At 38.5% G+C, this 129,487-nt stretch overlaps 1 protein-coding gene across 2 annotated transcripts; it reads left to right on the top strand.

Annotated features, from left to right (window-relative positions):
• The first annotated feature begins 8,263 nt into the window (after positions 1–8,263).
• On the top strand, positions 8,264–119,912 carry COMMD10 (COMM domain containing 10). Of its 2 annotated transcripts, XM_065657590.1 has the most exons (7): positions 8,264–8,317; positions 8,449–8,539; positions 10,255–10,365; positions 11,948–12,103; positions 29,716–29,826; positions 113,973–114,032; positions 114,673–119,912. In XM_065657590.1, exons 1-7 carry the CDS (start codon positions 8,286–8,288, stop codon positions 114,709–114,711), a joined length of 600 nt encoding a protein of 199 aa, XP_065513662.1. In that variant the 5' UTR covers positions 8,264–8,285; the 3' UTR covers positions 114,712–119,912. The 2 variants fall into 2 exon arrangements, with proteins under 2 accessions (XP_065513662.1, XP_065513663.1); XM_065657591.1 differs by lacking the exons at positions 113,973–114,032; positions 114,673–119,912 and adding an exon at positions 31,328–31,398.
• Positions 119,913–129,487: the final 9,575 nt, after the last annotated feature.

Below are 129,487 nucleotides of genomic sequence, written 5' to 3'. Positions count from 1 at the left end.
TGAAACCAACATGTTCAGTCAGCATTTTTTTTTTTTTTACAGCACATGGTGCACTCAACCTTGATCAGTCACTAATTACGTAGCTAGAGGTAAACAGATTGGGTATTTTTGCCTCTGGACAGAGAAATCCCTTCAGTTCCAGGAGTTTCTTCTTCATGGAAGACATGACAGGTTTGAAATACTATAACTTATACCCAGTCTTCTTATGAGGCAGGTGTTCTCATGAGTGTGATGGGCGCTTACACCCTTTTTGAGGAGTGAGAGACCCTCTGGATCTTGAAGCGGGGAAGGCTGCAGATTGCCACAGGTGATGTCCAGGAGTGTGCTGTTACTGAAGTAATGGTTCCCTGGGCCTAGCGCTTGTTTTTGAGGAGACTCTCCAAACTTTGAATGTGGTATCACTTTTCTCCTCTACAAGAGGTCATTCTCTGTGGACAAAAACCTTCTGCTCCAAGGCAGAGATGTCTCCCAGCAGAAGAAACTTCCTGGAACAGATCCCAAGAATGCCTTAACACCACAGTCTCCTTCTGACCTGATAACTCAGAAAGGCTTGCTGCTCCTCTCCACTAATGACACCTCAGTACTTAAGCTTGTAGCATAAAAACACCCTGTACCAAAAAACTTCATAGGAATATTTTCTATAGTGGTTAAAACACTCTCCATTCAGCAGTTGGTCTGGTGCTGTTCTCTCATCTGCCTCACTGGTCCCAAAGTACTCTTTGACTTGTGCTGGGCATCCAAATAGCCCACGTCACCTCTGAGCTGTATTTCTAAGGGGAGATGGAAATCCTACCAATGTAGCCAGAGATTGGTTTCTTGTTCCAGGTGTGTCACAGACTCAACCTGGACTTGATTGAATAAGCAGCTCTTCAAGAAGATAAAGCTGATTTACACGGACAGGAAGATGGCAGCCTTCCTTTGAAACAGCCTGAAGATCTGAAATGGACGGGTTTCAATTAGCTTCACTTTCTTTCCACTTAAAGGCAAAAACCCAAGTAGTTTCTCAAGTGGATTCCTGTGATAAGGCCACATGTTAAATTTTTTGAGTAATGTGATTAAACCAAGATTGGTGTAAATCTTTATAATAACATGATCATATTAATTGGTGTTACTCTGTGGTTTTTAACATGGACTGTGCGTCTGTCACAATCATAGCTAAATGCAAAGTGTAAAGGAACTCCATCACGAATGCACTTAGTGCGACCTTGAAAATATAGCACAGAACCTAAAAAAAACCAGAAGAGAGACCCAAGAAAAGGATAATGAAATAAGATGATGTTGCAGATGCAGTTCTGCTGTGGTTTGAGAATTACTCTTTATCGTTGCAATTATCCTGTCAACTTTTCCCCCAGTTCCAAATGAGCAGCTGACAGGCCAAAAGTATAATCCCTATTAGGGCAGTTATACATGGAAGAAAGAAAAAGACCAGTGTCAAACATATGTTTATACTGATTGTGAAACTTAGTGGTAAAGACATGAATATAAAAATAACAAGAGTGCACATATCTGATGGGTTTTGTTAGGCAATTACATGATGCTCCATTGCATGGTGTTGTGGTTTTAAACAAAATTCATTAGCAGAAAAGGCAGAGAACATTTCTTAGACTCTTACGAAATCGGTCCCTCTACAGATGACCCTAGATCATCTTCATACCTTATGTCAGTCTAAACAATGTTTTTCCATATAGAATAAGTGTGCTTTAGAAAGCTAATGTTTAATACAAGGAGAAGCAGATCAATGAATGCTCCATTATGTCTGTTGGTCCTTCTTCTCTCTCTCCCCTCTCCAAACTCCCATCCCCTAATTGTGCAGGTTAAATAGTTTCTGACACTGTCAATTTACTTTACCTGCCTTTTCGTTGTCAATGTGGCTTCTTTGCTCATGGCTACCAGTGATCTGACTGTGGCTTAACAAACCATGAAAGCACAGGTATGTATTAAACTACAGCCCAGCTAAGATACCATCTCTCAGTCTCTTGCCTAAAAATCGATCCAGTTTGTTTAATTTGGATTCATCGTGCCATCCACCGTATTTCTCTTGCTTGCAATCCATCTGGAAGGAGATATTCACCCTCTGCTTTCTTAGATGTTATTACTACAAAGAAGTCAACCTCAAAGAAATGAATAATGTGCTCCTGCATAAGTTTTGTGAATGTAAAGGTGGTTCTGCCTCTACTAACCTCCTGTGCACTTGGGAATTGTCTTACTGGGATCCTCCTAATTCCAAAGACTCCACTGTGCATCTCCTGCCATTTACAAACTTGAAAACTCAGAACACAAAATAAGAGCACAGGATCTTTTTGTTTGCCTTCATTGTACTCCGTTAGACATTAAGCCAGAAAGTTAGCCACTAAAGACAATTCATCTATACTTCTCAATATCAGAAGTTGTCACAGCTCTGAGGAAAACACCATGATAGCTGTCCTTGCATATTGCATTGGATGCTTACAGCTGCTCCTAAAGCAACAGCCCATTTAAAGGAAATATTAATAATTTTATTATCGTGTGTCTCAGAAGAGGCCACAAATGCTATGACTTTGAAGATGCAAAGGTGTGCTAAAGACAAAGAACACTCGAAGCTTTATCAGATGAGTTAAGAGATGGGAGTTTTGAATAAGGTCTCAGACCAAAGCTGTCTTGGGGCTTATTAGCTAGTCAGCTGTACCAAGGCCACCGCTTCCGTGTCTGCTTCTGTTTCTGTGCTAATAAATGGGCAAAATTATGCTGACTTTGCACTTGCTCAGTGTTTGCAAATCCTTCCACAATGAAAACTTAAGAATTCTTTTTATAAATTCTTTTAAGTAAAGGCTCCAGGAATACTAATCTACAGTTACATATATAACATAGCACCCCTGAAACACAGATTAGGAATAAAATAGACTATAGCACTGTAAAACGACAGGCAGAAAATGGAGACTTTTTCCCAAAGCAACCTCCCAAATTTTGTATGAAAATTGTTACAGGATTCCTGTCCACACGAAGACCTAACATTAGATAACTGCAGTAAACTGCATGGTATTCAGTTTACCTACAGTGCTTTAAAAATGATGGACAGCCCTGGGAGAAGTCACATCTGTGGTTCCAGAATGTCTAGATATTTCAGTCACAACCTCAGACCAATGAACTGTTCTTCCTGGCTTAAAACAAGCTTCTGTACACAGTGAGGTGCCATTCAATTCCACTGCATCGTTTAGAGAAAAATAAGTCCATACTTTTATTGATTTACACTAGTATGTGCCAGCATTTGTTGAGGTAAGAACCCTGCAGTTAATATTTACCAGTCTCTGTGATTCATACAAACACAGAAAGGCATTTAAAAACAAACAAACAAAACCACTTTGAGCTCTTTATCAGACAATTTTCATGATCCTTTTAACACCTCCTATAAGAGCACAACTGAACTTTCTCTATATACATTCACACCAGAGTAGAATACAGGTTTTATTTACTTAAGTGGGAAACCAGAAGAGCTTGACTAAACAAATACAGACTGATACATTCAGGATAAATATTTAAAGATGCCTTAGATAAATATTTGCACCAAATGCATTACAGTTACTGCAGCTCTACTGAATTTCTTAGCTACTGATAGCAAAATTGATTGTAGATTCTTCAACACATTGTTCGCATTCTTAGAACATTTTAAAACAAACTATGCATGTTTCAATGGACTATTTTCTTTGATGCCCTTCTATTTGGAAAACAGATATATCAAGTCTGAGCTAAATGTAACTTTGAACATTAGTCAGAACATGATACTTGCATTTCGTTAACCCTAATTTGCAATCTTGGAACAAACCATAGTGAGATTACCTGTCCCATCATTTGCAGAGGGCAATGCATCTTCTCTCCATTGGACGGACCCTGCAAAGTACTGACCTGCTTCCGGCTCCCCTCAGGTGCAAGTGCATGAATGCTGGTCCCTTATAGGATCGTATCCGTTTGTGCTATAATGGAATAAATTAAGGCCTGTTATCCACAGCTGAATCTCCTGTATGCTCACAGATACCTTTGATCAAAGGGGTACAATATCCAGCCCTGATTTCCATTGTGAAGTTACCCCAGTAATCTGACTGCCTTCACATCACTAGATGTAATAGTAAATGCTGCCATATAAGCACAAAAATAGCAAACAATAAAACGCCATACAGAACCAATAGAGTCCCCTGCTCTTATTTGTAGTCCCCTGCCCTTACTCCTTCTTGGTATAATCTGAATATTCCTGGTGATTTTAATGAGATCATTCATTCAGTGGATGGTAAATAATGACACAGAAAGAGTCTCAGGTTGTGTCACAATAATGTCACAGGTAGCAACAGAGGAGTATTTATTTCTGATAGATTTTAACTGAAATGCTTAGTGCACACTTTACAAAAAAGAAGTATTTCTTCAACAAATTTCAAAAGTTGAGCTATTTAATACTAGATAAAAGGCACAATTCAATCCCTGCCACACAAATTTATAGTTTCCTAACTTCGATTGCTTAAGCCACTTGCAAGTTGCAAGTGAAAATTTAAGTGAAACATTATTGCTTTATTTTCATTGAGTTGTGGAACTATTATTTAGTCAATAAATAGTGTCAGGGATATTGTACAAATCAGATCTTGGAGGAGTTCAACATGTTCTTTTGTGTGTTCCTTCAAAAGTAAGGAAAAATAAGACATGAAGATGACAGAAAAAGGGAAGGCTGGAGTGTAGACAGAATGGCATTGCCAAGTAAGAGGCTATGGAATAAAAAGCAGATCAAAAGGGACTAAAAAAAAGAGAAAATAATACTCAAAGAAAACAAGTCCTAGTAGGATCTTGAGAGCCTGTAGGTTTCAATACTGGATCAGCTTTGCTCATGTTCTACGCATTCACTACCCATTTTTCATTACAGGTATTTCTGTTTGTGCTCCAAAACCTCTAATGAAAGAGATTCTTCGATTTTCCCATGCGATTTATTAATGTGCTTAACTGACCTTGTGCAGAAAGTATTCCGTAATTCCTACCTTTACGTCCTTCTAATGCTTTATACAATGTTTCACCTGACAACCATAGAAGTATTTTAAAAAACAGAGTCTAAATTAATTCTTACTGAAGGACAGGGTGATAAGAAAAGTCTGTAACACAAACCATAATCAAATAACATGAAGAACTGTTTGGTCTTTGTGAAAGAACAGAATATATAATATTTAGTAAGATTCCTAATTTTCATTAGCAGCTAAATGTTCTACAGTCTCAGCCACTGATGCATAAGATGTCATGGGATGTGAGCAGATTAATCCAAAAGCCCATACAACATCCATTTGCATGTCTTACTGGAATTTTTTGAGGCAAAATATTGGTAACAATTTGACTCAAAATAAGTCTTAACTAGAGGGATAGTTAAGACAACTGATAAAATACATTAAATTGTGTAATATTAGCTCAGTGAAAAAAGGTAATATTCACATTAGAAAAATGGATCATGGATACAAGTACAAAACAATAATAAATGAATGGATGTATGCATGAGAAGTCACGACTTTTTATAATTCTTTTTTTTAGCATGAGAAAAGGTATTAGGAAAAAAATTACTTAACTGTGCACTTGACAGGATCTTGTCAGCTTAGCTTCATTATTTATTATTATTATTTATTATTTCCAGTCAGGTGCTCTCTTTCCTGTCTTTCTTCAGTGAGGCTTTGAACACAGAGGTCTCAAACTCAAACCTTCTGTGTGAAGCAGGCCCAGCTAGAGGAGGTTCCTCAGGATCCTACCCAGTTGAGTTTTTAATGTTCATTGTTTTGACTATTCATTCGAAGTACAAAAGTGTGAAAGAAAATACTTTAAAATAGGTCCATATGATTATAAAACCAGAGAATTGGCAGCAAACCTGAGTGGCACATGCAATTCCTGTATCAGCTGGAACTTATTTTAAAATATGTAAGCAATTGTCTGGACTTCCAGTTGCCCTTGCTCTTTTTGAATGAACAATCTGTATAAAATTCTGCTCTCAGGGGAGATTTCCTAGAACATGAAGTTACGTTATTTCAACATGGAGTGAAATACTAATTTTTCTTTTCCCGCTAAATAAATTTCTTGCAAGAGTATGGTCTTTTCATGTTTTATAAGAGTACAGAAAACCAGATGAAATAGTCAAATGTAATTATACTTCACCTCAGAAAAACAGCTTCAAAAATGTAGCTGCCTTTCAAAACAGCGACCGTGGGTCCAGCAACTGTGGGTCCAACTTCTGGTATGAGGCATAGTAGAAATGTTGTTAAAAGTCTCAGCCAGCAATGCTCTGCTTTAAAATTCCCATTGGAGTATGGCCAGGTTTGTCACTCTTTTTTCCTGAAGTTGGTTCTTAAGGCCGAATCTATTTAAACGACATTATCTTTTCAAATGTCCTGGCTCTATTGAAGTTAATGACTAAATACCCCTCACTTCAACAGAGGCAAGATTTCAGCATATATGTTTATAGAACATTTCTTTACAGCACCTCAAAAATCCCAGCCTTTTTCCACCTGCCTCTTGACCCTACTATAATATATTACCATACATCTGACCCTTTGGGCCACATCTTATAAACCTTGACAGCCACATTCAGATGTCTTATGGGTATTTTTCGTTGGCTTCCTAGAAAAATAAGGCTTACAGAGGCATGCTGCCTCTTCCTCTCTTTGCTCGTCCCATCATGTGTTGGGCCATTTTTCAGTTTCAGCCAGATCTGATGGAAACTAGGGGTCTCACAGACATGACACCATGCAAGGTAATATCCATGGAGCAGAAATTCCCAGTCCAGTGCTGCTTCCATGTGAGCTCAGAAGTTAATGCTTCTGTGCATGATGTTTGCCAAGCAGCTCACATGTCGCCTGAAGCACAACACAGCGTGTTCTGCGCCTCGCGGAGGAGGGTTAATCAGCATGGGACAGGGGAGAATTTGGGGTTGTCACCGGGACACAGGTTATTTGGGGAAGCCGGGAACACAGCCAGCAGCAGTTAGTTCCATGGCCTCTGGGACAATCTGCTGTACTAGCACAGGCGTGACAACTTCATTACGAGCTCGTGGCCCAGGAACAATTATTTCTGTGCCCCGCGGTTTGGAGCTGGCTGTGTGACACCTCAGGGGACAGGATGGGTCTGCGGGGCCTGGACGGGCCGAGGGGTCTCACACCCTCTGCACCTCACCCGTGTGATTCATGTGTGAGCACGGACAGCACATGACAGAGGGTGAAACACGGGCCTCCGGCACCTTCTACTGGGCACCCGCACCTCTTTAAAACTTTTAAATATGCAGATCTCAAGCACGAGCTTTCCAAGGGCAGCGAGGTGCTGCAAACCCCTGCGGGAGGTGCTGACAGGCTGCTCCTCACTGTTCCACCCAATCGCAGAATCACAGAATGTCAGGGATTGGAAGGGACCTCGAAAGATCATCTAGTCCAATCCCCCTGCCGGAGCAGGAACACCCAGATGAGGTTACACAGGAAGGCGTCCAGGCGGGTTTTGAATGTCTCCAGAGAAGGAGAATCCACAACCTCCCTGGGCAGCCTGTTCCAGTGCTCTGGCACCTTCACTGTGAAGAAGTTTCTTCTCATGTTTAAGTGGAACCTCCTGTGTTTCAGTTTGTACCCATTGCCCCTTGTCCTATCATTGGTTGTCACCAAGAAGAGCCTGGCTCCATCCTCCTGACACTCATCCTTTACATATTTACAAACATTAATGACGTCGCCCCTCAGTCTCCTCCACGCTAAAGAGCCCCAGCTCCCTCAGCCTTTCCCCATAAGGGAGATGCTCCACTCCCTTAGTCATCTTTGTGGCTCTGTGCTGGACTCTCTCCAGCAGTTCCCTGTCCTTCTTGAACTGAGGGGCCCAGAACTGGACACAATATTCCAGATGCGGTCTCACCAGGGCAGAGTAGAGGGGAAGGAGAACCTCTCTCGACCTGCTAACCACCCCCCTTCTAATACACCCCAGGATGCCATTGGCCTTCTTGGCCACAAGGGCACAGTGCTGGCTCATGGTCATCCTGCTGTCCACCAGGACCCCCAGGTCCCTTTCCCCTACACTGCTCTCTGATAGGTCATTCCCCAACTTATACTGGAACCTGAGGTTGCTCCTGCCCAGATGCAAGACTCTACACTTGCCCTTGTTATATTCCATTAAATTTTTCCCCAATCCCCGAAGGCCGCCGCAGGTTTGCTCCGCCTTCAGCGGGACAGCGTGCGGGCAGCGGAGCCCCGGCGGTGCCGTGACGGGGCGGAGCGGCGCCGCTTGGCCCCGCTGGGCTGCCGTCGTGGGGCGGGGCCGCAGCGGCAGCCATGGCGGCGCCGGTCGTCCCGGAGAGTGACAGGTACCGGCTGCTCCGGCGGCAGCGCCGCTCCCGCCGCGGCAGGGCAGGGCCGGGCAGGGCCTCGCCGCGGTGCCGGGGCGCGGCGGGGCCGGGCCTGAGTCCGCCTGACCGCCTCCTCTCTTTCCGCGCAGCATCCGCCGGGCCGTGTCGCTGCTGAACGCCGTGGACCCGGGCCGGTTCCCGCGGCTGCTCTCCCGCCTCCTCCAGAAGCTGCACCTGAAGGTTGGCCGGGCGGGCCGGGGGGCGCCCGCGGGGGCCGCGTTGCACAGGCGGCTGTGCCCGCCGGGCGGGCCGCGGCGGAAGCGGCGGGTTGGCCTGCGCGGGAGCGGCGTTGGGCCGGGGCAGGGGCGCGTCCCGCCGGGCCTGGGCCGCTCTGCGCCGGGCGGAGCGGGGTAAAGAGCAAAGAAGTAAAATCACTAGTTGGTTTTATCACACAGTGCCACCAAGTGAAATAGGCGCTGAATCTAACCTTGGCACTAAACATTGCAGGGGAAACTGTCAGATGAATGCTAAACCAGAAATTGTTTTGTTGAGGTTCTTTAAGTGTCGGGTTTTGTTTATTCCCTTGCTTCATGTTTAGAAAAAAACATAAAAAGAAATATAGAATTTGTTTTCTGGACACACGTATATACAAACTAAAAGTTAAAATATTACAGGTTAGGAGCAGCATGCATAGGAAATACAAATGTATTAAAAGATATAATTCTGAGACTGTAAGGATTGTTTTGATTATTAGATTCCCTTGCTGATTTTATTCCTACCAAAATTACTAGCTTGGATGTTGCTCTTATTGTAGAGGGTTTTCTTAGTTGTTTTGCATGAATATCAACTCATTGGCTACTGGAAAATGTCACCAAGCGCTTTTTAAAAAAATTATTTTATTTTATTTTATGTTTTATTTTTAACTACTAGTTTAGTAGCTCTGTAGCTTTTCAGAGTTTTAACCAGCATTCACATGACCGGAAGTGGTCTTTTTGATTTAGCCCACTCAATTAACCTAATGAATTGTTCAGCTGGCCTTTCCAAAGTATCTGACTTTAGGGCATATTAAATTGCTGGAAACTTTGAATAAACTTATTTGCTTTAACAAAGCACATACTCGGAGCTCTTAATTTCCTTCTAACAGCTAATGGTTCAAATAATGTTTCCGTTTTGATACTGTTGTTACAGACATTACCATCATTGACGTTTTTGTGTAATTGCCTCATTTTGTTTATTCTGACAGCTCAATTGCTTTTTTGTGTTGCTTTGCAGTTCTGGATTACTAAGTGGTTTAAATATGGTGTTTTGATGTCTGTTGCATAGATTTGTTAGTAATTACATTTTAAAAGATGGCAATATCTACATATAAATTACTATTTAATTTGCTCTAGTATAATAAATATAACTGCTGTATTTTAAAAATACTGCACATTCTCAGTAATCTTCAGTAATATAGTAGGCTATAGATTCAAATCTGGCTTTTGAAAGAAGCATACATTAGGCCTTTATTTCCTTTGAACAGCATGGATGATTTTCAGAAGAGTATCCAGAGTGGAAGAAGCATATGTAATTAACTTCACTACAGTTTAGCGTTTTGTTTTCTTCAGGGTCTGATTCAAGTAACACGCTTTGTACTTTCCTTATTTTTATTTATAAAAGGTTGTTGGGTATGATCTGATAGTTAAAAGAAAAGTATTTCCTTAGTGACTCTCAGGTGCAAGAGAAAGCATTTTCTTGTGATGTATTTCAAGTAAATTCTCATTGCTTTTCATTTTGATTTTCAGTGAGAGGAATTGCATTGCATTTTTCTTTTGGAAATGAGCTTTACTTTGTTATTTCTATTTAGAAACAGCTGGACAGCCACTATGTTTCTAGAAATGGGGAGAAAGTTTTTCTATTGACCAAGTATGTTCTCAGTTGCTAAATGGAATGTTACCACTATTTTTGTGCTTCAGGGTGAAAGTAGCTTCAGTGAAGAGGAGGAAGAAAAGCTTCAAATAGCTTTTTCATTGGAAAAGCAGGATCTTCATCTAGTTCTCGAAACTATATCATTCATTTTGGAACAGGTACCTTGTTTCTGTCCTTATGAACTGATAAATATATTTTTAATCTGATTTTAAATTTCAAAGATAAAAAAGTCAAGTTAAAAAGGAAGTAGTGAAAACATGTATCTCTAATATATGGTGTATGTTTTGGAGGCATGGTTTTATTGCTTTTGTTTGAATGCCTTCCTGATTTGCATTGGACTCATTGCATTTGTGGAGGGAGTTTCCAGTTAATGTAAACGTAGGTGGTGGAAGCAAGCTCTGCATGACACCAAGAAAAGTGTTGGTAATTATGTGATGTAGTCTTTCCTCTTATTCATTGGAAGCAAGCCAGCCATGCATTATTTTAATTCCTGTAAGGAAAATATTAGATGGCATTATTTGGCACTGCTTAGGTTACATGAAGCGTCAGTTACGGAAAACTTTCATGCACAGCAGCAGTCTGTACTTAGGTGAACAGGTGCACCTGATGTAGTTTTAGTGTCTGAATGAGGTGACTGCATAGTGTAGAGCTATATATCTTAGAAACAGGGAAAGTTTTTGTGATTAGTTCCCTTAGTTAACACATTCTGCAGCATTAGAAAGAAAGCAAACAAATGGCTTCTATCCACCAAAATATCAAAACGAAACCTGAGGTCACATCTGGACCGGAGTTTGGAATTTTCATCTCAACCAGACAGCAAACTTACCTGTTTTATTGCCTGGTCCTAATTTCATCAGACTGCTTCATTTATATAAGGATTACTGACGATGAACAAAAAAAGCAGTTCAGTCTCCTCTAGGACTTTTCTTTTGCATTAAGAAAAAAAAAAAGGGGGAAGGATGTTAATATCTGCCCAAAGAAGAGTCCTAGATGGAATACATGTTGTATGAGGACTCTTCTGTATTCCTGCAGATAGCTACACTTCTTGGAGTGCTGTTCTGTCAAAGCAGACCTTTTTTAACAGCCCTTTGGCTTATGGACACATTATAGACAATAAGTCTGCTGCATGGTCTTTGGCACATGGGTTGTTCCTTTTTAATTTTTTTCCCCGCCCTGGTGCAGACAGAGTCCTATTTTGAAAGTGGAAAGCAGCATAATATTATACAATATTATACATAGAATGTTTACCACAAAAAATGATGCCAATAGGGAGGCTATATCTAACCTTTTTTGGCAGATTTCTCCTGTCTTTTCAGAACATTACCTTGTAGGTCAGGCTTGCTTGAACAGTGTGAATTTGGAAAAGTTGTCCTTTTTTCATGGTCACAATTAACCTCAAAGCCCATTTTTGTTTCGTTTTTTTTCAGTGGTAGCTGCTTTGGCATTACGTACAGTAGAAACACATATGTACACTCAAATCTAGCTTGTGTAAGCATTTTTTCATGGTTTTCCTGTTTTGAGAAGAGTCAGTTGTAGTATTGCATTTTGAGACACAATCGAGGTAGTTAAACTTTTCTATTTTCTCAGCCAGAGGGTTAAGATGAGCAGGATGCTTGCAGTCCCATAATAGAATTGCTAGTAAAAATCCTGTGTGAACATGCTGGCCATCTGTGATAGAGTATATCTGGCACCACTCATAGAGCAGTACTCAACAACAGCGGTTATTTTTCCTTTTAACAGGCAGTCTATCATAATTTGAAGCCTGCTTCATTGCAACAACAGCTGCAAAGCATTCACCTGGATCAAGACAAAACTGAAGCATTTGCCAGCGCATGGGCAGCTGCAGGTCAAGATACAATTGAAAAGTTCAGGCAGAGGGTTTTGACCCCTCAGAAGGTAATGTTGTGGTGGTGGGGTTTTTTTTGTTTGTTTGTTTTTAAGAGAGGGTAAAGCTGTGTAGTTTCGTTTTAAAGCAAGGGATTTAAACTAAGATACGAAGTTTGTGACAAGCCAAGGTACTGGAAAATAAAAGGGTACTTATCAGGTTGTAGATAAACATGATTTGGGCAGTGGAATTCCATTGTCTTCAAGAGATGTTACACGTTCGCCGAGCCGCTGTAACTGTTGGAACCTGAATATATGTGCGCTGTTAGCAGTGTAAAGTAATGCAACCTACATGCCATTTGGAAATACTTGTGAACATGCTTTACAGTAGGGCAAGAGTAAAACAAGCTCGTGACATTTGTAGTGGTTTAGCTCATGAGCCTGTTGATTCTCGATACTTAAAGTGTATCTGAGCTTCTGCCATCTTTAATTTTGTAAGCTGGTTGGATGATGCATTTTGTGAGATACTCACTATAATTTTGAGGTACTTTTCTACAATGGCATAATAATCTTGCTTCATATGTGCCTGTTACCAGTGAATACTTTGGTAGATGCTATGGAAATCTCATTTTGTCTTTAGTCATAAATATGTACATCTATAAGAAGGTATAATAACATCCTTCTGTTGATTCATAATAAGCCTTCAACTGCATTAGAAGATGTATGCAGAACACGTAAGTGTCAGCCAGGATCAAATGGTTCAGAAGAATTGTGGAACAGTGACTCAGTTATTCTTGCTTTATTTTTATCGTTGCTGTATATCTTGTTTGGATAAGGTTCGGTTTGTTGCTTTCTGGTTCGATTAGTAAAATATACACAGAAAATAGATTTTCTGTATACGGTACACATGACACACTGACAGAAATAGAACGACATAATTTATACCATCAGGTTTACACCTAAATAAACCTAGGATTTTATTTAGGTGTAAAATGCACATTTTGAGAAGACAAGATATGTCTATGGAGCAGATTAAAGATATTCAGAATCGCATCACAGGTGATTTTTCAAAAATATTTTACCTTGATCCTCTGTAAAACTGGGTAATTTTAGACACAAAACTTGTAGAATTTTCACATGCAAAATTAGAGTAACTCACAAACCCAGCCAGGTAAATGACTGATAAGGTAAATATGCAAAAAAAATTTGAGTCGAACAAGGCAATTTGGGCTTCTGTCTTTTTGAGATGATAATGTTTACCAATGCCAAGCATACAAGTCCCAGAGTTTAAATGGTCAGCGATACAGTGAGTATGTAGGCAAGTATGACTGTCCATTGAAAGAGGTGAGTAATTTGAAAACCGAGTGGCATCACGGAAGGTTAGGAAGGCTAACTTTTCAGAATGCAGCAAATGTGTGCAGAATGGAAGGCAATTCTGAAGATACCCTACACAGCAGCTGTCTGAGAGTTTTCCTCAGACAAGTTATGCTCTAATACATGTTTTTCTACTGGGTCTTCAGCATATGAGAAACCAATAAAAACACCTTTGATCCTCTTTTATTTGGAGCTTGTACCATACACCGTTGTGGCCCTTCTGTGACCTAGTTTGGGGATGACATTGCCCTGTTTCTTGTCTGCAGTTTAGTGAGCCCTGCAACATACAATACTTCTGGCATATGTTACAGTTTTGGAGATTCTTTGTGACTTCAGCATGATCTCATATAATGGGGTGGCATTTTGCTAGTGTATTACATCCCATATAAAGTAGTTTTAAACTGTCATTTGTAATTAGGCTTGCAGAAAACCAACTGTCAAAATATCATAGTGCAATTTCCTTGTTTTTTAGTGTGAGAGCAGGTTCAAATATAGTTGTGTGCCTCTACATGTGCTTAAAGCATAATTTTACTTCCTTTTTTCTTTTCCTAGCCTAGATAACAAATTGAGTATCAGTTTGGGTGTGAGTGTAAAACTTGAATTTAATTTCTCAGTTTGTTTTGAGAATACCTTAATCTCATAGACTTTAATTGACAGAACTAATTGCTAAATAAAGTATTTATTCTGCTAACAAGGCACAGAGAGATAAAATATCTTAAAAATTGCATGGGATAATGGAAGAACTTGCCATCTCCTTATAATTTTATGAATCTTCTTGTAATGTCTTACGAGTGCTGCTGATGACTGCATGATCCCATCATTATTTGCTGTATTATTTTTCTATACCTTTCATCAACCTCTCTAATTGAAGTTTAAAAAAAAGTTAGAATCTTGAAAAATACTTAGATCAGAGTGCTTTTTTTAGATTAGATTTATGATTTAGGTTTTTAGGTTGATCTAGATATTATATTAACTTTTTCCATTGTAAAAACAGATGTGCTTCTTTACATGGCCATGTGTAAGTTAATGATTTGCGCTGTTCACTTCTCTCACAGAAGCAATATTAGGTACGTAAAAAGAGTATGACTGTTTTGTTGTCATAATTGTCAGCAATGTAATTGCAAAATCATAGATTGCCTGAGGTTGGAAGCAACCACTGGAGATCATCTGGTCCAACCACCCTGCTTAAGTGGGGCCAGCTGAGTCAGTTGCCCAGGACTGTGTCCATGCAGCTTTTGAACATCTCTAAGGATGGAGACTCCACCACATCTCTGGGCAACCTGTGCCAGCGCCTGGTCATCCTCAAAGTGCAAAAGTGTTTCCTGTGTTCAGACAGAGCCTCCTGTGTTTTAGTTTGTGCCCATGGCTTCTGATCCTGTCACTGGGCACCACTGGAAAGAGTCTGGTTCCATTTTCTTTGCGCATTCCCTTCAGGTGTTTACATACGTTCATTGAGATCCCCCTGAGCCTTCTGTTCTCTACCACTGTTGCTGACAGGCTCACCCTTGGGCAGCGGTGAATCCATCTTGGAGCCATCTGGAATTGGCTCTGACAGACATGGCGGAAGCTTCTAGCAGCTTCTCCCAGAAGCCACCCTTGTAGACCCCTGTTACCAAAACCTTGCCAGGCAAACCCAATATGCTGGCCTTCAGTTCCCTGGGTCTTCTTTCTTGAAGATAGGAAGAAGTTCAACCAGGCCAAGTACAAGGTCCTGCTCCTGGGTTGGGGCAATCCCCAGAGGCAATACAGGCTGGGGGATGAAGAAATTGAGAGCAGCCCTGCAGAGAAGGACCTGGGGGTACTGCTGGATGAGAAATTGGACATGAGCCATCAATGTGCTCTTATAGTCCAGAAGGCCAATCGTATCTTGGGCTGCATCAAAAGGAGCATGTCCAGCAGGTAAAGTGAGGTGATTATGCCTCTCTACTCCACTCTCATGAGAACCCACTTGGAGTTCTAGGTCCAGCTCTGGAGTCCTCAGTACAGGAAAGACATGGGCCTGTTGGAGAGGGTCCAGAGGAGGCCACAGAAATGATCAGAGGGCTGGAACAGCTCTGCTGTGAGTACAGGCTGAGAGAGTCTGGTTGTTCAGCCTGGAGAAGGCCCTGGGGAGACCTTGTTGCAGCTGTTCAGTGCTTAAAGGAGGCTCATAAGAAAGATGGAGAGAGACTTTTTACAAGGGCCTGTAGCAGTGGAACAAGGGGCAATAGTGTTAAACCAAAGGAGAATAGGTTTAGGTTGGATATAAGGAAGAAATTTTTTATGATGAGAGTGGTGAGGCACTGGCACAGGCTGCCCAGAGAAGCTGTGGATGCCCCATCCCTGGAAGTGTTCAAGGTCAGATTGAACAGGGATTTGAACAACACAACCTATTGAAAGGTGTTCCTGCCCACAGCAGGAGGGTTGTACTAGATGATCTTCAAAGGTCCCTTCCAACCCAAACTATTATATGATGCTATGAATACAGATTTTTTTATTTCGTGCTGCATATTTGGTAGGGGCTTTTATTGACCTGTTCAGGTGGTGTTCAGGGCTACATCATATTAATTTAGAATTCAGAGTTTGTGTGAGTATTTTATGCTTTCACTTTCCATGTGCTTTTCTGTACACTTATCAACTCTCAATTTTCTTTATAATGGCTTTAGTGTGTGTATGCATGGCATTGCTCATTTGGATCCAAGTGCAGAATCAGAGTCACGATTAGTATTACTGAGATTCTGTTAGTGCTGTTCTGGCATGAGAGGGTGTTCAGGGAAACTATGTGCAAGGCAGAGTTTGCATTGTAACTGAGAAAGATCTAATTGGAATTTTATCTTCATTTTTAAGTGTTTTACTAAAACCCAAGTGGCAAAATAAATTTGAGTCCTGGCATCTGGTGCTTACAAGTTGTGTATTGTGGAAGTACTGAAATGCTGCTGCTAAGTCTGCTTTAGGTAGCATACACAAGAAGGACCAGGCACTGATCTTTCATTTCTCTTTCAAGGCAATGTACAGTGGTTGACAGTTTTTTAATTTAGAGGTATGGTTTGCACATCGCACAATCATTGGAGCCCTTGGACAAATTAAAGGAAGAACTGAAGATTAACTAACTTATGGACAAAATTAGTACTAATTAATTTGGCTCATCACTGTTTTAAAAACAGTGTAGAGTAGGCCACTGCATCTTTTGGCTTGCAGCAGTGCTCAGATTTGGAGTCCAGACCACTGGTTAATCTAAGAAGTAATTTCTTACAGATATTTTGCTTGTATTGACATGTTGTTGCTCTTAAACCAGATTATTTTCTCACCTGTAAGCTACAACTTGGTAAAAACTAGTATTCTGGGTTTTAGGTCTCTTAGTTCTGTGCAAGAGATGTAGATGGTTATGAGCTGGCTGATAGCTTCATTAGGGTGCCAAGCCAAACCGATTTTGTTAGTGCAACAGAACAAGTATTTCCCAGAATACTGATTAGGTGAAGTTTTCAATGGCATATTGAACACTACTTCTAATTGTTAACGAAAAAAGTGTTCTTTTTTGAACATCAGTATTTGAAATTTTTTTGGTGCAGACTGCTTAATTGATAGGACATTATAGTTTTTATTAATTTCTCAAGACAGAGTTAAACTAAAGCTGTATTGTTTAATAGCATTTATTTTCTCACTTCATATTTTCATTTTTCTTCACTGAACTATAGGCAGTCTTCAGCTGCACAGAGTTATTCATGATGTATATTCTCCTGTTGCATTAATTGGTTCTTTGAATCTTTACTCGTATGGCAGTCCCTTTATGATATTATTTCTGCTGTACAATACAATCCTAGTCAATTAGAATGATGGTATTTGTATCAGATTTTTCTTTGAATACATTCTTAATTTGGCCTCTTGAATGATAGGACAGTGATAATAGTCAATCTGAAATACCAGTCTGGTCCAGTTTTTAAGTCTTTGCTTGGTAATTTATCGGTTGAGAAATCAGGACACATATTGATCAGATTAAAGTGTATTTTTTCCTCTCTGCAAAGAAGAGCTAGCTTTTTAGTAGGGTTCACTTGGAATTCTCATGGCAATTTTTCATCAATTATGTTGCTTTTCTCCTCCTCCCATTCCCCTTAGATTATGTTCTCTGCATCTTTCTTTGTAGTCTGTGTCTTATCTGTTTTAAAAAGGCAGGTCAAGCTAAATGCCTCATAGTTTTCTTGTTTTGGAAAACTATTCAAGATATCTTTAAAATATATATAATAAATATAAAAGTCCTAAGTTGCCAAGCAGGAGAAGTTTTTTATAGCCTTCAGACAGCTTTACTTAATATAATGATGCGTGGGAATGCAAGTAGTGAAATTACATACCTAAAATTCTTGAAAGAGCTGTCAATTCTGTATCTTGACTGGCTGTTTGAAGCCATATGGGAGAAATTCTGAAAGCATTTTTCTCAGAAACTGGCCTTCTTGCTAAGGGGTATATATGTAATGTGAATATACTAAATTCTCTCTGTTAAACGCTGGCAAATCTACAGAAATACTCTGAAACACATGCATCCTGTGGTGGTTAGGATAGAAAAGAAGCGATTTGACATGCAATGTATGTGTCATGGGGGAAAAATTCTTTCTGATGTCAGAAGAAATGCAAAATAAGGAGGGATACAGCTCAAACAGAAAGAATCTTTCTGTTTCTTGTTAGTGTCTAATCCACTAGTCGTTGTTACAGTGACAAACAGGGGTCAAAAAGACAATGTTGTACCTACGGGCATTGTCACAATAAATTGTGAACCAGCTTGTGTTATATGATGCCATCACATACAGTGGCAAAGAGCACGCAAATGATGAAAGATGTAGTCAAGACCCAGTTTTATACCGAGATTTATTTTCATAGCCAGCTACAGCACAGCTGAATCTGTTTAATCTTCCACTCACCCAGCTTTGTTAGTAGGTATTTTAATTGTTTGCAATTATAGGTATTACTTCTTTAAGATTTTTTAAATGAGTGTCTTCCTATCCTTCTTACCCTCTTCTGTCTTCTACCAAGAAAGTGTAAATGGTAAAGGTTGGAAGAAGGTACATTAAAAACATCTAAAACACGTGTTCTGTTCCTACATGCAAAATAGCATATTTTAAGGCTATAAAGGAGTACTGTGCTTATCTTGTGTAACTTCCTCTCTAATACAAACAGCCATTTTTTCTTCAATGTGTAAAAAAGCTTTTGAAATGGAGGTCTGGCTGTGATTTCAAGGCATGAAATGACAGGTAATTTCTGGGTTATTTTTTATGGTTAATAAAAATGTGTGCCCTATCTCTAATTAAAATCTGTCTTACTTCATCTTCCCACAGTTGGATCTTGCTATATATTCTCTGCTATATAAAAGAGCCAGTCAGCTATGACTTTTCCATATAAGTGCTCATAGACTGGTGCATATTTTTACACTGCTCTGTGCCCACAAATTTCCCAGAGAGAGACAGAGCACAACATCACTTTTTCCTTTTGCACAAAGTGAATCCCTAAATACTAGGGTTGTGGAAATTTGAATGCTGTTTCTAATGTTCGTCATACAGTTCCTTTCCATTTGCTTTCAAGCTGGCTGCTTATCAGTTAAAATACATGTAAAGATGCAAACCTGCAGTAACTTCAATTAGGGAAAAGTCTTCTGAAGTTGTTGCTTCTTAGCACTAGTCTTGCTCTACCAGTTTCATGTCATATTATTTATTTTGTTTCCTCCCTTTCGAAGTACACTGGTACTTTTTGGTGTGTGTCTTTTCCCTTTTTAAAGGCAAAGATTAAAGATGTGACGAGTTCTGGTTTGAATATTGAACAAAGAAGTCTGAAAATAGCTATTTCCTGGCATATATGCTAAGTAAGGTTTGCTGAAGAGAAACAGGACTTTATCCTTGCAGAAAAAAAGGGAAGTCAGAGGAAATTAACTCTCCAGGAGAGAGCCAGTCTTGGATGAAGAATATAGCTCACCTTAAATATTCACAAAGTAAGATGGCTTTAGGTATGTAACTTGTGCAGGTTTTCCTTTTAGAGTTAAGTCTCAGTCTCTATTTTTAATATGCTCTTAATATTCAAGTCCTCTCTGAGAGGTAACCGAGGTATTGGCTTTTTGGCTTGCTCCTCTTGCTTTTTCTAGCATTAATTACAAGCTGAAATTCCCAGATTATGAAGGTAAAACGCTTATTTCTCCTAATTTTATTTTCTTTCTGCCTCTTAAAGTTACTGGTATCATAGGGAAAGGTGTGGTGAGGGATCTGAGAGCTGCAGAGCAAACATAGCTCATAGCCTGTGCCTCTCGTCAGTGTCTCTCTATCCCACTCACTTGGTTTAACCACTCGGCTGCATCTTTGGCCCAGTCTGTTGGCAGTCTATTGGTCTTACAGTGCTTTCTTTTGAAGCTAATATATGAAGCCACATAAATAGTTCCTTTTTGTTTTTTAAACTTTCAGAATTTTTTTCTTTGGGAATTGTGTTCTATTTGGTCAGTCTTTTTACAGGATTCTGTAAATTCACTGTCCATCTGCCTGACCCGATCCAACCCATTCTTTGCCCTTATGTTACAATTACTGCTATTTCTAATCAAGATACGATCGTAGCATGTGGTACTACTTCAGACCCTAGAACATTATTCTTGTCTACTGGTGAAGAACATAGCTGCTGCTTTCCTTTTTGTTTTGTTTTGTCTGTTTGCTGATGGTCTTGCAGTATCTGTGAGATTAAGGCAGGATTGGATTTGACATTGCATTCTAGTATTGTGACTAGATAGATAAGATCCATCCAGTGATTCTTTTTTTATTTGTTACGACTCCTTGACTAAGATAAATTGCAAAACTATCATTAAGGTTGCAAATTCTGGTCTTAAAATTTAGCAAGAGGCACTGTAGTTGCCTTTGCAACCTCTGCCTAACTTGGCTGTGAATATGTGTTTTGACTGTCTTTAATAACAGTCTTTCTTGTCTTTTTTTTAAAAAAAACCCAACAAACTATTATCTTGACTTTGTTTTCCAGATGGGTGGATGTATGTAAGGATTTGTTGATAGTTACGTACCATTTTTGTGGTGACCGCTCTGAGTCTTGGGTTTAATTTGTAAGATTTACCTGGTCATTCAATTTGTGACTCATATCTCTGGATAAAAATTGAGTCTTACAGATTTTAAATCTGCCATGAAGAGTATTTTCACTGAAACCACAAAATGCCTTAGTAATCCATTTATAAAATGGGATATACTGAATTGTATTGAAGTTGAATATTTTTGTACAGTAGTGGGACAGATTTTGAAATACTATATACCATCAGGTTTTTCCATTACTATTCAAAATGTGGTAGAGGACTGTAGTCAGAAAATTTATGCAGCTGATGTGAAAATCCAGCTGTTTCACTGCAGACTTCCTTACCCATGGAGCACTTGTTAGGTGAGGCCTGTTGAAAAGGAGCTGCAACATCCAGGAGTTCCTTCAAAGATATACATGCCACCTTAGTACAACTGAAGTCGGTAGCAACCATAAGAATGGAAGTCAGTGTGTTCATGCAGCCATCTCTCCTGCCCCCAGTGCTAGAGTTTCCCATCAGTAGGAAACTGATGTTTGATCTGGGATTTATCTTAAAGGAAACACTGTTTTCCCGATTACAGAATATTCCTGTGATTAAGGCCCTGCCTGTGATGATTGGCAAATTATGCCTTTCACGCACTGCCTTCCTCTTACAAATGTGCACCTTTTATTTGGTTTTAATATTTGTTTGCTATATTAAGTACACTTTTACCTTCATCCTGCTGGTGTCTCCTCTGCACTAACATTCTTTTGTTAAGCAGACAGGGAGTGTTTTTGAAGGAGTTCACAGTCAGACATGTTTTGTCATCTTTCTGTTGGCCTCTTGCCTAAATTATTTTCATCATCACAGCAGGCAAAATTGACATTTTCATATGTAATTTGGAGTTTTGATTCTGCAATGCTGAGTGTGCTGGCAGAGAGCAGAATTGGCATCTTAGGCTGTAAATTGTAGAGAGCACACTTAAAGGTTTGCTCCAGTTTTATGTTGGTGTGATTACACAGATCTGAAGTTAGAGTAGTGTGCTGTATACCAGTGCTTTTCCTAACATGTAACACTCCATCCGTCCTCTCCCATCCATACAAAACTGATAGTTAATTAATTAAAACCATACATCTGTGTTGCAGTACTTGACTTAGTACATTTTGTCTCATTTGATTGCTAAAAGATGAGGAGAGAGGACCCCCAAAGTTTAAAATAGGAGTATTCTGACTTTCTTTTTCTACGATGAAATGAGAAGTACTTGGTCTTCAGTGGAGGAACTATGGGACTTGCTCTTTCAAGAATTAAACTGAGTGAAAGGATAGCCATAGTCATTTTCCTCTAGGTTATTTGGTTAGATCAACTGATATACGTGTATTTTAAGTGAAAGATCTACACCATAAAAATTCTTATTATTTATTTCCTTAAAATATTTTGTTAGTTGGAATACATTCTTAAGTGGTTTTTGACAGTGTGATATATGGTATTGTAATAATATGAGAAAAAGATTTGCTGGAGATGTCTTTCATATCCTATTATGTCTCAATTAATTGTTCCTGACAGCTTCAGTGAGAGTAATACTATGGACATCTTAAATTACATAAACAGCTCTTTCAGATTGTTCCGGGAAATGTTTTTGTCTTTAAGGTTGGACTATTCCTCTCAAATTAGAGGGAAAAATTGCTGAAATGAGTTGGTGTCTGAGTTAAAAAGAGAAAACTCTGATTTCATTTGTTAAAACAGGATTTAATTTTTCTCTTTCTGTAGTTGTTGCCTTTGGCGTCGGGACAGGTTCCTTCCTAAGGTTCATGTAGCCAGAGACATTGAGTTGTTCATTTTCCCCATCACTGCAAGCAGACACATCATACAGTGCACTTCCTGAATTTGTCAGGCTCTGTCTTTAAAGTGTGTGATACTTGGTGCTACTCAAGGGTAGATCTTCAACCTTATTTCTTCAGCTATCATAAATCTACTTCCTCAAGAATGGACTGAAGGCTGAGTTTCCATCCCCCTATTATGCACTCTGCTATAGTGTTAGTTACTCACTCTTAACACTATAATACTAGAAGTTTAGACTTTGGAATCCTAAGTTATCAATATTTAGTTTAGACTGTGAATTAAAGTAGCCTTTTGGCTAGGTGAGCACTCCAATATGGATGTAGTGAAGCTGAAGAAGAGTAGTTGCTGTGTATAAACTGATACAATGCTCTTAAGAGATACACAACATTTGGTAGAAATAGATGAGGTGACTGTAAGTCTGAAAAATAGTGCCATTACACTTTTATATTTTTTTTTTTTTTCCAGAAAAAGCTTTAAAGAAACAAGCTGGTTGGTGTGTTGTTTTTTGTTGTTGTTGTTGTTTGGTTGGTGGTTTTTTTAGGATATGAAAGACATAATCCCACGTACAGGAACACTTGAGTTATCACGAATACCATATCATTTTGAACTGAATGGCCTCTCAAAATAAGGATCAAAGTACTTGAAAGTCAAACGGGTGGGCCCACATACCAGTGGTGCATGAAACTAGTTTCGGTATTACTGTAACCATCCTACTTTATCTGAAATAGTTAGGCTTCTGCCTAAAAGAAGGCCATTTTCTGTGGTATCCATAACGATTCAGTCAGTAAGAAGTTGTTTTTGGCATTCAATTTCTATTGCAGTTTTTAAAAACCTCACAAAAATGAAGTCAATTACAGTGCTTCCGCCTGTCCTCAAATTAATCAGACTGCCTGTGAAGGACAGTAACTATATGAACCACCAGTAACTGTATTAAACTACTCTGAAGTGGCTGTTTGAGTACTGACTTGAAGTCAGGAGACTTGGATGTTGTTTTTCAGCTATGCAAGTCTAAACCTGCATTCTGTGCCGTACGAAGCTGCTGGGAACGAAGAACAGGTACGTCCATATTAACCAAGTCCTTCAGCACCACCAATACTGCAAGAGGTTGCACTATTAGAAGCACTCAGTTTTGTGCCAAGGTTTGAATTTTCAGGGGGGATGTTAAGACTTATTTTCAACTGTGCTCAAGTTAGTCTTGTCACTGGAGGCCAATTCAACTGAACTGATAAGTACATTATGAACTAGATGAGTAAGATTTAGTATCATACCGTGATTTCCTTAGTATATGTTGTTCTTCTCAATTTTCGCAGCATGTGACATAATTACTCTAAAGGTTACTCTTGCTAGTTTTTCATTCTGACGATGGGCCACAGGCTCAGTTTGCTTTAAAATTCTCATCCCTCATGTTGGAAAGCTTCAACAGCCCCTTAGCAACTTCAGGGTAATGGAAACCTTTTGCTCTCTAAAAAGGCACATGTTATTGGGAGGTTTTGTTACTTATAAAAAAACAAAGTGCAAACAGACGAACTAAAACATAACCCATTGATGATGGGAGAAATACCCAACTGAAATAATACAGTTGAAAAATTATTATATAGTTGATTTTCAAACATTACCCAATGTAGTGATAATGTTGCCACTTTTTTTACCAGTTACCTTTTGGCAATTCTGAAAATATTTTTTTGTAATATTAGTAGTAGTAGACTTCAAAAAGTGGTTATGCTAGTTTGCTTAAGCTAGGTATTCCTTTCCCATTCAGGGCTTTCATAAGCTTTTTTTCACCCACAAACAAAAGAATACTGAACAGTGCTACTAATTTAGAATCGCATCTGCATCCTCTGCCCATCAGACTTGTTAACAAGTGTTCAGCCTAGAGGACTGTTTTTTTCACTTCTTAGACTTTAAGATGAAATTCCAATTTTGAAAATTCTTTTTCTTGCTATTTGCTAAGTGCTAATTGGCATTTCTGTCTCCCTGTAGAAATGCATACAGTTGTTTGTCCGAGCAGCTAATAATGGAAATGCCAGGATCTTGATAATCTTTCCTGTAGCCAGTTTATTTATAGTGGCTTGTTAAATTATATTTAACCTATAATGCTGATTAATTGTATTTGCGCATGTGTTCTGAATTGTGTATGTGTTCTGAATATAATACAATATAATTATTCTCTCATTAACTGAAGATTGTGATTTCATGTTTTAGTATTACACAGAAGTGAAGTACATAATATTCTATTTAGGGAAAGATAGGTGTTCTGAAAGCTGCAGATCTTGCCAAGAGAATGGAGTGCAAGAATCTGATTGAAATAATTACATCTTCATAATACGTTAAATTTGAGCTATAAAATGATCAGCTTTTCTGTAACTGTCTTAATCTCTGTTGGTTATAAAAACCTCAGTCATGTTGATTTTATGTGTCTAAGCAGTATTTCCATACTGCAGGTTCAGTGCTTTGTTTACTAATTGTTACTCCCACTTGCTCTGAGGTCAATGCTTACAGCACTTTCTAAGGGACAAATAGGTGCCAAATCATGGGTTACCCATGGAGGAGAAGTAGTGGTTTGCATGGTATTATGTCATCCTGCTTGCATTGTGGTAAGAAGTAAGCTGTTTGTGTTACATCAGTGAGTTCTGAAGGCAGTAATACCAATTTTCTATAGTTCATGTGATGATTCTTTATGGTGTTAGATGACCTTCTGAAAGTTTAATCTTCTAGAAGCAATTAATTGATATGAAAATTCCAGTTTTCCATTTAAAATTAAAACAAGCTTCCAGTCTTCATGGATGTAGAAACAGACAGGAAATGTGATCTCAGTATATCACTCAAGTCTAAAATAAGAAAATACTCCCTTTCCCTGCTCTGGTACTGACTGAGCATTTAAACCCCTTTTTGCCTCTCCTCTCTTAAAAATACTGGACCCTGCTCCAGAAGTTTTGAACAGCTGAAGTTGGAAGAGTTAGGGAAGACATTTTAGCTGCTCATGTGTTTTCTGAAATTGTTTCCACTTTTAGTTTTCCCTTTTTTCCCAATATTCCCACGTATTTTATTTGCTCAAATTAAGGTCCTCACCAACGTATTTTTTTTCAGTGTGAGTTTCTCAGTCACTTTGGCTCTGTTCTTGGTCCTTCTGGTTGGAGTCCTACAACCCACCTGTTCTGGATGTCGAATCTGCCTTCACTCTCAAAGCTGAAGTCTTTCATTTTTGAATCTAATAAACCTATTTCTTCCCTGACGTTTTTAGCGTGAATATCTTTGCCAGAGAACATTTATTTGATTTCTCATTAAAGGGTATAAGATAAATACCTTTACATAGTTGAGAAAGGAGAAGTATTTAGATTTTTTGACAACTAATATAGAAACTTGTCATATTTATCTGATTTATTGAATTTCTTCTCAGTTTTGTTTTAATTTGTAGTAATGTTTATAGGCAGTCAAAAGTGAAAGCAAGGAACTGTAGTGAAAATAACATGAGAAAGAGACAATAGTATGTAAAAACGTAATGGTCTGTAAGTGATGAGGGAAGTGGTGGATTCTGTGAATGCTAATTTTGGCTGGTGAAGTCCTTTATTTGGTTGGAGATTGTGCTTAAAGTTCGTATCAGAAAAGCTGTGAAAGCTGATGTGACATTTAGGGTGAATGGGATTTTTGCAGAGGGTGACTTTCACCCAGGTGTTTTACCATAGTTCTGTTAGATTGCTGATGATCTTGTCCTAATATGTAAAATACTATGCTCTACTATTTAATATGGGAAGTACTCTGGTAGACAAGATAGTGGACAAGAGCTGGAAGCTCCCGTGTTTTACACTGGAGGAAAATGACTGTGGATATCATAGACATCATCATAAATTGACCAGAGATTATATATTTATTTACTTGTAAAGGTGTTAGTGATCTATAGATGAAGTGTAAGATCCTCTTGTATTAGGCAACCTGACAGCTCCTTACTGTGGATATGGGACAGGCGTGGGTGGCACTACATTTATAGGGGGTGCAGAGCAGGTGTAGCAGCTGCACCACCTTACCTTTTCTGCAGCTGGTTCTGTGTGAGTGCTGGAAGGGAGAAGTGTAGGTTCTTCCATGCTTATTAGTCATGGCTGTCATGGTGTCTTCTTCACAAGCGTGAGTGGAACAAAGTGGACATGGGAACCGAGGATTATAGGGGCTGTCAAAAGCTTCCTCATATCTTTGCAGCCTGGAATCATTTGCCATAGGTTTCCTGCAGCAGATCCGAAGCATTTTAATAGTGCTTACCATTGCTTTTGTTTAGTATCTATGTTTCTTCCTGTCATTGTTTTCCAGCCTGCACCTGTCTTTTGTTTTCTAAACATAACCCTGAGGTTAAATAAGTGCTGGAGATAACAGTGAGAGCTTACAGTTCTAAATAGTACATTTTCAACAATGTTTGTTGTTGCAGTGACAAGGTAGCTTGCACATCTCTAAACTGCTGATAAATAGTAAAAAGTAGCTGAAGGTCTACAGTAACTAAAAACATGGCTTTATTTTCATGCTAGTTATAGAGAAATACTTCCCTGCCCCCCTCAGTAAATGCTTTTCAGGTAATGTATTGCAGATTCTGGCACCATATAGTCTCTCCCAATGTTCTGTTTTCTGTAACAAGTTTTATATCAGAAGCGAAAATAATTTTGTAGCCCTTTCATTTTTAAAAAAACAATGGCCCTAAAATATGTACCACTTTGTGGCTACCAAATACTGTGCCTTGACAGAAATGCCATGCAGAAACATGTCACCACTCTCAAAAGGTTAATTGGTATTTCTGGATGTTGAATGTCTTCTAAGTAAACATGACCATAGCCAGATACATGTTACATTTTTCTTTCAAGAAAATAAATAGTCAGACCATTTTGAAGCCTTAGGCAGCATACTGTTTGTTAATCAGAAGTTGTTCTCATACAGCTATATTTAAAACAGGAAAAACACATGAATCGTACGGGAAAACAAAGTAATTTTAAGGTAAAGCAGTATAGAAAAAAGAATTATGGCTGCTATTCAGCGATAAACTCAGGCCACTGTGCTGCCACATATACTGTATTTGTTCTGAGCCCTCTACAATATTCCTGGATTGATGTGTATTAAAAGTGTAATAGAAGACATAAATTTGTATTTCTTTACTTTTGATGGTTTGTTTTTTATGCTACATACAGTCACTCTTTAACGGCTTTAGGAAAGTCTTAAAAAGTCAGGCTTCCTAGGATATTGTTCTTGTCTCTAGTGGCATTGTTTTATAATTCTGGATAAGCTGCTAGCCTGTCTAAGGCTTGGTTTCCATACTACCACAATAAACAGTTTAAGTAACTGATAGAAAGGCCTGTCTAAATTGAGGCATGTGGGGCTTGAACCTTAGTGACTACAGTATAAAGAGCCATCACATTCCAGATCTTGCTCACTATCTGTGTTTGACCAGAGTGGTTAGCTGTTTTATCAAAATAGGTGGTACTGTTACCTGTCTTGTGCTTCGGGCTGCTCCCACCACTAGCCCATGAGACAGAATTTGGGTCCTTCTCTGTTGAACATTATCTATTTTGATAGAGTTCTTTAACTGAATGGAACTTCTTTCTTGATCCAAAACCTAGAGTAAGGTAAGATGCTAAGATCTTTATGCTCCTGAGAGAAACAGAGGTAATTACTTAATTTCATTGAACTTTGTGGAGAGAAAAAAGTTTTCCAGCTCTGTCATTGTGGTATAATTTTCTGGAAGATTCCAGACAACTGACAGCACAGGGGCTTGGCAGACTTGTCCATTAGTGTGATTGATTTGAGCAGATACACAGAATCTGCTTTGGATTGTGCTGTACTTTTGCGTGGGATAGGCAATGCCTTATTGTTTTCATTAACCTTGATATAGTCAGGTGAGAGGAAATCAAACCAGAGAATTATGATGGAGAATTACTCTGCTTTCAGAATGTATAAAACTTGTCTTTTAAAGCATCTTTAGTTCATAGGCTGCAGGCATACTCTTACTAGAGCTGCACCTACCACATAATGAGCTAGACCAGATTTACAGCATTTTAGCTATGTCTGTTTGTGTTGTATGGATGCTTTCATCGATTTGATTAATGTGTAAACTTCCTTATTTTTACTACAGAATGAAGCCAGAATAGGGGCGTTTATTGCAGAGCGGCTGACAGGCTGCAGGCTGACCTGTTGAGGTTCCTCCTACTATCCTTTTCCTATAGCTGTACACATAGTCAGTCTGAGACCGTCTGTGTCTTTCTTTTAACTTTGTTTAGCCTTGGCTGACCTCCGTAACCATCCTGGACTGGCAGTGGTGGTAACAGGTCAAGAGATGTCATTTTCCTTTTGGTATACTTAGTCATACAGCATTCAGTGTTTGTTACGTAATTGGTATAATATTGAGGCAATACACAAAAAAATGCAATTTAGTGTACATTAATCTGTAAACGTAAATGGTATAGCTGCAATAAATTTTGGAAGTTCTGTCTTTGAGTTGTGCCCATGGAAGATGCTTCTGCCACTCAGTTTCTCTTCTGGCTTTCACCTAGAGGTTGCTGTCACTGTAGGAGGCAGGACATGTGTTGGCTTCTCTGCTCTGATTCACAGCGCAGTGCTGCTGGGGTGGCTCTGTGCTGTTGATGATTTTAGCAGAATTGTTGGACTGGTAGGAGGTTAAATGAGACGTGGTGCACTTTCACTTCTACCAAGTCAGCCACAATATTTACTAGCAGAGAAAAGACACTAGATTAAAAAGATCTCATGTGCAAATTAACTTGCCAGATAGTAAGGCTCATATTTCTACTTTTCTTTATTCAGGAAGGCCAAGTTATTTCATGAAAGACTTGTAATTCTGTTCTTGCGTACTTCATTTATGTGTGAGGTATAGTTTGATAATGCTTGAATATCATTTTAGATTAATGATTAAAAAGCAATTTGAGATGTATTTTTGTGTATCTTTTGATTAAAAATTCTGTTGCTCACATGCTTAAGTGGTTTTTGGTTTTTCAGTAGTAACAATTTAAAAAGCAGCACCAAATTATTTTTGTCATTAACATCTGTATATGGTAGAACACACATGAGTAGATCTGTTGATTAAGAAATTACCATTTTTAGCTGGAGGTGGTTTACCATTTATTGGTAATTTTTAATTTTTTTCCTAAAATATAAGTATGAAATAAAACTGAATCCATAACTTTGCTGGTAAACTTCCCACAGGGAGTTTGGATCCTTAGTTGTGTTTTTTTGGATTGGTTCGAGCAGATCTGAGGCATATGAGGTTGCTTTATTTTGGGTGGTCACAGGCAGTTTGAACTGATATATTTGGCAAGAGAGAAGCAAATCTGTCTTGGAGTCCAGGAGAATTTGCAGAATGTGCATTGTATAAAAATGCTTTACATTTGTAGAACCTGACATTGTGTTCACTGACACAGACTGTTCACAATATTGAAAGCTGACCTGAGAGCTTCTGTACCATCTGATTGTAATGTAAATTTGTGTTTTATAGCTTGAAACAATTGGATGGCAGCTTAATCTTCAAATGGCAGAGTCCATGCAAGCGAAGCTTAAGTCTCCTCAAGCTGTGCTAGAGCTGGGAATGAGCAATGAAGATTCAAAGGTAAGAAATACATACCTGGCAGAGTTGGAATGGGTTGGTGGTGATGGCCTTATGTTCAAAGTTTGGAGGCACAAGTTGGAACTCTTGATCGTTGCTTGTTTTGCCAGAGTTATCATTTCTACATTTCGTAAAATTGTAGTAATCACTTAGAATTGTGAAGTACTGATGTAATAGCCTATCTATTAGGTAGACTGAGAGCTGTGTTACCACCTCTTTGGGCTGTAACATAACAGAGAAATATCGTGGAATATGGTTATTTTAGATCTCTAAAACATCTTTGTAGATAATTAATTTTTATCACATAGCATGTGATTCATACTTCTTATACTTTTAATGCCTAGTAGCTTGCAGCCTTCTACCATGTGTAGTTATGTAAAATATTACTGATCACTTGTAACCTATCCGTGCTAATGATGTATTTATATGAATGATGACATAGTATGTGAGGCCACAGCCAATATTTGAAGGTTTTGAGGTAAAGTCTTAAGTTCCATTGTGTTCAATAAACATATTTTTTGTCCATAAAATCTGTGTCCTCTGTTAGCTACCATGTTTTAAATTAAACACATGAATTACTTTTTACCTTATCTTGCTAATAGAAATTGGAGTCTTTACTTCTGTGGTGTCTGTCAGAATATTCATCTATGAAAAAGTCAGCATAAAAGACTTGAGGGGAAAAATCAGAATTCAGTTCTGCTTCAGCATTGCATTTAAATCACAGTAATTTTACTTATGTGTGTGGACTTTCTAATTTATAGTAAAATAGAAAAGCTTAGGTTTATGCTTCTCACCAGGACCCACAGTAGTTGTATTTTTTTCAGCAGTGCACTGCAATCTGTATTTTTTAAATGCAAATAGAGGAACCAGACAATATTTTATGTCCAAGCTGCATTAGGCAGCACTGCATAGAGATTCAGTTCTGTGGTAAAACAATTTTAAAAAAATGAGGGAAAAAAAAGTCACTTTCACATGACACAGAAAGTTTGTGTCTTTCCTTTACAAACAGAATTCAGCAAGTAGATTTTTTTAATTGTTTCATCTCTATTTCTTTTTGTTGGTATAGTTAGATACCAAGATCAGAATTATTTTGCAATAATTACAAGCCTAGAATAGACTTACAACTGGCATTTAGATAGAACAGTGCTACAAGAAAAACATACTGATGCTCTCGCACAACAGACACTAAAATTTAAAAACCTGGACTGGTGTGAAGATAATGACAGGGATTTTTTTCTGAATTATTATATCCTATTATAGACTAGGTTTAAGATTGACTAATATCTGCTTATATATTGACAGAAGTGTTGGAGCATAATTTTTGTTCTGTATTTTGCATGATCTCTTTGTATTAAGTCATCTGAAAATCCTAGATACTTCTATTTTTCCTTCCCCAAACATGTGTGCCTTTTGCACAGAAGTCTGTCATGAATTTAGCATGTATGTTCTTAATGATTGTCTTCATTTCTTATTACACTTTTTGTTTTGTTTTGTTTCCTTATAGTTCATGTATTTAGCTTGAATTTTTTCGGGAGAGACCTGACATGCTGTTACAGAGGAGCTTCCGTGAGCTGTTTCATTAGGGGGCAGTAGTGCTGTTTGTCACACTGCCTCTTTGCTTTTCTGAGAATACTCAGAATAAATTCTAAAAGTCAGACGTTATGTGAGGTGTTAAATGTTTACATTTCTAATCTGTATGTAATAATAGAAGTTTCTCTTGCTCATCTACATAACTTATGTCTATTAATAGAAAACCGCTTACTGAGCAAGGTAAATGAAATTGGCCATTGTTTCCACTTTTTCTAACTAAAAGAAATTTTACTAATACATTAGTGTTTACTACAACTCACTTCACTTAAAGATCTTTTAAACAGTTCGTTGTCAGGAGCTGACATTTAAAAGTAATATTTAAATTATCTCTCTGGGAGAGGTGATCAGAAAATGTGTGGGTATATGAATGTTATTTGTGCTTCATGAAATTAGAAGAGTCAGAGGATCTGCTGTATTCTATATAAATATTTATAGAGTGTATTTTGTCAGCTTCAGATGAAATGCAGCGTCCCATAGGTATTATACCATCAAAATTCAAAAGTGAGGTGGTCTTTGGTTCTTTCAGGTGATTCAAGCTGCTAGTGACATTTACATTGCCCAGGAAATATGCTGCTTTTGACTAGTAGTAATTTGGGATCAGATCACATCATTTTTGGTAAACTCTTTTTTCCTGGGTTTCATTACAATTTTCCCATTTGCTTATACTCAGACTTTGAATTATGCTTGGTTTGCATCTAACAAATATTTCACATATGCCGTGTTAAAGTTTTTCACCATGGGGGCAGTTAATTAGGGGTATGAGTTATCACGAGAGGTCACAGAGGTGCCAGCCTGGGAGATACTCAGGAGTCAAGGGGACAAACCCCTGAGCATCATGACAGAAGCGCGGTTCACCCCGTGGTGAGCAGGGCTGCCAGCCCCTGCCTTCCAGCCCCAGCCGTCCTGTCATCTGGGCTGCTCCACAGCTAGGTCACTGATGGTGTTGTGTGTGAGGAAGACAAAATAAGGAGCTTTCAATTAGAAATCCAATTACCAGTGGTTTCTTGTAGTGATTCAGAATTTGAAATGTTTAATTGCATTTCTAAATCTGAGGGAAGTGGAATTTCTATGAACTAGACACACAAACCAAGCTGGTATTGTAGGAAACATCTTTTTGAACTACAAGATTGTTTTGCTTCCATGCTGACATTTGAATGAGCTACGGTGACATTTAGAACTGATGTGTAAGATATTGGCTGTGTATAAGGGTTTTCTTTAATAATGCTATTTGGTTTCAGATTTTTTGGGGGCTGTGGAGTGGCAACAGAACAGCCTGGGAATTTTTTACAGAGCATTATTATTTTTATGGCTATAGGGTAAATTAACCAGTAGAGGGAGCGCAAATTAACAATCCGCTAGTTATGATTTTTATTTGCAAACAAAGATTGATCTCAAGAAGTACTGTCTTAATATCGGTTTCCTTCAGTAATTTATTTAATAATTATCCACATAGGCACACACTTGCACATTCTTTCCCACTGTTACCAGTAGTAATTCCTTAGACCATCTAGTCCAGAGCTTTCTAAGCAACTGTGATCATTTTCTATAACCATAGGAGCCACATATAAAAAAAAAATGTAGTAAAGGCTGTAGAAAAGGCCTGAGGGTTTCAGAAATGTCACATCATTGGTACTGCATATCTTCACAGAGGAGTTCTTAAAGAGTTTCTGCTATGCCTCTTCACTAGGAAGATCCAGTAAGGTACATTACAATGTAGGTATTATTATTGTGTATATTTACACATCTCTAGTTAACATTTATGCTTGAAAATCTTTAGGATAAACAAACTATTCTTGCCCAGTGTTGTCTTTCGATAATAATCCAATTTATTCTGTAAATCCATTCCACAGATTTCATTAGATTGAGTTATCTAATTACAGTTTTTCCTATGGAAGGCTTTGCTCTTTTCTTGCTTTTCCTTCTCTTTATTTCATCTACGAATTTACTCTTTATCTTCCCCACTAAGGGCTTCTTGGGGGAGCTCTTATTTTTTTTTTTTCCAATGTGAATGCTATGTATGCATTCCTTGTGAGAATTCAATACTTTGGTTTTTCGTTCCTTCTTTATATGTGGATTTGAAGAATTTTGTTACAGGATTTTGTCTGCAAATGCAAGACAAGAAATAACTGATAAATGTGCTGTTTTGTTAAATCTCCCAATGTAATACTTCTGACAGAAGACAGATAATATTAAAATGTTACTATACTAATTTAAATTTATTTCCTTTTATTTCATTTCCCCTAACTTCTAGATGCTTTGAAAGGGGAATAAAACAATGGAAATATTTTAAACTTTTTTTTCTGCAGCCCATCATTCAAAATCAAAATTAGGTCTGACTGCATTAGAAACTGAGATGGTAATACATATTCATCATCCTACAGAGTAAATAAGTCTGGAAATCTTAAATGATTATTTTTTACTTGTTAAAAAAACAGGACATGGTTTGCTTTGTTTGTCCTCCTAGTTTTTACAGTGTTTCTATAGATTTCTGGACTGTGAACAAATCTAGACCTTGGACATTTTTGCTCTGCTTACTTCAGTAAGCATGCCGTTCTGCTTCCTAAGTTTGCCATTGTGAATACTTTCCCCATCTTTAACAGCAAAGCAGAGTGTATGAGAAACAGAGCTTTACTTCTAGCAGAGCTAGATGAATCAGTCATTGGATTCAGGCTGCAGATTCTGTGCAGTCTGTGTGGCATGCAGGCAGGACCTGCACTTGGAGGTTAGCCCTTTGCTTCTCTCTGAAAATAAGTCAATTATTTGAATTGCAGTAACAGTAAGAGTTGGTGGATGTTAGTGATATGTTCCCACACCAGAGAGGTACCATGGTGTACCCCCTTCATTTGCCTTCTCAGTCCTCGGCTTTTGGGGTGATGCATTTAGATGCCAGGTTTTGGTTTGTTTTTAAATAGACGAGTAATTTGTATTTGTAGTGCCTTGAAAAAAAGAGTACAATTAAAAGACATGCTGGAGAAACTGTGATGAGGTGCAAAGACTAAACAATTTTGAATTGCTTCTCACTTTCGCCAGCTACCTCTCAACCACTTTCTTTTCTAATGCTTTTCCTTCCCAGAACACAAAGAAGCTTACATGTACACCCTTGAACAGAGTTTAGTCTTTTCATCAAGCAGATTTATAAGTCTCTAGCAATTGCAAAAATAAGTAGGACAGGCCTTAAATGAATGCAAAAATGTTTCAGGATGCGATTGAGAGAAAAGGTTTTTTTCATTCTTATTTAGAGGAGGTGATTGGAGGCCTAGATAAGTTCAGACAGCACAGTCCTGGTTCAAGGTCTTTCTGAATTTCTGTAGACAAACAAGGTTACTGCTTTTGGCAAGGTACATTATGAAACAAATTTTGTTCTGAGAACCAAAATCTAATAAATATTGCTGCTGATAGCAAAGCAGAAACTTCCCTGAGAGGAAGTTTCAGAATATTGAGAAAATTCCTCGTATTTGTAGGAGCTGTAGTAAAGAATGACTGCGTCATCTTCAGTGTGTGAAACAGCTCAGAAAAATGAGCCTCAAATTTATAATTTGCTTCCAGTTTGTCACACTGCTACAGAAAGCTGTCAGAAATTTCATTGCTCAACAATGAGAGCCAGAAATTCTGGACTTGCAATACACAGCAGTTCTTGCATTAGACTGTTTTTGATCTATTATATATATTTTCTCTGATTAAATCTGTTTAATTAGATGAAAAAATAAAGGTGCAGTCCAGAATTTTCAAGATGCTGAGAGGACTCTTGTTTTCTTACAAGCATAGAAATAGATGGCAGGATAAACCATGTCCTGTAAGTTTGACATTTTACTTAGAAACCATTTACCAGATGGTGTGACTCTAGGAGTATGCACTCACCTTTGGCAATTGTACTGCAGGATATAGTTATTTATTTGTCTCCATTTGTGATCTTACATGATTTAATTATCCAGCTTATAGTCAGGATCTCTTTACAGGGATCTCTTTACAGGATGCTTATGTTTCACCTGGCTGTATACACAATTTATGAATACAATCATTCATTTACAAACTCTGTAACTGGCTACAGCCTCTGCACATGCTCTGTTCCCACTAAAACATTCTTACCAGCTTTGTGCATCTGTCTTTGTGTCATGGAATTAAAGAAGAAAACTGTCCCAGTTGGCCATGTATAGTTGATTGTAGGCTTGGGCAACCTCAAGCCTGTAGTTAGCACTGAAACTCTTGTTTGGTACAGAAGTAAATTAAATTGTCCATAATGTGTAACTTTACCATTATCAGTCCAAATAAACAGCAGAAAAGTAGCTGAAAACGTATAAGTTTAAACTTGGTGGCCCATTTCATTGCCAGGCAGAGTTAAACTTTGAGGCCCTGAGGGCATTTGAAAAACACAAAGATCCAGTGAGTTTTTCTCATTTAATGCAGTTGTGCATGCCATCTTTTTTCTTACAAAATTTGTTTCCTGTTTGCCTCAAACTGGTTTTGTAGGCTTGGTCCTTCAGTCTTTTCAGATAAAGGAAAAACGTTCACGGGATTAATTGCAAATTCTCAGACATCTAGATAGTTTCTTGCCTGGTTTTCTCAGAAACTCTGCTGTGTTTTTGCAAATGAACTGTTGTCTTCATTTGTGTGTAGCAATGGAAAATAGGCCTATTTTTTTCAGTACTTTTTCTATGCTTTTGCAGTACTTCCTGGCAGTATCAATCCCCTGGTTTCTACTTAGGCAATAAGCTCTGTAGTCCCTTCACAAATGTGTTAAAAATTGGCTTTTCGCCCATATATGTTTCTTCCTGGCTCTAAGGTATAATAAGAAATGGGTGAGATGAGGGAGGGGTGAATATAAAAGCTGAACTTTAACAGCAAGGCTCAGTCTTACCAACGTAACTCTTCTGCATGTGGTCTCTGTTACAATGAGGTTGGCTGCTGCCTTTGAGGATCGGGGGGGCGAGGGCAGAGGAAGACAACATGTAATCTCTCAGTCAGCAGCTTTCTAATGTGGATGTTTAAAACCAGATAATTTTTCTATTTATAGATACATGAAATCAAAATTTGTCCTGAATGTTAAAAGGTTAAAATTCAGAGGGTCATAAGGCCTTTAGATATATCAAGTCAGTAGCATTTTCTGGTGTTTAAATCAGGTAGGAGTGGCTGCCTCTTGCATTATTTGACGATTAGTAGCAAGCAGAGACGAGTTGGAATATGTTCTTTGTAAAAGTAGGAGGTTAAGTTTTTATGTATGAAAGCCTTGATGTTGGGGAAGCTGTGCAGAACTGCCTATAAATGTGTGTCTGTGCATTTTCAGAGTACCACTGGAAATGCTGCTCAGTTTTTCATCTTCAGCTTCTCAGTTCTTCCATCTGTAAAATGGTGAACTTGTTAGTGCTCAGCAGCTGCAACCTGGAGATGCTTGTGGAAAGTTTTGTTATCTATTAATCTTTCTTTTTTCCTTTTAGGGGTTCTAAATGAAGAAAGTTATGAGAGATGTGGAATTTTAAAAAAGGAATTTCCATGTGCTTTTTCTCACTAGACTTATACCTCAAAATACTTCACATCTTTAAGACCCAACTGCGTTTTATTTTCCTGTAGCTGGTTCCCATGTAAGGGATACCTGCAGATGTTGTTGGAAGAGTTAGAATTGTGTTCTACAGTCATGATTACTGCCTGATTTTCATTTTTACTGACATTTCAGAAGCAGTTGCCTTGCTCCTCATTACTGTAGCGGTAGCTTGGGAACAGTTTGTGCTTCGCTGTTCACTTCTTGGGTAGGAATGGAAGAGGTGTCCTCTTCTTAATGCCTTATCCTCTGGTTGTGCATGCAGTGTTGGAGGCACTCTCTGTGTATGAGGAGACCTTTAGCCAGAGAGAAGCAAAATATAAAAAAGAGGGAATTAAAAGTAAGATCTAAATGTGTCTACAGTGTTTTAATGGAAGTTGTGAACTTGCCTGTAAATGCCTCTAACTTTCTAGCTGCACCATAGAAACGCAGTTTTGGAGTCACTTGAAAAAGAGGTAGGTTAATGGCTTTGCTTGGGGTATCCAGAAAGAACAGTCTGGAGTGTTCAAAGACAGCTTTAAGCTTTATACAAAAACCCACAAAACCAGAAAAAAACCCCACAAAACAAACAAGCAAGACCAAAAAAAACCCCCACAAAACCAAACCAACCAACCAAAAAACAACCACAACCAAACCAAAATAGAAAAGGTGATTAGATAGCAGGCTTGTAGAACAGAGACTATGATGTCCACACCTGCTTAGGCTGACTGCAGCTCTCCACCTGTTCTCTATATAATTTCCTGTTTATTTTCAGACTTGCTGTAGTTGGTTAAAATTTATTTTTTCACCACTGCATTTTACTTCCACAGCTACGGCAGGTTGGAGAGAAAATAGAGGAATCTTTCTGCCTTCCATTCCTGTGTTAAACAGTACTGTTTACTGAAACACTGCTCAGCAGGCTCTGCGGTTGGCATGGATCGAAATGGAACTCAGAAACAGGAACAGAAAACCAATCTAATACAAATGCCAATGAAATGGGTTCTTACTGTCCAGCCTAAGCAGTTCTTTAGTAATATGCATAAATTTTATTCCATTTTCTTCATAGAGTAAATAATGATGCTGACTTCATTGATCTTGACCTGCTGAGGAACATAGGCAGGAGTTTTATTTCCTTGTTTTCCCCAATATTTCATCTGCCTTTTATAAATGCACAAAAAAGCATACCTGCACAAACTTATTGAACTTCTTTTTTAAGATGTACTTTATTATTTTGTCCCGAGTTGTGTATTTTTCACCTTTAAAAGTTAAATGGATGGATTAGCTTGGAAACTGTGATATTATGTTGCTGTTTAAATTGTATGAAAGATACTCCAAGAGGAAGGGAGGATGGGCAGGAAGGTGTAAGAGGCAAGGAGTAGCCACTCAGCCTGTGAGTGTCTTATTTATGTTGATTCTCTGTGCATCTCCTGAAAAGCCTAGTTGCAGGCTGATGTATTTTAACCCAAGTCAGACACTTTGATCTTGTTCTTCTCCTATGATACGTCCTTGTTTTCTTCCTAAGAAGTCTGGTAGACTAGAAGTCCACTATAGCTAATTTCTGATTTGCAAAATGTAGTATTTGCAATCCATTTTGTTTAATTATTGCTGTAGGGCAGATTTTTATAAGCAAATTTGATACATTTTAGAAGTACCATAATATTCGAGGTATTTGTTTTCTTGCTGAGCGTCATGTTGCATAAATAACTTTTGCTGTGTTATGTCTTTGTGCACATCAAATGGTAATTTTAATCAGTCTCTAGTTTTGTTTTTTTCTCTCTGCAGAATCAAATCGCTTGATCTTCAGTTGCAGTAGACACAGCTATTCAAGTTCTTGTATTTGTAAAGTTCTTTTCCTTTGCCTATTTAGCCTGAATATTGTTTTTCCTTGCAAATATAGTTATGCTATATGTCCTGGCAAAATAAGGGCAGCTTCAACGTCAAATCCAGTTAAGGCATGGACATTTCTAAGGCAGTCTTAACACTAAAGTTCTGTAAAATATCTGCCTTGTTCAGACTGGAATTGATATTTAAAATTATAGAACTCCATTGCATATTTGTAAGCATTTCTTTGCAAGCCTGAGTAAAATTACATGATTTTTAAAATCTGTTTGACTGCCCTTAGGTGCTGGAAGATGCCTTTTTTTAATAGAGAAGAGAGGTGAAAATAAATGCCATTTAACGTGTATGATTTTTCCTTTTTAAATTTCTGAAGTGCAAAAAAGAAGATAGGCCAAATGGATTAAAGAGGCTTTCTGGGGGTGAAATGGTGGCAAGGAGCAGCTGCCAGACAAATTCACAGAATCACAGAATGGCTGGGATTGGAAGGGATCTCTGGAGATCGTGTTGTCCAACCCACCTGCTAAAGCAGGTTCACCCAGAGCAGATCGCACAGGAATGTGTCCAGGTGGGTTTTGAATGTCTCCAGAGAAGGAGACTCCACAACCTCTCTGGGCAGCCTGTTCCAGTGCTCTGGCACCCTCAAAGTAAAGAAGATTCTCCTCGTATTCAGATGGAATTTCCTGTGTTTCAGTTTGTGCTTGTTGCTCCTTATCCTGTCACTGGGCACCATGGAAAAGAGTCTGGTCCCATCCTCTTGACAGCCATCCCTAAATATTTATCACCATTGATAAAATCCTCTCTCAGCCTTCTCCATGCTGAACAGACCCAGCTCTCTCAGGCTTCCCTCATAAGAAGGATGCTCTGGTCCCCTAATCATCTTTGTAGTCCTCCACTGGACTCTCTCCAGTAGTTCCTTGTTCTTCTTGAGCTGGGGAGCCCAGAACTGGACCCTGCAAGTTGCACTTCGCTTTTGTCTCATGTACCTTTAGAAAACATTATGGTGAGGAGAATGATACCAGTTACCCTGTTGGTTGATAACTTGCCAGCGGCTCTGTATTACTTAGACTGTTACAAACTAATTAGGTATTTTATGTGACAAGCATGTCACCAGGTCTGCGCAGAGTGGTATAGGAGTCCATGCTTCTTCATTTGCATTCAGTTCACATTTGTGTTCACCATGATTTTCATTCACCCCTATGCTCTGCTTTTCCTTTATCAGTTCCTTAAATGCATTTTTTGGTGAGTTTTGGTACAAAATGGTACTGTTAAGGAAAAGTAATCCTCTTGATGATAATGAGTTTCTTACCCAGCTGGGTTAATAGCATGTTTTTGAATTTAAAAGCAATTGGATTGTTTTGTATTTTCTGTCTGCTTTGCAGAATGTCTGGCCTTACTTTCCTGTTACTTTTGCTGTTTCATGTTGGTTTTGGGTTTGTGTGGTTGGTTTTTTTTTTGTTTTGCTTTTTTTTGCAAATGTGCAAACTAATGAAATTGCCAAATCTGGGTTCCTGGAGAAGTAATATGTATACTCTTGGAAGAGTACAAAGTAAGCATCTCCTGCGTTGCTAACATCTGTCCTGCTTGAGGCGATAAATATACAGTACATACTGTCAAACAGTATCAATGCTATGCATTTGACATTGAACAGGTGTCTGTAACAATGCTGGAACACCCTTTCCAGTCATGCTTCAGGTGGAAGAGGGTAGGTCATCACCTCAGTTATATGCAAGGGTGGCAATTTTCACTCATTTTGCTTCCTGTTGTTTACAAATGACAGGAGTCTGATATCTGGAAGTGTGTGGCATCTAAATTTGTGCCACTTGGCTTTCTATGAACATTTAGAAAACTTTAAAAGCTGCTATGACAACTGACCTTTTCAGAGACTAAAATACACGAAATACCACTTCTTTTACAGGAAAACCACAACCCACAGCATGGCCTACCGCCCTGAGGAAATCTTGTTCAGTATGATTATATAAAATCTCTACTAATGGAATAACAAATACATATTTCTAGGAATGCATACTGACTGGCAAGGCAGTAATAGAAAGAGATTTCAAGGGGGAAAGGAAAATACTTTTTCTTCCGCATCGAGACAGATCCTGTTACTAAGAATACATTCTGAAACCTTGTAGTAGTGGAAGGACAGTACAAAAACAAACATAGAGCCAAAGCTAATTAAAATGCTTGTCTAGCTTGAAATTTATATGTAAGGAGAAGCTGCTTCTTTCTCTGACCCCTTGAGCAACATTTTTGAACGTGGAATAGTTACTTGTAATAGTAACTAAGTTGTCCAGCCAGCCCATGGGATGGAACCACACCAGGGGGTCAAATGGAAGAGAAAATTGCACTGTGATGCTTTCTTGGTGAGTTTGTAGCTTTCTTAGTGTAAGGGAATGATAATTTCTGCTGTGCATGTAATCAGAATGTTACGAGAATTGCTTTGTAAGTGACGTTTGTAAATGCTTTTCTTCCTCAACAACATCAGGATTAGGCACTGACTTTTTCAGTAATAACCTGATTCAAGGCTTTTTTGATTACTCTGGTGCATGAGGCAGACAACAGAGTTTTAAAGAAGGCTGGAAATGCAAGATTATTTTTCCATCCTCTTTTCCAACATCAACAGATACGACGAGTTGGGAGATGCTTATGCTTGGGAATAAGTCTTGTTACAAGATTGGGAATTTGACAACAAACATGTTGCCAAGGACCAGGTTTGTAGGCAGCTCTGGTTGGCATGTATTTCTTTTATTTAGGTACTTAAGCACTGAAGGGTGCACTTGTCTCCTTCATGAGGTGGAGAAATGTACTATCGACTGCGTTGGCATAGGAGTGTGGTAGGCTTAAGCTTTCTGGAGAAGAACTTACACCATACCTTGGAGGGCTGCCCACCAGTGGCTTCATACCAGGAATGCCATCATACCTATTAGTCTTGGAGGGTTTGCAGCCTGGAACTGAGTACAGGATTCATTAACTGCACAGAGGTGTTCAAATTTACGTTGTCTTTCCTCTTCTCCTATTCCAAATCCTAAACAAAGGAATTTCAAAATCTAACCATACACACTTGAAAAAAATAGATGTCATTGTTCCAGAACCCATGTATAAACCTTACAAATGCTGCCTGCAAATACCTGAAGTCATTGCTGGAAAGGAAATGCCTTTCATTAGAAAATCTTAGCGTACTCAGGAGAAGAAGGTTCATTTGAAGATGCAGTTTAGAGACAGGAAGAAAGATACGTATAGATTCAGGAAAATCCTTGCGACAGCAGAGAAACTGAACTCCTAAGCTGTTTTTTCATGTCATTTCTAGATCACTTTGCCTCTTCACATTCCCATTGCTTCTTCACAGAATCACAGAATGTTAGGGATTGAAAGGGACCTCGAAAGATCATCTAGTCCAATCCCCCTGCCAGAGCAGGAACACCTAGGTGAGGTTACACAGGAAGGCGTCCAGGCGGGTTTTGAATGTCTCCAGAGAAGGAGACTCCACAACCTCCCTGGGCAGCCTGTTCCAGTGTTCTGTCTTCCTTTCTGGCTTCCCATCTTCATAGGAACAAGCACACTGTGCTCTTATCAAAGAAACGCTACAGATTCCAAAATATCTTTGAAGTACTTCAAACAGCAGAATTGCCATCAAAGTTGGACAGAATTCCTGGGGCTGATGTTATGTCTCAGAAGTTCTAATACGCATTTTCAAATGCTGTGTTCATGTAACTAGTATTTTTGTAGTTGTTGCTTCTGTTCAACGTGGAACCTTTTCAGGAGAACTGCTTTGCTGCAGCAGCGAGGAGCTTCTCTGTCGGAGCGCGTTGATGTGCCAATGGTACTGTAGCCAGGCAGGCTCGGGTAAGCTGGCACAGTGAGAATGGTGTGTGTGACACAGAGCAGGAGTGCGTGAAACAAAAATGGGGAGGTGGAGGCAGTAAGGACAACTAATAGCAATGGAAGAACAATGAGTTGTTGTTCATTAAGCGCTAATTGAAGTTGAGTTGAACCTGTAGAGATGTTTTTGAGTGAGGCTGGGGATGGTTAACATGCAGGGAAGCGATGCACTGTGAGAAGCTTTACGCCTCATGATGTGGTACTTTTTTCAACCCGGTATCGGAAAAGCTCTTGAAAAGTCAAGTGTAGCATAATTTGAAGTTGGTTTGGTTTTTTTTTTTTTTTTTTAGTGGAGTTGCTTTAAAATTCATATTATCATTTTAAACCACAATTGTATGCTCCTGTAGCCTTGAGGGAGTCACAAAGAACTTGGAGCCATCCTTGACTTTAAGAGTGAGGCCTGCAATGCCCATCTAGGACAGAGTACACTTGTTGTGTTTACTGCTTTTCAAAGAGAAGACCTTGACACATCTTTAACTGAGGGAATGCAATCCAAGGGTGAGCCACAGACCAGCAGCAGATCCTTCAAAGATGTGTAGAAATCGTAAGGCAAATGAAGGATATAACAAAACAAACAAAGACAACAAACAAACAAAACCAAAACCCCACAAAACACACCCCCTCAAGCCAAAACAAACAGAAAACAAACAAACAAAACCAAACAAACCCAAAGCCACCCAAGCCCAAGAAAGGCAGTTAATATATCTGTTCTTTATGGATAGAGTGATGAAACGTTTCTGCCAGCACTGAGCATAGGAGGTGCGGTTCTGTAACTTAGGCAGCACAGTGAGACGTTAGGTTGTGGGACTCATTCTAAACCCTTTCATCCTCTCTTTGCAGTAAAATAGTTTGTTTTCAAGATGTTCCAATCCAACATAACCCAGCTTTGAATTTGTGGAAGCAACTGGAACGTTTTCGTTAATGTGACTATTTTTAAGACACTCAAACTTGCAAACTTGAGAGACTACTGGCTTTTATAGCACTGTGGCTTCAGACAACAGGAAAAAAAAAATCTGTTTTTCCCACTGTTTTCTGAAGCACTTCAGTAACGCGCTTTCAGCATTAGCGTGTTTTTTTTAACTAAAAGAAATAAGAATTGTGGACCAAACATTAATCAGCCTATAAAACTGTGAAAAGAGCTTTTCAGCTTTAAACTAAAATACTATTATTTTAGTATGTGTCTTTATTTAAAAATAAGTACATCCCATTTTCTGAGTTACGTGATACTAGCATGTGTTTAACTCTTTCACAAAAACCCTCAGGGGTAGGGAGAGTGTGAATATTCGGAGGACTGCAGGTTATTATTGCCACTGGAAAAAAGATCCAGTAATGTGCTGTTCTGCCAACAGGTCTGGAACAGGTGCCGTTGTGCATGTACAAACTATGTTAATATCTTCATGTTACTTCAGACCTTGAGAAAATTAAATTATTCTTTGGCTTTGTGGAAATAAAGAGTTTTTTTAATAACTTAGATGGAGTCACTGTTTCCATATAATTTGTATCTAATTATTACACTTCCATTAAAATATGCAGGGTTTTTTAGTTTATTCTTTTTGGTAAAAGAACACTAGCTTCTTTACTGAGTGTAAAAGCATTTAGAATATGTCAAGAATAAAGCCTTTGGGCTAAAAAAGTGTCTTTTAATTTATCCCACAAAATCCCTGTCAAGCTTAATTGAGTCAAAATGTGTGAAAAGTACCATTTCATTTTTGCTGATTGTTTCTCTTAGAAGTCCTGGATTTTTTGCCCAAACACTAATTGATTATCAGCATTCTGATTTGAGGTCGGGCTTTGCTGTCATTAAACACCAAGCAGATGATGCTCTCAGGTGCGTTGGAGAGCACACCGTCTGGATGCACCAGGGAGAAGGAGAGTGCTTGGCTGGGCTTCCTTCTCGTCTTGGATCTAGTACAGGGAATCAGCTGTGTACTCTTCACCTTCTGAAGGTGGCATATAAAATAATGTAGAAGGTGACTGATCTCCCCTGAGTTAAATGAATGCTCTACAGAAAACAGGAAACCCCCCCCAAAAAAAACCAAACCAAAAAAACCCCGTAAACCAACAAAAACCAAAATCCCCAAACATTTCCAGAGAGTATTAAGATAGAGTACACTAATGTACTAGCAGAAAGATGGGTGAGGTGACCAAAAGGATTTTCCAGTAATTTTTTTTGTTATAATAAAAACCCCAATTTCAACTTTAAATTTTAAATTTAAAAAAAAATATAGTGAGAGACTGTAGATGTGCGAGTGACAGTAAAATTTGTTTTGCTTACAATTTCATTACTCTGCCTGTGGGCTTCGTGGATCCTGGAGATCAGTTTGGAAATCCTGGACCAGGAGGAAGGAGAAGGTTGCCTCTGGAACAGGCATCTTGGGGAACAGCACAGCATGGGATTGAATTTCCTTAGCTGTTCTTATTAGCATGTTAGAGATGTTTTTATCCTGAAGTTACGGACACAGACTCTAAACCTTCATGTTGCTTAACTTAAATGGCACTGTTTTGCATCTGAACAGCTACCTGTGTCAACAGTTGTCAAGTGTCCTTGGATGCAAACACAAAAGCAGTAGAACAAACTGTGACTGCAGATATAAGCGTTGGAAATAAAAGCAAAGCAAACCAAAACCTCTTCCTCCTTCTGACTGGTGAGAAGTGTGTTGATTCTCCCTCTAAATCCAGAGAAACCCACAGTGTGTGTTTTCTTCTGTAGTAGTTGGAAGAAAGGCTGGTGAATGAAGTTCACCACTCTCTCAGTTGGGCTGATGTCTGTGGAGCTACACTGCAAAATGGATCCCTGAAATGGATTAGAAAATGAAATAAAACCAATGGCCTGGAAGTTTCTAGAAATCAGGAGTGCTTAAGTTTCCCATGGGCCCTACAAAGAAATTTCGCTGGCAAAGAACGAAATAGATTGTGGTTTGCAGGTGATTGTGAGTTTTTAGCATGAGGAAGGATGTGACGTAGCAAAGAAAATACAGTTTTAAACTATGCCCTGTTCTTAACTGTTACACTTCTTTTGTATGGCGGTTCGGGTCATGCTTTCCGAAATGGCAGTCGCCTCCCAGATTTGAATAGATATCTTAAGACTAGCTTTTTGGTTTACAGATGTAGATAAAAGTGGGACTCTCCTGTGCCTGTGTTTGTGCCTTTAGTATTGCTACTAATACAAAAATCAGGAAGACTTTTCGTAAGCTCATAAAACATACTGTTTTCAGAGGCAAGAAAGAAAAGTGACTTGCATGAATTTATTAAGGTTGATGCGTTTGCATTTCTTGTTAATGAAGTCAGTGAGATGGAGAGATAATTAAATATTTCAAGAATTCCCATGAATTTAAAAAGCAGGAAATTGCTAAGCTTTTTTTTTTGTAATAATGTTTGTACATGTTTGTCTGAAGTGCTATTTTATTAGATTTTTTTCTGTTATTAGTAGTGTCATTCATATGCTCTGTCCTAAAATAATATAATTTTTACCCCAAGCAATTCACAGTCTCAAAAAACTATGTGTATAAAAGTTTTACAGATGGTGAGCTTATCTCATGCTACTGTAGCTGTTTTAAAATAATTTTCTCTTGTGTCCAGACATAAACCAATGAATACCATAAGAAGAATTTGGTTTGTAAGTAAAGTGAGTATAATTAAAAGGTACAGGTATGAAATAGCAACAATAACAAAGTTACCTGACTGTAATCAACATGCATTATGAAAGAGAAAATAGGAGGAGGAGAAGAATGGAAATTGTGGAAAAATCAATATGGAGCGCTTTTAGAGTAGATATGGTGCACATTAATAACAGATAAGATAAAATAGTTTTGGTTAAAGGATCAAGAGTGATGTGGAATGTATGGAATTGACTGAGGCAGGAAATGAATGGCTGAGGAGGAGAACCCTCTTTGAGCTGCAGGAATTAGCCTACCACTTTGTTTTCTCAACTAATAATTGATGTATAGCTAGTTGAGGAAGTCATAGCAATAAAGGATCTTGCTTGTAACATGTGCAGTGATACAAAAAGCAAAAAACGAGAAAGTTATGCAGAAAAGATAAAAAGGAATACAGTGATTAAGGCAACCACAACTGAAACTCAGAGATTCTTGTCTAAGATGATAGTGATTATTACCAAAGGATTTTAATGTATTCAGTTAGAATTTTAAATAAGATTTTCAAGTTGGAGTGGAGAAGATCAACAACATCACTGAAAATAGCTAAACTAAATTTGGAAGGAATAGTGTATGTGATTCTGTACCTGGGAAGTTTAAAAAAATATTTAAATTGTCATGCTGCAAAAGCATTGTCCCTGAGTAAGATGTCAGAAGTGAGCATTTCTGGGGAAGCTAATTTTCTAAATACTTGGACTTGTCAGAGCTGCCTCTTCTTTGAGCAGGGGGCTGGTGTTGTTTGGGCCAGATGACTTCTGGAGGCCCATTTCAAGTTAAATTATTCTGCAGTTATGGAGATATTTCAGTTATAAAGGTTAACTAGACTCTTCTGCAGAGTCCTGAAAAAGAAGCTGAATAGCGTCATGACTAATTTAGTGTTTAATTGGCTCTGTTTTGTTTAAACAAGAAAAGTAACCAAGAGTGCCCAGGTTTCAGAGAGAGTTAAAGGTGAGACCACCCTTTTAGAGGAGAAAAGCAAACAGAGATGTTAAATCCACAAATCAAAGGGTCTCTTTCCTAGACAGAATTGCACGTAGCTTTTCTCTGAACAGTTTTGAATTTGCTTTGGCTCTTTCTAAAAACCACATGATTCTAGTCAGTTTGCCACATTTTCCATTCTGGGCATAATGTTAAGCTGTCCAAGTGAATTTTTATTGGAAATGCTACTTAACAGGAGATGTACAAAAGTGGTATTGCATTGCAGATGAGTTCTTCAATGAAATTGATTCTCATTAAAATCACTCAGTCTCTACTAGATAATGCAAAAGAATTAGTTGCTCATAACCTGACAGACTTGGGACCTGTGTCAGGAATTAACCAGTATTACTGTAGTTAGCAAAACCTGGGATTAAATTAACTATGTGAAACATGCACAATAAGGATCTCCTTAACAGGAATGAAAGTACTGAAATTAGGTGAAAACAATAGACAAGGTAAAGGACCAGAGGCAATAGTAGCTCTGTGCCTGGAGTGCAGATTTTGTGGTATTTCATATTTAATAGTATATTAAAATAGCATTTGGGCATGTATTTGTGGTTGCAGTTACCCTGAGCGGAACTCGTAGTGCAGGAAACAAACAGTTTGGACCTGGATTCTGATCTCATGTCACTCTATATAATTATTTACTTTGTTTATTTTAAGAGTAATACCAGTGATTTGAGCTTGTTTATGACCAATAAGCAGAATAGCATTTTAAGGAATATTTTTTTTATATTTATTCTATGAATCTGTAATCTGACTCCACATTTTACAGTGTAGGATTAGGTGAGTGGGACATGAAGATTTTATGTTAATTAATAGTGCATCTCTGAAAAGCTTCAATGTTTTAAATGCTGAGCTTAATTTGCTGCAGCTTTTTTCTAAAATCAGCAGTGTTCTGCATTGAGAAAGTACATTATTGTGATAGGTAACTTTTATGCTTAATTTTCCTAAAAAAGTCTGAAGTTAGTGGGTTTTTTTTAACTTGTTATGTTGTGTCTGAATAAGGCAGGCATTTATAAGTTCCATGCAGGCAGGATCCATTTTTGCTATACTTAAAACCAGCAGATTTTTGCCACAATTAGAAAATGTTCCTTTAGACTATTGCTAAATGTAGTTCTTTATTTTAGTCTAGCACTTCCATATCTTCTCATATCAGTGTTTTAACCTGTTAACTGATACACCTTGTAATTCTGCAATGCTTTCTTTAGATACTAATTTTAATACAGTGCTAATGCTCTGTGGAAAAAGCTGTGGAAGATTTTGATTTTGTATGGCTTTGCCCCTCCTGTTCGCAAGTAACAAACTGCAGTGTTCTTTAACAGACTCTCTGCTAAAATTGCATGTTGCCTCTACGTCAGTGTGACGAGCTGTGTACCTAGTTACACCTACACCTGCGTTGGTGTGTGTGTGACACAGGAGTGACCATAAAGCTGTGGTCCATGACCGGCTCAGCGCAGCTTTGCAGAGGTCTGCAGGCAGCAGGGTGGTGTGCTGAGCCGTCCTTGGGATGCACAGTCCCCACGGGTTCCAGATGTGCTTCTGCAGTGGGTCACGCGTGAGCGATGTTGTGGATGTGGTTTCCCTTCCAGGCACAGCCAAAGCGCTTTTCCTTCTTTCAGTCCCCTGCGAACGCACGCAGGAGAGTGGCGAAGGAGGGTGGAGAAGCTGGACGGCTTGCTGGGGAAAGTGGAGTGGTGGGTGGCTGCATTTTTGTGGCGTTGCTGTCTTGAGTGCCCGTGGTTGGTTTTTAAACCTGTTAGAAGATGAAGGTTTGTAAAACCAAAATGTACAAGCCGATTATTAGACTGAATTCACATTTACTTTTTCATAAGGTGTAAGGAACAGTAAAGTGCTTGTAAAATGTCATATTGCTATAGTTAATAAACTGATAAAGTTTATACAAAGCATATTATATAATACAAAATATTAACTATTGTCAGGCTAATCCCGGACGAAGGGTTTTGCTGGAACACTTACTTTTTTTTAACAGTGGTTTTCTGCCAGTGGAAGGTACTGCTCAAATTTCACATGAAACTGCATTTTATCCTACAGTGTTCACTGGTGATAAAGTACATTTTGCATGTTACAGAACACAGCAGGAATAATTACACTGTTGCCTTTCTCACTTATTTTGTAAAAAAAATTATGCTTTGTTTAAAAGAAAAAAATAATGCCCTGAAATATTCTGCTGTTTGCTTTTAATATGTGCCTCCCTCTCCTTGGTGTCTTCTCTGTTTTGTTGATTCAATTCCTAAATTAGACTTCTGAAAAGCTTTGGAAATGCAAAATTAACCCTTTATCATAATGAAACACATTCTTTACATTGAAGTAGGGATCTGGGTATTTTTGTGTCTCTGTCTCTTAAAGACAAAACAGACCTTTTAGATGTCACAACTTAAACAGTAGCAGACAATTGTGAATTAGCAGTGGAATTACATTTTTAAAATAATGTATTTTTGAATAAAGTCTGTTGGAATTCTGACATACTGTTTTCAGTATCATTTCTATTTGTAAATTGTTAAAAGTTTTACATCAAAAGAGGATTCTTTAATCTGAAACAGACTAATGCACATGGAGGTAAAATGTTAGTGAAATGCCACACCACACATTGACAATAAGTTCAGGAATAGAGCCCATGCACTGTCTACTGGGAAGCAGAATGTCTTAATTCTAGTTCTTGTGAACAAAGGGGAACAAGAATATTCATAATGTGTGTTGTAACAGTTGACGCATCTGAACTATTCTTACTCTGTCAGAAACTCTGAAGTAATAAATAAGTATGTCTGAGACATGGCCGATTTCTCAAAGTAAGAAATCCACACATTCTTCTGGTTTTAATTTTGCGCTGTAGCCATTTTGAAGGTCTGGACTGTATTATTGCCTTTTACGCCTTTATGTTTTACTTTAGGGAATACAAATGTGGCACACAACAGACTGGTGGGTGAGCGGGTTTTGACAATTACATTATTTATGGCACAGTTAAAAACAGCGTAAGTGAAACTTCACATTTACATCTCGGTATGGCTATATTTTGTCAAATAAGCTTTTCTAGAAGTAGAGAATCTGGAGAAGTGAGGGAAGAAGTGGATAGAGGCCAGAGCAGGGCTAGTTCTAGAATCTCCGGAGGTGTCTCCTTGCTTTCTCTCTGAGCTGCTTTCACACGAGCCATTTGTGCCCATGTCAGTGTGGCAAACATACGGGAGATGTTTAAGAGCTTCCTGTGGTGTAGGAGTTCTGGTGCCTTCTGACAGAAATGAACTACTGGGCATAATTTTTACGGCAGAGGTAACCAAGTACATAATCCCATTTTTCAGGTCTTTGGATACCAAACATATTCATTATTATTTGAATAATTTATTATATACACTTTCATCAGGATATCAAGGCTATAGAAAATATTTATAATGAAGAAGCATTCCGTATGTAATAGGAATCTTTTTTGCATTGTTATTAGTCTTATATTCTTGGTTTAGGCATTTTCATGTTTGGCAATGCCCTGTGGCCAAATTCGATACCTAGCACATTCCACATATTTTCAGTTACCAGTGTGATCAGTTTTCTGTATTTCTGCCAGTATTTTTTTTAACCTCATTTTCTGATAGATAGCTTGCTTGTTGAAAGCAAAAAGCTTGTGTATGTTATTTTTTCTTGGTTTTTTTTTTAATGATAAGGAATTAATTAACTCCTTGTGCTCCATCAACCCTCTGCTCTGGTTTATTAAATCACCTGCATGATACCCATGACCTTGGAAAAGTAATAAAAATTTCAAATGCCCTCTGCTGTTCTCCCATGTCACTTTAAAGGACTGTCCTTGGGGTAAATGACAGGAAACAGAAAGAAATAAGCTACATGGATTTATTATTATTGTTGTTGTTGTTGTTGTTGTTGTTGTTGTTGTTGTTGTTGTTCCTCTTCTTGGTGTTATATTTCGTTTAGAAGTCTTCATTTGTATTTAGAGAAGCCGGATTTTGAAATTCAAATAACCTGCGTAACCTGAATTCTATGTTTGGAACATGGGTTTTAATAATGGAGATTTATATTCATTTCCAGACCATATTTTGGCCCTTTTGCAGAAATCAGATAAATAAAGCTTCCTCAGTGCAACAACTATTACGAGTGTGGTACAAAATCCAAATATATTTGTGGAGGTGGTGTAATTGCTATCTGTTGAGGAATGCTGTTTTACTTTGTCCTGAAAGATATTTTTTAATTGGTGTTCAGAGGGAGTAAGCCCTCTTTTAACAAACTGTGAGTATTTGGAAACAAGATACATGGCTGAAAGGAATGATGAATAATGTGGTCGACAGTCAGTTAAATGCTGGTGAAATTTAGCAATTATTTTCGGCCAAAGGACTATTTTAAAAAATATACTTCCATTATCAGGGAACCATCCAATGTGGAGGGAAGTCAGAGCAGAATTTGTGTGCGCAATGGATATACCCAAATATAACTTTCCTTTCCTCCAAAACCACGTGAGTAGGCCATTGAGCAGCATAACTGCCTGCAGCACTGGCTCAAAAGAAAACAGCTGTCTCTCGTTTGCCCCTTCACTGTGGCCTCTTCTTTTTAGCTGCATTTAAAGAACCTGTTAAAATCAAGTGAAGTGCATTACTGGAGGGCACACACACAGACTTTCTTTCCTTAATCAAATACTACAGCTTAACAACAAAGGCTGCATAAAAAATTTTAGAATGACACTTTTTCAAATTTAATGCTTTAGTTTTTTCCTGGTATATGACCACCAGACTTTCTACACCTTGGTGGTTGTTTTTCTTTTATTTCTTTTTTTTTTCTCGGTAGTAGTGGTAATGTAAAAGTTTAAGGAACATTTTCACCTAGAACTGTATGTTTCTGATGAACTCCCATGTTCCCATAGCAATTTTAGTAACCACATGCTGTTTTACTGGAAGAGTGACTTGAGGATATTGCCTGATCTCTCTCTACCTCCCATGGTAAACCTTCTGTTTGTTTTGTGAATTTAGTAGTCAGAGGTGTGTTATAAAACTTGCCGTCTCTTACTTAATGACACTCCACAGCCAGTAAGACTGCCAAACTGCTATACAACTTTCCTTTTTACTACATTAAGCAAGATGGAGGAACAGATCACAACAATTATTTTCTATCCTAATGCCTCATATTGACTGAAACACTTAAGTCTAAAAATAGGTAAGTATCATAAAATAAAAGGCTTAAATGGGGAAAGGGACATCTTTACAGCTCCGAATGAGTCTAAAGAGAGGAAAAAGTGAAGAAAGACCCAAGTCAAGAAAATTGAGCTTTTTCAAATTAGTGAAGCATGAGTTGGAGAGGGGAGAGAAAAGGTTAAGCTATTCTTATTGTAGTAGGTTATATTAGAAGTAAAATGTAGGTGGGTTTTTTTCCAGCAAAACCACACTAGAGGAACAAACTGCAACGATGTGTTTCTGCTTTCTCTTGTGGCAACAATTAAACTGTAGTGACACTTAAAATAATCTGTGTGCTGTTTTGCAGAGAACATTACTGTCTCAAAAGTCCTTTATTAACTGGCTGACCGACCTGCATCTTTGATGCTTTGAGGGTAGGGGACCAGTAGTCTGATACTGCTCCTCACATAACAAAATGACTTGCAATGTAAATTGTTTTCTTGTGATTATGGAGTTTGTGATTTTTATCTGTGTTTTCTGGTTTTCAAGAATTCTAAATACAAAGAAGCAAACACATTTTCTCCTTTCTCCCTGCCTTCTCTCCAACATCAATAAAGAAAGAAAGAAAAAAATTCATCTGTAGTAGTGGTTTGACACATGGTATCTTATTAGTTAAAAGGCAAATAGACTCAATATTTATATTACCCTAGCTTCATTTTTTTTTTTTCTGCAAGCAGCACATCAGACAAAAAGTTCAAGAAAAGGAGGTGAAGGGTGGACAGGGAAAGAGAAAATGTGCTCTGTGTGCAAACCACTGTATCCATGGAAAACTCTTCTGTGGCCTTAGAAGAAACCCACAAGTCAGTAAGAATATAACTTGATCTCCACAGTGCATGGGTGCGAATCTTTGTATGTATATGGGTTTGAAAAATGTGACTCTTACAGAAAGTAATTATGAACTATTGTCCTGGCTTTTTACTATTCCTTTATTTGTGTTTTTGTTATTTTAACTTGCTTATCAGTTTAAATTTAGGCGATGATTTCTTAAGTGGTTGTCAGGTTCAGTTATGGCATTTTTATAAAATAATGTTAACTTTGAAAATGTGACATCTTCCTGTTTGAGATTTTTCTCCTTTCATAAATCTTGCCCTGAATGCCTGACCATTTCAACTTATTTTTCTGACACAAATCTGAAATATTGAAAGTACTAAATTGAAAATGCTGAAATTGGGCTTAGTGTAGCAAGCTGAGCTACAATTTGATAAGTAATTGATTTCTCCAGTTCTACATGGAATTAATGTAGGAGGAAACCACTGGGAATTCCCCTCTGCTGTATTTGGGGATTCACCCTGCATGATTTATCAGGATCCACAGAGGTCATCTCAGTGAGCAATTGGTTAATGTAATTAGTTAAGTAGACATAAATTCAGCTTCTGCATTAGCACTAATGAAGCTGCAGAGAGGCTGATTATATTCTCCTGTTGCAACAAGAAATAACAGGAGAATTTTTATTTTGATTTTGAAGAAAATGTTGAGTAGGTGCAAAAAATCATTATTGTTACAATGATAAAGATATTACTGATACCGACTCCTTGTTTGGGGCAAATTCTGTAAAGCATGCAGGTGTGCGTATACCATCTGTGCTGGCTGACCCAGCGATAATTTGGAGTACTCATGCAGCACCCCAGTGCTGCAGTGCATACAGTGATAGTGGACAATGACAGTGCAGAGCAAAATGGATCAAGATTTTTTAACAGAAGATGAACCATGGGCATTCTCATGTTAAAACACTGGATGACATTTGCGTAGCATCTGACTTAGTCCAGTAACTTTGGTTTTTAGAGCTGCCGAATATTCAGTCATGTTTCTATAGAAAATTAAAAGAAAACACAAATCAAACAAAACCAGAAACAAGACCAAAACCAACCAACCAAAAAAACCCTACAGAACCAAACCCACCACTAAATTTCTAAACTTCTGGATTATTTTTATTTACTTGCTTCAAGAGATTAAGAAAAAAAATCACTCCCACTTGTGCACCGGGAAAGGAACCTATTTAAACAAATGTGTGGGGAGCCAGTAATAAGGGTTGGCAGTGCTCCTTTAAAAGACGCACAGTACAGTCTGCTAATTGACTTGAGATATCAGACTGAAAATGTTAAGCTTTTTAAGTAGGACTTTTATTATCCCATTATCTTGTTTCTTAATTAAACTCTAAATCAGGGGTTGTTTTAAGTACCACTAAAGGTTTTAAAAAAAGTATAAGCTGATACCTTATTAACATTTCTGTGGTAGTTCACAGATCGGGTAGCACCAAGGCCATGTTGTGGAACTCCATTCATTATTGAATGCCAACTTTTTAGCTTGTAAGACGTTAAAAGCACTCTACCACTTTCCTTCATCATAAACTTCAAGTGCATCCATTGTCCATGTTTTATACGTGCCTTAGCTTTAATTATCTCAGCCTGCAGGAGGAAAGAATTATAAGGTAAGGGGAACAAATATACAAATGGTTCCTCACAGTTTCCAGATTTTACTGTGAGTACTAAGACTTGCTTTTGCATAAAGTTACAGAATAATCATGAAGCAAAGCTTAAAATGAAAGAAAAAAGTTTGTCTTCATGTTCAGCTGTGATCGACTCTCTCTTATAAATTTGTTATGCTAAACTTGAAGTACTTCATGTTTTTACAAGATATGAATAAGTTTTCTTTTACAAGTTGCTGAAATATTGGAGCATAGAAATACTTTTTTTTAAAAAAAAAACCAAAACCAAAACAGCAAACCTCTAAAGAACAGCTGAACATTGAGGACTAAGGTAACATTTACATCTGTGGCCTCTTGCTTCCATTTGGGTTTGGAGACATTTCCAAAAAACTTTATCAGAGAATTCTACAACATGTTGCCCTAGTTTGAGGTTTGTGCATGGAGCAAGTTTACCATGCCTTGTTTGCAACACACAGCCCGATATGAGCAGATGTGCTGTGAGAGACCAGTGCATCACTTGCATTAAGTGCTTGTAGTGCTGCAAGCTTCGATGTTTTTAACCTGAATTTTTCGGTTTGCCTTTTTCTCCCAGGTTTCATGTGAGAAGCTTAGGTTTCGTTTCTTCTAAAGAGGAGTGAGTCCTTTCTGAACTGAGACTTAAGTGCCTCTCCTTGTTGTCCAAAAGGACAGACTTCACCATGGTTACCAGATAGAAATATGAGAACTTGTGTACTTGTTTGCAGTGTTCCTTTAGAATGTCGACAGCCACATTGCAGTTACTGGATTACTCATAAGGAGTAATTCTTTGTTGGAAAATAGTGAATCTTTTCTTGTATGAAGAAAATGGTGGGTAAAAAAAAGCCTGTAAAATTCAGGTCAGGATTTATTCCAGCTTTTAAAAAACTGAAGCTTTTGCATCAGAGATTCTGTTTGCGTGTTATCTCTGATTTGCTTCAAGGAAGAACGAGGTTATTAGAAGGTGTTTATAAAGTATGTTGATAAATGTTTGATGAGCATTGCGATGTCTGGAAGTTGGATAAAATACTGAAACGCAGCTGCACAGCTACGCAGTCTTTTGTGCAGGTCTAGCATGGGTTAATATAACTATCTTAGTTTTAATTTACAATATGAAGTGATCATATTTTAACATGCATATAATCTACATATGCAAATCTGGTCCACTGGGATGATGGAGTATTTTTAAAAGAAATACATTTACTGTAATTTGTCAAGATAGTATTGAAAAAATAGACCCCAAACCCTTTCCTTGGGAAAAATAAACCAAAAAAACCTCATTGTTTTTTAAAAAGTGAAAAGAAAAAAAAGCTTAAAAAATGCAAATGTTTGCATCCAAGTATGGATACATGGTGCATGTAGCCTTAAGAGTTTCTTCTGCTTTCTTATATTTCGAGCTTAATTAGGTTAAATCTTGTCAAGTGTAAAACTATGTTTTAGGTCTAAGGGACTTCTTAGATACTCTAAGTTTGAGCTGCTCATGGGAAATACTGAACAATACATAAAGAAAACTGCATGTACAACCCATTCGCTTCAGTGCGGCTAATTATTTGCAGATACAGGGGGCAGCTTTAGTCTGTAGAACTGGTATTCACACTTGCACCTTTGTGCAGCAGAGGACTGTCAGCTGTTTCATTAATGTCTGTTTCAGCCAGGCATTTGTTCTCCTTGTTTGAGCCATTACTGTCACTAACCTACAGGTGGTAAAGCAGTAGAAAATGAACTTTATCATCTAGAGCCACTAAATGTGGGAAGGAGGGAATGGTGCATTTAAAATGGTCCTGTTTAAACTATGTTCAGCACAATTAAATTTGGTTTCTAGTCAGAGTGTAAGGCTTCAGCGCACAGAATATAAAACTGTCTCCAGAAAAAAAAAGCAATAGATGAAGCAAAGCCACTTTCAGGGAGGTTTATCAACAGACCTAAGCTTCTTATCTTGGTGTCCGCCTTTCACAAATGCATACAGTTGTGGCCTACGTACTTCTTCCAATTACTTTAACAATTTTCTAAATGCCCATAAGCATTGGCTGCAAATGAAAAAATTATTCTCCCACAGTGTGCCCAGTTGAAATGCAGTTACAGGTTCATCAGTTTTTTCATGTTGTAGCATCTTCTACAGTATTTCAACTTAATTAGTTTCAGAACTCTGTTTAAAAGAACATAGCTATATTTAATGTCCATTAAAGGTTTTACATTGCTTTGAAGTTTTCACAGCATCTAAAGAGTGGGAAAGGAAGCGTTTCCTGACATTTTGCAATGAAAATAAAATATTAAAAGTACCTTATAAGCTACATAATGACGAGAAAGGGTGGTTTTGCTAGTTGTTTCAGTTTCATGTGTGCTTTTTAGGATTATACCTTTGGCTTCCACAATACTTGTATTAACCATGAATAATAAAATATTTTTCTCAAATACAGCAAGACCATCCAGCCTTCAATACAAAGTGATTTAGTTTTATGATGTTCTTATTGTCCATCTTAATCTAGCTCAGCTTCCTATTAATGATGTATTTGTTGGAATTTAATTCCATTAAATATTTTTGTAGGAAACACATCAGCAGCTTAAACATTATTTTGGTGTTGTTGGTTGGGTTTTTTGGTCTGTTTGTTTGTTTTTCATCTGAGGAACAGCTTGGTGCTTCTAGTCAAATTTCATTACTTCCAAGTTAAATTTCATATTAAGTGTTGGGAGGAGAGTTCGTTGTGGTGTTTACATTTTCAAAAGGAAGAATCCTAGCGGGGAATCCCTTTTCAATAGCATCCACAAAGTAGGGGGTGTTGAATGTGTTTGTTTTGTATTATTGTCTGTATTGTGCAGTATATGTTTGTGCTGAGGTATTTATTAGCTGTCATCTCCACCAAGGGTTATGGTTTAGGGCTGCTGGTCTGGGTGCTGTTTGCAACACACTGTTGATCTCCGTTCTCTGCTCCCTCGCAAGTGCCCCGCAAGCCTGGACATCAGAGGGACAGTCCTAGTCAGATGTGGTAGGATGCATCGTGCTGTCCAGTGAGCTGCCTCGTCCCAGTGAGGTTTCTTCACTGGTGCTTCCTGTAGTTCAGGGGCTGCCCTGGAGGCTGCTTCTGGCTGGTGGTGTTCTTGTGCTTTGGGCTAGTGCTGTTTGCACCAGCTTTCCTGCTCCTGGGATGAGTCGCCTTTCTTTGATACTCCATCTTGAGAAGAAGGAGTATTGCAAAGGAAGGACAGCATTACTGTGTGTTATACCTCAGGCTAAATGTTGAACCGTGATCTTTGCAGTAATTGAGACTTCAGCTCTACCACAGATAGTCATGTTGGTCTTGCAGAAAAAGGACATAATGGGTTTTTTTCTGGTTATGTGGTGCGCTGAAGTTATTGGAAGATTCCTTTGTGTAGAATAGCAGGAGAGCATGGTACTTTGCTATGCATTTCTACTGCTTGTAACAAACTATCGTTTTATCTATGCCAGAGCTTCATCTGAGAGTAAGGAATGTATTTTACTTTGAGTATTGAAGTGGTATACATAAGGGGGTACAGGATCAGAGATGTACAGGAAGGTATTGAAATTTGAAAATTATAGTGGAGAAGTATGCTGTAGACAGTCTCACAACTTCTTGTTGGTGTGCTTAAATCTGTGTTTTGGACAGAACAAATTACATCTAGAAAAGAGAACAAAAAAGGCTATCTGTTGGAAGGCTGTCATCTTGTGATACAGATACCTATTTTTAGGGAACTAGTCTGGATTGTGCTTTACACAGCCACTAGTAGTTGGTGGATATTAACAACTCGGACATTGTTGACAGATACTGCAATCACATAAACCTGTCTTGCAGTTATGTTGCACAGTTCTCATGTCACTGAGAAACTGAGGCACGTGAAAGAAACCATCAGAGGGTAGAGCTCACTCCACATACTCTGCAGATCCACGCTGTGGTTTAAACCATTGTAAAAGCCTGGTTGGATTTCCACAGGGCAGACAACCAAGATAGGCTGTGTTTTTAACCTTGTGCTTCTGCTTCTTCTTCTTGTGGAAATACTAGTTTTAAAAAATGTATTCTCATGTATTAGTATCTTTGTCTTCTAATCACAAATGCCTGGTATTCTCTTGAAATTTAAAGTGAGAGGTACACAAAGAAGTATGACATTTTCAACAGAATCACAGAATAACAGAATGTTAGGGATTGGAAGGGACCTCAAAAGATCATGTAGTCCAATCCCCCCGCCGGAGCAGGAACACCCAGATGAGGCTACACAGGAAGGTGTCCAGGCGGGTTTTGAATGTCTCCAGAGAAGGAGACTCCACAACCTCCCTGGGCAGCCTGTTCCAGTGTTCTGTCACCCTCACTGTGAAGAAGTTTCTTCTCAAATTTAAGTGGAACCTCTTGTGTTCCAGCTTGAACCCATTACCCCCTGTCTTACTGTTGGTTGTCACCGAGAAGAGCCTGGCTCCATCCTCATGACACTTACCCTTTATATATTTATAAACATTAATGAGGTCACTCTTCAGTCTCCTCCAAACTAAAGAGACCCAGCTCCCTCAGCCTTTCCTCATAAGGGAGATGCTCCACTCCCTTCATCATCTTTGTGGCCCTGCGCTGGACTCTCTCCAGCAGTTCCCTGTCCTTCCTGAACCGAGGGGCCCAGAACTGGACACAATATTCCAGATGAGGTCTCACCAGGGCAGAGTAGAGGGGGAGGAGAACCTCTCTTGACTTACTAACCACCCCCCTTCTAATACACCCCAGGATGCCATTGGCCTTCCTGGCCACAAGGGCACAGTGCTGGCTCATGGTCATCCTGCTGTCCACCAGGACCCCCAGGTCCCTTTCCCCTACACTGCTCTCTGATAGGTCATTCCCCAACTTATACTGGAACCTGGGGTTGTTCAGGCCCAGATGCAAGACTCTGCACTTTTCCTTGTTATATTTCATTAAATTTTTCCTTGCCCAACTCTCCAGCCTGTCCAGGTCTTGCTGGATGGCAGCACAGCCCTCTGGCGTGTCAGCCACTCCTTCCAGCTTGGTGTCATCAGCAAACTTGCTGACAGTGCACTCAATTCCCTCATTCAAGTTGTTGATGAACATACTGAATAATACTGGTCCCAGAACTGACCCTTGAGGCACTCCACTAGATACAGGCCTCCAACCAGACTCCGCCCCATTGACCACAACTCTCTGTCTTCTTTCCTTCAGCCAGTTCACAGTCCACCTCACTACCCGATCATCCAGTCCACACTTCCTCAGTTTAGCCTTGAGAGTGCTGTGGGAGACGGTGTCAACTGCTTTACTGAAGTCAAGATAGACCACATCCACCGCTCTGCCATCATCTATCCACCTTGTTATGTCCTCATAAAAGACTATGAGGTTGGTCAAGCACGACTTCCCCTTGGTGAAGCCATGTTGACTGCCCCTGATGACCCTTGATATGTCTTAAGATGGCACCAAGGATAAGGTCACATTTGATTTAGAAGCTTTCTGTATTGTTTTGGCCATTTTCCTCAATCTTATTATTTTTTAAAAGACTGTGCCATTAAAATAAAAACTATTTTCTCGATCCATTTCAAAACTAATGAGCAAACCCTACAATGGGAAAATAACATGCTCTCTTTTTGTGGCTCTTACACCCAAAAGAACATGTTCCCCAGGTCAGCAGCAAGAGGAAGAATTATAGTGAAACAGGAAACAAGTGGTGTTGCTGTTTTTAAAGGTAATTTTAAAGTGGTGAGTTTTAGAAAAAACATCTTCATTTAAATTATCGTTGGATCTTATTCATTTGTTGTCATGGAGTCCATCATAATGTTAATTAGTGAATCAAGTAAATTCAGTAATCATATAATTCTTGTTAAATTTGTGACTTTTAGACAACCAGTGAAACTATTGGTTCCTACTAAGATTACTGTATACTTCAAAAGAAGACTCAATGTTTTTAAGCAGAGAACTCTGTTTAGCCTATAAGGACAAATTGCCCAGTGGAAGGTCATTGCCAAAGACACCTCATATGCCGGTTATAGATGAAGGGCTGTGTGCCCGCAGAGTTGAAAAGGAGTCCAGCACGTATGCTGCTCAGTCTAATTATAACATTACAGATGGCCATTACATAAGGAATGCCTCCAAATCAATATCGTCCATGCAGAGAGACTTCTAAGTATACCTGATGCTGAAAGAGTGGCCGCTCGCCGTTTCTCTCCAGGAATTTAGCTCTCGAAGCAGCAAGGTGCACCTTCCCTTCCAAGTTACCTTCTCTTTCGTACCAGATCAGTATTTACAGTCATTTTGCTCTCCCTGATCACCATGCTACCCTCCTTACTATGTTTTTCTTTTTACTGCATGTATGCAGCAGCCTGGACTGCATGTTAGATGGAGACGGTTACATTTGATTTAAAATGAATGGCATATGCCCTGCTTAGGGTCTTTTCATTAGAAGTCAGAGTATGGTGATGCAGAAACTGATTTTAGCATAATGGGAGTAAACCTAACTAGCAAGGGAATACTACAGAAGGCCGTGTTTTCACAAGCCAAATTTGGCTTCAAGAGCCTATGAAAACTGGCACTGAATTTTCAATAACAGCAGTAATTAAGATCACTGTGTTAGCACAATATCTGCAAGTGCAAGCTCTTGCAAACTGGAAGGAAAAGTACTTCCGAATTGGTCGTATGATCAATACGACAGTGGTAGAAACTGGGGGGGAAGGGACACGGAAATTACACAGTTTAACTCAAGTTTAGGACTAATACAAGATTAGGCATTAAATGTATCTATCCTATTATATTTTCATACTGAATGAAAATGCCTCCCCATTCCTAGGTAGAGATCTCATCACCTTTCCTACCTGCTGTGGACATAACCTAAGACCAGTGCTAGTCTCTCTTGGATTTCTGGCTGTGGATCTTTCATAAGATACGGCTTTTCATAGGATAATGCCCTTCCTTAGGATAATGTGCAGCTTTTGGGTAGGACACACAGTGTTTTGACAGTCCATCACCCCTGTATTTGAAAAGAACAGCTGCCCTGCTAGGCTACTAACTGTAGGTTACCAAGCATATTGAAGGTAACTCAGTCTTTTCAGGTGTCACTGCTTTTAAGCACTCTATTTATTTGTCTTCAAACGGGAAAAACCCTTCAAAGGGAAAAAAGCTTTTTTAAAAAAATGCATTAGCTTTTTAGCATTCAAATACTAAAATTTATTATTGGTATGATAAGGATTTTGTGTTTGTGTTTAATGACATGTTACGTGAAAAAATTACATTTTTTTTTGCCAATTGAAATATTTTCCTAAGTTGCCCAGGATGCCAGGAGGTTGCTTACATTAAATAGTGTGGTTAGAGTGGTTGACTAGTTGATTTAGTTTGTTCTACAATGCATCATGGAACAGATGTTAGCTTATTACCAGCTTTCTATGGGATTACAATATGAGGATGGGGAGAAAAAGCTAGATTTGGCAGACTGGTTAATTATGCAGAACAGAATGATCTATAAAGTTGCTGTCTGGTGCTGCTGTATTGGGATGTATTGCAGATGTTAAAAATACTCTAGGTTTTTGTTTAAGGGAGAGCCTGACCAAACTGCTTCTACATATTTCAATACACTAGTGGTTATGTCAGAAAATCTGAGTATTTTACCCATAGGGCTAGAGTCTCTGAGCTGAGGAATACCTCAGAACAAGGGGGTTTTATAGGGAAATGCGTGCAAATAGTCTTGTGTTTCTGTACTATACGTAGGAAAAGAGAAAACTTGAAAGGAATGACAGTCAAAAATGTGGCATCTGAACCCAGAATATTGGTAAGGCACCAGCCTGTAGTTAAGAGGGCTGCTGGGATCTTCTGGCCTTCAACAGCAGTAGTATTGTACGTAACCAAATAAAAATGCCTCTCAGTCCTGTAACATTTCTTGCCCCTATTATGGCTCGTAAAACTGTTCAGGGTGTTGTTCACCTGATGACAAGAGCTTCCAGTTCCCAGCTCTGCTTGTTAATATCCACTTCTTACATGCCAGTGTTGTCTATAGTTTCGGAGTTTTTCTCCTTCGCTTTTCTTATGTCTCTGATTTATTTATAGAGAGCACTCTCATTGCCTCTCAGCCTTCATTTTACTAGGCTAATTAAACCAGGCTTTATTAGTTTGCTGTTTGTACCATCCTTTTCTTGCTTTCCTGGTCATTCTCATAGCTTTTCTCTGCACATGCTTCAGCTTAACTCATGGGTTTTTTTGAGACAGGTGACCAGAAATGTGTGGAGTTCCAGTTGAGGTCTTACCAGTCTCTTGTAAAATGGCATTAATATGTCCTCACTTCTACTGAAAATGTCTCCCTTGATACAGCCAGATTGCAGTTCCCTTTTTTGCAACTGTATCTCTCTGATAGTTTGTATTCATCCTGATTAATACATCCAGGTCATTCTCCTCCTCTGTTATTTCCAGCTGATGATCCTCCAGCTTACAGTAGAATTTCTTTGTGTTGCCAGAGTGCTTGACCTTGACTTTGTGCTATTGCGTTTTGTCATTACTATCACTTTGGTCCTCAAAGGCTGTTCAGTTCTTGCGATGTGATGTTCTGATCTTCCTCTCTATTAATAGTAGTTACTTTTTCTTTTTTTTAATCGGCGTCAAATGTCATTATTGTGATCCATTTTTTTTGTCCCGTTTTTGCTGTAAGGTAAATTTTCAGAATGATTTGTAAGGAACTCCACTCCTAATCTCATTCTAGTCCAATAGTTTCCTTCTACGTCGTGGCCTCCCTTTTTCTTAGTAAAGCTGTTGCTCTTTTGCATTCAATTTGTCTTTTTCTGTCTTAATTGCTAGTATCCATACAGTTTGGTGTTGTAGGACTTACTGAAGTACCTGTATTTTAGACATTAATTTCAGTGATCTAAAATCTTAGATACCTCCACACGATAGGAGCTTAGCATGGGCTATCTGCTTCTGGATGTGACCATATGTAAATCCAGCCTTTTTGTCTGAGTGAGAATCTGTCCATTACAACACAACATGACTTGATGAAAATGCCAAATGAAGAAAATTAGGTTCTTCAGTGTCAAAAGAACCATTAGGAACTCTTAGCAGTCTCTCTGAATTTCTGATGAACTTTTCTGAATGTAAACTGTGCTTATTTATAAGCTTGTCTAGGCCTTTTTATAAGGTCTTTATTTATAAGACTGTCTAGGCCTACTTTTCAAAAATGTATAAGGCAAGTAATTCAGAACCCTGGTAATACTTCATCTTTGGATTCTAAAAATTAATGTATAGACGCAGAACTACATTGAATTTTGCTTGATGCTTGCTGCATGCTGCGAGAAAGAGCCAGAGGATTTTATAAGTTTTTGTGAGATACTACTAAAATTTTCTCTTTATGATGGAAAAGAATTTCAAAGATATTACAAAAAATTCCAGTAATCTTCCTCAAACAGGCCAGCCGCAGGGTTACAGAACATCTTAATCAAATACAGTATTCAAACCTGTGTTTCTTGCACAGAAACACACTCCTGCAAATCTGCTGGAAAAGGTCTGTAGTGGTGTGTGCCTTCCTTAACCAACATGATTGTTAGACATAAATCCTACCTGTGTCAATCTTGCTAGCCTTCATCTTGATAGTACCTGACTGTCTCTTTTGTATTTAAAAATAGAAATGACAATCCCTCTCCCTCTGCCTTTTTAGCTTGATTAATTCGTAGTTGAAAGTGTGAGACACTTGAGGGAAAAGCTAAATTGAAGGGTTGAGACTCTTGTTCTGAATGTGGTTAAGATCCATTGTTCTTCTTCCAGGAGCGATCGCTGTTGTCTTTTATCAAAGTCACGTGAAAGTCTTCGTTTCAGTGCTTTTTATTGTTTGGCAGTTTTGCTGGTGCAGAGGAGCTGCTGTGGGGCAGAGCAGTGGGGAGGGAAAGGGCCCCTCCAGCAGCCGGTGCCGTGGGAAACGTGGGGTGCTAGGGGAGGCTCAGGCTTGTGCTCCGAACACAGCAAAACCTACACCAGAGCAATGGCTGGTGGCCTTAATGCCATTTAGGCTTTTTAGGCTCAATTATATATGAACTGCATTTTTGTTAATGTGCTCACAGTTGTTTTTCACAGCAATGATTTAAATAATTCAAGGAGGAGGTCAGGTGTATGTAATACAGTATGTTTTTGTTCTATCATGGGTAAGGATGGAGCGAAAGGTTGCTGGTTATGGATGGCTGTGAGTTATTTTCTTCTGCTTCTGTTTCAGTGTTCAGTGGCACTGCTACCGTCGACAACAGAAATTAGTGAGATAGGAGTTGTGCTAAGTAAGAAGACTCAGATTTTGTTAGGACTGAATACTGTTTAAGGGGCAAAGGAGTAGGACTTCTTAGGGGCATGAGAATACCTCTTCCTTCCATATGCTGTATTGATCCTGTCCAAAGAAAACAAAGTGCATGCTTTGTCCTTTCTCGTGATTCCTCACTGGAAATAACACTTCTAATTACTCCTTGTCTGACTCTGGTCAACCTTATTGTAATTACTTCCCTTGATATAGTTCATGTTTTTTAAGGTTCCATAGATGGGTTTTTTTGGGGGGGGAAGTACTGTGTTTTTACATTATAATTTTAGGAGCAGCTTATGATCAAAGAGATGAGACAGATAAGCTGTTGATAAATTTAACATAAACATGATTAGTATTTTGAATTCTCTAGATTGCAAAAAAAGTCATGCAGGGGTTGGTATTTTTTAGTAACTAAAGCTATTTTAAAAGATGTATTTTCACCTCGATACCGTCAGAGGCGTGCAAATGCAGGATGGGGAGCCTAAGGTCTTTGTGGAGCTCAGGGGGGGCATGGAGGGAAGTGTTTAGAAACAGGACAGTTCTGAGAGAGAAATGCGACGAAAATGCATATATATCACTCCAAGCTATATATATAAATATAATATATAAATATAATAACATATAATATGTTCCTCTCCTCCCTCAAGCAAATATGCTGTATCCTTGCGGCATCAGCAGGTTTTTAAGTAGCTGTGTATCCCTGTACCTCTGTATTGAGAATTCTTCTACTCAGCCGGGGCAAGTCGTGATGCTTCAGTGCTGTGTTAGCAATTATGAAATGCAGTCTGAAGAGGGAGAAGATAAAAGAAGAGAATTTGTACATTTTTCTCATGGGAGAGAAGACCCAGAACACAATGGGGAAGGCATTACAGTGATGCCAAGCAAACTTCTGGGGCATTCAAGCTCAATTTAACCTCCACTAGTAACCCTGCTTTTGTGAAAATACTCTCAAGTGTAGCAGGGAGTGAGCTTGGCCAACCGTACCTTCAGACAAGTTTCTTTTAGCCACTGGAATTGAATGTTAATAGAATAATTTGGAAATCTACTCAACCTGAAATTTAATTTAATAGAAAAAATGCAGAACTATAATATGACTTAGGCTGGAAATATTTATTTTGATAAACTTTTGCAGATGCCACACCTTAATAACCCTCTCAGAGTGGTGTATCTAAGCCTCATATGTCTAGGCCTTAGACTGTCATAGGCATTTAAGTAATAGGGTAGTCCTGCCCTACAGAAATTCCCCTGCGTTGTCAGAAACAAGAGATAAAAAAGGGAGTTTATTGAAACCATATTATCAGTGAGTTGTCTCTGTCTTTTATAGGCACAGAGAGCCTTTTTTATTAGTATTTCAAAAACACAGGAAGTCGATGCACAAAGATGTACATATGGTCTTCCTTTTGGTGTGTTTTTTGTTTGTTTATTTTGGGTTTGGGATAAGAGATTTTGTTCTTGTTGTTATGACGTGCTTGAAGGCGACTTTAAAAAATAATTAATATTATTATTCAGATATGCTTGACCAACAAGAGCTTAGTTCATCCCATTTGGTAGTTACCACTGTAGAAGTGACTGTATATCCCTTTTTAATACAATAGTGCCTTGAATCCTGCTAAGTTACACCTAGATCATAAAACAGAATGAAGGAGAATTGTGGGTAATGAAGAAAAAGGAAATTAAAGTAAGAGAGCTCGGGAGTAAAAGAGATGGGTGCATAGAAGATAAGGTTATCTCATGAGTAGGAGGGAAACAGGTGTGCAGAACTGCAGGATTTACTTCTACTCAAACCCCCATGTGCTTTGGAAGAACCTAACTCAATGAGTAGCTTGCAAAATTCAGAGGGCTAGTTTGGGCATCTAAGAAATGTGAGAGGTATTTTAATTCCCCCGAAACCTTGAGATTGCAGAACACAACTAACTTCCTGTTACCGTTATGCAAAATTTATACTGTTGTACCTCAGGAGAGGAGGCCAATTGTGTTTTTCCGTGAGATAAAGAACTGGTTGGAAAACCCAGCTGCTATCACTCTCATGTAGCTAAGGAAGACTGAATTATGTTTCTGTCTACTCCTAGACAGAGACCAGAGCATAGCATTTAAAATATTGACCATAACTATATTCATAAAATCCACCAAAAAAAGCAGTACAGTGTGTACTTACATTTTTATTCTTCATTTGGCAGGTCATGGGGTCTGTATTGTCCTTGGTCTTATTTTCCAATCATTGTAGTTGATATTTGGTATATTCTTTATGTAAATATTTGGTAAGGAGAAATACATTTCAGTGAAATTGCTGAAATATAGCACTTAAAGACAGGAGACTTACAAATAGGTTATAATTGTAGGTTTTTATGTTTTTTGAATTAATGTAAATTTAGGTTACTGTAAATCTAATACACAGATAAGAGAAGTTCCCACTTATACAAAAGAGTTAATAAGAATCAGTCTAGCACAAATGTATTCATTTTTAGATAAGTATTGTAGGTACACTTTGTGTATGCGTTCTGAGCTGACCATATGTCTCAAGTGTTCATTAGTACTTTAGATATTTAAACACTTGGTACTTGTAGACACTATTAAACATTCCTATATAAACATCCTCCTTACAAATGTAGATGGAAGAAAAAAGACTAGCTTCCAAGTTGCTCACTAAATTATTGAAATTAATCTAGTTATGTGTTACTTGCTGATCCTGCAATGTACTGTAGAGTTCGTGTCACGATTACTATCTGCCATTTGGTTGCTGCTGCTGCTGACAGTGATGTAATTTCATCTTTCTGTCAGAGAATCAGATGCAACTACTTATTTTAATTGAGTTCAATGCTTGTTATAGCTGAAAACATCTCCCAGTTTGATTCGAGGGAAGTATCTACTCTTCAAGGTTTTATTTTAATCCACAAAAGTTCATGTGTTAGTCGCTTGAGGACTGAGTTATCCTGAGTCAAATTACGCTGGTGTGGTATGTTTTTTCATGCAGCAGTTAGAAGCTCATGTCTTCTTACCCATGATTTCCAGAAGCTAGAAGTACTGCTCCAGTCTTATTGTTTCCTTGCTACTGTCTTTTATTGAAATATTACTTTAAGAAAATATACCTGAAAGATTTGCTTTAAACCTTCAATAATTTAGAAAATACTTCCAAATTTTAAAAGTTGTCTCTGTGTTATTCATGAATAAGACAAATATCTTTATGCATTGCCTGTACGTGACATTGGAAGAAAAGAAAAAAAAAATTGTTTCTTTTTTATTGTTGTTGTTTCTGAGTACAAAAAGATTGATAAATTATGTTTTGGAGAGCATGGGCTTTTTGTTCTTAATTGCTTCTCCGGATATGTATCTGTACAGTCAAAACAGAGTCTAGGCTCAAGGATAATAGGCTGGTTGTCAACAGATGTGACTAGCCTGAAGGTGAAAGAGACTTATCATTTTAAATGAATGAATATAAAATAATTTGTCCTGTGTTTTGTGGTCTCATCTGTTACATTTGTTACAGCATTAAGTATATTTATTATAGCACCTTAGCAAATGTTTCAATAACTAGGTCACTGATGTGTAGGCTTCCCTGCTACTGTCAGCTTTTAAGTTCAGAAAAACAGACTTTTCATTTTGCAGTACTGGATTTCTTTGCTACCTTCTCCTCATCCCCTACAAAAATGCAGAAGAAATGAAACTTAATCTTTATAATCCAGATTCATCATTATCTGCAAACCAATAGGAACAAGACATTATGCTGGGGCAAAATCACTTGTGACACTCAGGGTACTTTTTCACCGTGCTAATTTGATCTTTTATAAATGTCAGCAAGACGAAGGAGAAAGTAAAATGCCACATGGAAGATGCACATGCATGAGGAGCTGCTGTAGGTAACAATGACTGCAGCTTTTCACAGTAGATGCTCAAGCCTGAGAGTCCGTGCACTTGTTTGAAGTGGTGCTGCTGTAAGAAGGGAGATTCAGCTGTCATTTCAGTGAATATCTAATTGTGGATTGATGGGGGAGCAGTCTATGGAATCAGTGTGTGTTTAATAAATGATCCTGACTTAATTACTCACGTAGCATTAAGGCTACAGTTTCAAACACAGAAGTTAGAAGATGTGTCTGCTTATGATTATCGCTATCCTACATTCTTTGACTACAGGACAATGCACTGTTTTTTCATAGCATTTCTCTCTTTTGTTGTAGAAGCTGCATAGTGAGTGATGCAAAAGGTAGCAGGAAGAAAAATAAAAGTCTTGTCACAAAGAAACGTAGACATTCATTGACAATCCCTAGAAAAAGCTAAATCATTTTTGCCAAAAATCAAGTAAATATAAAAGCAAAGTCTGAGGCAGACACTTGGAAAATTTTAGCCCAAATTTTGTTGTTCTTTTTGGCAGTGTTGCCAAAAGCCTGCTTAAAAAACTAAACAAAAATGAAATTATAATGAGCTTCTTGTGAAAACTGGGTTTGGATGAAGCGAGGGAGACATGAGCTACAGGTAGCTTTAATGTATGGTATAAAGTCTTACAGGAAACACAGAAATAGTGGTGAGTACTAAATAGAATCTCAAGTTGATAAATCGACTTTGTAGAGAAGAGGGTTTAGTTTGCACAGTGATTTGTGAGATGTGGGATTTTAATGTGGTAGTTGTGGAGTATGCATTTTAAATACAAGTCTAGAATAGATTTGAAGTTAATAGCTATAAAATATTGCCTGATTATTAAAACAGTTAATAGATACACACCTATAAATATAGTTGCCTTTCATTTGTTTATTTCTTAACTATTTCATTGCTCATTTTCATGACTTTTATGGAACAATAAACAAAAAAATTGTCGCTGAAGCGAGATCTTCCTCTAAAGCTCTCTCTGTACACATTTTAAGATAACTTAATCTTCGTTCTTGTCCTCTTCACTCTTCTTTTTCATGATTTTTTTTTTAACTACGCCATTTGTTACTTAGTTTTAGAACAAGACTAAATTTAAAAAATAGTGAAAGATTCTCCCTACAGAACTGAAAAACTCAAAAAATTCTAGATAACATATTGGATAGAACAAAATTAGTAATACCTTTATAATATGTATGTTGACATTTTCGGCTGCACTGCCTTTTTTATTTTGAATTTGAGACCAGTGCTTAGACTTAAGTGTATGACATTATTTATCATAATTTCACAGTTATATTTCACTTACAGAGATACCCAGAATATAGGCTGGCTAACCAAATTCAATACCTGTTTATACTGTTAGACAAAAAAAAAAAAAAAAGTAAGCTCTCTTATATCTCTAATGAAATTTGTAGTGATGCCTGACTGCAGTGGTATTATTGGTGTGACCATACAGCTCCTAAGGGTCTAGAGGCACTGTTCAAGTATTTAAATCACTTACAAAACAATGGGCAAACTGGATGGTAATTTAGACTAAAAACCTCATAATGACAACAGCCAGATAACAGGACATAGAAGGATACATTATAGGAGAGAGAGGAAAATACAAGGGGACATCCCCAGGTAGCAGTATTAAAGGAGAGCGAAAAATAGAAGCTGCGTAAGGGAAGAGGCAGGTCAGCCGCAATACAATTTGTATGGTGATTTTTATAGAAATCCGACCTATATTTTTGGTTTCCAAGTTAGAATTGATGCAGTCCGTAGTGCTTGCAGTATCTTTGTCCTGTGCAGATTAACAAAATATTAAGTTTAGGCTTTCTTCATTATTCCTTTGTAACCTCTTCTTTCAAAATTAGGATTTTTTTTCTTTCCATGAGCAGGGGCTTCTTTGTTTAGGACAAGATGTTGAGTGTCAGGAAGATAAAACACTGTGCAAGAAATCTTGAGAGTGCAAGGCAGCTTTCTACTTCCACTCAGTTACAAGTAGAAAATCTTGTAGGACTTTTTTTCTTCATCTATACTAGCTTGTGTGGCTTGTGTACCATGTAAGGTAAATGTCATCTTGAACAAATGCCTAGTTAACACTTGATTTTACAATAATCTCATGCATTTCACCTTTCTGTATTTGCAAAATGGGCTGCATAAGCTTAGATGGTTATTGTGGTTTTGAATTGATCTTGATGTTGAAAACGTTTGTGAGGAGGACTGTTTCTAGTGCTGCTTTTTATTGTGTTTTGTTGAAGCATAAGATGAATGTATTGTTTAGGTTTTTTTCCTTTGCTGTATATTTGTGACAGCATGTTTCCTTTTTTAGCTACCAGTCATTCATTTAATGAAATGTAGCCTTAAATTATGGTATAATGAAAATATATATAAATCTGGAGATGAGGAAGAAATTTCTCATAATCACTCTTAACTCTTCATAGGGCATATTAAGAAATAATTTCTAATTTATTAGCCAAATCCTTCATTTATTCAGCATACAATTGATTGCTGCTTCTTGATGGCTGATCCAGATCTTAATTTGAAATGGGCTGGGAGTGACTAAGCTTGTTAAACACTCAGATCAGTCCATTTTCCACAGGTGGAAGGGGGAAGCTTTGAGCAGGAGGGCTGGACTGTATGATCTCCAGGGATCCCTTCCGTCTTCACCCACGCGGTGACTCAGTGAAGGCTTGTTGTGTTACCTGCTTAGCTGAGAAAGCAGCAGGACATACAAACCAGGATCCTGCTCAGTATTGCTGGAGTTGAGCTTATTCTGCATTACCGCAGAAAGTTTTCAGGTGATTGTTTCTCTAGGTACGGGTGTAGGTGGCTGCAGGCATTTTGAGTGCCACGTGTAGTGGGCTGGCCTGAACTGCTGTGAAGATCCTATAGGCAGCAGGGCTGCGACTTTGGGCTGGACATAAAAATCCCTGTGCTGACTGTCCCAGAGGTGCTGGCAGCTGTCTGTGTACCCTGCCTTCTCACACTGCTCTCGGTGCACATGGAGAAGGTGGTGGGTAGGAAGGAGTCTCTGGTCTCACTACCTGTATTTGTCTTTTTGAACTTAAAATGTAAGTGACAGACTGGAAGGCAAAAGCAAATTGATGGAAAGATGCATTGTGCTTAAGCCTTTCCCAGGAGATATTTCTTAACTCTTTACAATTTCGCAGTGGCAGAGATTCTTTAAGTTTCTTATATATTTTCTACTGGGGTAAATTATCTGCGTAGCTGGAAAGAACATCTTTCCAGCTATGTAGCTATTGACACTAATTCACCCTTACTCGAAATTGGTGTATTTACTAGCTATTACCATGTGAAGTGGCCATTGAGTACATATCTCTTTCATAACAGTCATCTGAGTATACCAAGATGTGTAGTATATGCCCATGAACATATCTTTTATTCTAAACAAATCAATTTTTTCATTTTTTTCGTAAATCACATTCTCTGAATGTTACTTCATGCTGCTGCTTTTGCCTGAACTCATTTCAGTTTGTCTACATTTGAAGTCAAGTAGCTGAAACTGGACAGAGCTGATGCCTCACTTCTACAAACCAACCAACCTCCCCATGTGTCTTGTGTACAACACTCCTGTTAACGCACCAGAGAGGGCAGCATCATCCCACTGTTGATTCAACTTGTGATTGGCAGTGGGTTCAGAATCCTTTTCTACAGATTCAGAGGGGTCACCTCTCAAATGAATATTTCAGTATTAAGTTTCTTTCAGTACTTCAGAAGAAGGCATGGTGGCATGGTTCCTTTGTTGGTGATGGGTTTGGGTTTTGTTTCCTCAAAATCTGGAACCATTTTTCATCCTGTAGCAAAGGAGAGAGAAACTATGTTTGAAATGCTTGATATCAGAGTTCTGAGAGGTTGATTGTTTTCTTTGTTTTTACTCCTGTTTCCTCTCTTCTTGATCCCCCCTTGCCCCCATCTCTGCAAATCTGTGACAGTGAAAAAGAGGAGATTAAAGAACAGCATAAAGACCTCTGCAGACACTGACTGCAGAGGTCACTCTTCTATAGAGAAAAAAAAATCTAGGACTTTTTTTTTCCAAGAAGAAAATAAAAAAGAGTTTCAGGGAAGAGTGCCATGATGCAAATCTGTCAATTGGAAAGTCTCTGAAAAGAACAAAAACCAGCTTAGGAAGATCAGAGAATTCTTCATTCATTTTATGGGAGCAAGGATGGCTCTTTAGTCTTGGGGTCAGAGCTTATGGAGGAGGATAGAGCTGCCTTTTTTTTTTTTCCCCCCCTTCCCCGCCTTTCCCCCAGAATGTTTGAATCTCTTCCTTGGAATCTGTTTCACATCATATTTCCCAAAGAAACATATGAAGAGGAATGAATACATCTGTAAGTCTACCATACTTATAAGAAATTGTCATTAAAATAATAAGCATAGCCACCTCAACAGTTTCCAAGAGCATCTAGTATTTTTTGCATCTAGTATTACATCTGCTGTAAGTGATCCTCTATGGCAGGAACCTTGGAAGAATAAAACTGATAAAATGTTTGTGTGTCATATAGATACTGCATGAGAGAGGGAAAAAGCAGGGAGAGTGGAAATTGCTAGTGTGTATTTTGTCTGGATCGTGCTTCAAATGTAATATAACTCTGAAGTAAAAGCAGTGATACAGATTTGTTCACCCCAGTAAAAGCCATATGCAATTGACTTTGCTTGTGTGCATCATTCTATTAACTTTCCAAGATGCTTCTCCACAGAGGACTGATATTGACGTAACAGTAGCTACAAGGCATATGTCATTTTTAGCCACTTGCATTTGTATCAACGGAGTGGCTGAGACCTGTCAGTTTAAGTATTATTCTGTCTGGCTCCTTATCAGAAGCTTCTGATGAAAAAGACCTCTGTAGCACCCAGTCTGCATGAATAAGGCACAATGGTAGGTAGTGGTTAGCTTAGCCTGGGTTAAAATGAAATGTAATTGTGTTTTCAGTTTTCATTAAACTCACTATAAGATGGTACACTTCCTAATATTAGCTTGGTGCCTTCTCTGTGGCCATGAACACAGGATTGTGTGAGGATGTAAAATTGCTCGTTTTTTATGTGAAAAAGGTCTCTGAATGCAGGCCTTTTGCTGAAAACCCAAGTGAATTTCATATCCTTTCAAGCTCGTTATTGAGCTGTAATCACTTTAGAGACCAGTGTTTAGGGGAGGATAACGAAACGATAGCATTGTTATAAGAGTAAAATTGTGTTAAAGATCAACATGGTATTTATAGCAAAAAATAAACTCTGTTACAGGAAATTTTTGGTCCCCCCCAGCTTTTGCCCACATGCAAAACAGATTTAAAATAAGTAAATTAATTAATTAAAGTATAAGGCAAACAAACAAACTGACATATGCCTCTGGCACACGGTTTCAGATGAGTTCTGAAATTTCAGATTGAATGCGGCTTCTTTTCCAGAATTATCATTAGTAACAGCTGCCAGAATCTGAATTTTCATATGCCCTGAAAGGTGCGTTTTAGCTTTTTGAAGGTTACTAAGAGGTGCTTTTCTCTTCAGTCTTCATACTCTTTCATTAAAGGTTGTGAAAACACTCTAGCCTGAAAAACTATATGGACCTTATTTAAAACAGTGGTGAATAGATTCTTCCTCATGGTACTGTTCTGCATTTTTTAATTTGCAAAGTGGACTATCACTAGTCTGTCTCTCTGAAAGCAATAGCTATTTTAAAAATCAGATCTTTATCTTTTTAATTCTTTGCTCTCTTTGGTGACACGTTGCTGTTGGACATATCATCAGGATGGAGTTAAACACTTGCACTACAAAGTGGAAGCAAAATACTGTTTTTCTTAAGTATATTTATTGGAGAATATTTATAGATCCATCTTGTTCAGCAGCATAGGCTAATTCTGGGGCAGACTGGAATTTTAACTTTTGGGGTAAGCAATGCTTTTCTCCTTTTTTTTTTTTTCCCCCTGTTTTCCATCATTCTTTTTATTCTACCTATCTGTCATCAAAATAATTTGCCTGAAGAACAGCATTGTCCTCTCTTTCAACTGGAGTTCATTGCTATTCCACTGTCACAAGAGCTTCTGTTTCTGAGAGCACAGTGTTCTTGTACCGAATCGTTAAGGTGCAACCTTGTACCTCGGGGTTCTCTTTCACCCAGTGCTGCTGCCTGTGACACTTGGGTGCTGCAGGCAGTGAAGTTACCATAGAATCATAGAATAGTTTGGGTTGGAAGGGACCTTCAAAGGTCATCCAGTCCACTCCCCCTGCAATGAGCAGGGACATCTTCAACCAGATCAGGTTGCTCAGAGCCCCGTCCAGCCTGGCCATGAATGTCTTCAGGGATGGGGCATCCACCACCTCTCCGGGCAACCTGAGCCAGTGTTTCACCACCCTCATTGTAAAAAAATGTATTCCTCATGCCTTAGGACTCTGCTGCTGCCTGGTGAGTTGTCTTCCACTGGTGAGTGGGATCATTTGCCCTCATCTGTAGTAGTTGCTGTCACTGCCCCTTGCATCACTTCTAGTGGCAGCACATAGGTTAAATACCAACAATAAAAACATGCAGGGTAGAAATGCTGCATGCATTTCAGTTGTTTACCAATAATTGCATTGCAAAGATTTTTTGCCTCTTTTAAAAGCAAGTTGAAATGAGCTCTTTTTAGGGAGTTGCTGAATATTATGAATTCAGAACTTGCATGATGGTCCAAGTAATGGAATGACAACTCAGACTCCTGGTTTATGGAAATCATTTGCATTGCCAGGTACTGTGCGCACAAGTGTGAGATGAAGGGTAATGCCTTTGTTACAGAGCAGGGAAATACACACAGGAATTGGAGAGATGGGAATGCCTGAGAGCGTGCACGAGGTTATTATCCAAATCTTGGCCTTGAAAGTTTGTATTACTTCACAGAAACTGACAGCAAAGAGATTTCATATGAGTTTCTTATGACAGCTGCTATGCTTGTGGTTTCATTTTGTGAAGCCTTGCCATTTTGAACAATACCTTATTTTTCAGTTTTCAAAGTTTTACTCAACAGTGGATATTTAAGGAGTTGCTCAGCTTTTTCTAGGAACTGTGCCATTCCCAGAGGAGAAGAGTTGGCTGATATATCAACACTGTATGTATTACTCTTTCTGATTCATTAGATTTAAAATAGTTCAGGTGCTGGAGTAACACTTCCCATTGCTAATGGGTGTATGTTCCAGAACCTAGTCTGAAAAGGAATAATCTGGAAACTTTGAATATGTATTTTGGGGATTGTTTAGTAGAATCCTCTAACCTTTTCCCATTTTCTGTGGTTAAAAAACAAGCAGCACACTTTTTAAAATGCATTACCGAAGTCAGTTTCACCCTCTGCCCCAAGTTATTCAATACCTGTTATTTTTCTTAATTTAATTCTGGTTTAGTAGTCAGATTCAGGAGTTGCCAAATCATATATTGAAATAAATTCTTTTCATCTTGGAGGCTAGTGACATAGCATTTAATTGTTTTCAAAGCAGAATAATAAACTACAGAAACTAAGGCCATGGTACTTTAGTGTATTTACTGCTGCAACTTTTATGACTACCTGTTTAAATGTTTATGCTAAGTATGTGCTACATTTCGGCATATTGAAAACGAAGTGTATGCTAAGGGCAAAATGAATAGGTGTAGAATGAAACTAAAAGACATGTTCTAGCTGTGTGATATAGTTACATGTGGTTTTAGTCTAGTTAGGTTGTTTACCTTTGCTGTTACTACTAGATGTTTGACTAGAATCTGTATTCTGAGGACAATGAACCTCCTATTATCTGGTCTCTTCTCAAAGTCTACCTTCCTTGTGTGTGTGAGAGAGTTACTTTTCATCCTGAGAGCTTTTTATGACACTTCCTCTGACATTTAAAGAGCAATCTTATCCCCTAATTGTTACTGTATTGCAATCGTTATGTAAGCCAAGCTGGTTTTGTTGCTAATATAAATAAGCTTTCAATTCCCTGAAATTCCTAGCATCCTTTTCCTGTTCTTGTGCCAACTTGAATCATATTTCTTGCAAAGGGGTCACCAGATTTGCATGTAGCAGTTCTGATGAGGTCTTACTGGTACCCAGTGCTGTGCCTTGCAAAGTATTCCAGCAATTTAATATCTGGCTTCCTGCTCTTGTCCTGGTGAGTCCTTTTCTCTGAAGTAGTCAAACTTGTATCATCTGTGTAGTCTGTGTTGTCTTCTCATCCCCTAGCAATTTGAACCTATTATTTGTTTTCATCTAAGCTTGAAAAAAGAGCAAAGGTATCAGAGATAATTTCTTTCCTGCTTATTTCAAGTGCAGGATGTGCTACTCCCTGTAAATCCTTGGCTAAATGAAAAGCTGCAGAATGAGCTTGCATAATATCTGACAGGAAGAGCTTATATAAGAAAGAAGTCATAAATGTCTCAGAAGACCACACAAGTGTGTGCGTACAGACACACTATCCATTAAGAACCATACTTAATTGTTATCGGTTCATTTTTTTTTCAAGTTTTAGTTTCTCTACTTCTTCAAGAAATTTACTTGTTCACTCTACAGTGTGAAAGACCTGTTTTCCTCTTTTGGTTGCCATACAAGTTCTCAAATATTTTGGTTGTTTTCCTGATCTGTCTTAAAGAAACGTCAACCTCTTACCATTCAAGTCCTGAACTCTTCAGTAAGGCGTCATTTTTATCTTGCATGCTATGGTGTGGGAGTGCGAGTCCAACAGACCGTTTACATGTGCTTAACTTTGCATCTGTGATACTTCTGTTGTGCTCCGTGGGAAGATAACAAATGAATGTATATACTCTGTTGGATTGGAGCAATCAGAATTACAAGATTAGAAGTTTTGCGTCTGCCTCAAAATTGCATGGGGATTTATGTTCACATTTTACATTTCCTTAAATGGACAAAAGTGAATGCACTGATCACCTTAGTGGACTAATGAGAATAATGGCATATGATTTCTGGTTTGTTTGGTTTGGTTTGGTTTGGTTTTTTTTCTTGGTACTCTTGTTAATACTGAGGATGGTAATATTACTTCTATAGCTTAAAGGAAGAGAGTCTCAGATGCTAAATGCATATGCTTCCAAGGAGTTTAGGGTCAGCTAATTTGTTAGTCTAAACAAATGACAATATTAAACAGATACATACCTTGATAAAGTGATTTACTAGCTGTTGTGTTAGAAGTGATGAGGTATTAAAACCTGTAGTTAGTATACAATAGTACTGCTGCAACAGAAACTGCTTCTGTTCAGTCCTTGCACATTCTGGCACTTTTCAAGATGATCTTCAGAAAGTACACTGAGCATTTGCTGTATCTCCAAAAAAAATTTCTTTGAGTTACATCTCTTCTTACAAATTTCCAGTTGTATGTGAGACTGCATTGACTCACTAGCCCTACAGAGACGCAGTTTTTCCCCCTGGAATTTCTGAATAAATGAAAAGTACAGGTGACTTTTTTTCTTTGGTGTGTTTGTTTTTTCTTTCCATCTTTTACTGTAATAAATAGATCAGTATATAAAGTCCATTTCAAATGTATTGGAAAAGCAGTCTAATTAAAGAAGTCGAGCTATTTACTGAAATGTCATTGAAGCTATTTCCTTGAAGAATTGCCAAAATAAGTTATTTTTGGTCTTAGGAAAACAAGCAGTGAGTAAAGCTGGCAGTTTTACAGAAATGAAGTTTGCGAACAATTATATTACAAGAATTCCTCTTACAAGATAAGCTTTAAGACATGTTAGTGAATATGTCTTTCAAGGATATTGTAATGCTTAGGGAATTTTTAAGCATGAATGTAAAATCAGTGTTTTAGATTTGCCATGGTGATAATAGTACCATAGATCTGTGCCTTACTGTCTTACTGAGAGGAAAGTGTATAGCCCAATTTCTGTACTATACCCCAGTTTCTGAATTATTTTAGATTTAAAAATATACTATGTCATCTAAATGGTTTTATTTTTTTATTCTTAGCCTTCCTTTGCATTCTTCACTCAGCATTTTGTGTACTTAAATGAAACTAAAGATTTTAAAAGCTGGATTGCTGCAAAACATAAATTTACCTTACCTTTACGGAGCTTTTCTGTTCAGAAAAAAGCCTTTCTTTAATATCTCTACAAATCAAGATCACTTTTTTTCGTAATTTCTAACACTTCAATCAACTCTGCTCTTCAGCATGTTGTAGGTCCCATGATTCTCATGAGATATTTTGTTTTATTTAAATCTGTAGTGAGGCTAGAAGGCAAAACTGTAATTTAATTTTATTGTGTAATATTATAAGAAGCTGAAGAAGACTAGAGTAGATAAAATATTATTGCTACTTGTTCCTGAAAAAGATACCTCTTTGATTCTGAAGAGAAAAGATAGGTTGCAAATCCAAAGTTCACCTGTGTGGAAGGAATGGTGTCAATGATTGGTGTCTGTTATCATTTAACTTTTTGCTGGACTCTGACTGCCTTTCTAAGGATGTTTTATAAGAAGGGCCATAAGTGCTGTGATAGACAAAATGAAAAAGGAGGAGAGCCAAGAACTCCTACTGAAAGTGTCGCTTGCCCAAGTGTGGAAATACTTGTTTCTGTTCATCCCGAATTCCTCTGGAATCCCCGTTGAGATTCTCCTGAGCAGCTGGATGGGTGCGTGGCTGATGGCAGCAGCCTTTGGCTGTAATCCTGCTGCCTAGGAAGGTCCAAGGGATGAAACAGAAGGGGTAGTATTTCATAAATACGATGCTGTTCCTGCCTCAGCAAGCCTGAATGTCCACTTCTGCATAATTCCTTGCTCTTCCTTGCCCATGCAGCAACTCCCAAGCCTCCACTAGGTAAACTCGCGCACTGGGATTTTCATCTTTCTGCAAGCCATGTGGTGCTGTGCATTGCTGTAATGGAGTAACAAATGATGAATCAAATCCTTTTGCATGGTAGTTTTTTAATAAAGTTGAATTTTAGACCATAACTGTCATGCAGGAATGGAGTGACCCAATCTCCTGAGGATCACAGGAGTCCAAGTGATGTAGAAACGTAGACAGGACAGTAAGTATGGCTGTAAATAGACAGCTTGTATCTTAGGAAGATGGTATCATGCAAGTAAAAGAGGAGTACTCTGGGAGCAGGAAAATTTCCCAAAATTGGATGAAAGAACATGGGAGTGAGAAAAATAATCAGCATTTCCTTAGTGGATTACATTTTTATGAGAAGTTTTGCATTTTTATCAGTGTGGCTTGTGTGACCTAGAAAAGGGCAGTAATCTTTGTCAGAGATGAGATTCAGTAGATACCATTATGTGTAATTTTTTTCTAGAATTGTGCCCCTTGTGCTGGCCAACTGGAATACTGCCTTCCTTCATGACATTTTATAATGGTAATTATAAAAGTTTCATGGAAACTACAAAAGTTATAGCTTGGATAAAAGTGCTGTTATTTTACAGGAATTATTCTTTATTATAAATCTCATTTGAAAGTTCAAGGATGCTGCATCCTGCTGAGCCATTGGGTGTTTCTATTTTCAGCACTTTGTGTGCTATTTGAGTCATATTGATTTTGAAATACTATAAAACTGTACAAAACAGGAAGAGTGTAATAGCGTTATACAGTACCTGAGATGTTGGGAGGTTTTTTCCCCTAATTAAAGTTTTTATTAAAATTGAATAGGAATAGCTCAAAGTAATAAGAAGTTGCATTTTCTCTGTTTGCAATCCAAGCTGCTGTTTGAACTGATTCCAGTTTTTTCTTGTTATTGTTCAAGTGTAAGCTTTATCCACTGCGGAAGAAAATTAAGGCAGAAAGTTTCTTTTAATGTCCTCTCAAAAGGTAGGAACATACAATTTGTGCAGGTCAGAAGAGATGAAGTCTAGCAATAACAAATTTTTGAAGAATTTTTTTTTTCCTTAAGCCTGTATTATCATTCTGTCTGATGTATTTATCTGTATTTCATTACAACAATAAATATTCTGGAACACCAACTTGCTGTAGTTAAGCTACTTTTTGTTTCATTTGCCCTGAATGTTCTAAAATACAAAACATGGACGTAAATGTAGTTGTGAAATAGGGCTGGGATTCACGTTGATGAGTTTTTTTAGAGGGAGGATGCCCACAGTATTTTTATTTTCCAAGTAAGTTGAGAAATGTTGCAACAGTATTTTCTGCTTCTAATACACACAGGTACCACAATACTTCCCCTTTTCTTACGCAAAAAACCCCAGAGTACCTGTGTGGTCCCCCTCTGGGGGTTTTTAAGTTCCGAGACTTGATAGTTCCATGTCGCTGGTCACTTCCTAAGAGTGATCAACAGTCTGCCAGATTTCCTGCACAGACATTAACTAGCCTGGTGGAAATTGTCCAGCAGGGTTTATTTTTGTGCTCTTAAGAGACTTTATTCGTTTCTTCCCCTTATACGTGCCTGCGCCGTTCCCTGAAGGATGGGGACAAATGTCAGAGGCCGAAAGCAGCACCACGAGTGTGCACCTCCCTCCCGAAAGGCAGAAAGCGTGCCTTCTGCTGCTGGCATGGCCCCGCACTGCGAGGGAGAGCTGGGCCCACATGTGAATACTCTGTGTTTTGGCTAACAGCATTTTAGAAACGTCCCCCCAGCCTCTTGTTTCCCTGTGCAGCTCGTGCACTGGGTCACGTGTGGTTACACAGGCCTTTTGGATGTGAAGATACATGCCTGAAGGCACTAGTTGTTAGTGGTTTAGGTCCCACAGACGTATCTTTTATTAGTACCAGTGAAATTCCTGGTTTAAAGAAGGAAGATATCAGTGAAAAGGTTATATTTGTCAATATAAAGGCTTTGTTAATCTAGGTGGTGCAGGATGGTTTGGACCTCATCCAAGCCTTGAAAGGTGACTGGGTTATTTCTGTAGTTCCTTGTGAACTTTAACAGCAGTGGTTCATATACAGGCAAATCTCAGTATAACTGGGTGTTAAGCAATTTGCCCAAAACTGCGTAATAAACTTGAAAGAGCAGAATATTAACTCAGAGTTTCCCAATGCATAAGTCCTGCCTCTATCTATCTTCCTCTCGTGCTGCTGGATCCTGCTCTTTCATAACCTTTTAAATGCAGCCTTGTTCCGATCCAGTCCTTTGCTGTTCTTGCATCCTCTGCTTTTCAGTTTCCTGTACCTTTACCAAGGTCTGCCCTTCTGGGAAGATACCTCAGGAGTGTGAGCCAGGCTGTGCTGAACAACAGAGAAATGGGAGGATGATGTAAGGGCAATGAAAGGAGTAATTAGAGCATTCTGTATTCAGAAGTATCTCCTCAAAGAATCCAAATAAATGGATAGACAGATTAGGCCTGTGAATTAAGGGCCTGCCAGGAAATTTGTTGCTTTGAAGACCAAGGAAATAAATGGATAAAAGCTCGACTAGCATAGGGTTAAGATTATTCACTGGTGCTCGGTAGTTTTTGAGGATGTAGAGAATAGCTAACACAAAGCCTCTAGAAACCAGAAAGTGCATGATTTAATGTGCTCAGCTTCCACTGCGGGATTTTAATTTTGCGTTTCTGGAATGATGCCTCGCTGTGTCTTCACATGCTCTTGCACAGCCTCTGCAGGTGCCCCGAGATCTCGGGCACAGAACACCTGAGCTCTGTAGGGCAAAGCCCTAACACGTCCTTTTTTACCCTGGCAAAATGTGGATTTTTAAATAGGTATGGCAAGCAGGGGTTTTTCCCAGCACTGAGCTTACTCTTCAGAAATTACACCAGACTTGCCTGGGGTTTCATTCTGAGATGCTCCTTTCACTTACCCCTCGCTATACTTTCAGGATTCATTGTCATATATGCCAGTAGGCTATTAGTAATTCCATGACACGAAGGCATTTTTGTTCATCTCTAGGGAACCTTTGTAGCTGAATCATTCCCACACAATCAATTCAGTTCAGCCCTGAAAGGAGGCATTCTTGATTCCTTGGGATAAATATATACTCTTTTCAAATCACAAGATGCAGCTCTTCCAGGCTGCTCTCACTAATAACTCCACTGGTTGCCACACTGAGTGTTAACATCCTGAATGCAGCTGGAGTGTTTGCAAATATGTGCTGGAATGTAAATGTGTGAATACAGCATAAACAATAACACATTGTTCTAGTTCATTCACGTATCTATTCATGGATCTTGCAGCAATTTTCAGGCCCCTGAGAACCATCATCTAGTCCAGCCCCTTGGCTATCCTTCCAGTATGGGTTTCTCAAATGGTAGCTGTCTTCAGGAGTTCGTCTTGGAGCTCCAAAGAAATCAAAAGATAGACAGCTTCCACTAATTGCCAAGGTTTCCCTATCTATGAACCCCTGTCACTGAACCGTTCCCAGGAACAGTGGCTGTTCCCTGATTTCATAACCAAGGTCATGTTGCAGGGGTGATAAGTACGTTATTTCTTATTGCCTAAGGCACAATCTACAAATATCTATGACACCACTTACACGCTTCAACTGTGCTAACTAAGCTTTGGGACATTCAAAACATATAAAGAGTGGGTTTTTTCCAAATTTTTTTAATCTGCACTTTTCATAGGAAAACCCAGAAGGGAGCACTAGGATTCTTCAAATAAAGCTTTCAGGTCCAGGTATAAAACTGCTGAAGTTCTCTTGCTTCATTCCTGTGTACAAAGCTTAGCAATTCTGTAATTCAGATGGAGAAGCATCTAGGAAGAAGGAGTTAGCACATGAGGTGCCTTAAAGGGAAATATTTAGAGCAGCCAACTGAGGAAGAATGCTTTTGTTGAATTTCAGCTTTGAGTACTCAGTAATGCCAAAACATGACAAGGGTTTGAATATTAACTTCTGGGCTGCGTTTTTCCAGAGTCTCAGAAATGCCCTTTCTCTGTTCATTTTCTGTATGTGATTGAGCTGTGCTTTGGGAGAGCCATAGTCTCTAAAGCTTTAACATTTTATATTACTTTATCCGTGATACTTTGCTGGCTTATTATGAGAACAATGCTTGCCAATGCTCTCTATTAACTTTCATAGTTATCCTTACAAACAGTAATTGATCTTTTGGTGAATTTAAATATCCTTCTTCAAAGGCATGCTGGGAGATTTTTTTCTGTGGCTGAGTGATAATCTTTATTATATTTACAACTTTTAACAAAGCTCTGTTTTTTCAGCTAATTAAATTGTGTGGGCTTTCTTTTTTTTCTTTTGATAGAAGTATTTTCATCTTTAATGCTTTTTCACCTCTTGAGATATTTTGAAAATTAAAATGATAATATGAAAAAGCCACAAGTAATATGTTATCCAGTCTTGGTTTAGACATTTGTAATGGATTCTTGAGCCGCAAGTGAGAATATATCAAGAAAAGTTTAATTCACTTAACCAGCACCACAGAGGAAGTTTGTTCAGCATTATGCTTAATTTTGACAAAATTCTATACACATTTTAATGGAAAGAACTCATGATCTATCTACCCATGAGTGAAGATTGTATTAATTTCCACTCGTTGATTCCATTTGGTGCATTTCAAAGGCAAGATTTTAAGAGCAGCTGTTGAGGAGTGCTATATCATGCTCCTATTCTGTTATCCCGTGAATGCTGCAATATAGATTGCATTAGTAGAACTTACTTTGATATAGTGTTTGAATGTATTATTTTTAGTAGCATATCTGTGTTTCAGAACATATAATATTTATACATTCTTTTAAGTCATTGCAATGATCTATGCTGTCAAGCCGGATCAAGGCAGCAGAAGTTTTTTTCAAACTTGTGGGATCTATGACAAAATACATGCTATATTTTCTTCTCGAGCAGGCAGATTTTTTTTCTACCATTATATAAGGAACCGAAAATGCACAGGAAACACTTGTTTTTCCTAGTGCAAACCTGAGTTCTGTCTCACGATGGATTCACTACATGGATTCACTAAGCTGAATGCTTTCTTCAACAAAATGAACCAAAGCATTTTAATTAATAGGCTTTAGGACCTTTTCAGTATTCCATCCTCAAAATTGTAAAGTGGTATGGTTTTGCTGGACTTTTTTTAATTAGAAAAATTAATTTTTTCTTAATCTTGCAATGCATTTCTCCTGTGAGATAGAGTGCAATGCCATTTTGTTATGTTGATAAATGGAATATTCTGAAAATTTGTTAGTTGGAGTAACTTGGCTGTGTCAAACTAAATACTTTGAACATGTTGGTATACTCATTGTTCTCCTTGATATCCAGTATTTTGAGGAGAGGTACAGTTACTAAGGCATCTGTGAGCTTCACAAAGTAGAGAGGTTTTTTTGAGGATTTTTCCATGTCAGGTAGGACGTCAAGGTTTGGTTCAAGAAAGTGGAATGCTTGAATCTTAAGGGTTGAATTTTGATTTTGTTTGTTTGTTTTGTTTTGATGAATCAACACAAAAGCTGACTAACCAATATAAGGCTGAAGGGATTCCCTTTCTACAAGTTGTGTTTGAGAAATGTAGGGCAAGGTGGATTCTTCACAAGTTGGAGTGAAATCTGCTTTTGTTGTATCCAGGGGAATAAGATTTTTTTGGTGAGCAGCATTACTGAGGGACGGCAAAGAGTTATACCATATTAGAGGCAGGGTGCCAGAAAGTGGACATTTATGTATATGGGCAAAAACATATTGATGAAGGCTAAAATATGATAGAAAAGGTGGGACTCAATATTTAAGTGTTTGAGGTAGGTTGCTCTTTATAACTGCGTTTGAGGTAAGTATGCTTACTAAGGACAAAAATCGCTATGGTATAAATAAAAGTGTGTTGTAATGAGATGGCCCTGGACTCTACAATTCCTAGTAATAAATATGCTATTCTTGATCAAATGACAGTAATATAGTGCAAAAGTTTTTCACACCTCCCTTACGAGTGAGTTCTTTTACAACTAGCTAGAATTAATTATTCTTCTGCAACATTTCTTCTCCCCAGTGAGGCTAGGACTGAAAATATTCAAATGTCAAACACAAAAATAAATCAGTCTGAGTTCAGTATCTGAATTCCTTCCAAAAAGGAGTCTGAATATTCCTTTTCAGTCTCTGAAGAGTATAGGGTGGGACAAGCAGTGAAGAGAATACTGCTCCTGGGTGGTTGTGTTTGGTGTTTTGTGTTGTTGTTGTTGTTTTGTTTTTGTTTTGTTTTGTTTTGTTTTAATTCTGGGTGGTTAGTGTATGAAGACTGCGCTATGATACAAGCTGTGCAGGTATGGTTTGTGGGATAAGCAAATGTACCTGAGCCTCAGGCACTGATCGTACCTCGTCGAGTGTGTAGAAATCTACTGATGGGAGAGCATGCTGTGTCAGTGTGAACTGCACGATGCTTTAATAGTTGTATTTTTCCTTTGTTTTCTTAGAGAAAGAAGAAAGACTTCATCCATTTTTACAGCCTTTATTCAGGAATATTTTTAGGAAAAATATACTCTCTGATCTGCTGTCACCCAGCCAGCATACAGTAATGTTCTTGCCCATTTTATGGATTTGAAAGAAAAGGAACTGAAACTGAGGGAGACTTTGCATTTTAACACAGTGAAAATATTCAGCAGTTTTTAGCCAGTGTGCGCTTTTGAGCTGCTTTACTCAACTTGATAAATTATTCACAGATGACTGCAAATTCTAGCCAAATTGCTTATTTAAATGCATCATTACTGGACACCTCACCAGCTTCTCATCCATTTCAGCACAGTGTACTTTTACTTCATTTTGAAGCTTATTTTACTTAAGAAACCACTTTATTTTCCCTGGTTTACTGGCTGTGCTCAGAAAATTATGATTTGATTACTCTTTTAAATCTATTTATATCTTACTCACTTTGCAACAGATAGAGTGTTTGACTATAAGGCTTTTTTCCTGCTTATCTGGTCCATTTTATATGGTAATGCCTAAAGTAATCTATTATTTAATGAATAGTTGTTTATTAATCAATCTTTATATTTTACCCTTCAGATTTGATTGCTGGATATTTCATACAGAATGGCTCAGGATTTCTGGATATAACATGTCATAGTATATGTAATGCCTTTTGCTGCTTAAATGTTTTAACTGCAGTGTAAGTAAAAACAGACTGGATTTTGTATCCAAAACCAAATTTTAATTGGCAGACTGGTTCCCTTGGGGGATACCACAGCTGTATTTCAGTCCGCACCATTGGAGAATAGGAAATCAAGTCTCAATAGAGTGAGGAGGGGGGAAGAAAAATAAAACTATTATTTTATTACATCTTATTTTATATTATTTTTATATACGTACAAAACGCACCAGCAACACAAACAAAGAACAGAGTCTTACTGTGCTTTGTCCTTTGCAACAAAAGACCGTTGTCTTTATCAGGCAAGCTGAGGACCATAACAACTACAAAGCCTTGTTCAGGTATGGGAAAATCAAATACAGATAAGGATCTTGGTTTCTTGCCAAGGAACACATCAGGCTCTGAGATAACCTGGATGACTTTGTGGTCTACCCTGTATGACAGAGTAGCAGATGTTTGGCCAGCTGCCACCCAGAAGCAGTGGCAGCCTTTAGGGTCTGGCTGGCCACCGGGCAGCCTGTTGGCAACATCTTGGAAGCCAAAGCTTCCACCAGCTCCTGATGGTGCTGCTGCTAGGCCTGGAGCTCATAAACCTCAATATCTTCATTGTTCGTCAGCCAGGGGTAGCACTGGTTTGGAAATACCAGACTGTTAGTGTCCTGGTACTTAGGCTCAGGAGAGACAGGTGGAAAATATGGAAACCTCATGGACCTTGTCTCCTTGACAGGCAGAGGAACTGCCAGAAAAGCAGACAGATTTCTAGCTGAGCTTTCATTAGAATTAAAATTTTCTGCAGGAACATTTGAAATTTAGCATTTTCTAGCAGAAATTTGCTATACTGGGGCAATCTTAACCAGCCTTATTAAAAGCTTAAATTCTTCCAGCCTGAAGGAGAAAAAATATTGAAGAGGTTGGAACTGGGTGATACCTACTTTGCATTCTTTGTGGTTAGAATACTGTTCTGGTTAGGTCTGGCATAGGTCAGGAAACCAAAACAACCAGAATACCCAGAGGAAACTAAGGGTTTGGGTGTTTGGTTCCCAAGAAGAAGCCTGAAACAGTATAAAAGATTTTGCAGTTCATTTAGGAAATTTTCAGAAATTTGAGGGAGAACAAAGATATTACGTTGTACGTAAGTTCTTAGCTTCTCTACATTTTAATCCTGATTTACCTTGTGGCAGATCACAACAGCGGTTTGCAAGGTCGTGTGCCACCCAAGATGTTTTGCCCATATTCATTAGTTGAAATTCGAAACATTTTTCATGCTTACATTTTTATTCCTTTATATTTGTTCAACTTCTAAGCTCCTACTTTAAAGTTTTTTTTTAAATTACAGAGTTTGGTAATAAAAACATTATTTCAGTGAATTATTTGTATTTTAATTACTAGCGTACCAGAGAAGGGGAGAATAGTTTGTGCTGGTTTTGTATGCGTTGTAAAGCTTGATGAGATCAACTTGCAATCGAAGCATGATCACTGCGCATGTTTTTGACTGATTTTTTTACAAGGGTTACCCTGAGCACAACTTTTCTCTTTGTGTAATATTAGTTAAGTGGTGTATCCCAAAGCACATCAACAGTGAACAAATAAAAACCCAAGTGGATTTCTACTGTCATTAGATTATCTCTCTTGCTTTCTCCTGCCCTGTCTGCCTAGAATTGATATTTCTATTTGGAAATGCCAAAGTGGATGTTTTGAGAAGTGAATGCTATTATGTGGCGAAGCAAATTTATTGATCAAAGAAGGAAAGGTAGCCAAGGAAGGGGAGGAAAAGGCAGGTGGCCAGAGAGCAGAGGCCCCCTTTCCTGTTCTGCTTCATCCTTTTTGTGCATCTGTATGCAAGTCCAATAATTTTTTAGTACTATGAACATGGTGGAGTCTAGTACTACATAAATCATTGTCCTGTGAGTTGAGGTGGTTATGTAAACATCCACATCTAGGGATTAAGAATAGAGTAAATTTTGATTTAGAATACAGGACAATATTGAAATGTCAACTACATAAAGGTAAAAATAATACTAATTATTATAATTATAGAAGCCTTGTCAATCTTTTAAATGGTATACAATACAGAATTAAACATCCTGACCATTTCAAGATGTATTCAGATTTGTGAAACTCTGAATTGTTCTCACATTTTGGTATTGTTCCTTTCTTCTATATCAAATCTATAATGTATCTTTTATGTGTGTTGCTTCTTTTGCATCTCTTGTTCTCAGCAAAGAGCTCCTCATAAGTGGTATGTAAAGCTAGGCATTTCTTTTAGTGTTTCTATATAGCGTTGGCCCTTGCCCTGTGCTGAGGAACACTGCTCCTTTCAAAATGTGTTTGAAACCACCATGTCCCTTTTATTTTTCATCTTTTAGAATAAGTTATTCAGGCTTGATCCTAAGCTTCCATGAACCACTTAGCTTGAATTTTCATAGAGTGTTTTATTTAATTTTTCTTAGTATTCATCCTCCCTGATATGTGAACTTACTACTTACTTCATGTTTGTTCATGCAAACATGCACCTGGCAAGAAATTTGCAGTAAGCTTTGTCATCGTTTTATTTATAGATCCTCTTTATTCTAAACCAAAACCACTAAAGATACCCAAGAAACTATTACTCTTCAGTTTTTTAAAAGTTTGCTTTGTAGAAATTAGAATGTGTCTCAGCCACATCCTCAGTTTGCAAAGTGATTTTTGAGGAATGGGAAACTTTTCTTACTATTTGAGGAATCTTTCATTAAAAACAATGAAACTTGTTTTCCGTCAAGTACAGGTTGTTTAGTTACATATAACTACTGAAGTGTGAAAGGATCCTTCTACAAAATCTCCTAAATTCAGCAATACAGTTTAAATGTTCTTTATATATATCCATTAGCAGAATGAAGGCACAAGAAGAAAATTAGAATTAGTTTCTGTTGTGTATCTGAAACAAGCATCGGAAGACTGCATTTAAAAAAGAATTTGAATAAAGCAAGCTTCAGGCTTTTTTGATACACAAGCAGTAGACTGTAAGAGATGAAGTGTTATGGAAACAGATATGAAGACTAGAGATTTTCAATTTGGACAAGAGCTGACTAAGAATGTTTTCTTTCATTGTATGGAAATCAGTCCTATGATGGTGGCAAAATTAAATATTCTGCCTGTGCTCATTTAGCTACAGATCTATCCTTTTGGGACTTGGCTGAAATGCAGGAATAAAACTGAAACTACTTCTTAGAGTTTTGAAGCATGGATCAATGAACTCTTTTTTCAATTATTTTACAAAACAATACAGATTGCAGGGAATGAATCATCTAATGATATTTCACTTCTTAAAAATTTAATGGAAGAGATTATTCTCTGAAGTAACCTGCTGTGCCTATTTCAGAGTGACAACATACAATATTCCCTGAAGCTATTTCTGACATCACTGAGTCTAACATGGTTTATGATGTTTGATGGGAAATTAGGTGTAGGAGAGATGCTGGTTAGAGTACTCAGTAATCTCAGAGATACTACACTGAACTGAAAGCCTGGGCAGAGTGGGTTTTATCTTGCCAGCTGTCACAAATACTAAAGCACAATAAACAAATGGACTGTGTGGCAATCTGATATACTATTCTGTTGCTTCACAGTAGTACAAAGCTCCTTCTGAGATTTTGTGGGTTTGATAAAGTTAAGGTACGTGTGGCTATTTCTGATGTGTCGGATGTGGAACTGAAAGCTTTATATTGTGTCGGGGAATATTATCAGCAACGCTGCAAACTGTTGACAGAGAGCAAGGGATGTGGGAGGCTGCTTCCTTGTGAACCTTGAGCTTCATTATTTTAAGATTCAAGGAAGGTTTATGGCACTCGCTGACCTTAGCTGTCAATATACAATGGATTTTTGGCTTATTTTTAATGTGGGTTAGTATTTAGAGAGCTTTGAGAAACTAATATTGTCTAATGCTTCTGAAAGTTGCTTTGTTCTAATATATCCAGTGATACAGTGCTTAGAAGTGACTTCTGGTTTTTGCTGCATCACTCTTTAGATGAGAATTTTAGAACTTGGACCTAAAAGTGATACCTTTTGCTACTATTTCCTTTCTTTTCTTTAGGTTGCTATGTCATATAGCTCCTTCATACATTCCGTGATCTTCATTATAAAATTAGTTCAGATTTTTGGCCTCATTATTTAATGGGAAGACTCTTCCAGGCTTCTCTGTCACAGTGTTTAGGAACCTTCATTTGAATTTGACCTGAATATTTGGATAATTTATGTCCACTTGTTTTCATTTCAGTGTTCTTTTACCCTGACAGCTTTCTCTCTCAGTAGTATTTCAACTCCTGTTGTATTTATGCTTGGTAAGAAACTTCAGGAATCCTGCAGTGTAAAAGGGTTTGGAGAGCTGATGTAAACCATCTTCAAGCATCTAAATCATTAGTCACTTTTGATTTCTCCCTGCCTTTATACCTGTCACTTTTCCCTACATTTGCTGTGTACAGAATGCAAGTTTTAGTGGTAGAAGATTCCACCAGTGATAAAGTGTTAAACACAAAGTGTTCAGTACTCCTTATTCTCTTTCTAGATGCTCTGCACAACTTCTTGCTTGACAATACAGAAGGCTAAATATAGTATTTCTCTGCATGAGAACCCTCCATGAGGGCTGGACTTTCTAAATATTCAAACTAGCTATTGCAATATCATTCTGAAGTGATATTCAGTGCATTGGTACAATTACTTCTTTCACTTTTGAGGGAGCACTAAATTTTCCAACTAAGATGACGTCCATGTCATCATCACAGATTGCTGTTTGTTCAGTTCCTTTTATTTCAGTGAATCTCAGAAATGTATGTATTGTGCATGAACTCTGCAGATGCACTATGAAATCATAAGATGTCCAAACACTGAGCTGTTTTGTATTACACAAATACCACTAAATTTGCAGAGTTACCAAATACTAAACCACTTCTGTACACAAGGACTAAGGCAATATGTGTATTCAGCAAGTTTTCTTCATTACTGCAAAGACAAAAAGGAAAAAACAAAGCTGTCAATGAATAGAAGTTTGCTAAATGAAGAGTGAAGATTGTCTCTGGAGTCTGTGTTTGAGATTGTTGCACAGGCAGCTGAGACACAGCAAGATCTTCAACTAGAACTGTGCTGCCCTTGTGTTGAATTTTATAAGCGTAACAGGCATGAGCCAGAATAAATTTAGAGAACTGTTATGCTAACATTAACAATTGCATAAGTATAGATGCTGTTTCTGCAAATGCTGTGACAGATACTCAGGGAGAGAAAATTGCTTTCAGCATCTTAAATATTTCCCTATATCCCTATATCTTGTAGACTTTTTTCTTGTTTTGTGTCTCTTTCGCCTCCTGCCACACACAGTGTGCTTTCCTGCAGAACATTAAACTTAAACATTGAGTGTTATTTTATGACTCAAGATTCAGAAGTCATTAGAGCAAATAATAGTTTTATAGTATTCTTTTTTTTCATATTAGGAAAATAGCAATCTTGCCAGTTGTTTATTTCTATAAAAAAGCAGTGGACATAAGTCAAGTATATGCCTTTATTAAAATAGTTCAGTGTTAGTTGGAGTGATCTTAGCTGGAGTGATATTAATACAATTGCAGACTAAAATCACAAAATTCTATTAAAGGCAATGAAAATATTTCTTCTTGAATAGAATTTTTACATAGCCTTCACGGTACACATCACATTGCTTGTGATGGGGAAAAGATAAACCTTAGTAAATAAATCTGGATTTAGAAGTTAACATACACGAATGATTAAATATTCTTGTTTAGCTTCCTATAGACTCCAACTAAGATTTAAAAAATTAAATAGTCTACTCATTTGCCCTTTAGATAAAATTTTAGGTGCTAAGGTCCTGAAACAAACAAACAACCAAAACCAACAAAAAATCCCCAACCCAGTAATAAAGTGTCCTTGACTGTGTTAAAAACATAAGGCAATTTAATAGATACTAATGCTCTGCGTGCTATAAATGTTTTGTATTAAAGACTGTTATTTTGCTTTCAATAAACATGAATTTACTTGTTAAATTCAGGGAAGTTGTGGCTTTATTATCAAAAAATTTCTCTCCAAAGTTTTGGTAGAGGAAAGAAGAACAATCTGAGCACATTCAATTTTGAGGTGGCTAGGTGACAGTACTGTGTGGTAGTGTATCAACTTTGTAATGATTAGAGATGACTAAGCCATTACGAGAATGTGACATCTACCTTCTACCAAAAAGTCTTTATTCTTCATGGTTTTGAGAAGTTTACTCACGTTACTCATTTTACTCTTTATGGGTAAAAATATGTCAGCTGAACTGTTCTGAATTGTGCAGCTCTAACCAGTTGTGTATGCACAGAAATCAGCTGTTCTTTTAACATCAGCTGAAAAACAATTGGCAACTATTGCAAGTCATTACCAGGTTTGTCGGGGTGGAAATCCTTTTCACATTGCTAATATGCTGTTACCTAAAGACATACAAACTTCTGAAGCGTATTTAGATATGTTTAGGCAGAATCCAGGTTTTTGTAGCAGGTTGCTGGGAGGATTCTACAGGAAAGCAACAGGCTACATTTTTATGGAGTAAGAGACTAACCAGATGCCTTGAAGTGATAACCTTGCATAGGGGTTTTGCCTGAGGAAGGAAGAACGTTTTACTATCTAGAGATGGAGTAGTCACTTTGGTAGCAAAAAACCCCACCACCACCACCAACACACCACACACAAAAACCCCAACAACAACAAAAAACTACAACAACAACAAAAACAACAACAAAAACCAATCACATCCTTTTTACACTCTGGCTATGATTTTTAGTAGTTAGTCCTGCTGCTACTTAAATATATTATTTTACTATAAATTTAATAATAAGTGATAAGTCTATTAATAGTTAACAGATTATTATCTATTATTTGATAGAAAAAAGGAATCATTGGATTCTTCCATTTGCAAAGTCTAAGTGTAAAAGAAATAATATGTACTTACTCTGAAGAAGCTGTAACTGAATCAGGTATTGCACTTTGTATTTGTGTGTACTTAAAAATAATGTAATGTTCTGAAATTCCAAATTTAAGGGATAACAAACTTTTTGTAAAAAAAGACAGTTTCAGCTTTAGGAATGGGAATGCAAAATGGAAGGGATTATCCAGATGTTTAAAAAAAAAAAGAAAAGAAAAGAATGGATGTTTGCAAGATTGTTGATGGTGAGCAGTAATTCTGTTTCATCATCAGTGTAATTTCTTAATAATAATAATAATTATTGTTATTATAAAAAATCAAAATCAACATGATTCATACTTTTAATAATTGTGTATTGATTACAACTAAAAAGCAGGAAATCTTGCTGTTCTAAAGTTCATTTCCATTCTAAAGTGATGTTTTGCCTATTCCTGCAGTTGAGAATCTTCTGTTTTCTAAAAGGAAATAAAAGACTCCCAAATTCTGAGTTCTACGTGTAGAGAAAAAACTGGATTCTGCAGTAAGGAGAAGCTGGACTAAAGATGGAGAAAAACTGAACTAATGGATAAGGTGCTTTGTCAGTTAACGCAAATCCCTCGTTATTGCATTATAAAATACGCCTTGCTAAAGCAGAGTGGATAAGAAGTAGTATAACCTTTAAGTAATATCTTAATTTATTCCCCACAATTTGACAATAGCATGACAATTAACAGATGGAGAGAAGGCATTTACTGAGATTAGCAATACAACTGTCATTGACTCATACTAACTTTATAAAGGGAGCGGGTATGTCAGGATCTGGTTTTTTTTAGTTGAAGCTGAAGTGCTTGTACATTCACATAAGAAGCAGTAGTTCTTTGGAAAGCCTTGCCCAAAAGTGCGAGTACAAACCTTGTAACGTGCATTTAAGGGAAGAAGGGACAAGCTTGTGAATAGGGGTCTGTTGAGGGTTATTAGACAGATAAACCCCTATGAGGCCCAAGAAATCCTGTGGGAGTCTGGGAGAGTGTTTGATGGCATTGCATATACACTGCTGCTTCTAAAGTCATTGATTTCAGAGTGTTCGCAGTGAAACTGGAGAAATCTGAAAATGAGATTACTGTTTTAGCTGTAGAGCTAATTATCTCATAAGGAAAGGTTTGCCTACTCATTTCTGCTACCTTTCTCATTCCAGATCTTTACTCTGTAATTACTGGTGTTTCATCCGTTGTGTGACTTACTTGAAAATTTGTCAGGTTTTGTGTTTTGTGATAGAATTAAACCGAAGGGCCAGTTGGGTCTATTACTTCAATGCTAAACAAAAATTGTAATGACAAAGATTGTATTTCCAAGTTTATTTTGTCAGTTAAACAGACGCTCATGCAAGAGTTCTTTCCATACTCTAGTTAGATTTGTTAAAAATGAATTAATGGTTGATGACTCCTGAAGGCCAGACACCCAATTTCAGGAGGCAGAGACCTTTGACAACAATGCCAAAGTGTTCGAAATATATACCCGCAAATAGACGAAGGGAGAAGGTCTGAAGAGAGGTTACTGATTAAAGTCGATGTAATATAAATGGAGTTGAAGTTGCAGGTAACAAGGCATGACAAAATGTGCTTCTTCCTGGAGTATTTAGGTGCTTTAAAGTTTGAGAAATAAGTTTTTAAAGGGAAGATGACTGTGACTTTGTGATCTCCTTGGATTAGCAGTCTAACATTAAATACGCCTGTGTTTTCCATATCCCTTGGTTTCGTGTTACTGCAACAGAAAACAACTTCCTTCTCCAAGGCTGTATCTCTGACTTCCATAGCAATACTGGTTATTCCTATGGCATACTTTTATGTCTCCTGTGAAGTCATTTGTAACACAGGAGAAAAAGCGTTTGGTATCTTAGATTTCTTTAAAGATTTTTTTTTCCCCATCTAATTTATTTTGCTGTCCTCTGATGCGACTGCTTCTTCTTGGGCAAAAACAAATACAAGCATGTTTTAAAAATAATGCTGCTTACTTGTTTTGTCATGTCTGCATAAAATACGTGCGTGTCAACTGCCACCAAAGTAGTTTGGGATAAAATGTATGCATATTGAGAAAATTAATATTGTCAGTCAGCTCGCTGTACAGATATGTGACCTACTCATGTTAAGACTGGCATTCCGATTCTATTCTAATAGCCCCATTGTTATTAATATATGCTGCATGGTTCTGACCTGCTTTGTTTAGAATGTGTGTTGGTTTTTAATGTGCGTGACATTTAAGTGTTATGGATTTTAAAAAATTAATTTTAAAAATTAAAAAAAAAAACCCTCATACATTTTTAATAGAGTTTACAGAAGAGGTACTCTGCATTTCCCCTCTAGCAAGATGGTACATTATTGAATTAAGTGTCAGTATTTCTGTGGCCATGTAAGATTTAATATGATGGGCAAAGATATTAATTGTCTTTTGCAATGGACAGATGGATTTGCTGAAAACCTGCTTGTTAATTAATTGGATTTTTTGAAAAATGAGTAATTTTCAAATGAGATTTCAGACTTCTAATTTTGATAGAAACATTTTTATTTTGTAGGCCTGTATTTTTTTAGAAGTATATATAGAGGGCCGCAAGAAAACATGACTTTGTGTGATTTGTACATTTTCTGTTGGAGTGTGAAAGTAGAACCTAGGTACTATAGCAATTCAAATAATCTCTCATGCAAAACATGTCCAAACTTGGACTGAAAATAAAGAAAAATATCTCAAGAGTCAAGCTGTTACTGCTCTTCACTGCAGCATGAGGGTACTGAATTTACCACTCGTTTATACAAATCTGCATTTCATTCCTAATGAAAAAAATATAAATTGCCACTACAAAATTATGTGTGAGGCAAGTTAGCACTCTTACAGTCTCCTAAGCTTTTTCAGAAGTGCCACTTTTAAAACTTCAGCTTTCAGTGTTGAGGATCAAGAGGAAAATGAAATCAGCAGAAGCATTTGCAAGCCATTTCATCTTTCAGCAGAACGGAAAAGTGAACATCCCGGCTGTGGTTGGATGAACGTATCAAGAAAGCATTGGGAGGTGTAGCCAATCTGGTCTTGTGCTGTGCTGTAGATGACTCACAAAGCTGTGAACAAAGGTAGAATATATTTGGTAAATTCTCTGGGATGCTGGAAAGCGTGAATATATACGTTTTTATAGACTTACATTTAACACTTTAGCTCCTTTAATCTATGCTGATGTAGGATTAATTCAATGCGTACATTAAAAGCTCTTACTTTTCCCCTGCTCTGTTCCTCCCTTTTGTCCACTGAAATATGTCTTAACCATAATAAAATTCTTTTGTTGCTGAGCATGTACATAAAGCGTATATGCCCATGAGCACGTTTCATTTTTGTTAAAAAGAAAACTCTCTAAAATCAGTTTACTTAATTTCATGTGCCTTTATCTTCCCTGTTATTTAAAAGAGCTTGGATTGAAAAAAAAAACAAAGCAAAACAAACAAAAAAAAACATTTAAAAGGACAGAATACAGTATTTTCAATACTGAATGCTGCATATATACACCTTGATATTTACCCACAGGTTTTGTGGCAAGTTTTTTCCTTTGATATTAGATTTTCTTCATTACAGTAGTGTGCAAGGAGCCATTTCTGATATATCATGAATAGGCTCCCTGACAGGGGACCAGAAAAGAAGGAAATTTGAAAACTCAGTAATAAGTTAACTGCAATTCACTGAAAAGCAGTTACAAAAAAGCCCAATAATAAAGCATTCACTGCAGTTCACTGAAAAGTAGCTATGCTGCAAAACTGTTTGGAATATTTTGAGACTCCATGAAGTGAATGGAAGATCTGCAGATTCTTAAAATTTGTTTACTTAGCTGAAGGTATTAAATAAATTTATTGCTCTGATGGAGCAGAAAGTTTTTATTGCTGCAAAACGTAACATCTGTATTTAACTTTTTGAAAATATATATATATATATATTTTTAAATTCTCTATGGTACTAGTGAACTGCTCAGGTCAAATCCTTGTTCAGTAGAAATAAGCTGGTTGTGGGTGTATTTTTTTAATATATGGACTTTATGTTGGCCTATGACCATAGTCCAGCAAAATTCCTTTTTAGCAGTAGAAAAAAATACGCTGGTGGTATCTGCTGTTGCCAGTCCCTTGCAATAAGGAAGGCAATAAGCTTTTCTTGCTGTAAGAAAGGTCTCTGTTTGATCTTTCCTGTATTATATGTTGTTATTTTGCAGTACATAACAAGACTACCCTTCTCTTCATGCTCTGCTCTTCAAACATGCTTAGGGAAGAACAGTGTGTGTTTCCCGTACCAAGAGTCTGCCTTGGCTACGAGATGAGGGAGTATTTTGTTTTTCTCCGATTAAGTGGTGTTCAGACCAACAGAACATGCGAACTGGTTTTTTTTTCTGCATGCTGTGGATCATGGCTGAGAGCCCCTACCTCATTTCACACAGCTGCCAATGTAGTAGTTTAGAAACAGAGAGGGAAAGGCTGTCGTCGAAGCCCAGGTGTCACCTAATTGGGCATTACAGGGATGGTGAAAGGAGGATTATCTTTTCCTCCTGACTTCTCAAACACAGAGCGATGGCAGGGCTGGATAGTAGCTGCTACTGCAGGCTCTTGATCGTGAGTCTTTTCCAGGTTCTGGGTTGGATTGATCTGCGTAAACTAATTACTTTGTAATCCTCAGCTATCATTGATCTTGCGCATTTTCTAAGCTATGAAGCCATTGCGTATTTAAACCACTGTGGCCGGGGCGGAAAACAGGATTTGTGACAAAGCTATATTTTGTTTTAGAATTCTTGCATTACTTTGCTCTTTCAACTGTAGTCATTCAGCTGGAGAGGATTTGGGAGTTTTTTATAGTCAGCAACTAGAAGCAGTGGGATGCTGGACTTTTATGATGTAACCAGTATAAATTGTCTTAAAATTCCATTAATTTGTCTAGGTTTTCAGTGTGGATCTCCATCAGTATTTAATGTGTTTTGGTTTCTGTGAACACAGTGTTAGCAAAATGTGTTGTATAAGAAAATGCAGCTATTAAGGAGATGATGCCATGCTGCATTAAACACAAGTGCAGAAAATGCAGCATTTTCTAGTAACCATTATTATTATCATCTGAATACTGCCCTATGAGATTCCTTGTGGTATGGCTTCACAGTAGTGAAATATTCCAGGAAGCTTTTGGGTAAGAGCTTTCAGCAATGTAATTTACAGCCCCATTTTGATATCTGTCTTCACTTCTTCCATCTCTTGTTTGCTTGGAAATATTGCCACATACTGGCCTGTAAATAGCATTTTCCGTTCAATTCACATCCAGTCAGTACCTGGAGAAGAAATTAAGTCTAATGCCATGGTTTCAGAATTAAGTTTACACCGTGGAGTCTAGGCGTGATTTCACAATCATTAATACTGTATCTCTGCACTACCCAATTGCTCACAGAAGGATTGTAATGTTGGGTACATGATTGCCATTCTGTCACATTATCTGGAATATATGCAACTAATACAGAGTTTATGCCAGCCTTGTGTTTTAATGCTGTCTTTATTCTGAGAGAATGGGCTATGCAACCACTAATGCAAAATTAACCTATTGACTTTCTGTTAAACACATTTTAACAGTTGAAGTGAATCTAGTTTGATTCTACAGTGAGAGGCCTATGGCTGAGCGATGGTCTGAATGGCAGCGTCTGGAGGTGTAACTGACTAATAGCAGCAATTTTTTATCCAAGAGATCTAGCCCATTTGGATATTCAGTCCTATCTTGCTGTTCATGAATCTTTTATATTCTTTTTAAATTTTCAGAGCTATTGTAGATTGCGTTGGAATACTTTTTCTTTGTTTAAAAATTGTTAATCAGACTTCAGTTGCAGCACGTTTAAACTGGTGGTGATAGACAAGCAAGAGGTCAGCAATGTCTTTGGATCCCAAGACTGACCACTCAGCAGCCTTCAGTGTCACTTGTGAATTTTACTGGCCTTCTACCAAGTTATCTAGATCATTCTTCTGGCTACTTTTACTACTGATCAGCCACTATCTGTTGAAATGACTTGTACATCCAGTTCCATATCTTCTAAGAGTGAAGAACAGTGGCCATCTAAAAGGTGTGATTGCTAGCTTCTAGGATTTCATTTGGTTTGACTCCCTGTGAAAAATAGTCAGAAAAATTGAGTCTACATGGAAGAATGGAAATTGTATTCCTTATCAACTCTTCAGCTAAGGGGTGGTTATTATTTATTACCAAATATCATTCTTCGTTATGAGGTGGGCTCTCTAAACAGATGAGATCAGTAATCTCTAACAAGATAAACTAAAATCACTTATCATAGAGGTATAATTTAATGCTGAAACTGTTACAGATAGGATGCAATTAGATTCCCCATTCTTAACCTTGTTTCAAACTAAGCAAACCAGCTTCTCCTAGTATGTCTTCCCGTGTGGTGCACCCAGATGATAACCATCCAGATGATGCTGAATTCCCCCCAGTTTCTTAACATCTGTCCTGTACTGGGGGTGTGCAGGACTGGATGCAGTGTCTCTGGTGAAGCCTCATGAGTGCCAGGCAGAGGAGAATCACTTCACTCTGCCTGAAGGCAGTGTTCTTGCTAATGGAGGTAAATGCTCTCTTATCTTCCTCATATGGTGGATTATGTTTTAAGACAAGAAGTCTCTTGTTGTGCATGTAGAACTATTGAAGGATGTACTCAGAACTTCAGAAGGAGAAGTTTTAGTTTCCAAAGAAAAAAGAAATGGAAATTCTTTCTGGATCTTTAGTATTGAAGAGTTTTCATTCATTGCTGTGCTAAGAGTGGTTATTGTTGAATGGCTTGTAGTTTTTACAGTCTTTACTTCCACATTTTAATACTTTAAACACCCAGAAAACATGAACAATTACTGGAGAAACATTTCAGTTCAAGTACAAAACCTCACTTTGTTTATTTACCAATGTTCTTGCTGATAAAGAGATGCAGTTTATTCAGTTGGTCATTCCTCTTGCATGCTCAGGCTGTGTTCTGACATTTTAGATTTTAATACCTCTGTAGACTTCAGCGTTAGCAAAACTAATGCCACCAATTAAAAAAAAAAAAACAAAACAACCACACAAAAAAAACCCACCACACAAAACCCCCCCAAACAAAAAAAAAAGCATAAACAAACAAACATCCCCCATCCCCAAAAAGAAGGGGAGGGGGAAGTATTGCATTTATCCATTTCAGACCTGGATTGCCAACTGTCAAATTAACTGTTGGATCTACATATTCCTTAGACACCCTCTGATCCCATACTGCCTTTGCCTGAACACCAGAGTTCTGACTAGTTTATGGCTGCAGACAAGTTAATCTGTTTATCTCCAAGATAAACAAAACAATCCAAATAGAATTGATTCTCCTACACAGTAGTGCTTTAATCCTTTTAAAATAATGGTCCCAAGCATATTGGACTATTTGTTCTCATTAAAGCAAGTGGTTTGCAATTTTGGTAATTCATTCCTGTGTGGAGGGCTGTGGAATTACTGTCTTTTTAGCAGGCACAAAACTTTTCTCTAATGGCATCGAGAGAGAGAGAGAGAGAGAGATAGAGAGAGAGAGAGAGAGAGTATGTGTTCAGCTTTTAATTCTGTCACTCACCAGTAGGAGAGCACAGATACTCTTAATATGCTTTTTCATAAGACTGCTGTCAGCCTGGGGCCTCAGCTGAGTACCTCACCAGGTTAATCAGGTATCTTTCTGGTTCATCAGTTCATCTGTCAATCATTTGTTCTCCCAGTTTGTTTTTCTGCTGGTCAGTGCACAGTTTTAGACGTTGAATGCAACTAGAGCACTGCTGTGGTATGAAGTAACTGGATAGTCATACCCTAAAGGCGTACAACAACCCAGAATATGGGAGAACATACAGTGGGTTCAAGATAGTTTAAGTTTTCCCTGAGATTGGAAAATATTTCTGTTGTATAAAGGAAAGCCTGATGTAAAAGTCCCCATTTAGCCAGTGGGGAAGCAGCTACTATCCCTGGTAGTACTCTTCATCATCATATTATTCTTTCTCTATTTAAACTAAACTCAGCGGTGTATGCAAAAACTGCATTTATTTGTGTAATATTACATGTGTCATTCTGTCAGGTTAGAAATAATTTTTTTTTAAACCTACCATGCCTGCATATCACTCTTCTTCATTGTTCCCATTAGCATCACCTCATTACTTACGTAGCTGTTTTGGATTTGGATATGTTGAGAGTCAAGCTATTTCAGTATTAACTGAAATCATTCTAATTTGTCTGAATGTTGTAGTACAAGTATTAAAATGTCTGTAAAATAATGTCCCACGTTTGAGTCCTGGAATGGTTTGGGTTGGAAGGTGCCTTTGAAGATACCTAGTCCAACCACCCTGCTGTGGGAAAGGACATCTTTCGCTAGATTGTGTTGCTCAAAGCCCCATCCAACCCGACCTTGAACACTTCCAGTGATGGGCTATCCACAACTTCTCTGGGCAGCCTGTTCCAGTGTCTCACAACCTTCATTTTAAAAAAATGTCTTCCTTATGTTGAATGTAAATCTACCCTCTTACAGTTTAAAACTGTCACCTCTTGTCCTGCAGGCCCTGGTAAAAAAAATCTCCCTCCATCTTCCTTATCAGCCTTCTTTAAATACTGAAAGGCCGCAATAAGGTCTCCCTGGAGCCTTCTCTTCTCCAGGCTGAACAACCCCAACTCTCTCAGCCTGTACTCACAGCAGAGCTGTTCCAGCCCTCTGATCACTTCTGTGGCCTCCTCTGACCCCTCTCCAACAGGTCCATGTCCTTCCTGTACTGAGGGCTCCTGAGCTGAACACAGCACTCCAGGTGGGGTCTCACCAGAGCAGAGCAGAGGGGCAGAATAACCTCCCTCGACCTGGTGCTCACGCTCCTTTTGATGCAGCTCAAGATACAAATTGGCCTTGTAGGCTGCAAGTGCACATTGCCAGCTCATGTCCAATCTTTCATCTACCAGCAGCCCCAAGTCCTTCTCCGCAGGGCTGCTCTCAATCCCTTCATCCCCCAGCCTGTATTGATACGAGGGGTTGCCTCACCCCAGGTGCAGGACCTTGCACTTGGCCTCGTTGAACCTCAGGAGGTTCACATGGGCCCTCTCCTCAAGGTTGACAAGGTCCCTCTGGGTGGCATCCTGTCCCTCAGGTGTGTCAGCTGCACCAGTCAGCTTGGTGTCCTCTACAAACTTGCAGAGAGTGCACTCAGTTCCACTTTTTGGGTCCTCAATGAAGACAATAATGAAGATATTAAGTAGTGCTGGTTCTAGTGTGGAACCTTGAGGGACACCACTTGTTACTGATTTCCACTTGGACACTAAACCATTGATTATAACTCTTTGGATGTTGCCATCCAGCCAATTCCTTACCCATCTACCAGTCCATACATCAAATCCATATCTCTCCAATTTAGAGATAAGAATGTGGGGAACAGCATGCATGTTGAAAACCTTCTCATGACTAAAAGGAGGACGAAGGTTGTATTGAATTCCTTTCCATAGTAGCATATAAATACTATTTCAAGATAAAATATTTTAAATAATTTCTTTTTTTTTTGTCATTAAATATAAAACCTTTGGTAGTCAAATATATTCTTAGCATTCTCTCCGTAAATAAGAGGAGGTATAAGAAAAATCTGGACAAAGGTTAGTTTAAATACTATCTTAGATTGAAAATCTAAATATAAATGCCTAACCCATATATTACACTTTTAATCTCTGTTATAATCAGTGTAGACAAGACATGAAACAAATCATAAGCTTTCGGTATGTTTTTGGAAAAAGTAACTTAGTATCTTAAACACAGGTTTAAACATCAGTTTATAGAGTAGTTCATACAGCCAAAGTAGCATTTGCAAACTGACCTGTAACACCTTATTTTTCCATTTTTCCCTTTGCTGAATGTGTGTGTTTAAAAGGGAAAAATCTAAAAGACATTAGACATAGTTTAAATATTAATTTCATTTCTGTCTTTAGGAAAAGATTACACCATATAATATCACTTTTTATTCCTTGCTTTACCATTTCAGTTTTGCATCATGCAGTGCTGGCTTGAAAGAAAAAATGTAATTATTTTGGAGCTAAACACATTCATTTTGAGAGAAAAACAATAAGTGTCATGGTTTTGGTATTCACTGAAACCATTGCAGCCAGCCTGAGTACTGCATTGTACTCCAGCCACCTGCAGAATAATCCAAATCTGCTTCTGTATTCCTTCACATTGCTCACTCTCTTTTAAAGCAACCTGTATGAACTGTAATTCAGTAGCACACAGACTTGAAGAAAATAAAAAGGGATTTGATACTCTCTTTCAAACTGCTTACGTTAGCCGAAAGTGAGGTTTTTCTCATCCCTGAGAGGGTATTACCTACATACCTACATTCATATTCTGACTTTGAACGAAACTGTGGGTGAGTGGTTTGATTTCATCTTCATTTTATGTGAAAACACACAGTACTTGTAATACTTTCTGTCCTTAGCAGTCTGTCCAGTTTTCTTTGTAAACCGTGAGAATTCACACCGCTGCATCAAGTTTTAAATAGCTTTTCAGGAAAAGTAACAAAGAAGATCACTGAAATTAGATTGTCCAAAATAAAAAGTAGCTAATTTTTTTACATCATCAGAATATGTGTAACCTTTAGTGACAAACTGAGAAAGAACAGTTGTTCTTGAATTGCTTCATAATAAGGAGTTGTTTATGCATTCCTCTTAATTTTGTACAGTCATAATCAGAAAAGACCAGCTAGTTTGGGGGGTTTTGGGGGGTTTTTTTTGGTTTTTGGGTGTTTTTTTGTAGTTGTCAGAAAAGCTTTTTTTGTCTAATTTGAGAAACTTTGCTCTTAAAGACCTCTTCCAGTTTCTCAGTGTGCCCTGTTGCTGGAGAAGTGTTGGTGTTTGCTTGTGTGAGGGTGGCAATATCTTTTTCATCACACTCTGACATCAGTGTTTCCTTGATCCAGATGGGTAGCTCAGGTTCAAGGCCTTGCTGAATTGCTTCTGGTGAGGAAGAGGTACTGGCTAGAAGTTTATTTGTGAATCTGGCATTTATTTGTGAATTGTGAGTATTGTTGCAAAAGCTGTACATCTCTTATGTTTCTTAAAGTACAATAAAAATAGGCAGTGACTTCCTAATTAAAGGAAAAAAAAAAAGAAGACAATATACATTACTTTACAAACAATCTTATTCCCTAAGAGCTCTGTTTTTGATCCTGCTGGGAACTAGATGGATAGTTAACATCCCTCACTCCCCCATGGCTTTCCAGCTTCTTTCATCAGCTGAGATTTGTGTGTAAGCACCCAGTTGCTGGCTGCTGGAGTGATTTGCCCGCTGGAGATTGAAGATACGCTTGCTGATAGCCACTAACACCCTTTTAGCACAGAAAGAAACTCAAACATTTTATCTTTGCTTGTCTGCTTAACAAAATCCAAATTGGTGATACTCTGAGTGACCCATCCCAAACAAAAGAACGAATTTACAAATTATCTAATCCTGACATTTTGTAAATATTTAAGCAGATTTTTTTGAAAGGGTATCTTCCCATCAGTTACATTGATTTCACATGGATCTGAGCTTCTTAGATCTTTCCTATCACTGCTGGCGTCTTTTATCCAGTCTCTTTTCTTCTGCCTCAATAGAAACAATAGGTACTTTCAGGTTTTCTGGTGGTAAAGAAAGGCCTTTGGTGGTAAAACAATGAAGTGTTGCAGTATCTTTCTGAACCAGGTAGGCTCAGAAGCTGCAAAAAGATGCCAGCTTCCTCCATTCAACTAAAGCGCTCATCATCTGCGTGACTACACTACATAAAATTCCTGTCGGAGCAGTTGCTCTAGATGTGGATGCAGATGACAATAAGCGAAGTTTCTTCCTCTGGACACAGGAGGTTTTGTTTAGCTTTTAGCTGGGACCAGAGGGGTGGCTTCCTGAGCACTTTGGATCACAATTTGAGCTTTCTCGAAGTCCAGCTTTCTTCAGACCAAACATTGAATGTGCATCTGATTTGAACATAAAGGATTTGTAAATCCACGTGAATCACGTCAGCTACAAGCAAACTGCGTGAGAAGGTCTCTGAAACCCACTGTCTGTGTTGTTGAGCTGCTTTCCTTGCTGTAGGAGGCGATGACCATTGTCACCATGAGCAAATCTATGTCAGTCTGCCTTCGATGCTGTAGGGCTGAGCTTCACTGTCCTGAGATACCTGCCGAGCTGCAGTGTTTGCCATTTCAGTCCATAATATTACGTTTTCAAAAGATGATGATGCTAGGCTAACATTGCACTTAATATTTACACTCAGTTCTGTTAGCTTCCTAGAATTGGATTATTTTCTGAGTACAATGATGAAAATATTTCATAACCGTGCCTACGTGACAACTTTTCTGGTGTAGTTTGTAAAAGACTAATTTGCTTGTGATTGAATTTGGTGAACAGATGAGGTCAGAAGAGCTTGACAGCATTTCTGAAGCCAACATGCTTATTGCTGGGCTCTCCGTTTCTTCAGCAGTAGCTCTCTATGGGTGCAAGCATAAGAAGAAACGTGAATTCCTTATCATTCAAGGTGACTGCAAGACTACTATGTCAGTCTTGATGTGAGATATCTTTAGAATAGAAATGTGAATTTACTGGTCTTCAGGGTGTTTGAAGACTTAAATTATACTCCCGGTGGAAATAAAGGAAACACAGAGTTGTAACTCCCTGTTTTTCCTTGCAGTATTCATTAACTATTTTTTTCAAAATATTAGAATTTCTATGCCAAATAAGATGCATAAAAACTTGAAGGATCAGAGAATTTAATTTCTTCTCTGGGATAAAATTATTCAGCCATCAAAGCAGAGTTCCGTCTAAAAGAAGAAAGTTATGTTCTGATAGTTACAGACTGCACACTGTGTAAGCAATATGCAACAATTAGTGTGGGTGTGCTTTCCCAGAGACTTTTTTCCATACTTGAAACAGTGAAATTTAATAGGAAGAAAGGGTATATTTGTTTTAAACTTTTAGTGAGGTTGCTTCTTCAGAGAGCTTTCTACAGTATTAGGATTACAGTATAGTTTGCGAAATTAAGTGGGAGATGAAATAGGAAAGTTGTCATTATTAGGACCTGTGTTCCTTAGATCAATCAGTGGTAGTCTTAGTAGTTGTGTGGTAGTCTATTACTGAAGGAAACTAACAATTTTCAAACACATCTTTTACTGGATACTATATTTGAGAATTATACCAACATGTTTTCCTACTGAATCCTGAAATTACAGTGACACATTTGTGTGGATGGATGCTTTATGCTGTTAGTGGCTGATCCCATGTGGAGACTAGTGAGGAATCTATAATGAACTTGTACTGTGTGGAGTTGTCTTCAAAGAAAGGAAGGGCATCTGGAGGTGTATACAAAATATAAAACAAGCATAGAAACAAGTCAGCCTTTCAGTAGATCTTCTATGAGCTGTTTTCCATATGTGGAACATACAGGGAGGTATCCGTACAAAAGACCTGCTTTTAAATATTTCTTGTGATAGGCATGCAGTGATACACATTTACCAGCTATTTTGCCAAAAAGTGTGTTTATTCACTGTGATGTTTTTGTAAAAGTGTACTTAACATAATCTTTGCACAGAAGTGACAACCCTACAACTCTAGATTTTTGGTTTTGAGAGGTTTTCCCTGCTAAAGTATCATTAATAGTCCAACCAACCTGATGATGTTATTTACAGGAATGTAAATTCCTAGTACTTTCAAGGCAAAGGAACCCTCTCCCTGGATACAGCTATTGGAAAAAACGCTTTGCTGTTTCCCTTTCCTTTAGCAGGATGGTACTTACTCTGAGTAGGTGTATTGAGGTGAAAACTGCAGTTCTTTGTTTCCAGATAATTGTCTCAGTTTTAAAAGCATTTTTCTCCTCTGCTGCGAAGGAAGGGTCCTGTCTGCTTCTAATGATCTGTGATCTTCCCAGCCTATGTGGTCTTTCTAGTAGTTGTGTCCCATTTCTTGTCTGTAGCTTTGCACCAGTTAGTCCAGACAGTAATGGATATTTTCATGAGGATGGAAGAGAACAGGAGGAGTGAAAATGGAAATGACTGACACTTCTTGTTGATGTTTGGAAGTATGTCAGGGCTTCTGCAGGTCTCCAAATGCCTACAGGGTCTGTTGGCTCGCGATTAGACTGGGCAATTAATTTATTCTATGCACTTTCCATGAAAACATGCTTAGATGATCCTGTATCTGCTGGAGTAGAATTATCTGTGTGTATCTCCAAACCATCAGTTTCCAGTAGCACGTTGATTAGATCTTGGGAATCAACACAGGGCTTTGGGTAGGGAGCTTACGAATACATTGCAAAGGGAGGGAAATTCATCCTTAGCATGCTGCTGATTTTGATCTCCCTAGATACCGCAGGGTATTTGAAATTCTTAAGCTTAAATGAAAAAGAAATGCGACTTTGAAAGGAAGAATGCAGTACAAGTATAAACTAAATGTTAACATATCGATCAGGAAAAAAGGGAGTTAGCGTGAAAGATGTGCTGGTTTATAGCAGTTGCACACGGAGACTTGAAAACGCATGTTATTCGGCATGATTTTTTTCTCTGCAAAAATAATTATTTGATATTGCAGATGGAAATAAGCTTGGAAGAAGAATTAAGTTTGAAGGTCACATTTTCTGATGATGTGAAAGAAGTGTAATTAGGAATATGTGTCGGTATTTAACTCCCTGTGTTCTGCTGAATCCCTTAGCTGAGTTATATCCAACTACAGCTGTAATACAAAGAAGTCTTAATTGCTGTCTCTTATGCGAGTTAAGAGAGTTAAGGAACAGGTGTGCTTTTAAGCGATACTAGTCTGTTTTAACGCATCTGCTTTTCTTACCACACCATAATTCATCTTTTTGACCAAGCAGCTTAAACTTGCTGATAAATACTGTGAGATAGAACTTACGACCCTCTTCTGATCTGTAAGTGCCTAAGCAGATGCACAGTTCTCCAGTGTCCAAGGAAATTTAAAGGAAGCCTGAACTGGTGTAGCACAGACACTGGTAGGGCCAGAGGGAACTGTAGGCTACTGAGAATCATCTGGGATCTGTTTAGGGATGCGTCTGAATTTGGCCCCGAACTGATTAGTTGAATTATCCATATCCTTCCATGATATCTGGGATTTTAAGGCTATCTAACAGGAATAAATAGGGGAATGGAATGCAAATGTGAAAATATTCTTGTCTTAAGCATACCTGAAATGTGGCTCAAGATAGTATTAAAGGTTATATTAGAATGTGGAGAGTGGGATATGCGTTGCCTCAGCTAGTTACTATTAACAAACTTTGCTGAATACACTGTAATTTTTTACATGTGCTCAGTCATTATCAGTAGACATTTAGATATACAAACCAGCCTGTCCCCCCATCTGTTTGCTTCAGAATACTTGGCATTTACTTTGCAATGTCGTAAAGTAGTTACAGCTTTGCAGATGAGAACTATTACAGCAATGTAAATTTTTCGTATTCAAGTTACTTTAAAACCAGAAGTTTGTCTTTTATTTATAACTCCTAGTACCTTGCTCTATGCTTATGCATGGCGTGGGGAGTTAAATGCTATGTAATACAGCTGGGCAATAAATAAGGTTGCAAAACTCTGTCATTAGTAATGAAGGCTTTTGCAGGAGTATGTTGAAACAGCGGTATCTAGAGCATTGGATTAAGGGAAAAAATCCTTTTATTATAACCAGGAATTTGCCTCTGCTTTCTGAAGTATTTTAAAGAGATGTATTTTTTGCATGGTTTCCACAGAAACATTTTACAGCAAGAAGGTATTCATGTTTAAAATAAATTGTTAGCTCAGGCAATGGGAAACTGGAAAGTCTTTTACATCTAGTGTAGTTGCGTCTTCATCCTTTTTGTGCTGATGGTCAAGTTAAGCTAAAGATTTGCCTAATTATTTGCTGGTTGTTATAAGCTAAGTGTATATTAAATAATTGTGGCTATTTTTTAGATTTACCCATACATTCAGAATGGTTGTTTTGGATAGGATAGCATGTTATTGTTGACTGGGAGCAGGAAATTTTTATCTTTCTTTTCCTTTCCCTTCTTGCCTCTCTGTGTCTGCCTTCGCCCTTGCCCAAGAAAATTTGGTTTTGAACAGCTGTTTTAGAGACTGGTGAAGTTGTTATGTTTTTAAAAATAATAAATGGGAAGATAGGTAGGGGGAGAAAACAGTCCTAATCAGTTAAACTTCTTAGAATTTCACAGAAGTTCTCAGGAGGCTCTAAATGGTAAATTGATACAATTTGAGAGAAGATACAATTGATACAATTGAGAGAAGAGGTAGAATGAAATCAGATTCCATCTAGATCAATGATGACAAAATGACACTAGAATTTAATTTTAACACTTAAAAATACATTTGGTAGTGATATGTGGCCAAATACGTTAAACCATATGTTTCAGAAAATTTACTACCTTATTCCTTGTAATGGATTCAGAGTGATGTAAAGATTTGTCTTGGGCAGCACCTGCAATTCGCACAGACTTTTCCAGTAGCAAGTGCAATTCTCTGTCATGTTTAACAGCAGACGAGCACACTGAACTTACTGGCAGCTTTATTTAGCTGGCGATGCTGCTTATCGCCTCTTCAGCTGTGCTCGCTGAGCGATATCAGTCCAGTGCCATCCTTGCCACTCTTCATGGGTACTGAATCGCACCAAAAGCCTCCCTCCACAGTTTCAAAGCTTCCTGAAGAATGAATGTTTGGTATTTTAGATATTTCTTTGTCTTCATAGGAATAACATATTCGACGATGTTTCTCTTACACTATGAAGCTGTCGCACTCAAGGCTAAAGCTCTTAAAAGCAGAAGCTGGAACTTTTACTGCAACAGCGACAAAGTTTGGAATGTAATTAGAAAAAAGAGTTAGAGTGACTGTGACTATGGGAGTAAATTCATTTTAGTTTTCTGGTAACTCTGTTTAGTTCTCTTTCACAGGAGTATGGTAACAGCAAAGTGAAAATGAGATGCCAGGAATGAGGGAAAGAGTAGAGTGAGGGTGAGGAATGGGAGGAAATTTATCAGGGAAGAGGAAGAGAGAACGATGATAGAAGGAAGAAAGGAGTTAGACATCCAGCAAATTACAGTTTTCTTATTTACGTTCTGGGAAACACATACTAGGTCAGAGACAACATCTGAAAACCTGTATGTATAGATAAAAGAAGGCAGCTTAGCTGCACTTTCGTAAATAGGCTAAGACTCTTATCTGCACACAGTGACATTTAATTAGATCAGTAAGCTGAAAGTTATTTTTTTTTCATCCTGTGTTTTAGTCGTGGTTGAAAAATTGTTGCCATTTGTAATTTTGAATCTTTATCTGAGCAAAATTCCATAAAATACATTAGGAATTTGCCTACTCTGGGGGCTTTAGCAATAGCCTATCTATACAGTAATTTTTAATACTATTTTACTGAGTAATTAAAGAACTGGATGGTAACCTAGCCCTGTGACACATTGTTTTAATTACAGTTATTTGTGTTCACACAGAATAAAGCAAATAAGTGAGTAATGGATATCTCAGCTAAAAATGGGGGTCCATCAGCCTGATCAGATGTAGCTTTTTCTTGTAGGAACCTAGTTACGATGTGATGTTTTTGTGGTCTATGTGGAAACTCCTGATCACATAACAGTGATTGTTTGGCACCTACCTCAAGGGACTCATGCTAGTGAGGAAGTTAATATCATAAAAATAACATTTTTAACTGGTACCACGCTTCTGCGTGGCTTTTTGTGACACTACTCTCTGCTGAAGTGATGTAGTAGATGTACCAGGTTTTTACACACAGAAGCAATTCTGTTTTAGCAGAGGGTGAAGTGCATATAAACAGCATATTTCATAAAAGATTGTTATATCCTCTTGCCATTGCCACCCCCACCCCCAGATCAGAAACACAGCCTGGCAGGGCCTGATTTCTTTCAGATTTCTGCAGACATTTGCATGCCACCATGCAACATAAATTTTGGCTTAGTTATCGGACTATGATTATTAAATAATAATGCGAAGAGACAACTCAGCCTGTTCATAAAGAATAGTAATTTTTTTTTTTTAGTATAAAAAGAACCCGATTTAAAAGGATCACACTATTTTTTTTTCATTTGCATACTTTGTCTTATAACTTGAAGTAATTAGTGTAGTTAGGGGAATATATGAAAGACAAGCTTTCCAATTTATATTTTAGTGTGTGTGAGAAGTTGATGTGACTTGCTCATCTGAAACAGTACGAGAAGATGCTGCTCCTCTTGAAAGAGACAGAGCTAAGAGAAATTTGGTCTGGTGGCTGGAGGTGTCACACTCCCACTGCCCCTCTCTGTGAAGCTGCTGTATCGAAACCCAGCAGACTCTTCTGCCAGAAACCGTGCAAGAGATGACCCTGACTATTCGTTGTGACTGATAAACTCTAAGATATATGACATCTTCCTTTTATTCAGAACCTCCTCTTTTCAGTTTGCTCCCATTCAGACACCAAAATCCTTCTGGAACGGCAAATGCCAAACAAACATCCAGCTGAAATGGTAGATCCATTTGCTGTTAGTGTATCTTTCTTCTTTCCTCTACCCACTTTCTTTTCCAAAAAAACCACTTGTTTGCTTTCTCTTTGTTTCTTAGCTGTTAGAAAGCCTTTAAAAATGCTTTTACTTCCCTGTCACAGCATTATGCTCTTTGGAGGGAGGATCAGCTGGAGTCATGACAAAGAGAACTGCTGTCTTGGTAGTTTTACTTTGTATTCAGCATACGATTCCCAGAATTGCATTGTTCTTTCCCAGAGGGGGAAGATTGGTCTCTCATGCAAATCACTGGTCCTTTTCTAGGCTTTTGTAGCCTCCCTGAAATTTTTGGAAGGGATCCTTCTTTCTGCAGTGCGAGGAGGAGGAATTGCACCAGACAGGCTGGCCCCAGTCATTTTATCCCTTTCCTGTGTCTTACAGCTCCTTTTGAGGAGGAGGCACCACGCAGTACCTATCCTGAGTTCCCAGGGCTTCTGCTGCTCTTGGGCATTTGGTGCGCCAAATTTAGCAGCATTGACTTAAATCGAGACTTGCATTGGTATGAGAGTACACAGAATTTGACCCACAGCCTTGTCTGTATGTGAAAGTGTCCTTGCTCATTTAAGATGAATTGATAGATAAGTGCTTTTCTACTTATTTTAGTGGTACATGGAGCTGGTACCGTTTAAACAAAATTATTGCATCTACGTTATTTCAGCTGATAATATTTTGTGAGCAGAGGTGTCCGCAGATTCGGTTTTCACAGAGCCTTGTTAATGTTTGTGGAAATGCAGGTGTTATCCGCAGAAATGCCTCCAAGCCTTGGAAAGTCTAGCAACAACAGCTATAGTTAGGAATGTATTTTGAAAGAAGTAAAGTGACAAAGTGAATTAGAAGAAATAGGGCTGGAAACAGTCTGGATAGATCTGCACCGTGATTGAAAGTAGCAGGCATTAAACTACCTGTTTCTTGCAAGCGAGTTAAGCAGGACAGAAATTTTAATTTAACCCCATCTCCACAGACATCAGCACATGTGTACAGAGGATTATTACCGCCATCTGTTTTATCCACAGTAGTTTCCATCAGTTATGTTAATTTTGCTTTTTTAGTGTTTAAACAGTGCTTTAAAGCTGTTGTGTTGTTAACTTAGGCTGAGTCTGTGCGTAGATGCCGATAGCAGTGTCAGCATGCTAAGATCATAACTGTTAGATTAATGAATGGAAGTATTAGCTCTGTGCCAGTGCAGTACATTAATAGCTGTGCAAATTCAATCAAGTACACTACTGACTTTGTCATTGTGTAATGGTATTTACCAGATCTTAGACAAACTGCTGAGTAATATGAATGTAATATTTCATTTTTATCCAACTTAAAAATAAGGTAACAAAACCATTTTCATAGAACATTTTATTATTATTATTCTTCGCAGCAGGAGAATAGATATACTTGTAGACTTGAATTCTTCACTAAAATGGAATATGCATATATGAGGGACATTCTAGTGAATGGAAGGAAAACTAACTGTTGCAACGGTTATTTTTCACATAGCTTAATTTCACGTTCTGAATTATTAGAATGAATAAGAAAAAAAATGTATGCTTATTTTTTTTTTTTTTTCCTTCACAGAACCTGAAGAAAGTGTTTGTAGAATTTAGTCACCAGGAGCTGTTTGAGTTCTATAACAAGGTCTGTAGATTTTACAATACTACAGTTTCTTTGTAAACACCTTATGCTGCTCAGCAGGAAGTGTTGCCTATATGAATTGAATCTAGTGAAACCAGGAGGAAAATGGATCCAGCTTTAATTAAGGCTGTTGGATTTGTTTGATCACATAAAGCATTCTCAAAAAGACTCTGTACATTTGAATTTGGAATAGGCAGGGCTTGGGTCATTGTAAGCGTACCTGGTGGTTAGATCGAGAGGAGTAGCTGATGATTAACAATGAGGAGCTCTCTGGAAAGAACACCTTTGTGTTACATCTTCAGTTGAAATGCCAGGCTCGTAATCCAGTCAAAGTGAACTCTGTTATTTTTTTACCTTGTTATTATGCATTGGAAATTCACAGCAAAACATCTGTGCATGTAAAAAAGGCAGTATTTAGGCAACTGTTTCTTTAAAATTTGAATATTTAAACGGCAGCAATGAATTCTGATAGCTTCATGTAAAAACAAATATTCATGAGTACAGGATTTTTTATTGCTATGTGAATAGATTTAGTATGCATAGTTGAAGATGTTGGAATGTGGGTTTTTTTCTGTTTGCATGTTTCTAAACAACATCTTATATGAGTGGAGTTTTTATCTCTTTTTTTTTTTCCTTTAAATAGCTGGAAGCTATACAAGCACAGCTGGATTCCCTTACATGATGTTTTTGAAGACTTATTTCTCCATCACACTCCTGCCACCTCATTATTTTGAATTGAAGATAGATTGGCAAGCTGTATTTGCTGAGGATTCAATGGGTTGCTTCCTGTAAAATTATATGGCTTATCTCCGTTTTAGACCAGTAACATTAGCCAAGAGTCTTTCTTAAGAGTCTGAAGATTCTAATGGACTTTCTCTTGTTTTCTGAGCAATTGTGAAGAATGGCTTTACTTGCAGGAAAAAAAAAAAAAAGAAAAAAACCCCAGAATGCTACCCTGCTTCAGAGATTTTTTTTTTGTCCTGTTATGTGTGTTATTTGATTTTAGTAGAAATCTGCATACTTGTGAGGGACCAGGAATAAAATCTATTTTTTAGACATAAAAGGAATATAAAAGTAGTAAGAAAATACACAGCTAATAAAACCTTTCTCCTTTTGAATAGTTATTCACACAATTGATAATGCTTATTGCAAATTTGTCAAAATAAATTCAGAATTTAAAAGCTGATTGGTTTAGTTTTGGCTATTTTAACTACATTTCATTGTCTTTTTCTTTTTTTTCCTTCTAAATAATCAACAGCATCACTGATTTCAGCCTTTACTTTTGGCAGCGAGAATACAGCTTCTTAGCTCTGCATGCATATCAATGATTCCAAGTAGTTTGGTGTATAACTGGGGGGAGAAATCTCAGAATATATATCAAAGAACACTGAAATAGCCTGACAGTCAGATTTCTGAAAGCTGTTTGATCTTTCCTAATGTCGTCCACCCCTGTTTTTACATCAAACGGGAAAAAATAAAGTACAGTGACTGAAAGGTCAAGTTAGTCATGTTTTCACACATTAGTTCCGGATGAATGGAGATTCATGAACAGTATGAGAAGGTAAAAATCATCTTAGTTCTTGTTTGCTGCTGTTCATCGACAGGCAACTTCATTGCTGCACCTTGATACTGGGCACAGTACACAGCTCTCTACTCCGGGCTAATAGATGATGAGAGGAAATATAAATCTTTGGCATTAGCTTGTCTTTCTTCCTCTTTAAGGGATTTCCTGAACAAGGATTTTTTCTTCCACATACCTACAACAGGAATGGTTAATACCCAACCGGTCAGTTTTCTTTTTAGACTTGTTTGCTCCTGACACTAGATGTAAGTATAGCCAAAAGGTGTGTTTTGAATAGCTGGTGTTTAGTTCGTCTTGTGCCAGATTTCTTGCTTTGTTGCTTTTCAAGGATTTTTTTGACTTTTTGTGTTGCTTTATTAAGGATTGTGCTGTCACCTCTAGAACACTGAAAGGGTTTGCACCAGTGGTCTGAGCTGTGAGATAATAGATTTAGAATATAAAGTCATTAACAGCCTATATGTGAGTAAGGGGCACTGAAGAGAAAAACTAACTTATTGTAGTTCTTAAATGCTAGACGATACTGTACCACTCTGGTAACCTGGTATTACCCTGTTGGAAAGAAAAAAATGAGTCACTGTTGCACAGCAGAATCTTGTCCTGTACACCTTGTCAGGCTGGCCACCGAACTCAAGTCTTGTCTCAAGCCGCTGGCCAATTTGCCTTATCTTCTGGGGATATCACACTCCCACCCACAGACGTTACATCCTCAGTCTGGCTGTTCGGCAGCCGCTCGCCAGCTCGCCCGTCTTGGGCTGCACAGGTTGGCGTGGGTCTGCAGATGAGTGCATCCCCACCGTTCCCTCCTCCTGCCAGCATTAGCAGTGCTTTGTAGTTAGTGCAGCCAGGAAAATCCACTTCTTCTTGACACTTAGGTCCTGGCTTCACTGCTGGTCTTGTGGGACATCGTGTTGTATGCTATGTATGTTATGGAGGGTGCTGGTCTCTTCTGCCAAGTAGCAAGTGATAGGACAAGAGGAAATGGCTTCAAGTTGCCCCAGGGGAGGTTTAGGTTGGATATTAGGAAAAATTTCTTCATGGAAAGGGTTGTCAGGCATTGGAACAGGCTGCCCAGGGAAGTGGTGGAGTCACCATCCCTGGAGTTGTTTAAAAGCCCTTTAGATGAGGTTCTTATGGACATGGTTTGGTGCTAGAGTTAGGTTAGGTTATGGTTGGACTCCATGATCCTGAGGGTCTCTTCCAACTGCTAGGACACTGCTCTTGAGTGTTCTCCCTGAGTTTCCAGAGCTTAAGTTCTGGAAGTCAGGACTGAAGCAAGCTGAAGATCTCCTGGGTGGATGCAGGACATACTAGGGCAGTTGTCAGAGTGTGAGAGAGGGATTATGTTGTCTTTGTGAATATAAGCAGTGATTAATGAATCCCAGAGGAGGGGTGAAGGAAGGATCAGTTTGGAGTGCAAGAAGCATTTGGACAAATTAGCAGCCACATCTGAAAAAAAAAGAAGCCAAAGAGTAGGAAGAAACTGGGTGTGGGATAAAGGAATGAGAGGACATGACCTCATTAATGTTTATAAATATGTAAAGGGTGAGTGTCAGTAGGATGGAGCCAGGCTCTCCTTAGTGACAACCAACAGTAAGACAAGGGGCAATGGGTACAAACTGGAACACAGGAGGTTCCGCTTAAATACGAGAAGAAACTTCTTCACAGTGAGAGTGACAGAGCACTGGAACAGGCTGCCCAGGGGGGTTGTGGAGTCTCCTTCTCTGGAGACATTCAAAACCCACCTGGACGCCTTCCTGTGTAACCTCATCTGGGTGTTCTTTCTCTGGCGGGGGGATTGTACTAGATGACCTTTTGAGGTCCCTTCCAATCCCTGACAGTCTGTGATTCTGTGATAGAGTAATAGATATGTCCAAAGATGGAATCTGGGAGCTACAAGGAAGAGAGGAGGAACACTGGAAAAGGTAGCAAAAGTACATATAAAAAGAAAATATTGGGCAAAGGGGGAGAAAAACTTTATATGGTAGGGGAATGGGAAGAAAACTGGAGAAACAAACTAAACCAGAGTTAACTATGAAAACTGTGGCCAGTTGTGTAACTGTATCTAGTATTTTGAACTAACCCAGAAGTGTCAGCCTTGGTGAAAATTTGAGCAAGAATCAAATAACAGTGTGGAATAACAAAAAAGAGCATTTTAAGTCTAGCTTTTGTAGGAAATATTTTAAAAGTGATAAAATATACTCTAAAGGGAAAAATAGAAAAAACAAAGCCTAAGATTACAAGGATTCTGTAAAATGTATTGTGTTCATCCTTGTCTGCAGATGGATGAAGAGATTCATGATTTCTTTAGCAGTGGTTGCCTTTTTTACTAAGTGAGCTGAATTTTTTACCGCCAGAAGCCATCATCAAAGCCATAGTGTACCTAATGGTAAGAAGGAGTTACCTTTTTTCAAGGAGCACTCTGTTTAGAAAGACTTTTCTGTATGTAACGTAAAGCTTTGTTGCACATTGTTAGGTAGAGATGGCATAACCAGTACCATCGTAGAAAGGAACATTGTCACTTAAGTGCTGCTCTTTGGCCTGAGTGGACCTGGAGAAGGGAGGATTAGTCTTCCCCTGTGAGCAGCTGCTGTATGGATAAAGTCCTGGTATCCAAGCAGCGTCAGAGGACTAGAGAAAAACATGCACCAGTACAGACTGGGGAATGTCTGAGGAGAACGGGAGATCTGCCTGCAGCAGACTCAATGCTGTACCTCAGCAGCGACAGAAAGAAAACCACTTTCCTGGGAGGAAGAAAGCATGTCGCCTATTCAGAACCAAATATACCAGGTTGATGTGGGAGTGTTGACAGGGATGTGCAGGCTGAAGTGCTTAAAGCTTTTGTTTTGCATTCTGGTAAAACATCATTTTGAAGAGTGAGTCTGGTGGGTGTTTTGTAGATTTTACTAAAGGAAAGGAAAGGGATACATCCCAGGCACTCTGTAGTTCAAGGTCGTAGCAAATCATTGGTCTGTAATATATCTTGGGCATGATCCAGAACTGAAATTACCAAGGCTTCTGATAGTGTTGAAGGAAGATAATTTGCAGAGCTTTATTGAGCCTTAAAACTGGAAATTTGAATGAGTAAGAATTAGTACATCTACTTTCAGATCTTTCAGTGCATTTTAAAAACATTTGATTCATCTTTGCTCAGACATTAAAGACAGTATTTTCTGTGACTGTACTTATCTTAAAGCTATAATGTAAAAGTCTGCCTCACATGGGCCACTGGTGAAAGAAGGAAATCCTTCAGTTTGGGTGTAAACAAGCACCAGTATTGTTTTGACATGGAGACTTAGAGTTCTGGGTCTAAAATGAAAATCAGTGTGAGAATTACCTTGAAAATACCAGCTTACTGGTAAAGAATAATCATTTTTGCATCACTTAGAGAAAACAACACTAATAGCACAGTAATGCTTGTTAAATACAAGTGTGTTAGGCTGTCTTTGCCCAGTTCAATCTTAGGCATATACTTCTTATTTCTCAATGAAACATGAAATGTCTGTAAATTTCTGCATTCTGTTTTTGTTGAAATAAAATATGTAGGTAGGTAGAAAAATACAACTTTACTATCTCAAATTTTGACTACTTTCCAAACCTGCTTTGGCTCTCCAGAGGAGGCTTTCAAATTCTTGTTTAATTGCTGGATTTATTGAGACATCAGTTTTGAATTATGACTTGCAGCTTCATTTCCTACGGTCTGTGATTTTAAAGACTCCGAAATCTTGTTCTTCCAAAGCATAAAGAATTTACCAAAATGCTAAGTCTTACTTTGGTCAAAGGAAGAAAAGTGTTTATTGTGATAAAATGGTATAAGCTCCCCATCACACTTGTTCCATCCCATATTCTCAGATTTCCAACAGCATCAGTAACATTTCATTGTTTGGCCGTATTGGTGTTTCATATCTTCAAAGATGATGCATTCACTCACATTATGGTAAAGAAATGACAGATCTTAATAATGCCTCTTGTCCAGTGAATAAGTATCGCATCATTTTGTGACCCTTGTGTTAGCTTCTTCGAGTAATGAAACTGAACAAAATTTTGAGCCAGTGGGAGAAAGTTCCTTTTCTATGGATCAGCCAGAATGGCTTGAATAACAGTGATTTAATCTAGGTGGACGAACTATGGTGCTGCTGTCTGATGCACTGTTGATGGTGTCTTGTAAAGATAAGCTAATAGGATGCTTCTATCTGCAACTCTTACATAAAGTGATTTCTGATTCCATAGTAATTAATCAATTTTATTGGATTTTCTCTTGACCTTTGTAATTGTGTTGATCAGACCAAATTATATGCTGTAATTTTAGCTGAAATAAAACATTTAGATGATCCCTTCATTCCTCCATTATTTTGTTTCTCAAGAGATAGGAGGAAATATTGGTCAGGTACAAATCAGATGGTGTTCAGCTCTGTTGAGCTCTGTGTCGAGGAAGCTGTCTTTCTTGACTGGCTGTTCAAATAAGGTGATCACCTTGTTAGAGCAAATTCTCCTTCCACTGGGACACTTTTAAATTCTTGTCATCACTGTTACCTTAACTGTCCCTCTATGGTAATATACAGCATGCATTCAAGGAAATCTGAATTAATGCAGTAGCTGCCTCTGACACGGCTGCACAGATTCACACGCCCAGGCAGCTGGCCACTTCTGTGGAGTACTAGTTATGGGACTGGACCTGCCAGAAAACCTTATTGCCTTTGGAATTTACCCTCTGGTCATTCAGGACAAGTGAAGGAAGGAGAAGCAGCATTCCCTGGTCAGGGCTAATGGGACTTCTCACATCTGCGCTGTGTTGGAAGGTTCATCCCGTGAGGGTTAATATGAAGAGCTCTGTGTACAGGTGAGCTTTGTATTTCCTCATTCCAATCCACAGGTTCAGTAGTAGTGCAACTTAACTCAATTGCATTTCACGGGCAGCATGAGAACTCTCTACTTTTTCTCTCACCCATTTGTTTATTTTTCTGCCTTTAGACTGTTAAGAAATGCAGTTTACTTTTTAAAAAAAAGTTCGATTTAAGAAATTGTACCATTAGTGTATACAGTAAGCATTTTGAAGAAGCTTTGTTGTCCTGGATTTATCTCTACTTCTGAAGTGTTTGCCATAGTCAAAATCCTTATAGGCAGCAGAGAATTAATCTGAGGAAAGTCCAGGGCTGCGGGGCAAGGACCGTGTCTCGTGTTCCACCCCCTGCTCCCTGCTGAGCACTGGGGTGCAGCTTTGCCTGTGCGCCTCGGTTTGCACCTCAGGCCGCCAGTTAGGTAAGCTCTGCCTCTTTCCTGGACAACAGTGAGTCAGGAAAAGATTAGAGGAGCTGACTGTATTGGGCAAAACTTAGCCCAAACTTAGTGTTGTTAGCCTTGCCGTTCACTCTGGAAGGGATGAGAAGATTTTCTTCATGATAAGCGACACTTTTGCTCAGATCTCCTCCACATGAGGAATGAAGTCAGAGGACAAGCACTTTGCATCCCAGATGAATCCCTGATGCCTTCTTCTCCTCTTCTAACTCCTGACACATTCCTCTCGGTTCCAGCTCATACACAGCCTGGAGAGCGGCACCACAGATCTCAAGAACAAAAAAGGACCTTTCTCCTCCCCTGCTTCGTCTCAGCCCCCAAAGGGGTCCCATCTCCTGTCTCAGTCCAGCATTCAGGCTCAGCTCAAGCTAGGCTAATGCTTCCGTGGAGGCTGTCATAGCACTCCAGGTTTGAAAGTCACTTTGAGAGAGAGCCAGAAAAAATCTATATGAGAAGGGAAGTAAAACAAGCCCAGCTTTAGGGGCAGAGGAATTATTAACCATTTGGCCATTTCAGGAGCAAACTCTCAGTCCAGCCAATGAGTGGTCCAGTTTCTCCTTTGCAGCCAAACTCCCTACATAAGTAAAATCACCCCTGCTTCCCCACATCATCCTTGCGGGTTGCAGCAGGCTAAATCATCCTCAGAATCTGATTTAGGGCAACAGAAGTGGAGTTCATAGATAAATGTAGAAAAAACAAGCCCATAAACGTGAGCTGATCCCTTCGGAAGTGGATTCACTCAATATCTCTCATGAGACGAATGGAAGTGGTTCAAGTTTCTTAGAAAATCTGATACTAAAACATAATAAAGTTTTTTAAAAAGCACCAAAAAGGGAAAAAAAAAGCAGAGCCGTCTCCTTTAAGCAAGAGAGCACAGTATACCACTGAGAAAACTCGCAATGAAATGGAGTTTTCTCAGTTCCAATTTGGGCAACACAGAGTGCGTGCACGCCTCATTGTAACACCCAGTAAGTGACTTGCTGTCCTTTTAATGTCCTTCTGCAACTGAACTGCAGCTTCCCGTACCCTGTCAGATGTCACCTCTGCACCAGCCCATCAAAAGTCTGTTTGGTATCCTACTGATGTATTCCTTTGTGTCTGTAGTCAACAGGAGGAGTGCCCTGAAGCCCTTCTGTATGTCAGGATGGAGGGTACAAGTCCCAGAATGACCTCAGGCCCATCTGAGCAGTGCTGCTCCTGCCTCTGCAAACAGCACCCAACTGGGAAGGTGAAGCACCTCAGGTAATGTCTTTCTGGCTGAACAGGCTTATGTTTGTTAGGGTTGACAGACCAAGTTTTGGACTGACGAATGTCTCTTTGTCAGCACCAAAGTGGGTAAGCTTTGAGATCAGTCCTCTCTCTGGGAACAGAGAGGTTTCAAATGAATATTTAGTTGAAATGGTCAATATGAAAGAGAAGCCAAAGGCGAAGCTTACTCTAGTGCCTGGAGCAAAGTTCATGGTTTAACTACCATGCTAGATGAATAAAATCTCCCCTTGAGTTCCTTTCAGGAGGGCTTGGATATGAATGTGTAAGAGTATCTGAGCAAAAGGTCATATCCCTGTGGTATAATGATTTCGGCATGTTGGAAGAAAGGAAATTTCCTATTAATCAACCTTATTTCAGTGCGCGAGGTCACAAAGCATGAACTTGGAACCTCATTCTGCATTTCATAGCTCTGCCTAAATCAAACCCAGGATGCAGACATGAATGTACTTTCCATTCCCTTTGTCATCATAGCTATCTTCAGTCAAGTGATTTTGATGGTTTCAAACCAGATAGTGCCTTCAGCTGCTGTGTTAGGCCACGTCTGCGTCACAATTAATTGTTCCCCCCTTGAAAATCGAGCCTTTGACAGCTCTGTCAGCCTCCAGTAAAGTAGTGATATCTCTTTTATAAAGAGATGTAAGAGATCTTCATATCAGTTGTGTGAAGATCTGCTCTACCTCTTGGATGTCACGACATATGTTCAGTGAATACTCTAAATGTCTTTGGTTGAAAGCATTTAACTTCCTAGTTTCTTCTTTGACCTCTTTGCTGACTAATTTTATCTTTTACTGTTCTTACCCTGGCTTGCTGTGCATCTTGAGCTAACTGGTTTTACCCATAGTTTGCCCAACACTCTTAAGTTGTAATTAATGTTTTGCCATGTTCTTTTCCTATTTGCAACATATGTACCTTGGCCACTTTTCAAAAGAAGGATCAGGGGCCCTCTACGGGTGTGCACTTTTGAAGGACTCAGTAAGGATCTTAAAGCCAGTAAAACACCATTTTCAAATGGATTATACTGTGTAAAATTGCACTGTTCATCATGATGACACCCAAGGTCAGTACTGCTGGTACAGTGAAGTGACTAAATAAACCAGCCAAATAACAGAGAAGATCAAGAAACAGTAAGATACAGAAAAGCCTGTTCAGAAAAAAAAAATTAAAAAAAAAAAAAAAGTCCCTGGACACTTGAAGCACATTTCTAATCTACCTTTATTGGAAGATCAGTCCTGCTAAGAAACAAATGTTTCCTTTGTTTCCTTAAGTCATCATATAGACCTTTTCTTTACAGAGGTTTTGCTGCATTAGCAAAAAGATCTTTCTGTTAGCTGCAAATACAGTCTGTTTATTTGGGTGTTAGTACACAGTAGTTTTCAGGCACTTCACTACAAAGCAAATAGGTCTGAGTTTATCCTAGAGGATATGGAACAGCCCTATAGATTAAGTTTACCATCTACAAGGACTGTCAGGAGCATTGTGTTCAAAGGAACAGAACGTTGAAAACGTGATGCTTCAGAAGTACCTCCAGGGCAATGGAGGAGTTTGCCTTGGTCGATGAGGACTGAGTTAGGGACCAGTTAAGCAATCCGGACATCCATAAATCCATGGGTCCAGATGGGATGCACCCGCGGGTGCTGAGGGAGCTGGCTGAAGTCATTGCTGGACCGCTCTCCGTCATCTTTGCCAAGTCTTGGGAAACAGGAGAGGTGCCTGAGGACTGGAGGAAAGCAAATGTCACTCTGATCTTCAAAAAGGACAAGAAGGAGGACCCGGGCAACTATAGACCGGTCAGCCTCACCTCCATCCCTGGGAAAGTGATGGAACACCTTATCCTTGGTGCCATCTTAAGACATATTAAGGGTAAGAGGGTCATCAGGGGCAGTCAACATGGCTTCACCAAGGAGAAGTCATACTTGACCAACCTCACAGCCTTTTATGAAGACATAACAAGGTGGACTGATGATGACAGAGCGGTGGATGTGGTCTAGCTTGACTTCAGTAAAGCATTTGACACCGTCTCCCACAGCATCCTCACAGCTAAACTGAAGAAGTGTGGACTGGACGATCGGGTAGTGAGGTGGACCACGAACTGGCTGAAGGAGAGAAGCCGGAGAGTCGTGGTCAATGGGGCGGAGTCTGGTTGGAGGCCTGTATCTAGTGGAGTGCCTCAAGGGTCAGTACTGGGACCAGTATTATTCAATATATTCATCAACGACTTGGATGAGGGAATTGAGTGCACTGTCAGCACGTTTGCTGATGACACCAAGCTGGGAGGAGTGGCTGACACGCCAGAGGGCTGTGCTGCCATCCAGAGACCTGGACGGGCTGGAGAGTTGGGCGGGGAAAAATTTAATGAAATATAACAAGGGAAAATGTAGAGTCTTACATCTGGTCAGGAACAAACCCAGATTCCAGTATAGGTTGGGGAACGACCTATCAGAGAGCAGTGTAGGGGAAAGGGACCTGGGGGTCCTGGTGGACAGCAGGATGACCATGAGCCAGCACTGTGCCCTTGTGGCCAAGAAGGCCAATGGCATCCTGGGGTGTATTAGAAGGGGGGTGGTTAGTAGGTCGAGAGAGGTTCTCCTTCCCCTCTACTCTGCCCTGGTGAGACCTCATCTGGAATATTGTGTCCAGTTCTGGGCCCCTCAGTTCAAGAAGGACAGGGAACTGCTGGAGAGAGTCCAGCACAGAGCCACAAAGATGATGAAGGGAGTGGAGCATCTCCCTTATGAGGAAAGGCTGAGGGAGCTGGGTCTCTTTAGCTTGGAGAAGAGGAGACTGAGGGGTGACCTCATCAATGTTTATAAATATATAAAGGGTGGGTGTCACGAGGATGGAGCCAGGCTCTTCTCGGTGACAACCAACAGTAAGACAAGGGGTAATGGGTTCAAGCTGGAACACAAGAGGTTCCACTTAAATTTGAGAAGAAACTTCTTCTCAGTGAGGGTGACAGACACTGGAACTGGCTGCCCAGGGAGGTTGTGGAGTCTCCTTCTCTGGAGACATTCAAAACCTGCCTGGACGCCTTCCTGTGTAGCCTCATCTGGGTGTTCCTGCTCCAACAGGGGGATTGGACTAGATGATCTTTTGAGGTCCCTTCCAATCCCTAACATTCTGTGTGATCTGTGTGTGTGATATTTGAAACAAAAATTTTATATTCAGAAGAAAAAGGCTAACATGTAACATAGGATGGCAAAAAACACTCAAAGACTTGTCTGCAAGTCTAATGAGATTTATGATCCACAGTTCCGGCCCAGGCATTTTTGCAATGCTGAAAAAGCAAACGCAAGGTAATGGGAAACAATTATGAGTCATTCCTTTACTTCAGAGGTGATTAATGTGACACGGTCAAGTTAAATCCTTTGAAGAGACATCAGCAACGCTCTTCACTGATGTGTCTTGTGAGCATGGATTTGGTACTATTCCACAAGAGACTTTAATTTCCTGCTGAAAGATATGGTTCGTGATCAAAACTGAGATATATATAAATACTAGCTGCTGAGCTTGCAAGACTGATGTGTTTCTTATCAGCAAATGATAAGAACATAGAACATCTTCAGTTTGATGATACAAATAATTCTATATTACCAAAACCATGCAGATCTGAGTTGAAATATTCTCATGGGCTACGCTGTGAAGGATCTGTTGGTAGCACAGCAGACTACCAAGTAGTCTCTGCCTGTATTCCAGAGGGTCTGAGTATACTCGCAATTTCAAAAACGAAAAGATTTGCTGCTTTAAATGAAACAAAGTGTCACTCGGAAGTCTGAATGGCTTAATTTTGTCACACATTGTCTGATTGCTGGGCTTTGCCTCCTTCGATATCCAGTATCATGCAGTATGAAGCTAGTTCAGGTGCACATATGCTTCATATAGGTATTGCATATCTCTAAGTCTCAGCTTGCCATTGTTCTTCTGCTTTTTATTGAATGCAGATTAACCTATTAACTGTCAGGATGCAGAACATCTGAACACCAAGAAACCAGCAAATTCTAGTGCTTTGGGTTTTCACAGACTGTTACCTCAACCGAACGTTTGGCTGGGATACTCCTTTTGACTACACATTGTCTTCACTGGGGCCTTTTTACAGAAAAGGATAACCTGGTTACAGAATAAGAAAACCTTTTAATTTGGGAGTTTCCTTGCTGTACCAAGTTTTTTTGTCTCAGGAGGCAATGGAGACCAATGCCCTGCTGAAGAATTTGCCGTAAGCATCTCCAGGTGAGCTTGCTTTTTGTATCCATGAACAGTGAATCTCAGGTTCTCCCCTAACATACTGGGTCTGCAGTTTTGTTGTGTATGACTGAAAGGTCTGTCCTACTGCTTGCAGTACAAGTGTTTCTTCAAGTATTAGTGTAAAGTGCTCTGTGCTCTATGGTGCAGTAAGTAGTATATAGCACTCAAGAAGCAGAGGCCTTCACAATGTTCTTTTTCAGGATCAAGACAATCTTTGTAACGCAGGCTACAACAAGGACAAGTTCCAAAATTCTGAGGTTCTCTGAAAAGCTGCCACATAAAACTGTCTAAAGCCCAAATCTGCACACCTGGATTGCCATTTTATCACCATGCAGTACTGACCCCTGATCTGGCTCCGTGTATATTTACCTACCTACTGGTGTGACTTGAAGGGGACAAAGTTATGTTTACTCCCTCACTCGTTTCCCTTGATGCCTGTCACTTAAGGTTCTAATCCAAGAGCTCCGGACTGCATTTCATCCAGTTTCTAGCGGGAAGCATGTCCTAGCTCCCACAAAGGGATGCTCCGCCATCAGTCCCAGGACTTCAGTCCTAAAACTCTTCGGTTAAGACCTTTTATTCCTGTTTTGTGTGTGCTAGGTTAGCCCAGCTCTTTTATTGCCTTCCTCAGCTTCAGAAAATCATTGGTTGGAGCAGCCTCTTGTTAGGATGGTGGCGGAGCCCAGAGGTTCCTCCCAGTGTTACTGAACCTTCTTTTGTACGTGTAGTGGAGGGGAATGTTATGCAGGAGCTACCTCAAACCTTGTCTTCTTTTACCTGTCATCAGGACATCAGATCTCAGCTTACTCACATCCCATTTCCTTGCTCAGAAAGGCAGAGGATCGGTCATAAGAAACTTGTTTTTGATGTATGGAGCACAGTTATATTCCTCTAAAGTCACAAAATCAGGTAAGGTTTTACTGTCCTACCACTCATATCTTTCTCCAGGGGGATCCATCTGTATTGAATTAACCACTGGCAGAAGAATTTAGAATATTTATGATCAGTTTGTTCCTGGGGGAATATTAGGAAAGCTCAGTGATCTCAGTGTTTACCTGACACTTAATGAACTGCCTGTTGGACACAGTCATTTTGGCATTTGGAAATGGATGACTCATTTAATGACAAATTTTTAAGAGCACTTCAGAAGCTCCTTCCCCACCTGGTCAGCTCTGACATTATAATTATTTCCATCATTGCCCACTCCACTTTTCACAGTTCATCTTCCCTTCCATCTTTTTTTCCAGACTTCACACCATAGCTGTCTGTTTTCATATTCACCATATAGGTACCTATAACCAAGGAAGTGTGGATGCTGCCCCATTCTGTGTGAGAGGTGAGCTGTTGCTGGTGCTTCAGGAACTGGATTTGGGGTTTGGATGCCCTGCAAAGGAAGGAGCCGAGCAAGCAGGTGAGGACTCGGCTCCTTCCAGCATAATTCAGTCGTGTGAATGGGCTGCAGTACTGTGGCTCCTGCTTAAACCCCTGGCAGAAAGCTTTTGTTTACCTGGTAGGTAAATTCCTTTTCCAAGTCACCATTTCTCACATTGCTCTCTGACACCTGCTGGTTGTTCATCCCCATGGAGAGCTGCTGACTCTTCATTTCTCTCAATTGAGACATATCATTTAGAACATTTTGTACACCAGCCCTAAGTATTGTGTCTTCACCTGGTCTTGTTCTCACATTATTAATCTACATAGATTTTTCTTATTTTCTATCAGAATTATTTTTCAGGAAAGCACAGTGTGGCAGATTTCTGGGGCTGAAAATTCTAGGTAGTCCTCAAAGTTTTCCTGGTTATCCAGTTCTGTGTTGTAAATAAACACCAACATGTGAATTGGGATACAGTGATTTTTCTGATATCCACGTTAATCGCAGCTCTCTGGCAAGGATTTCTTGCCTTGTTAGTAGAATGGGAAGGGAGAAGCGCGTCCTCCTTTATTCACCCAGCTATTTCTTGTATCTGTTGTTTTTAGCATCCAGGCAGCGTAACTGTTTGTTGGGGTTTTCTTCCCTATCTTCATTTCTGTTTATTGTGGGTTTATGCTTGTTTGTTTGTCTGTTGGTTTTACCAGTTTGCAGTGTTAGTATTTATACAACCTTTATTCTTAGCTTTTGATCTTATTGCAAGGAAGGTTGTTCTATTTTTGCAGGATCCCAAGAATCAGATGTTAGACTGCAGTTATTCGTCTAGTACTTCTCTGTCATAGTGGAGGTCCATAAAAGAAGGATTGCTTTAAATGTGCTGCCTACTAAAGATAAAGATATCTCTTAATTCACCTTTTTCCTGAGAGACATCTTCAGGGTGTGAAAACTTTGGCAAGGATATAAAATGATAGGGAGTTTCTCTTAAAAGAGAGGCCGAAGGCTGCTTGAACTAAAGCTAAGCCACATTAAATGTCAGTCTGAAAGATTTTTGCCTCTCCTTGCAAAAACCTTAGACAAAATCAAAGGATGAAGCTGAATCTTGAATTTATAGCCACATAGTTACTCACAACCTGCAGACAGATCTACAGAAAATGCCTTTGTTGATGAAGTTTGAAGATATCAAGAAGCATCCATCTGGTGGTATGTCCAAGTGGGATAACTTTAACGCATAAAGAGTGTTAGAAATTGCTTTAGAGCAGAGATATAAGTTTCTGTCTATTGTTCAAGGGCAGATACTTTCTTGAGGTGCTCACTTTTTTTTTTTTTTAATTTCTTTTCAAATTAATATGTATTCATAACCTTAGTCCTTAGGGTCTGTTGGTGACGTGGAGTTGGGTGTGGGGTCAGAGGTGGGAGGATGGAGAGTTTTTATTTGAAGGGAGTTCACCATGAGGTGCTATCAAATTTATCAGGTGTCGCATATATAAAATGCAGTGAAAATAATTGTAGTGTTATAGGAGTCCAGCAATCTCTAAAATGGTGCCAGAAAGGTAAGAAATTGGACAGAGAAGTAAACTATTACAGGATCTTCTGTACTGCCTCTGTTAAGGTCCTTTTTAAAGGCATTGCATCAGCTTAAATAGAATTAGTACTCACTCACGTTCCCGGTGGGATCAAGAGAGTAAAATGGTCAGCAGAGGAATGAAG

Source organism: Caloenas nicobarica, chromosome Z (assembly GCF_036013445.1).
Source record: "Caloenas nicobarica isolate bCalNic1 chromosome Z, bCalNic1.hap1, whole genome shotgun sequence".
NCBI lineage: Eukaryota > Metazoa > Chordata > Aves > Columbiformes > Columbidae > Caloenas > Caloenas nicobarica.
Note: the sequence above shows the minus strand (reverse complement) of the source record. Positions and strands in the feature narration are given on the sequence as shown.

Coding starts and splice junctions, on each gene's coding strand:
- COMMD10 (XM_065657590.1), top strand. CDS start 8,286: ATGGCGGCGCCGGTCGTCCCGGAGAGTGACAG. Junction 8,540..10,254: donor TCCAGAAGCTGCACCTGAAG/GTTGGCCGGGCG, acceptor TTTGTGCTTCAG/GGTGAAAGTAGCTTCAGTGA. Junction 10,366..11,947: donor TATCATTCATTTTGGAACAG/GTACCTTGTTTC, acceptor TCCTTTTAACAG/GCAGTCTATCATAATTTGAA.